Source organism: Lepidochelys kempii, chromosome 10 (assembly GCF_965140285.1).
Source record: "Lepidochelys kempii isolate rLepKem1 chromosome 10, rLepKem1.hap1, whole genome shotgun sequence".
In the NCBI taxonomy this organism is placed as follows: Eukaryota; Metazoa; Chordata; order Testudines; family Cheloniidae; genus Lepidochelys; species Lepidochelys kempii.
This window is the reverse complement of record NC_136389.1, coordinates 14,277,955-14,422,133: the sequence shown is the minus strand read 5'-3', so window position 1 is coordinate 14,422,133 and position 144,179 is coordinate 14,277,955. Positions and strand designations below refer to the sequence as shown.

At 41.3% G+C, this 144,179-nt stretch overlaps 1 protein-coding gene across 1 annotated transcript; it reads left to right on the top strand.

Moving 5' to 3' along the window:
- The first annotated feature begins 57,540 nt into the window (after positions 1–57,540).
- Positions 57,541–139,506, top strand: FAM20C (FAM20C golgi associated secretory pathway kinase). The gene is made up of 10 exons (XM_073362099.2): positions 57,541–59,201; positions 61,599–61,777; positions 71,903–71,981; positions 116,882–116,974; positions 119,928–120,043; positions 129,845–130,025; positions 130,679–130,788; positions 136,220–136,301; positions 137,125–137,184; positions 138,374–139,506. Exons 1-10 carry the CDS (start codon positions 58,645–58,647, stop codon positions 138,624–138,626), a joined length of 1,710 nt encoding a protein of 569 aa, XP_073218200.1. The 5' UTR covers positions 57,541–58,644; the 3' UTR covers positions 138,627–139,506.
- Positions 139,507–144,179: the final 4,673 nt, after the last annotated feature.

The following is a 144,179-nucleotide window of genomic DNA, read 5'->3' as shown; positions in this document are numbered from 1 at the left end:
AGGCCACATTCCAGTGGGAGAGGGGGTTGTATGACTGCGACGGCTTGCATCTCACAGATGTGGGCCAATCTTCTCAGTTACTGACTAGCTGAAGCAGCAAGGAGGGTGTTAAACGTGCTACAAAGACAAATGTGATACAAACTCAAGCTCACCCTGTCATGAACAAATTGAGGTAGTGTGACAAAGAATGTGATAAGGAGAGATTTTTCAGTTGCTAATGTATCAATGTGAGGAGTCTGCACAACAAGCAAGAGGAACTTAAAATTCTCATTGAGGAGAAGAAATTGGTTATAATTGGCACTACTGAAACAGGGTGGGATGATTTGCATGATTAGAATATTAAAATCACTGGTTATCACCTGTTCAGGAAGGGTAGAGTGAGTAAAAGAAGGGGGAAAGAGGTGGCACTCTACTTTAAAGACGCCATTTTCTTTATAAGAGTTAGCGATAACTCAGAAGAGCAGGATCTTGAATGCATATGGCTTAATACGCAACTAACAAAGCCCATAGGGAGGTACTGATAGGGTTCTGTTAACCTAACTCTGACAGAGAGAGAATTCTGGATATTAAAGGGTTCTTTCATGTAGTGGAGAAAGGCATAACAATAGCCAATTCCTGGAGGCTGAAGCTAGACAAATTGAAATCTGAAATTAGACACACGTTTTGAACAGTGAAGATGATTAACCACTGGAACAAACTACCAAGGGAAGTGATGGATTCTCCATCTCTTGAGGTCTTCAGATCACGACTGGATGCCTTTCTGAAAGATCTGCTTGAGCCAAACATAGGTTCAACACAGGGGAGACTAGGTGAAATTCTAAATCTTGTGTTATATATGAGGTCAGACTAGATAATCTAGTGGTCTCTTTTGGCCTTAAGCTCTATGAATTGATGAAAAAAACCCAGGGATAACATTTTTGTAAACTTTTTAATGAAATTTACTTCCTGTTTTTCAAACAGTACTAAAGTTGGTCAAAGTTGTTCAGATTTTTGATATTTTTCCCCATTTTTTTCAACCAGATGTATTTAACATTTAGAGCAGATCAGTAAGAACATTGACGGATAAAATGTCTGACCAAAAATGGTATTATTTTTTCAACAATTTGCATGACCACTTTTACATTTTTCTGACCAGCTGGATAGTGGGTTGGATAATTATCAGCAAAAATATTTTCAGAAGTTAGAATATTTTATCTTTGAAATTTTCCATGAAAATGTGTTTTTCATTTCCCCCGCAGCTCTAGTAAATATTCTTCAAGTAAACAATTAAATGAACAATCCTGATTTATGGTATGTTTGTTTTTTGTTTACTTTATATCCAGAATGGGAATACTGGTACCTCAGTGCCATCTGCTAAAAAGTTTTTCATTTCTGTAGCATGTGGTAATATCACATTAATAGGAAGCAGTTTCTCTCTACAGTACTGTCTGTGGTGTCATATTGTTTGCTTCCTGCTACCTTAGTGTAACACCCATTTACTTGACAAAACATGATTTATATTGGGGGATATCAGGACAGGCTTTAAACAGGTGCTTTGTTGACCATGGCAACTATGCAAATTAAGAGACTGACCCCAGTTTCAGTGGGACTTCTTGTGGGATGAGGTTCTATTCAACAAAGTGGTAGCAGAATCTGGACCTATAAAAGAAAGTGAAGATTTTAATAGCCAATAAAACACAGTGAGGCTCTAATGCATTCAGTCACTGCAGCCCATGACTGTATGTCAGGTGATCTGAATTAATGTTGATATAACTCAGCACCACATGACAAAAATGTAAAGAAACCACATCCTTTTATTATTGGTCTGGATGGCAGAGTCAAAGCTGTGTTTCCTGTGGTACCACCAAATACATTGGCTTGTTACACTGGGAAATTCCACTCCTGGAAAACCAAGGATAAAGAGGGTAATAGTTACCATTAAAAAACACACACTTTGCTGCTACCTACAGGTCAAAGTTAGTATTCTTTTACCAACAAATACTTTTCTGCAAAAGAAGACATTTTGAGCCTGATTCTCCTCTCAGTTTTAAATGGATCACAGTGGAATTATTCCTGAAATACACTGGGCAAGTGAGAGGAGAGCCAGGCCCATCACCTCTAGTCCAGAACTCTTCTCTTCTCACAAACACAATCATGCAGGTTCGTGCGCACGCGCACATACACACACCTCAAACACACACACACACCTCAAACACACACACACACCTCAAGCATTTCCAGCTATTCTCTGTATGCTGTTGCACTGTATGTTTCAGAAGGTCTATTGATAAGAGTGCTTATTTAAAGTATATTTGCTAGAAAAATGCCAGCTACACACCATGAGAATTGTTATTGTTGTATACACACAATAGAGCCCTGTGTCATCACTATTCTAATTGATTCTATGGGAGACAGGGGGACAAATTATGTTCTTAGTGTAAATTTGGGCAATCTGATTTCCTTCATTCAAGTTACTCCATATTTCCACAGGTGTCTCCTAGAATAGAATTTGGCCCCGATGGTTTAGTCAGTAAATCAGCACATTTACTGTAATCATATAAAGAGCTGTTAGGCTGCCTGCTATGGCTGGAACAATCTCCCACCTTCTTCAGTAGTAGGGTGACCCGATGTCCCAATTTGATAGGGACAGTCCCAATTTTGGGGTCTTTTTCTTATATAGGCTCCTATTATCCCCCACCCCCGTCCCGATTTTTCACATTTTCTGTCTGGTCACCCTATCAGTGACAAGCATGCTCCCTCTTTCATTACAACATAATTCTTTCCCCGAGTCTTTCATTGCTGATCATCTAGAACTCTGTGTAATGCCATAGTCCTGGCTGGGTCAAACATGGGACTCTTGCTCCTAGAGCATAAACATCTCCTGCCTAAGCTAAAAGATCAAGCTCATCAGCCTTTCTATGCGGCCCATGAGTTATATCTGCTCCCAATCCTCATTCTTGCTTCTAATTGTATAACTCCCATTTAAGTGAAGACTGGGACTTGACTAAATTATGGGTCACTTATTCAGCTGGTGTAAATGGGCTCCATTGACTTCAATGATTTACTCCTGCTGATCATCTGGTCCTATGTCTTATATATAAACACCTAAATGCCTACTCAAGTTCTGCTTGCTGTTGTCTGTGGGGGTCGCAGTATTTAATCATCTGTGACTGGCCACACAGCCACTGGGATTTGTGAACATTCATGTTTGCAAATCCTGAGAGTTCTACAGATTTGTACTGGGAACATATTTGTTATCAGGGTGAGATCAAGGGTTCACGGGGCCAGGGACAACATGTAGAAATAGGTCCCACGCCTCACAGCCCCACCACTCAATTCCCTTCCCATATGGCCTTGGTTTCTTTTTCTTGAAGGCATCCTGTCCTCTAGCCTTTTGACCTATCTTCCTCTTCCTCTGCTATCTAGTCTCTACCTCCCCAAATTTTCTTTCATCCTCTCTTTGTCTCTTCTCCCATTTTTGCTGAATGTTTTTTTTGTTGTTGTTGTTGTTGTTGCTTTCCCTTTATTCCCCATTCTGCTGCCTCCTGTTTTTGCTGCCCACCTCCTTTTTCTCCTCCAATTTTGCGTGTCCCATTTTGCCTCCCCATTTTTGCTGAGTCCCTGTCCATCCATATTTGCTGCTCCCTTTCTCCTTCCCAGGGAAACACCCTCTGAAACTTCTTGCATTGAATTTTTCCTTTCTAGAGTACCCTAAACTCTCTGCCTCATCAAAAAATGCCCCACTGATGTTGCATTTACAGAGGCTGACTGTGCTTAGTGCCACCAAATCTGGGATCCCATGAAGCCCTGGCTTTCCCCTCCTGTGAGTGACCTGGTTGTCATTCGTGATTCACCATTCGTTATCCCTCTATTAGAAAGCTGCAGTCATCAAATTATGAAGTAAAATATACATAATTTGCATAACTGCACCCCACAAATACTGACTAGCATAAGAGGGAGACACAAATAGGTGTTAGGAGCCCAACTCCTATTGATTTTCAATGTTGGTTGCTTACTTAATTGTCCTTTGCATCTTTGAATGTCTCTTCCGAAATGAACAGTTCACAACCAACCAACAGGCTGGAAATTATTTGTCTGAACTATGCAAATACCTCTGAATAACAAACATGGCCCTAGTGCTACAGTCAGGTCTATACTACTGGATCCAACTGTGGGATTGAGGCAGAAATCAGCAATCGTTTGCAAAAAATTCACCAACCAATAAAAGGCCTAAATCCACCCAGTGTTTAGTCTGACAAATACAATTTGAGCAGCTATAATAATGTTAACAAAGTTGAACCAAAATCCTGATATTTGGGAATCAATAAAGTCTGACAGACTAAGTACAACTCTGTAGTAGCAAACTTGAGTTACCTTCAGAAATAATACTTAGGCTGGATTAAGACAAATGGTCCATTTTATTTATGAAAAGTAAATGTTTACTGTACGGTAGTCATGTAGTGATTCTGATGATACTGATGCACCAATGCGCTGGCTCTCACAACCGACATGCATATGCCGTGCAGGGGCATGGGGGGATGGTATGCATGCCATACCCCTTTCACAGGTGCTGCAACAGTAGTTAGCTAATAAGGGAAGCTCTTATTGGACAATTCCACAGACTGTTTGCACTAAAATATGCCAACTCTAATAGTGGTGTAGGATATCTGAAAAATTTCCAAGTGTCACTGCTTGAGGGATTCTGGCAACATTTTGCATGAGGGCTTCTGGTCATTTTATTGTGACACTCACTATATTTGGTATCTTTCTTAAAACCCTAGCTCCCAAAGGCAAGTGTTTTAAGACAATTTCATGATTTTGGGGGAGCCAGACGTGATTTCTGAATGTGTGGGGTTGGCAACACAATAGTGCAGTTGCATGCTGCCTTTGAGACAAAATATCATTTCATAAATATATCTCTGGACTGTAACACAATGTGAAAATGGTACAGATAAATGTGCTTTGCATAAGCATTCATTGCTGTCTCAAGTTCTACTTATTTAAGAACAACTTGTGAATGAAGTCAGAATAAATCCAGTCTAATTGGATAGGTCTACACCGCAAAGAAAAAGCCATGGTGCCAAGTCTCAGGGCCCAGGTCAATTGACTCAGGCATGCAAGGCTCAGTTGGCAGGGCTAAAAATAGCAGTGTAGACGTTCCTCCCAGGCTCCAAGATCTTCACCACCACCCCTGGCTGAGTTTCAGAGCCCCGGCTAGAGCCTGAGCAGGAATGTCTACACTGCTATTTTTAGCCCTGCAACATGAGCCCTTTGAGTTTGAGTCAATTGACCTAGGCTCTGAGACTTAGTCCTGCGGGTCTTTCTTTGCAGTGTAGACACGGCTATTAAAGCCTGCACATATGCTTAGCAGATAACAAATTCATTTCTCTGATGCTCTGAACCAGATCCTAAATTCCCATATCATAAACTCTAATGGACGGATTCTAATGCCATTATTCATGCAGAACAGTACCGTACTCCAAGGCAATAGGACTATTGGTGAAGTTACATACTACTCAAGGTAAGTAAAGGTATCAGAATTCACCTCTAAATTCACTCTAAATGCAATTGAAATCTGAGAGTCCTTTCTGCACGTTACTCAGACAATGGAAATGGAGACTATCAGGAAATGAGGACTATTGGTGACCAATAGTATTTATACTTTACAAGGACAAATGTCTGTCTTCATGCACAAATGTGGATTTCTAAGTGTACTGAATATTGTGAGGCTTTGGAAATTAGGCCCTTTATAAGTGAAATCTTCAGGATTTGGTGTGTGGTACAGTGAGACCTGACTCAACAGTGGAAGAACTTCTCCTAGGACCATAAGACAAACTGTACTTTTTTACTCCTCTAAGCAATGAACAGTGGAATTTCCTCCAATCCGTAATAGAAAAGAATTTTAATTTCTTCCAGGCACACATTGTTATGAAGCTAGGGGGCGGGAACCTGACCTTGAAACATAGTCATACTGATAGTATTAAATTACCGAAATGTGTACATTTCAGTTTATCACCATGACTCACGCTGATAAGATTAGATATAATCATGTAACCTAATTTCCAAACATCTCGGCACTACTATTTTTGTGCGTGTAGCTCTGGCAGTCAAGCCTCAAGAGTATGGTGAAAGTGGTGTTTAAGGCTTTATCTACATTTTCTTTAGACATCAGAGGTATTATATCACGGATGTACATTTTAACCACCTCTCAAGTGCCCTACAGATAGTGCGCTGCTTACCCTGAAAACTTGAACACTGATTTATTTATTTAACAAAGTGGGGGCAGGTGTTTCTGGTGTTCTTTTGGGGCCTGATTCAAAGTCTGTTACAGTCAGTGGAAAAACTCCCATGGACTTCAGTGGGCTTTGGACTAGGCCCCTTACATTTTGATAAGTACCTTCTCCAGTGTCAGCAGTCACGCTGGAGAAATGGAGCCCTTGTAGTTCCACCTTATAATCAGTGTCCACGTCTCATGATTGTTAATTACATTTACATTTTTAAAACCCGTTTGCATAGGTAAAGGGGTTAAGCCAACCTGCCTTAAAAACAGACATTTATTCTTATAGTCATATCATGATAACAATACCCAGGTCTTTCGCAGTAGATTGCAAAGTATCACGATTCCCATTTTACCAATGGGTGCAGCAATACCTGCTCAAAGTCACCCCACAGGCTAATAACCAAGCCAGGACTAAAACCCAGGTCTCCTGCAGCCCAGGCCAGCATGCTAACCACTAAACCACACTGCCTATTCTACAGCCAACTCTCCCACGAATTCATGATTATGAAAAATTGACATTTCTAGTTGCCTCAACTAACAATCTGCTTTTCATTCAATGTATACTCCCCTTTACATGTTATAACAGTCAACTGCTAAGGAATTATGTGTTACCTTTTCCCCTAATAAGGACTATCAAGGCATCAGCTTCAACCTCTGAGTTTTTAATACTAAGGGCCTGATCCTGATTTCACTTACACTTCTGTACATCAGGAGGAACTCCACTGAACGCAACAGAAACACTGCAGTGCAAAACAGGCATAAATGAGAGGAACACCGAGTCCCCATGAGCCCAGTCTGCCAAACTCCCACTGAACTCACTGGGAATCCAGCTCTACAAGGATTGCATGATCAGAACCTGAATTCCTGCCTCCAAGTGGAGAGAGAAAAATTAAAGACTTAGAACAAACAAGGTCATTCAGCAGCAGCTTCAATCCTCTCTTTATTTTAATTTTAAAAAACCAAGAAATAAGAACTGGAAAGACCTGTAAAGTCACTCTATTCATGACTGCCAATGGAGGAACACACCTTTCAGTACATTCCTTTGTCCATTCTAAATATAAATGATTAAAGTAATGGAGATTCCACAATCCACCAGACCTCACTGTTAAAAAAACATATCCTGACAGCCAGATTAAATTGCCTTTTGTTCACTTCCACGCCATATCTCCTTGCTGTGCCTCCTTGGACTGACCCAAGCAATTCTTCCTCCACTTTCAGTCCACATTCTCCATTCTGACCAACCTGCATTCAGCGCAGGACTGGCATGAGGGGATGTCAAAGAGGTGATAAGCCCTCCATTGTGACTCACACATCCTGGGGTCACCTGTGCGCTGGTGTAAATAGAAGAGTCCCCGGGGCTGCTCTGTTTTATGACAGCTGCCTATAGTCCATAACAGCAGCTGGGAATTGCTGGAGTATGGACACATGCCTTAACGGGAGCAAGTGGCATGAGAACTGTTGTACTGGTTCTACGCCCCAGGAGATCCTCCATGCCAAGGAATTCGGGGGTAATGGAACTAAGGGTGCTGGGGGTGCAGCAGCACCCCCTGACCTGAAATAGTTTCCATCATATACAAGATTTACAGTTTGGTTCAATGGCTTTCAGCACCCCCACTATACAAATTGTTCCAGCACCCCTGGAGGAACTCACCACTGACTAGTTAACCTGGCTTTAAAGCTGCTTTGCACTCCAGGAGAATCAACCAGCGGCCTTAATGGACCAGATAGCCTGGCCTCTCGTGTTTCTACCATTTAGTCATTGGCAGTTGATTATCATATTCCTCCCTAGGTCTTTCATCCAAGCAAAGTGTATTTCTTTTACTCTTCCCTCCTAAATAAATCCCTGCTCAACTCTAAATCCCATCCTTCCAGTTTTCCCCATGGATTCTTTGTTTAGTTTGGCCCACTCGATCGTCTTTCAAGAGAAGCAAGTAATCTCTGGCAATTTGCAAGACCGCCTTCCAATTATATTCCTACATTAAAGCTGGAGCATTAGTTTCACTTATCTTTGGTTAATATTTCAGCTCATATTCAAACATCCATTAACATAAAATCAACATAGCAATTTTGCATGAATCCTCTTATCATTAACCCATTTCAAGTGTATACACAGTTCACACTCTAAATTCACTTAATTATTGACTTAATAACATTAAAAGGCGGTGGTCTTTGACTCCTCTGAAGTAATCATTTTGTTTCATGTACCCCCAGGGTTTTACAGACTTTGTGTAGAAGTTAACCCCTCAGATCATGATCAGCGTCAATATTTTATTTCTCTGCAGCAGCAGCAGAAGTGTCCATATGAGAGCATGGTATCTAGTGTGAGTCATTTTTATAGAGCACTAAACCTTTGTTTTTTGAATCTGTGCCTGTACCTTTTAATGTCACTATTTTGTTTTAGGGGTAAACAAACCCTTCAGCCTTGTACTATATAAACTGGACCCTGTCTGTTCACGGAGGCTGGCACTGGACTCTTTCCTGCATGTTTGTGTAGAAGGTCAGGATCTCCCCATCTTCATCCTCCAGCTTCCCCGGATCCAATACTTATCTCTGTTGACTTTAGGTGGGGCCTGTAGAGTCAGCCTCCTTCTGCTACCTCTTACAACCTTCCCACAGATTCTTCAGTGGATATCAGGTGGTCACGCTCATGTCAGGTTCTTCAGGAGAATCCACCAGGAATTAGCCTCTGTGCCATCTCGTTTTGGTTAGAGTCTGCAGGTGCAAGAAGAGCCTACTTTCCCTCTCAGACCTCTATTAGTGCAGTGGGAGAAGAGAAACACTCCCTGTTCTGCAGCTACAGTGTCTAATGAGTTGACTGCAGCTATTATTATATAGATCCTGAATATGATAGATAGATAGATAGATAATCTATCTCTACCATACATAGTGTGCACATACATGTAATTTCTAGATGTTACATATGAAATTAATAGTTACATCAAAATTGTCTACAAAGGGGTCTGCTTTCCTCCATACATTGATTCTCCACCCCCTTCATCATATTCTCTCTTCTCCCCTTTTCTTCCTCTCCTTGTCTTCTAACCATGGGGAATGATACTGTTTGTGCTTCAAGATCTGTTACTGAGAAAAGGCAATTGACAAGCAGGGAGACTTGTGTTTTGCTTTGAAAATGATCAGGTTCGGACTCTTTCTGATTCCACCTTCAATTTGTGACAGTCAGGGTCCTTTCACTGAGCATGAGCTTCCTCCCAGTTGTTCAGGAGCAATCTGGAAGTCCTGCTGCAAGGACGCAGTGAGGAGAAGAGAAACATCATATAGCTATCGGGAAATGTGTGTGCAGCTGGCACAGAGGGACCTGCTCTTGCCCCTTCTCTGTGCTCAGATCTCCAAGGCTGCCATTTACAAACATGGCCTGGTTCTGCAAATTGCTCTGGTGATGTCAAAGTTAGATGACAGTGTTCAGCAGCACCTTTCAGGATCAGGATCTGTGGGTCGGATCCTGCTTCCACTGTAGCCAATGGCAAGATTCCTATGGATTTCAGTGAGAGGGGGATCAAGCATGCAAGACCTGATTCTGAAAACACTTAGCACCCAACGAAGTGTTTACAATACTACTCTCAGCTGCCCTATTGATATCAATGAGATTATTCCAAACAGAAAGCCTGATGCCTAATAGTGTTCTCAGGACACTAATTTGCAAAACTCGGTTTGGAGTCTCTTTTAGGCAGTAAGGGCTCGTCTACACTGGAAGGGCTACATCGGCGCAGCTGCACCGCCATAGCACATCTGGTGAAGATGCTCTATGCTGACAGGACAGAGCTCACCCATCAGCATAATAAATCTGCCTCTGTGAGTGGCTGCAGCTATCTCGGCGGGAGAAGCTCTCCCGCCGACATAGCGCTGTCCACACTGGTGCTTAGGTCGGTGTAACTTATGTCATTAAGGGGGTGGCTTATGCACACCCCTGAGCAATGTAAATTACGCTGAAGTAAGTGGTAATCTAGACCTGGCCTAAGTGCCAGACTCTCCTCTCTCAGATCTCAGGGCAAATCAGAAGCGACTCCACTGGGATCAAGGAAGTTGCACTGGTGTTCGTGACATGAGAATCAGACCCAAAACAGTTTCATTACTGTATTCTAGTCAAACTGATGGGTGGACTGTCCCATGACAAACCATAGCCTCAATTTTGGAAATATTAAAAAAAGATTAAGCTCATTCAAAAATGTTTAAAGGGTGTTTTCCCCTCTCCTTTCCCATTCCATCATCCCCACTAGTTCAGCCATCCTGTAGTTTACACAGTGAGATGCTACAGAAGTATTATTCTCTTGTGGCTGTCATTGGTATGTACATGACAAATATTGGGCATGGCTTTGCACCCGCTTCTTGACTTGGCTGGGGTTATTGTTCTTTGTCTAACTCTTATTTTCCCCATTGTGATTCTAGGTTTATTTGTGGTTGTAAAATGGTCCTTTCTTGTTTACTGTCTACTGAGGCATCTGCTTATTTTATACAATGATATTGTAATTCTGTTCTTACTATGCAAAGGCAGTAAAAACAACAGGGAAGAAGTTATAGATGCATCCTTGAATTTCCTAGAGATATTTCACAGATATTAGCCAATGTCTCCCCATTCTGCCTAAATTTGCCACAGATTTTCTGTGACACTATGTTTAGAAAATGCAAATGCTCTACCTGAATGAAAGCTTTTATAAACATGGGTCCCAGTTCTGGCTTCACTCATGAATGCAGAATAACTCGTCCAAAGCAAATAAAAGCAGGAAGCCTGCATTCTCCTGGCCCTTGGTCCCACAGGCAGAAGACTCCTGCTAAAATTGTTGCGGGGGGGAGACCAAGTAATTAAGTATTGCCTCTCTCAACCCACACACACAGTGGTTATTCCAGCTATACCTTGCTAGTGGGAGGAGCATTCTATATGGGATGGGGGAAACATGGGAATATATTGGGGGCACACTCTGTAAAACATATAGACCATGCCCCTGGCTTTTAAATTCCAGGTCAGAGTGTTCCTCTGAAAGTTTCTGGGATGCATATAATGTGCAACCCAAGCCGGAATTCAGATCAAAGATGGTAGCAATTGCTGGAGGTATGTATGGGACAAATCTAGTGAGGTTACATTGTGTAAGATAGGGGGAGACAACACAGAGGGCACAACCCCCCACCTCACCCCATGTGGCAGAGCTCTGTGCTGCCAGTGTGGATCTACTACCCTGTGGTAGGAGCACATTACAAGCATGAAGGGCCACTTTGACCCTAGACCAAAATAGTCTCCATGAAGAAGGTCAGCAGCCATCCTGCAGCACAACAGAGCATAATTCCCCCCTCCCCCACACCATGCAAATACTCAGCACCCATCTTAGCAATTTGGGCTGGGTACTTACAAGAGGTTTTGTCTATACATGCTCCAAAATCACTTTAGCCTTGGAGCAGGACTTGAATCCTGCTATTTGATATGGGGAACTCTCCTTCATTTCTCTCCTTTCTTGTTATGTATTATACATGAGTTAATTTATGTTCACTTGGAGCACTGCCCTGCCTTTGGAGATTCATGTCATATTTCCTGTCGGGCCCCTAGCCATTCTCATAACTACCTACTAAAATGATAGCCATTGTCCCTAAAATAAATCACAGCATAATCAAATCTTTAGTAATATAATTAAATATTTTCTGTCTCTCACTGAGCTCTGCTATTAGCCATACAGAAAAAAAACCCTGTTTTAAGGGACAATTTCAAGGCCCAAAATTTAACCCTAACAAAAATGACATTTAAAACAAACAAACAAACTTGACCAGCTGTGAGACTACCTTGGGACATACCCCATCAAGATATCAAGCATGCTGAGTGTGTATGTGATCAAGGGCACTCCCATGTCTTGTGCAGTCTCCTCCCACTCATGACTACCTGCTCCAATCTTATGAGTGGTGGGGGACACTGAGAAGTCCAAGAAAGTTGTTCTAGGGTCCAGATTCTGGTCCTGCTGAAGCCAACGGGCAAAAAATCAGTGTGATCAAGATTTAGAATCTAATTTTAGGGCTACAAGTTGAGAAAAGGCCCTTTTTGAAGCAATGTACATCTGCATTTCTGAAAACAAATGACAAGATTTGTCATTATCACTGTAAAATGTAAATTATGCAAATGTAGTCATATTTACCCTGATTGTATTTGCACATGGCAAGTATTACAGAAAAGGACATTACAGTACAATCTGTTTTGTCTTTTAAATCTGTCTTGTTTTGCAGAAACAAAATTAATATTGCCTTGGCTATGATTCTTCTATTACCATATTTGTCTGAACAGCCTAATCCTAATTATATCTTTCCTGTTTACATTTTTAAAATAAACAAGGAAGAGGAAAATGAGGGGAAATGTTTGTGCAGAACAACAAAATTAGTTCTCTATCTAGCATATGTGCATTATAGAGACATTGAATTTTTCCTCTCCTCAAATCTTTTGGATGTTATTACATTGACCCATAGACTCACAGACTTTAAGGTCAGAAGAGACCATCATGATCATCTAGTCTGACCTCCTGCACATTGCAGGTGACAGAACCTCACCCACCCACTCATGTAATAGACCCCAAACTTCTGGCTGAGTGACTGAAATCCTCAAATCATGGTTTAAAGACTTCACATTACATTGATTCAGATCTAGCAATTTCGTAACTTTGGCCTTTTGCACCAAACCAAAAAAAAAAATCAAAATAAAATCTAAAGACCTCCAGACTTCCTTTCAGGGAGTACAGATTTGTTCCTAGTTCTAAATGTAGGAATCTTACATACTCACATGGCCCCCATTACCATGGCAATAGCTGGGCGCCTCACAATCTTTATGTATTTATCCTCACAGCACCACCTGTCAGGCAGGCCACTCTTGTCCTCATTTTACAGATGGGAAACTGAGGGACAGAGAAACTAAGTGACTTGCCCAAGGTCACAGAGGAAGTCAATGGCAGAGTAGGGACTTGAATCCAGGGTTGCCAGAGATATGATCCAAACCAGTGGTCACTATCTGAATTATGCTCTTCACACCCATTTCGAAGGCACTGAGAACTGAGAAACACACTGTACAGTTGATCTTTTCAGTGGAAAAGATGTGTCTCTCCTGCCTTGCTCTCAACATCACATAAGAGCCAGTGGCATCCAGGAAGTAAATTCCCTGTAAAATCTCACACAGGTTCTATGTGCTGCTTATGGTACATATTAGACTTGTTTTTATTGACTTGCAATGTTAACTGTCATCTCAGATCCATGCCAAGAAGCCAAGTGAGTAAGTCAGACAGGCTTCTCTTTGCCCACTTTGTTTAACAAAGGGAGTACACTGTCTAACGCCAACAGACCCGGTTGTCGGTGGGCAGGATCGAACCAGGGGCCTCTGGAGCGTAAAGCAAAAGCCTCTGCTGCCTGAGCTAAAAATCAACGGGTTGTTAGCAGACTCGCTTTTTCTCGCTTTCTAAGTGGTCTCAGTGCCATGCGACGGGACACAACACCACACCCAGGAGGTGTACGGGTTACATACTTCCCCAGCTGAGGAAGCTGGCCCTGAACTTCAGAGACTTCCCAGTTGAAATCCTGAACAATCCCCCACTTGTAACGCCGACAGACCCCAGTCGTCGGCACATGGGATCAAACCTGGGACATCAGTGCATGAGCCTCGCCCACATGAGTGAAAAGCCATCAGGCTGTTAGCTACGGCTGTAGAGTAGACTCATTTTATCTCTCTCTTTCTGTGGTCTCAGTGCCACCAGAAGGTGTGTGGGTTACAACTGCACAGATGCAACACCACTTTGCCATTGGCTCCCTTCTCAAGCCCCCCGCCTCCTTTTTCTTTTGCTTTCTCTGCATAAACACAACATTTTCTATTGCAGAGTGGCATAGAGAGTCTGAGTGAGTCAATGTGCAGTTCCAAAATAAGAGTTATACTGGAATGTGAATGGGATTCTGAGTACATGAACATGGATTTAAAACCTGGTGATGTTTACTCTAAACATGAAAGCAATAAGTCTCTGAGTCTATGAGATGAGTTTGGAGCAGACACAGTATGTGTCGACTCTTTTGGAGCAAAGCAGGAACGCCAGCTGCTCGCAGGAAGGTAAACACAGGTTGCCAAAGTTATTACATCAGCTCTCTGTTTATACAATGGGGTTTCACAGTGGGAATGGGTTACCTCGGTTTTATTCAATATGTCAGTTTTGTATTACTGTTCATTTGGATTTTGTAACAGGCTGCCACATATGTACTATGTTTCTTCCTTTCCTCAAAGTCACAAAGAGTTCTTCTGCTTTGTGCTGTATTGGCAAATCTTTTACTCTTTCTGATAGTTTGAGGGATCAACTTGATTTTACTTCTTTGCATTCATGTAGACTGGTAGAAAACAGTTTATCTTCAAAACCCACAGTCTCAGGCTGAAATCTTGCAAAAACTGTTCTTGTTCATGTGAGATTTCAGCTACATCCTACCCGGAACCAGAATATAGGCCCCTTCTGTTTTGGGATCTGATTAGAACTGATGTCACATGAGTGGGATAAGAAAGATACAGCAATCCCAATCTGAATGCTCTGGAAATTCAACAGAAAAAGCAGTTCCAGTTTTGGCCCAGCTCTGATCTGTGGTTGATGCTTATCTCAATAATTACCCTTGCTGTGCGTCTCACTGCATGACAATTAAAGCTCAGGTTCAGATGACGTAATTCAGAAGTCAAAGAAATGATGCTGATTTGTATCAGCTGAGCATCAGCTTGGGGAAAGGAGCAGAGAAGGGGCAAGAGAAAATATCTCCTGGAAAAGAAAAGCCAGACCGTGGGTTAAAGTAAAGAGAATCATGTGGATCCCAGCATCCCTTCCCCTTAGCTGGTGTAATGCGCTCTCCCTTCTATTTCAGTGTTTTAATTATTAATGCGGACCATGGCCCCACCTGGATATATCACATGTCAGGAATCCATTGTACCAGCCTTTTGGAGTGATTCTTCTGACCACCAAAATCAGCTAGAAAAACATACCGGGCCAGACCCCAGCTGGTGTAAATCTGCACACATTCCTGGAAGTCAATGGAGCTCCATTGAATTACACCAGCTGAGAATTTGGCTACAGAATGATCTGTCTCTTTAAAAGATGCTTTGGGGATTAAATTAAAGGAGTGGAAGGGGCGTTGGAGGGTTTCACAAACTCCAAAGATAAACCTTTGCTCTCCACAAAAGCTTTAAGAGCTTCATAAAACGTCATACTCTCCTGGTGTCGCCAGTGGTTGTCACTATTACTACACAGACAGTCCAGCGTGCATGGAAGTAATTGCACCACTTGTTTACATGACAGAAGAGAAAGGGGAATAATTCCAGATGGTGAATAAGTATTTTGAGCCAACACAAGCACAGAAAAGAAAAAAGCTGTTTGACCCTTCCAGAGCTGAGAATAAACAATAATAAGACAAAGGAGCATTATGTTTTCAGAGCTCAGAAGACAAAGGTGTTTCTAAAAATGTTTGTATATAAAGCAAGAAAGAATTATTATTTTTTAGAAAATGTTCGTTAGAACAGACAGGGTAAAAGAAAAACAAGTCAACGTCCTACTGAAAGGTTTCAGAGTAGCAGCTGTGTTAGTCTGTATTCGCAAAAAGAAAAGGAGGACTTGTGGCACCTTAGAGTAACAAATTTATTTGAGCATAAGCTTTTGTGAGCTACAGTCCTACTGAAAGGTCAGTCATTCAATTTTAGTTTCACTGAGTTCAGTTCAGTACATTTGCTTTTAAATCAGTACCATGGGGACTGGGTAGGGTCCAGGTTAACAAGCCAAAATCCATTTGATACCTCATCTCTCTCTGTAAGCCACATTCTTAGCTTTACATTTTCTGGCAAAGAAAAGGGGCCTTAAAGTGGATGTAAAAACCACACCATGTAAGCCATCCTATACACAAAAGTTGTATGGCTTTAATTATACGAGTACAGTTAAAGCAGTGTAAACCTCCTAGTCTGAGTGCAGTTACAGCAGTATAAAGGTTCTTATACCTGTACAGCTTATTCCCCTAAATTTAGGGCCTACTCTAAACTAGAAAACACCATCAAACTCCTCCAGTGAAGCTGCAGCTTATATCAACAAAAGAGATATTCTACTATTATAGCTTGTACCAGTTCCCCAAATGAAATACTCTATACTGGCAAAAGGACTTTTTTGTCAGTATTCATAGATTCTAAGGCCAGAAGGGACCATTGTGATCATCTAATCTGACTTCCTGTATTACACGGGCCACAGAACTTCCCCAAAATAATACCTAGAATATCATTTTTTAAAAATCCAATCTTGATGTCAAAATTGTCAGCGATGGAAAAAAAAAACAGGATCCTTGGTAAATTGTTCCCGTGGTTAACTACTCTCACTATTAAAAATTTACGCCTTATTTCCAGTTTGAATTTGTCTAGCTTCAACTTCCCACCACTGGATCGTGCTATACCTTTCTCTGCTAGATTGAAGAGCCCATTATTAAATACATGTTCCCAAGTCAGTATTTATAGAGTGTAATCAAGTCACCCCTTAATTTTCTCTCTGTTAAAATAAATAAATTGAGCTCCTTGAATCTATCACTAGGCATGTATAACTCCATCTATGCGAGGGCTTCTTGCTGGTATAAAAATGTCATAAAGTCTTCCACCCCTAACTGACTTTACTAGTTTCTAGTGTAGACCTGACCTTAGGGAATGAGCTAAACCAGTATATGGCACCTTTATACTGGTGTAACTGCATCCACACTAGGGGTCGTACCAGTATAACTATACCGATAAAAAGTTACATCCTTAACCAAAATAATCATAATGGTACATAAACTGAGTATAGACTAGGCCTTAGTGTAAATGAGAATCAGGCCCTCTGTCTCCCTTTATTCTCTATATAATCCAGAAGACATTAGATTGAGTATGTGCTTTATTCTACTATGGAGAAGTAAGGTCAAGATCTGTGTTTGATCATAATGTTTAGAAGGAAGTACATCAAATCCAAACCATCTTTCTCTTCAAAGAAAAAATACATAAATATTTAGCGGTTATCAAAGCTATTTTAAGAAACGTCACCAGGAACCAATGAACACTGCCTATTTAATGATGGTGGTAAGACTCCTAATAAAAGTTGTACCCAACAAAATTGTACCCAAGCAAGAAATAAAGAAATCTAATAAATATTAAATTACACTTACTTAATGCCATATTTTATTATTTATACATTTTAATACAGACAAAGGACACAGGCTCAGACAATTTTCATACACAGATACCTCAGCTAAAATTTTCATTACTAAATATACAAATGTGTTAAATGCTGCATTAGGTACAATATAGGTGATTTGGGGTGTTTTTAATTCTAAGAGCATTTTAGCCAGTTTCACTACGCTCTCAAATGAACTCACACAGGAAAATGATAAAAAAACACCCTATCACCTGTGGTGGGTGATCACTCTGTATCTGCCTTATCAGTCCTTCTCCTCAAAGGAAATCTGCACAACACTTTCAAAAGACCAGCCTGGAGCTTAAATTCATTAATCTGCTAGACACTAAACTTCATTGACTGAATAGAGACACTGGATTTATGGCTTATTACAATGATCCGTAATTCACTAACAACCATCCTCCCCCTTGCCCCCCCTCCCCCCCCCCGCAGCTGCTTTCTCCCTCCACACCTTTCCTCCCTAAGACTGGAGGGGTGTCACCTGGAATGGTTCCTTGAAATATGTGTTAAGTACTTATACTAAACAATCTGTTCCACCTTGCATTTAGCAGAGATTCTCTCTCTAGTTTCTGAAATCTGAAGATCTGACTCTCTCACCAGCAGAAGTTGTTACCTGACCCACCTTGTCTCTTTAATTCTAAGAGCATTTTGCCACAGTGTGTTTAATTTCACTAATAGATTAAAGGAATGAATAAATTTCCAGATTTTGTTGCCTGCATTATTACAGTGTCTAAATATTCCATCACTTCTCAGAATGATACTTTATGGTATGTATCTGATGATCATTCTTACTTTCATCCTCTGATCTGTTATCTGTTTTCAGCTAACCTGCAGCATTTCTATCCCAACTCTAGTGAGAAGACTGCTTCACGGGCAGACAGCCAATTGCTGATAACAGATCACTGTTATGTCAGGGGACTGTCACTGACTGTAAAGTCTAAAATAGACTACATCAAATCCAACCCAAAGCAAACATCTCTTTGCTACATTAGGTCTTGGTTATGGTAGAGGGCTCATTACAAGTCATCACTGAATTTTGGTAGCTTACTGCTACATAATCTTTGGGCATCTTTTAGTGTGGTCTCTATATATGGCCACTTAATAAGGGTGGTCTGTAGTACACATTACACTGTCTATTTCTATTTATACCAAGTTAAAAACTTTGACATGAAAGTGAGAAAAAAGGGCCAAATTTTGTTCTTGCTTAAATGGGTAAAACTTCCACTGAAGACAATAGGAATTACAACCTATGTATGTAAAGTAAAATAAATAGTTGACCTAAAGTACTTTAGCACCAATGTGAAAACTGTACAACTGCAAATTTCAAATAACATCCAAAATAATGATATCACATTTTTTTAAAAAAATCCCACAAAATCCTAAAATCCACACTTACACTTTACACACCATTCAGTCATAAGGAAATAGGTCCGAGACACTCTGGGAAGAAATATGGTATACAACCCCAGATGACAGACATACACAACCCTGTTTGAGTTATAGTCCCATTTGGGAGATTAATCAAAGCTCAGAGTGTAAAATGAGTGTGGAATATGCCCATAGTTTCTATTGGTATGTTACGCATGAAAAAGACTGGATTTATTGGAGTAGGTAGAAGAATTGTGATAGTACAATCTACCGAATCTATGTCAACGAGGTGGCGTGAGGTACATACTACCTGGATGATGATAGCTGAGGATAATTAACTGACGAAAAGCAGAGCTATTCTGTTGGGGAGGAACAATGGACCTCTCACTCTGTGGTTCAAAAGTCTAGAAGATGGAGCCTTCAAAGAAGAAAGGAATACCTTAAAACTTGCTTTTGAATAATCCTAACATCTTGAGGCACTGTCAGTAAGACAGCCGGAAGAACTAGGTTGTGTTGAAGAAGTAAAGCAGGTTGAATCTGAAGAAAGTCTTTTTGTACTTGGCATAATACAAATATTCAAGAAACCATTAGCCATTTAAAATATGAGTCTATCAGGCAGGCAAAGTCAGTGAGCTGTGTAATCATTGTCATGCACCTTAAAGCCAGCTGGGGGCTTTAACCAAACAACAAAATTTCTAAAGCTTCTGAAGAGAAGACTTATAAACTGTAGGAGTCTCCACCCTGCTCCAAAGGAAAGCTATACACTTGTAGTCAACAATTCACCCCTCGTGGGGTCTGCTTTTATTGTCAAAAAGGTAATCCCTTAATAACAGACCATGAACCTCAGCCTAAAGCCTTCTCCTTAAGTTTGGCTGCTCCTCAGTTTCCTTTTCTAGCCTAAGACTTCTCCTAGCATAGCTATACCTAGGTTTCCTTATTCTGGGATTTGTCTGTCCCAGACAATAGCCCCATTTGCCAGGGGGCTGTTTCATCTTCCTTTATACTCAGGAGAAAGGAAAATGAGTCAACTCTGCAGCAGCAAGTCAATAGTAATTTAAACTGCAGCTTCCTGCAGGGTTCCAATACCTGCTAATAGAGCAAACCTGTCATACAGTTACAAATTCACCCTCTTGGATCAAACCACCTGCCTTTCCCCATGACTGTACACACACACAAACACATGCAGGTGTCATTTTCATTCATTTCTCTACTCCCTTTTGGACTTCAGGGCCTAACATTCTAGAAAAGATACTTGCTGTATTAGGATATTGAATTTGTTAATTTATTTGGGAGTATTAAACAACAACTAAATCTAAGAGCATTACTAGGGAGTCTTTGCCTTGGTAGGTTAATTGCCAACTTCTCATGAAACCCTTTGGCATATACTGTGATTCTAGTGTCACACAACGAGACCAGTAGAATTAAAGCAATACAACCCCACCGGGTGGATGCAGTTACCAGCAAGGAAGTGGGAATAGGGGCAGGGAAATAGGTGATACCAACATAATGCACCTTTATACCAGCATAACTGCATCTGTAATTGGCTTGTACTGGTATAACTATTGCAGTAAAAAAAATCACACCCTAACTGAAACAGTTACATCAGTATAAAATCTGCAGGTAGATCAGACCACATTCCCTGCTGCTTTTATTTTCCTTTGCAAGGAATGGAGTTAAAACACTGACTTGAGTCTTTTTTTCCCATTACATCGAAATTATGAAAAAAAGCCATTTTCTTGCCATAAGTTCCTAGAGATCCCATGACATGAGCAGTAGAGCATGGCAGAAGTGCATAATAAATCAGTCCAAACTCTAGCTGTGTCTAAAGGGTTTACAGAAAGCTCTATATCCTTTTCACACTCCAAAGTCTGAATTATAATTAATTTTAGGAATCAGCCAACCTACCCTTACTTTCAAAATGTCAAGCTGAGGAGTGCTTTATATGAGATTACAATTACAATTCATCAGAAGTACAGGCACGCACTCACTCACATCTTTCCACTTAAATCCTTTGGCCAAAAAATATTACAGTACTGACAGATACTAAATGATGGTTTCAAATAATACTCACTGGTGATAATGCTACAGTTTGCAGCCTAGTGCTAACACGGAGCGGCAAATAGGAGTCATTTGACACTCCTGTGTTAACTCTTCTAACAACTCGCCTGCTGCTTGCCTTAACGTCTTTCTTTCTCTGAGTCTCTCGCTCTTTTGGAAAGAACTCCAGGGATGTGAGAGCTTAGGCTGTTAAACTATACAAAACATTCTAAACGTTCATTAAATATATCTTCCTTGGAGCCACACTCTTATTTTCTCTTTCTTGCAAAGATAAAATGAGTCAGCCAGTAACTGCTGCTCTCTTAGGCCCTGAAGGAAACTTGCAGTCACATAATACCCTACTGATGGCAAGGGGTCTCTGTCCTTGCGGATCTGATTGCAGGACTGGGGACTTAGCTTACATTGGTTCCGATAGTTATTGCATTATAACACTGTCAGGCTGCAACATTGGTGTGTTTTGTTTTTTTAAATGTAAAAGAATAATGCTTCCAATCATCAAGAGGAGAGTAGGGGTCTCCTTTGAGTTGCACTTAAGGATATTAGGAATAGCCTATTGATTCTCTTAGGCAAAAATGGGGTGTTTTGAGGGTAAATGCATTAATGATAGTGAGGCGCTGTGATAATGGCGGCCATATAAGTACCTAAATGCCTTAGAAGGAAGATATATATTTTTAATATTTTTAGGCCTTTTTGGACCCCAATATTGACACTAACGTCGTTTTGTTCTGTAAATATTATCAGGGTTTTCATTAAAATTTGGGACTGGAATACAGGCTGCTAAACTGCAATCACAAAAAACCCTTCAAGACTAAGACATAAAATGTAAGGCTCTACAGTGTCTTTTAGGAAACAGACCCATCGTGGGGGTCAATGTAAGGGGGCATGACCTCCGAGGCAGCAGTTGTGAAGGGACAGTGATACCCCACCATGAAAAGGGATGCAGGCACTTCTTCACCCCAGAAGATGATGCAACATCTGCTCTTATTCCCAGTTTAGGTAAACATACATGTGCTAGCTCTTCTCGAGTTAGTGTGATAAAAATAGCAATGCAGTCACAGCAGTGGCTCAGGCTAGCCACCTAAGTACAATCCCATCCAAGGTCCTAGGTATGTACTTGGACAGCTAGCCCGATGTACCATCTGTGCTGCTGTGGCCACACCACTATTGTTAGAGCCCTAACTTAAGCAGAGCTAGCATGTCTACACCTGCCCAAGCTTGGAATTACACCTACTAGCTGCAGTGTAGACGTATCCTTGGTGACTAGCCAGCTCTGCTAGCAAGTAAGGAGAGGGTAGGGGCCGTGATTCCCATCAGTGGTTAATGGAAATCAAAACAGGACAGGAAGCTCTCACCACACCAGCTAAGAAAGAGGAACCCCTGTTTAACAAGCCAGGAGAGGAAGGGGAGCTCTGTTCCTTCCCACTTCTCCCTTATTTTAACTCCTAGTTCCCACCACTAATCTGGCCTCTAGCCCATGAAGTCTTTATGCTCAAGGATGGTGATTATCACCAGCCCCTGAGCAGAAAGGCACATTTTATCCTTTCTGTGGGATTGGGGCATGTGTCTTTAGGGGTGTCATAAATATAAAGGGAAGGGTAAACCCCTTTGAAATCCCTCCTGGCCGGGGAAAGCTCCTCTCACCTGTAAAGGGTTAAGAAGCTAAAGGTAACCTCGCTGGCACCTGACCAAAGTGACCAATGAGGAAACAAGATACTTTCAAAAGCTGGGAGGAGGGAGAGAAACAAAGGGTCTGTGTGTCTGTCTATATGCTGTTTTTTTCTGCCGGGGATAGACCAGGAATGGAGTCTTAGAACTTTTAGTAAGTAATCTCGCTAGGTATGTGTTAGATTATGATTTCTTTAAATGGCTGAGAAAAGAATTGTGCTGAATAGAATAACTATTTCTGTCTGTGTATCTTTTTTGTAACTTAAGGTTTTGCCTAGAGGGGTTCTCTATGTTTTTGAATCTAATTACCTATAAGATATCTACCATCCTGATTTTACAGGGGGGATTTCTTTATTTCTATTTACTTCTATTTTTATTAAAAGTCTTCTTGTAAGAAACTGAATGCTTTTTCATTGTTCTCAGATCCAAGGGTTTGGGTTTGTGGTCACCTGTGCAAATTGGTGAGGCTTTTTATCCAACATTTCCCAGGAAAGGGGGGGTGCAAGTGTTGGGAGGATTGTTCATTGTTCTTAAGATCCAAGGGTCTGGGTCTGTAGTCACCTAGGCAAATTGGTGAGGCTTTTTACCAAACCTTGTCCAGGAAGTGGGGTGCAAGGTTTTGGGAAGTATTTTGGGGGGAAAGACGCATCCCAACAGCTCTTCTCCAGTAACCAGTATTAGTTTGGTGGTGGTAGCGGCCAATCCAAGGACAACGGGTGGAATATTTTGTACCTTGGGGAAGTTTTGACCTAAGCTGGTAAAGATAAGCTTAGGAGGTTTTTCATGCAGGTCCCCACATCTGTACCCTAGAGTTGGTGATCTACAAGGGGTAGATGGAGTCAGAGCAGGGCACTGTGAAGCTCTTAAGGTTATTCACAGAACAAAGAAGAGCTCTTGCAAGCAAAGCTGAGTGATCTCTGAACACCATAGTCTCCACCCTGAGAACTAACACAAAGGTGGGGCATTCTCTAGTCGTTCAGAAGGCACAGCAGCTAGAAATATCCTTTTACTACACTGTCATCGGGGGAGGGGGGGAGAGAACAAGAGTAACTGCTCCCTAATTTAATTTGAAGTTCAAATGAAAGAGCCTGTTCCTATTCCATTCATCTATACTGTGAGCTATTTTTATCCAGGACACTGGGATAATTGTTAACGTTCTTGATGGGCCTAAAATATTTCCAATAATATGGTCTCTTTTTAATCCCTGCACACTGCCCAGACCTGCACAATGAACTAGCAGACAAGAGAAATGTATAATGCTCATCAGCCAAGAATCAAATTCTTCTCTCATCAATTATTAGAGACACTATTGTTTCTAGACACTCCTCGTAATAGAGCTGATCACAGCTGAACATTCAGCTGCTTCTGTAGGAAGTGCCAAGACTTACATTATTTTATTATCCACATTTTCTTCTTTTTTGAGTATTCTCTGAATCCTTTATAAGTGATTGCCTAATGGCTAGCATACAAACTTAGGAGCCAGGAGCCATGAGTTCTATGCTCATCTGTGCCACTGAGTTCTTATGTAACCTTAGTCAAGTCATGTAATCTCTCTTGACACTCCCTACCTATAAAAAAATGATAATAATATTTACCCCTGAGAGGCATTGTGAGGTTTCATTCATGAACCCCTTCAGAAGATTTTGAAATCCTCGGTGAAGAAATGCAAAGCATTGTTTGTTTGTTTTTTAATAATTCACACGTGCATCTTTGTTCACAAGGACAAGAGTTTTGAAAGTGCATAGAAAACATTATAAATTGGAGTAGTGGCAAAATGGTCTATGCATCTGGTCCAAAAGACAATGCCATCCGACAATGAGGGGCTAATGGGGCAACAAGAGTTTCATTGTGCCTGACTCTGTTTGGGAAGCTCAGCCCTTAAAGGCACAGACCTGCTATGCCATAGACAGGGTAAAATGTGCCTCTCTACTCAGGGGTTTGGGATAATTTCACTTACAGGCAATGTTTTCTTCCTTTTTTTCTTTCTATGAATGAAATGGATTTTCTTTTCTTCCTCTTTCCAGCAGCAGAGAGAGGGTATGAATCAGGAAGGGAAGACAGGGCTGGCAGATTCTAGCCCTTCCACGGCAGCACCATGAAGTGAAGTCAGAGGAGAGGAGGGACTGGCAGTGTCCAGTGTCGTCAGGACAGCAGCTCCTTAGAGTGCAGGGAAGGTAGCTGAAGGTCTAGCGGCTAAGAAAGTTTCTCCCTCCATTGAAAGTATAGCACAGGACCAAGAGCTGCACAGACTCAGAAGCTACCCTTTCATTCCCCTTGGGGGCACAGTTACGATAGCGTCCCCAGAGTCTGAGCAGCCTCAGTGCAGAGCTCCATCCCCACTTCAGGAACAGCTGTATGGGCCCGTGTCACTGAGGCGGAGAGAATGAGGAGTCAGTTAGCCTGTGATTTCAAGGAGGCAGCAGGGAGGGGCCTGTGGCCAAGGAGAAAAGGGTGAGCAATGGGAGCCTGTCATTTAGTGGGGATGGGGGAACTGAGAGAGCAAAATGGAGGGAAGCTGCCTGTTCTTTACCCAGAAGGGTAGGGGAGCAGGGTGAGAGTTACAGCAGAGCTGCTTTTCTGTGGTGGGACCTTGTGTGAATTAAGGATTTTGAGACCCTCAAGCGGACTCCTTCAGGCAGTGTAGCATCTTTGGCACCGGCAGGAGAGGGGCTTTGTCCTCTGGAAGCAAGATGGGTGAGCTTCTCCCTGGAGAGGAGTCTGGCAGCTGGTAGAAGGTAGGGTTGGCGGGAGCAGAGTACTTGTCACTGGAGAACTGGGGGGAGGAGGAGGTTCAAGATGGAGGGGTCATCCTGGCAGGCTAACAGAAGCAGAAAATCACAGTTGTGTGCTGGAAGGGGAGCTAGCAGACCACGGTCCCATGTAGCTACATATTTGGCACATGTGTAAAGCCAGACGGGAGAGGGTGCCTCTGGGCCAGGCATATATCTGTACAGCTCTTTCATAACATGGCACTGCCGCAATGAACAGGAGCTTGGTATGCCATAAAAGAAATGCTGGCAGCTCTACAGAGCCTCAATACCCAGCTCCCGTCGAAAGTAGTGCTCCACAGGAAGGCTGGTTCCTGTCCACAATTGGAGGGATCTGGTATGGAGGCAGGTCTCATGCAGTGAGAGAGGGACGGGGCCCTCCTGTTTGAAGGCTACTGATGTGCCCAAATTCCCACAAATGATCATCCATGAGACGGTTCTGACAGAATAGAAAAACACCTTGTCTTCAGGCTGCTCAGTTACTCGGATCTGAAGTTTCCTGAGTCTTCGCTTCTGACCACAGTTTAGTTGACCTGAAAAGGCTTTGTTGGATGTGTTTGGGGATTGGCAAGCAACAAGATGAAGTAAGGCAGCAAGTGGAAAGCCCTGACACTATCAGAAGGGCTTTACTTATACAAAACCAACCTAAAATATTTATCTAACAGGAATTGTCTCAAGGACATTTAAAAATCTTAAAGGAAACACGTCTCATAACGCACTGGACTGAATTTTTCCTCATCTATCTTCACCGGAGTTAAACTCAACAAGTCAAACTTCACCCTAAAGTCCAGGATGAATACATCCCACTGCATAGAAAAGATCACATTGCTGAACAGCAGCTTCATCCGCTAACATCTTTTCGGGCTTTTCACAGCTTTTATGATAACCAGCAATGGAGAGAGTTGAGAAACAGTAACAACTGAGAACTAGGTGCTACAGCTGGGAAACATATCTGTCTCCTGCCTTTGACAGGCTTATCAAACAAGCAACTAGGAAGGTTGACTTCCATTGCCAGAGCCAAAGAAGGAAAGGTGCTGAAGGCGATTACCTGACATCAGCTGGAAGTCAGTGCTGAATGATCGTGGCACTCACATGCTGTATAATGTTGCTGCCACGCCAATGTCTATAAACATCTAATAAAAACTGGGATTTAATACCTAGAAGCTACAAAATCTCTAGCATTATTATTGAATATCATTTTGGAAGGAAAGGCAACTGAGCACAAAAAGACAAATTTTGGTGCCATTTTTGTTGTACAAGAGCATATACAGCTAGAAATGAAAACCAGCTAGTGTCAGTGCAAATATAAGTAATCTTATTAATGTAATGGCTATAAAGTGATGTATTCAGTCTACTCATAAAATTGCATGTGTATTTACTTGCCTGGCAAAATCTGTTCTTTATCCCGGTTGCATTAATTTTAGTGTCCAAGCTTCATACACGATAAGCACTGTTTTCTGGTGTTATTTTGAGGGTTTTCTTTTTGAAATGTGGCTCCAGGGTTATAATTTTTAATTGCCTTGTGCCATGAGTATTTTTACAGTTAGTGTGCTCAATGTGCAGCAGCAGTCAAAAAAGCGAATGGAATGTTAGAAATTGTTGGCAAAGGGCATTGGCAGTGCATATAAGAGGGTGGAGGAGGCTAAGCCTCCCCAAAAAAGGCTGACCATGCAGGAGGGCAAATGCCGGTGTGGATCACATCCCTGTGGAGGTACACCGGCCCATCACCTTTGGAGTGCCAGAAGCGAAGCTCCCTAGAAGTGAGGGGGCCACCAGTGCCCAGACTGTAGCCCCACCCACACACCACCATGAGGCCCTGCCCACACTTGGCCTCTTGCTCCAAGGCCCCGCCCTTGCTCCGCCTCTTACCCCGAGCTCCCCCTCCCACCACTTGCTTCTCTTCCCCACAGAGAGGAGCGAGCAGCAGGCAGGCGAGGGGTGGGGAGTGGAGGCGGGCAGGTTGGGGGAAGAGGCAGAGAGGAGCTCTACTGAGAATTCCAGGCTCTAGTGAGAATGCAGCACTTTATCCAGAATATGAAGACGTTGTTTTGAATATACTTATACTTTGATTTAGAAGATGGATGAAAATTAGATAGTGTAATTCCAAAGGTTAACGAACTTGAGGGGTCATTAGACAAACTGCAAAAAGATTATCAGCTTTTAAAAAGAGCTGAATCAAAGATAGATTTAATTTAAACAGTTTCAACTCATTATCCAGTAGTTCTTACTTGAGAAAAGATAATTCAATGGCAAGCAGAAATGTTAGAGGATAATAGTTTTGCAGTTTATCTTTGAGTATTAGGTTTAAAGGAGGGTTTACAAGGTAAAGATGTTGTCACTACTTTATCTGTTTTGATAAAGTGAATTGTACACGTTTAACACAATCCACCTCTAATTGCTGACTTGGTCTTATGTTTTACTTAACGTTAATGGAAGAGCTGGAACAGATACATGGAGTATACTTTAACTAGGAAGAATAAAATGTGATATAGCAAAAAAAAGAAAATATCAAATTTCATGGGAGAGAAACGCACTCTTGAAGAATGAGATTTAGAGTAAACGTTTCCAAAATGGCCTACATGAGTTAAGAGCCTAAGTCCCATTTACAAAAGTGACTTACGTTATGTCTACACAGCAAACAAAAGATCCACAGCAGCGAGTCTCAGAGCCCAGGTCAAGCAACTCAGGCTTGCAATGCAGGGCTCAAAATAGCAGCGTAGCTATACAGACTCAGGCTAGAGCCTGGGCTCTGAAACCTGGCAAGCAGGGAGGGCCTTGGAGCCTCGGCTCCAGCCCGAGCATCTACACTGCATGACCCGGGCTCCTAGACTTGCCTCCATTGGGTTTTGGGGTTTTGTTTTGCTGTGTAGATGTACTCTTACACACGTAGGCTTGGCTCCTCATAGGTAGTTAGGTGATTAACTAGGTGCCTAACTACCTTTGAGGATCTGGGCCTTAGGAGCCCAAGACTTATTGAAAGTCTTTTTCTGACAAAATTATGAGTAAAACTAGATGACAAGAGGTCTGTATTTTCTGGTTTTGATGATACCAAAAATGAATGACATAAAAAAAAATTCACCTGTAGTTCATAGTTTAGCAGCTCAAGCTCCTAGTTCTGATGGAGACTTTCAGTTGACAAAGAATTAAAATCTAGGTTTTAAATCATTTGCTCACTCCTCTCCTCCCCACTTCACCTCACAGCTCCTATTTAACAACTGATTGAAATATAGATAATTGGAGTGAGCCTGCTTGTTTTATGTCCCACAGAGTTGGTAAAAAAAAAAAATGGAAAACAGTTTTGCACAAGTTTTTTAAGTTGTTTCTGTTTCATAGGATTCAAACTGGAATACTCCCCCCCCCATTTTTTCCCAAAACACTTTTGCACTGTTAAAATATCAACATTTTGAATATTTGTTTTTCTCCTCTTGTCTCCTCCCCACAACCCCCCCCCCTTTTCTGCCACTGATTGCAAAACAATGAATAATGTCCAAGGTTGTTGGGCTTTGTCATTTTCCTCCCTGCACCCCATTGCCACTCTGCAACTTTTCAAATCTTCTCCCACTTTGCAAAAGTAATCATGAAACTCTGCAGTTCTGCTGCCTTCTAAGTGTTCTAAAATTGGAGAGCATTTGAAAAGTTGCAGAGTGGAAGAAAGAAAGGAAATTATACCATCTACACAATTCATTTTATTGTAGGCGACAGCGAAAAAGAAAGAGAGAGAGAGAAAGGAAAGATTAAATTACCATTATTACTTATGGGTAATATGATTGTCATTATTAATGATAAAGGAAGTAGCTGCTTTTGTGTATTTGATTACTGCACAACAGTCACAAACTGTCTGTTTCACTGTAAATGTGCCAGGCACTGTATCAGCAACGTATCATTACACAGACTGTGAACCATTCAGACCACTAACTGTTGACAAGTTGTGACAACTGCACCAAACCTTCTGAGAGTGTAAATATAGCTAGCTTGCTACCCCTGTGAGTTTGCTCTGTTGACACAGAGGTGTTATCAAAACTGCAACAGAGGTCAGTCCACTTATCATGAAAGTTGCCCACTCTGCTTCTAAAACAAGAAAGGGGAGCAGTACACACACACTGCTCATTAATATAAACAGAGTCCATATTCTGAGATTTTGAAATGTGGTTTGGTCGCCAGTTGGGCTGAAAAGTCGAAGTCTCAGTATTTTTCACAAAATGAAATATTCCATAAAAATTTTGCTTCACCCGTATTGAAACATTTTGTTTCAACTTTATTGTTTTGACATTTTTATACAATACAATATTAAAGATGATCAAAGGGAAACTAATTTCTTGCCAAACTTATTGAAACTAATTTCTTGCCAAATTTTTGATGAAATCCCTGTTCCTGTAAAATATTTCTATTTAGTCAAATCAGCATTTTCCGACAGAAAACTGTTTAAAAGTTTTCAGCCAGCTCTAAATATGAGTAATGGGCTCAGAATCTGGCGGATTAGTTTTAATTCTATTTGGTGCATCCATCATTTCTGGGTTTGTAACCTGGCCTTCATAATTTGCTCTGTGCTGACACTGGGCTTACTGGGTCTTATGCTGGAAAAAACAAAAACAAAAGAAAAAAACTAGTACAGAGTTTTCTTAGGGGCAGCTTCCCAGATTCTCCACATTTTCCTTACCCATCCTCACTGGTGTCGTGATGGGATTTCCAGCCCACAAGCAGTAGGAATCTGGACACAGCTACCCACAAAGCCCACCTGGGTAGAGCTTTCATCCTCAACAATGGTATGTTGAGTTTTTTGTAAGTTAGAAAAACTCAAGCCAAACTGGGTGGACTGAGACGGTTGTATGATGAGTGGGACGGGAGAAAGGAGGTCAGCTTTCAGGAGGAACCAAATTTGGTTTGACACAGGCATGCAAGCGGGTGGCCAGGCAGCCAATTCTGCCTGCCTTATCACTTATCGCTAACAAAACGGAGGTGGTTGTGATCTCTCAAAAATTAAACAACTTATTTTTTTAGATGAAATCTAAATAAAACAACACGTGCAGGCCCTTAGCCTGTAGGGAGAGCCTTCGTATGGATAGCCTAGGTTTGCGGGGTAGGCCAAAGAATTCCATCTCCCTTGGAATTCCAATCACATAATCCCTGTTCCTTTCTTGCACCCCGCATGGGTCCTACGTAGAGCTGACTGGAAAATGTTCTGCAGGCAATTCCGACATTTCAAAATTGGTTTTTGTGTTGAATTGAAGAAGTCAAAATATTCCAGAATCCGAAATTCCAAACATTTTTTATTCCAAAACAGCAAAACATTTCATTTCACTAACGTTGAAATGTTATCGTAGTATATAAAATATTACTCTAAACAAAATGATAAAGTCAAAATGAAACATTTTTTACCACAAGCACCAGCGTCCTCTGGGCCCCGGGGGTGCTCAACCCCCCACTCCACTCCAGGCCCCTTCCCCCAAGCCCCACCCCTGCCCTGCCTCTTTCCGCCCCAGGTTCAGCCCCCACCCCACCCATTCTCCCAAGCCCCCACCCCCACCCCGCCTCTTCCCACCCAATTCCACCCCTTCCCCTGAGTGCGCCCCATCCCCACACGTCCCCCACCCCTCCAGCGCCTCCTGCACACCGCTGAACAGATACATATTTTGTATATTTTTATATATTTTATATAAGATATATAAAATAAACCATGTTACAAAAAATAGCAATTATGCAGCGGTAGTAACTTTATATGGACCAACAACCCCATTAGGGTTCTTACTGCATGGCCTTAGTAACTCATGTGCGTCAGCCACTTTGAAGTGATATACTTCACCCACTCCCAAGGAGCATTCTCATATCATGCAGTGTCAATAATCTCCATGTTTAACTGCCACCAAGGCTTCATGGCTGCATACTGCAATAACTCTTTTTCAGAGTTATTGTTATCGATGAATGGGGTCAATGGGTCACCTCTCTCCACTTTTTCTGTGGAGGATTTATTGTTTCCATTTTTATGCATTATCTGTGTGCATTTATCTGAAATCACAACACAAAGAACACATGCAAAGAGATAATGAAACAAAAGCATACGGTATACAGGGTACAAAGCAAAACTCCAACGACTACTAAGGATCCAGTCCTGTAAGGTGGTGAGCACTCAGAGCCCAATCCAGCAAAGCTCTTCAATACTTGCTTACTTTTAAACAGGAGTAGTTCCACTGAAACTAACAGGACTATTTGCATATGTAAGTGCTTGCTGGATTGGGGCTGTCATATCTTACTGACAAACAAACCAGTTTTAGGATCAACCCTTTATCAAGAATGGAAACCATGTGCAAAAATAAGGGAACAACACTTCCTGCTGCTCTCTGGCTGCAGCCTCGCACTGTCCTGTTCTGGGTTCTTTTGTTTCTGCCCCAGCAGGAAGTATGGTATCTCTCCATGCTATAGCACAGGGGCCAATTCTCAACACCTTGCAAGATCGAGTCCTCAGAGTATAAGGGTCCCATGTAATTGCATTTGACATTAATCGACCAACTGTAAATAGTGCAGCATTTAGATTGTTCTTCCATCCATAAGGCAACCATTATAATTACAGTAAGCATGGCTACCACCCACCACTATTTCCCCTTTAAGGGGCCCTTTACAAACTCACAAAGTTTCCAGTTGCCTTCTCAGCCCACAACGCTTTAATTCAGTCTTTACTAGGCCAGCAACGGAGGTTCAAAAACAGAACTCAAGAGTCCTGAACAAACACGAAGTCTTTCATCAGCTCCAGCTCCACATGGTCTCCTGGGCTTCCCTAGCTTATTGCCAGGCCTTCTGCCTCTGCAGTCCCAGCTGCTTCGCTCAACCACCCACCCCTACCTGCAACTTCTTGCTACCTTTAATACTGGGATCGCTGACTCCTCTCAGGTAGGTCTCATCTTGTAATCAAGGTTGGCTTAGACCCAGGTTCTCCAGCCCAAGGGCAAGCCTTAGTTGGGGATTGGTCCTGCTTTGAGCAGGGGGTTGGACTAGATGACCTCCTGAGGTCCCTTCCAACCCTGATATTCTATGATTCTATGATAAGCCATCCTGTTCAGTGGCCCTAGGTCTGAATAATCCTGCCTGACCCAATCCACCATGCCTCAGCAAGTTCGTCTAAGTCCCTTCTCAAAGCCTCCTCTTTAAGCTTTCACACAAGCTTTGGCTGCTACCAAAACGAACTTATCCCCCACTCCCAAAAAAAGGAAGTTGGAATCACCAAGATGAATACAGTAGCCTCCCACAGGACTCTGTTTTCACATTGCCCTCTCTGTCATCCCACCCCTTCCTTGTCCTCTATGTGTGTTGTTATCTCCTCCTGCTATACCAGCATCTGGATAGTAGACTCTTGGACAGGGAAACTGTTTTTACTTGTGCTTTGAAATTCCATGCACATCTATGGAGTTATACCAAAAAATAATAGGGGCCTCTGAGAAGTTGTATTTCTGCCTCCATATATAGAGCTTACGTTAGGGACAGAAATTTTAGCTGCAACATCTCCATGACCTGAGGAAAAATACTCTTGATATATTGAACTTTTGACTCAACCTCTGAGCAAAGGGAGAGCGCTGACACAGGATAACAGAGCCATTATTGGAGATAATGTTGCATCTCAGCATTAGCTGCTGCAATCACCACTCCTACAATTGTTCCTAAAACACAGCCCTTTTGGAGATGCTGACAGAAATCGACACATGTTGACACATTGCAGAGTGAATGTGAAATTAACAAGTCTCCATTGTATATCCCCTAAATCACAGCTTTGGAAGGTACAAAAATGGCACTCCTCTGGGAATGTGTCAGACAATTCAGATTGGTGAATTCAATTACGTAGATGAATCAGTGGCCTTTTGAGGTATGTGAGTAATGTAACTGGAATATAGGAACGGTGGGACTAAAAGTGTCCCATTCTGCACAGGCATGAAATTACTCACATTAGTAAGTCCATTGTCTTGAATGGGCAAAACAATATTCATATAAGTAGTGCAGAAGTGTTAGTTGAACTGGGCTCTAAGCCAAATCATGGTATACTATTGTCCTCATTAAAACTTTCCTAACTGAAATAGGGTGATAGAATCATTGAATGGAAAAGAGAAGAAGGGATATTTCTGGAAATACAGGGCACGTACATAACGTGATGTGTCTTATACTACAATATTATTTACGACTGCCAACCTTTATCTGGAGACAGGAATTCAAATATATAATGCCTCAGCTGTTAGCGAGTGGTCCTCAGATATCCTACTTGCAATAATTGTGAATATGCCCAAATTAAGAGACTATAATCTTTTTTGCCATCATTAATAGCATGCCACCATGAAACTTGTTTCTTGCAAATGATCCTCAAATACGATTGGTGGCCAAATACTTTATTTTTTATATTTTGCCCCTTTTTCTGTACTGTCCAGAAACAAACTGAAAAAAATATTCAATGCTTTTAAAACTTTTCACAAATGTTTTCCACAAATAATTGCTGTTCCACAGAGAGTCTGCAAACATTTAATGGTAATTTGCATTGTCGTTGATTAGTTACACAAATCAAATGGTATTGTTTCTCTTCCCTCATATACATCATTTGAAATCCACATTGGTTTGGGTTATGTATATAAGTCATGCAGTGCTGTTTCTGTCCCCTGGTTGGATGATTTATTTAACTAACTAACAATAATATGAATTTGATGAATTTGAATCAATATGAATTTGAAATGAGATCTTTGAGCGTAAAATTCACAGTTTGCAATTTGTACTGCGGTTAGTTAGCTGTATGATTGAAGATACATGTATATGGCTTGCTTCTGCCAAGGGAAATTAATGGGATTACTCTTGTGCTTAAAGTTAAGCACATTTTAAGCACTTTGCTGGATTGGTTGTTCAATGAATACGAGCACATGAGTTTAAAACTAGTTTGTCATGTGCATTCACCTAAGTAAAGCTTGTTTTCTAGAATATGTGTGGAAAGAAAACATATGAGTACAAAATCTATCCAAACAAAATGCATTGGAACATTCAAATGCATATGAAAAGAAATGTTCTTGTACCACTTACTCAGATCTGTCAAATCAATTTCCTTGACTTTGCAGTGGTAAGCTATACCAGGTTGTATTACTAAACTACAGATACCAGCTGGATAAAAGTTTTCTATACGGAAGTGCCTGTGGGAAGGCTTCTCTATAAGGCAGTTCCTATGCGAAGGAGGTTTTGCTCATTTAGTTTTAGTCATAATGTATTTTTGAATCACATCTACTTTGAACAGTGTTGTATCAGTGATGCAATCATAGCTTTTCTGCAAGGCATATGTTCTTTGAAAAGAAAGTAGAAGGAAAGAGAACAGACAGGAAAAGGTTTAGACTGCTGCAGCCTTGGTTTTGCAGTGTGTGGTAATTACATTGAAGAATGCATGACTCACTTTACTGCACTGCCCTGTGTTTCTAAAGTAGAGGTTTAGCATACTAGACAAATGATGAAAGATATAATATTGGTTTCTCCAACATGGCCCATCACTGTGAACTTGTGGTGTTTCAAGGATCTTTTTTTAGCACTCTACCCTAAGGAAAAATGTGGGGGTTTTGTTTGTGTATTTTTGTTAAGCCAGAGTAACCGACTGAATCAAAATATACTATATTGAAATTATAGCATACAGATAAACGGACTCCTCTAAAAACAGTATTTTGGATTATTTGGTAAAAGCCCTGTTTCCTAAGAATTGTTTTGGAATGTGTGTGCAATATTTTTACATGGAAACAAGATCAGATTAACACTGTGTTGAACCCTACAACAGAAATGTGACATGGAAAAGAAAGCCTTAGCTTTGTATTAGGAGATGGGCAAGCTGAGAAAATGTTTTTATTGCAACAACTTACAAATACCAATTGTCAGGATGGCTTACACAAAAGACACACAGCTGCTGCACAGAGGACAAACCACTGGAAGATATACAATTTAGGATAACACTTTAATTAACCTCTTAGGCCCAAATCCCTCTCTTGGTTGCACTGCTGTTAATCTGGAGTTATGCAGCACAGTAGAATTACTCTGATTTTATTCTGGTGTTAACAGAGAATAGAATTTAACGTATTACTGTATCGTAGTGATTTATAAGTGGGAAAGAGTGTGAACTAATGATTAGAGCAGGGGACTAGTAATCAGGAGCTTGAGTTTGCTGCTGACTTGCTGTGTAACCCTGACCAAGTGACTTAACTTCTTTGTGTCTCAGTTTGCCCACATGTGAAATAGGTATAGAAATACTTACCTCCCTGATAGGGTTAGGGTGAGAATTAGTAGTATTACACATTTTCAGATTCACTAAAGAAAGACTATATTATAGAAGTGGCTATAAAAGGGATTTTTACCAATCACTGCAGTAAGAGTGACTGAACACGAAGAGGGTGCTTAAAGTGCTTTTGGAATTTCTGTTTGTGAAACTTACTGTTCAGTTCACAGCTCCACTAAACAAGCCTGTGAATTTCCAGCAGTAGTAGAGACATGTTTTAATCTGCATATAGTGACCAAACATTACTTTGTATCTGCTGTTTACTCTGTTTAAAGGCTAGCATGGTGCTTGCAAACAGACGGTTACTTTTTAACTCTTTTCTACATACAGTACAGCTGTTGTGTTTCTGATTTCCATGCAAAAGCAAAGTAGTCAGTTATTTACTGGTCTGGCTATTGTCCAGAATTGTACATGAAACATATGGACTGAGCATTGAGTAACACTGCTCTGTGTGTATGTACACATACATTTGTGTAGATAAGCAGATGATATGATTAAATATGCTATTTAAAAATGTTCAAGGGCATTTGAAGGGTCAGTCTATTATTTATTTTCATTTATTTTATTTATTTGGATTTATAAACGCATGGGGCAAGGCTGTGAAACCCTTATCTATACCGAAGTGCAGCTACGCACACAAGAAGTCCCGCTGGCTTTAATGGTTTGAGTAAGGGTTTCTTAATCTGGCTCTAAAAAGGGCATGTGTCCATATACTCTAGGGGTGCTAGACATAGCTTTAAAGTACACATATCAAGAAAACACTGACTTAAATGAACTGCAGAAATACTAGGGCAATATGGCCTCTCTTATTTGTAATTTATTCTCTCAGCTCTCCTATATATGCTACATATTGTACAAATTTTACAGACAGAAGCACAGAGAAAGTAAGTGACATTGAAATGGTCACACAGGCATGGCAGAGCTGGAATTGAACCCAGGAATTCCAGATGTCTAGCCGCAGACTTTGACTGCTGGCACACCCTCTTTCCCGTATTTTACTACTGCTAGTCAGTAGAATAGGCCTTCCAGACCTACAGCATATTCCTAACCTATTGCAATACCTATATTCTGATTTATCTCCAATGTCATTTAGAGCTTTAATTTTCATGGGAGATTATTGCTGAAGAAATATGGTTTGCATATGTTCATGCTGGAAAGCTGTTTCTCTCTACATCAGGGACTGAGTGTGTGTGTGTGTGTGTGTGTGTGTGAGAGAGAGAGAGAGAGAGAGAAAGAAAGAGAATCAAGAAGACTTAGGAAACATACAACTTGGGGCCCGTATATACTACTAAGTTGCATATTCAACATATTGGGCAAATTCTCTGATTTCTACCATTACTCCAAATGGAGTTACAGCAGCAGGAGAATTGGGCTTATAGCAGTCAATATATTTACCTGCCCCTTGAGTGCTAGGGTCTGAAGAGAAAAGTAGTGGATAAAATAATTTGCCAGAGATCATTCTATTAATTAGAATGAGGAACATTTTGCCGTCCCTCCTGCTTTTCTAAGCTGCACTCTTTTCTCCTCTCTTACTCCTTCTTCCTTCTGTTTCTCAGCCCTTCTGGTTATCAGGTTCCAGCAAGTGAAGGACTAAATTACTTTAGACAGTGCCTGCCCTGTGGTACTAACAGAAGGGTGGTAACAATCCTAGCCAGCTTCCCACTGTTGCTATGAATGAGTGGAGGACAAAATGCTGCTGCATATGAACATGATCTCAGTAAATCTCATATTGGAAAAGAAGCTACGACTACACCAGGAAACGCAAAGTGCCAGTGTTTTCCCCTTGGGTGTAGCCATTTGCACTTCAGTACCTTATAATGCTCTTACCCCCTCACAGCTGTTTTAAAAGCTGCTCGTCCCCAGGAATAAACCAAAATGTTTGGTCGTGCACAGAGGGTCTTTGGCTCTTTTCCTTGCAGCTCTTTAAGATAAAAGAGTTCTGGGACTCAGAAGATCTGTTGACCACTATATTCCCATTTTGTCACAGGTTTATAATAAGAAAGCAGGTGGGCAATAGTATAAGTTCTGTGATATTTGTGCTGATGCCATAATGTGTCTACCCTGAGCTACCTCTGGGCATCTGTCATACCCGATACACCTGTTGTATGTAGTTTCCAAAGCCAATGCTTGACTCTGTGCACTGAGCTGCAGTGGGAATTGCACATTTAAAGCAGTTGCAGAATCGGCTTTAATTCTCATGCCAATGCCCAACTGCTTTTCCTGGGTCCACAGAGTCAAGGAAGCTATTGGTGGGAAATTTCAGAGTAACAGCCATGTTACTCTCAAATAAATTGGTTAGTCTCTAAGGTGCCACAAGTACTCCTTTTCTTATTGGTGGGAAAGTTGCTACAGCCTTCACACAACTCCACGTGGCTAGGGGACTGGAGGATCTGTACACTGATGGAACCATTGCTGCTGGCCCTACTCCTTCCCTCTCTTGAACTGCCTCTAACCAACCTTCACCCAGTCCTTAAATACTACTGCAGTGAGAACCTCCCAAATCCTATCCTAATACCAAGAAACACTTTTCATTGTGCTGTATGGTTTCACTCCCCACAGGGAGCTCTCAGCTGCAGCTCCTGTGGGCATAATCCAAGGGCAGTGGGGGCTGGAGACAAGCTGCCCTCTCTCTGCTGCCCCGGGGCAGGCTACACTAACTGGAATAGGCAGGGAGAGATCCTCTGCAGGCAATGTCCGGCCCAGCCCCTCCAGCTCACCCAGGGCAGCTCAGCAGCCCTTGTACCAGTCCTTTCCCACAGGCAAACAGGGGAGACCAGCACCCCAAGTTCAACCGTACCACCCAAGGTGCAGAGCCTGTCACCTGCAGGCTCCAGGCCCGTGGGCGCGTCCCACACTGTCCTGGGTAACCAGCATGCGGAACTGCACCCAGAGCAGCTGCAGGGAATGTGGGAGCTGCCCCCACCCAAAGCCACATTCCAGCTCAAATAACGTGGGCTAAATCCTCAAGTACATGCCCAGGGTCCCATGCTGCTGCAGCTTCACTGCAAGCTGGATCATTAACGAAAACTAGCTCAGGTATGTCTACACTTGCTGTAGTCACACATCTGATTGCAGTGTAGACTTAGACATGGTCTACACCTAAAACTTAGGTCGACTTAGCTATGTCACTTGGGGCTGTGAACAATTTTGCACCCTGAGCAATGTAGTTAGCTTGATTGAGCCCACACTTAAACACAGCCAGGTTGACAGGAGAATCCTTCTGTCAAACTAGCTATTGCCTCTCTGAGGGGTGGATTAAGACTTAGATGGAAAAAACCCTTCTGTTAATGTACGAAGTGTCTACACTACAGCACTGTTGCACTGCCATAGCTGTTAGAGTGACCAGACAGCAAGTGTGAACAACTGGGATGGGGATGGGGGGTAATAGGAGCCTATATAAGAAAAAGACCCAAAAATCGGGACTATCCCTATAAAATCGGGACATCTGGTCACCCTAATAGCTGGACTGCTGTACTATAGACATATTTTTACTCTAAGGCATATCTACACTTACCTCCAGAGCGATCAATCCACTGGGGGTCGATTTCTCGCATCTAGTGAAGACACGATAAAGCGACCGCCAAGCGCTCTCCCATCGACTCCAGTATTCCACCAGAGCAAGAAGCTTAGGCAGAGTCGATGGGAGAACGGCAGCAGTCGACCTACTGCAGTGAAGACACCGCAGTAAGTAGCTCTAAGTATGTCGGACTTCAGCTACGCTATTTTCGTAGCTGAAGTTTCGTAACTTAGACCGCCTTAGCTCTCCAAACCCACCCCCCTCCAGTGTAGACCAGGCCTAAGATACCAGAGGTACAAGGCACAGTATGGCACCTTTAATTCTCTCCTTCTGTTTTAAGGAATCACAAGCAATATGAGAAAATAGAATAGGAAATACAAAGCCAGTGTTTGCGGTCGACCATGTGCACTTATGCAAATGATACTCAAAGCAGGCATCTCATATTCTTTGTTCTTCCCTGTGTCATTAATTCATCATGTTCTTTATTTTCATTATTTCATTATAAAACATTTTGTACTTTTAATTTATTTCTCTCCATGTGCTTCTGTTCCTTCTTTGATGTTTATCCTTTTAATGTTTCTTTCCATATGCTTTCTTTTTAACCTTCCCAGGTTTGATTTGCTGTCTTTGAAGCATTTTAGGATTTGCTACATCTTTCCTCCATGTGTTATTATTGTGACTGATTATATATTTATTATGGGTAATGAGGTAGCAATGAGGGCCCCACTGATTTAGTATACACCTATTACAAAATAGATGATTTTAAAAATTATAATAATTTCCGCTTCATTTTCCACAGTACTTGTATTCATGAGAGTGTTTCTTTATGATGGTCGGAATGTAACACTGGTCCTTATGGGTTCAAGCCAATAGAAAATATTTGGGGCCTCACATAGTGTGAAGGTTACAAAAGCTCTGAAGAACATTGATCTTTGCTTTTAAGGCTCGATTCTGCAAGCAACTGAGCCCTCGTGTGAAGTGTAGAATGCCCTCAACTCCCACGACCTGCAGTGGGGATGAGGGAACCCAGCAATCTCACAGTTATGCTCTGCACTTTGCAATATCAATCCCTACAAGCAAAGGCCCATTATTATTAATTATCATGATCATTGAATTGTATTATCACAGTGCCTAGGAGCCCAGGACATGGACCAGGACCCCACTGTGCTAGGTGCTGAACAAAAAGACACTTCCTGCCCCAGAGAGCTTACGATCCAGGTAAAAGAGAAGAGAGAACAGATGGATACAGACAGAACAGCAAGGGAGTACAAGAAACCAGTGAGATGATATTGGTCAGCATGATAGGCAGTGGCTTCAGCATATCAGCAGCCTAACCGTTGTCAGGTTTTTTGTAGGCATCACTTCAAGGGTGAGTTTTAAGGAGGGGTGTACACACTTCAGAGTTTCTCATTAACTTCAATGAGCTTTGGATCAGGCCCTTAGTTACTCAGTAGACATGTCCAGTCAGCAGAAACCAATTTTCTTCTGCACCAGGGTCCATTGCAGGGCCAGAATATGGTGATATACAGAAAGAAAACTTCTGTTACTAAATGACCCAGGCCATTTGGATCTATATGCCCCAGCCAGTAGCCAGTTTTAATGGAGCATTAGAAGGTGCCTTGAATTTTCTTAACCAAGCCATTTACTCCTGCTTAATAATTCAAGGCTTTGAAAAGAACAAAATTAAACAACAATACACTTGGCAGGTGGCTTTCCTCTCCTTCAGACCTACATGCACCTGACTGTTAAGATTGATTGTTTTTTAGCTTGGTTAAAATATTGAATTATTCAGCACATAGGCGCTGACTCTGTGGGTGTTCCAGGGCTGGAGCACCCATGAAAAAAAATTAGTGGGTGCTTAGTACCCAGAGGCAGCCAGCTGTCCCCCCTCCTCCCTCCAGAGCCTCTTGCCCACCGGTGTCCCCGCCAATGAACTCCTCCTCCTCCTTCTGCCTGCCACGATCAGCAGTTCCACGGCATGCAGGAGGCGCTGGTAGGGAGGGAGAGGAGGAGGGATGGGGCGCACTCGAGGGAGGGGGCAGAACTGGGTGGGAAGAGGTGGGGTGGGAAGAGATTAAGTGGGGGGGGGGAGGTTGAGCACCCCCGGGGAAAGGAAACAGCCGGGCCTGTGATTCAGCATTAATCCTTTTAGTAATATTTTATGCTGTCGGTCAAGGAAAACTATATACTGCATAGCCAGCATTTACCTCTCCCTTCCTGTCAGTGTGAAGGGAGACAAGGCAAATAATTGGCACATGCAGCTCTCCTTCTTGAGTCATTCAGACATCCATAACTGGGGGTATGGCTACACTACAGAGCTTACAGCGGTACAGCTCTGCTATTGTAGCACGGCTAGTGCTCTAAGCCAATGGGAAAGAGCTCTCTCGGCAACTTAATCACTCCAGCCCCCATGAGCAGCAGTAGCTGTATCAGCAGGAGAGCTGGTCACACGGGCACTTTGGTCCGTGTAACTCACATCACTCCAGTGGATGGCTGATTCACACCCCTGAGCGACATAACCCACGTAAGCTGTAGTGTGTACATAGCCTTGGTCACCTCCCCACGCTGGGAAATGGCCTCAGAATGCTCAGCATGCTGCTCCGCTGTCACTGGCATAGAAAGCATTATGGCTCGGTGGAGTCCAGGTCTCCACTTTAAAGGAGTAGCGTGGCCCCAAAAGGGAGAGGATTAGTGTCTATGGCTGAAGAGGAATCTGAATATTCAACCAAATGGGGAAGAGATTGGAAACAGGGAATTAAAAAAGCAAACAGGCTGGCTGTTATTTAGCATTGATCAGTACTGCCTGTGTTTTGCAAGAAAGGAAAGCACCCATGTGCCAAAGGGCCCACTAAGACCTAGCCCCAAGGGGTGGTAATTGTTGCAGGAGTACTCTGTGTCTGTATATAGGTAAACAGTTAACAGATAAGGTGCCAATAGTTGGTATTCAAACATGTAGCATAGCTCCTGGGTTCTGCAGGGCCAGTAAAACTTATTATGCACTGCAAATGGCTTCCTCTAGCACCTCTTTACACCAGTGGTTAACACTGATTCGCAAAAGGGCAATGTGACGTGACGGTGCCCCCCATAAGACTTTATGTAAATATGCTTATGAATATATACGACATTACTGGAATATGTTCTATGCTACATATGCCATGTAACATATCTCTGTAAAGGTTATGATCTACTGAATCTATTCATCCTATTTGTATGCATGTATCATTTTTGAATTCAAAGTTATGAATATTGGCCGCATACTGGCTTGATTTCTAAATAACCCTAATAGAGCATTTGGTCAGGTCCTGGAGAAAGGAATTTGCAAAGTTAAGTGCCCAGTCAAGATGTACTTAAGAACAATACATCTTGGAAGGCTCCAATCCACATAAGAAGTCTTCCTGGAGACATTCAAGATACCATGTGGGCAATGGCTGCTGCCTGTAAAAACTGTGAGTCATGCATGGACATGTGACTTGCCCAGGTGACTCCAGAACTCCATCTTGAAGCTGGACTTTGCATAGGAGAGGGGGTCTCCACCCACAAGAGAAAGTCTATTTAAGCCCATGGAAGACCCCTCCATTTGGTCTTCAGCTGGCTAAAGAGAGAGCCGCTTCTCCCCCAAGAAAAAAACTAGAACAAAGGACAGTAACTACAGGGGGTATGAGTGCTTGTGGGACCCAGACTAGAAGGAGGCTAGTCTGTAAAAGAGAGCTTACTGGAACTGGTGAGGTTTTGTCTGTATTCAATTTTATTAGACATAGACTTGCGGATCTTATTTTATTTTGCTTGGTAATTCACTTTGTTCTGTCTGTTACTACTTGGAACCACTTAAATCCTACTTTCTGTATTTAATAAAATCACTTTTTACTTATTAATTAACCCGAGTATGTATTAATACTTGGGGGGGCAAACAGCTGTGCATATCTCTCTATCAGTGCTACAGAGGGTGAACAATTTATGAGTTTACCCTCTATACTCTTTATACAGGATAAATGGATTTATCTGGGATTTGGACCCCACTGGGAGTTGGGCATCTGAGTGTTAAAGACTGGCACACTCCTGTAAGCTCCTTTCAATTGAGCTTACAGCTGTTAGGGACATGGTTCAGACCTGAGTCTGGGTTTGCAGCAGGCTAGTGGGTCTGGCTCAAACCAGGCAGGGCACTGAAGTCCTAAACTGACTGGCCCGAAAGCAGGAGCAGAAGTAGTCTTGGCACATCAGGTGGCAGCTCCCAGGGGGTTTCTGTGATCCAACCCATCACAGGCAATGTGAAGTGAAACTGTTTCGTTCTTCTTCTGAAGGGCTCCACTCCTAAGCAAAAACTAGGCCCGTGCAGAAAAAGATCAACCAAACATACAGTGCTAGATTCTGCCAGCCCTTGTGCAGGTGCGCAGTGGGTAGGGAGGGGAAAAGGAGCATCGTGCCTATACACGAGCCACACAGAAGTCTAGTCACTGTGCTCTACTCATCAGCAGAGTAGACCGAGCATTCGGGGAAAAGCATACTGCACCCCATTGAGATGGATAGCAGTATGTGCATGTCTACTAAGCAATGGAGAGGTGAAGATGCATTTTGTGGGGCTCCGCACTGCAGGCTTTGTGCATAACCCACTCTGTGAAGAGAGAGAGAAAGAAGACAGATGGACACACACGTCCATAGGACAAGTATTCTGGTGACTCAATACTGCAGTCTTATTATTGCACAATAATAAGCGTATTGTGCTCAGGAAATATATTAGCAGTAGAAGAAACAGCGTCAATGCTGTATTGTATTTATACATGTTGCAACCATGCTCAAGAGGTCCCAGCTGAGATCAGGGGTTGCATCATGGTAGGCACTTAGCTAGTTAATTTTACTTGAACTGCCTAAATATTTTCAAACACATGATCTGAGCTGGTCTGTGCCTGTTCTACATGGTTTCCAGTGAGAAAGGACAGAAATCAGAAGAGACAGCCGTATACAAAGCATTAATTCAAACGAGAATAGGAAAAACTTTACAGGGAGAGAATTCAATTCATCTTAATAACAAGAAAGACTGTATTTCTCATGACGGCACTTCAAATGGACAATGCTTGACTCCTGTGGGCTTGGCTTCCTTGTGCAAAGGCCACGACATTTTGTTAGGAAATTAAAAGAACAAAGGAATTGAGGGGGACTAAAACTCGATAAACTACTTAGCTGCATTACACAGAAATATTTGTACCCTGTCCCTGTGCCCCTGACTTATAATATTGCAGTAAAGTCAGTGAATCATTGCAGTGATTGCAGTCTTAGTGGGGATGGGTGAGAATCCAACTTGTTTTTTTCTTTTTTTTTTTTTGTCAAAGGTCATCCACCACACAGGTCTATTTACCCTGTAGTGTACATTACACATGGAGGACCCAGAACAAAGCACAGTTGATATTATCTTCTTTGGTTTCAAAATAACCGTGGAAACCCTTTAAAAAAAGTTACCTAGATAATCAAACACCTGAGGAGGGGGGAAAGCATGCACTTGAAACCACTTTCACTTTGTGTTTTTAATGTTCATGTTTGCTGCCCACCCTAGAGTTATATCTCTGCACATTTCTTGGCAACTGTTCAACATTCTTATTTTCTGACAGAGAAGGTAAGGAAAGGCCTGTTTTCACCATGGACCCAAAGTACTCATGGTAAGGTACATAGATTAATAATTATTATTATAGCAAGTGCCAAGAAGGCCCAACTTAGACCAAGGCCCATTGTGCTTAGTCATTGTATAAACGTAGTAAGAGACAGTCCCTGCCACAAACAGCTTGCAGTCAGAAGAGACAGGGTAGACAACAATTATTATTATCCTCATTTTATAGATGGAGAACCGAGGTGCAGAGAGATTAAGTGACTTGACCAAGGTCCCACACAAAATCTCCTAAATTCCGATCTAGTGACTTAACCATCAGGCCACCCCTCCTTCATCACAGCACATCTTCCACAGTGAAAACCATATACAGTGTCTCCTCGCAACAAAGCATGCACCGTGTACAGACGTAACAAGGAAAAGATGCAAGAACTTTACGCAATAAAGGCTCACGTAAAACATCATATCAACTCAAGAAATAAAATACTATTAGGCCCTGGAATATGATGACGCCCCCCCTCACAAAACCAAACCAAACCAAGACAAAGCTGAACACGCTGACAATAAAATGAATACGCTTTCTAAAAATCACATCCCATTCACAGTGAGGTAGAGCCTAAGATTTGGGCCTTGTACCTACTCCCATTAAAATTCAATGGCAACACTCCCATTGAAGCAATAAGAGCAGGGCCAGGCCACTAATGGGCACATATTAACATGGGCCATAATGGTTTAATTCAGAGCGCAAAGGAGAATTCTTTTTACAAAAAATATCGTGCAGGCAGGGATTAAAATTTGTGCCTTTACCAGCTGTGTCTGGATTACAATGGTATGAGGATCTACGCACCGGAACAACAGAAAGGACCAGGCTGAAGCAAAGGGAGGAAGGGAATCCATCAGAAAGGAAACTCACACCAAGTTAATTATTTAACACAGGTTTGGGTTTTGCTCTTATAATTATTTACTTTGAGGGAGTTGGAGAGCGGGCATTGGGAATTGTTGCACTGTATTAAAAACAGTCTTTTTAGTGGCATCCCTTGTTTAGAGTCATTGTTTGTGGGGAAAAAAATCATTGTGAGTTCAAATGTCCTTTGCAGGCGGCTCCTTTCAAAATCCCTTTTTCCAGATGGACAGTGGATACAGTGGAATTGCCTGCCCATAGAGATGATCAGAAAACTGAAAATAATAAACCATGTCATCATTTTGTTCTGATTAAAATTGCCCACCCCATTCTATCAGTCAGTAACAATAGCTCTCCAATAGGAGTGGTTCTATATGGACTCAATTCAGCAAAGCACTTAAGCACATGCTCAACTTTAAGCATGTGAGTGATGCCTCTGAAGTCAACATTAAGTACTGCTTCCGTATTTTCCTGAATCACTATCCATGTGTTCACTCTAAGACCCCAATCATTCAAACTTTTGTGAACATAAATAGTCTCACTGAATTTATTTGGGACTACTACTCTGGTTAAAATTATATGAATACGTATTTGCATGATTGGGAATAAAGATAGGAGAAGGGTTCTAGGACCGTACCACTCATTTTATATTCCAGGCTGTGGTACTCTTCATGTGATACTGTGCATTTCTTTCAATGTGATAAAATATTTTTGACTTCTTCAGATTTTACAAGTTGCCTCAGAAATTCAGTCAACAAGATGAGAAAGACTCGAGATAAGGAGTCAAAACATCCATAAGAAAACAAAACTGCACAGCAACAAAAGGGAAAAAAAGCTTGCAGAAATATAGAGTGTCAGGGTTCCTTCCCCACTCTGAACTCTAGGGTACAGATGTGGGGACCCACATGAAAGACCCCCTAAACTTATTCTTACCAGCTTAGGTTAAAAACTTCCCCAAGGTACAAACTTTGCCTTGGCCTTGAACAGCATGCTGCCACCACCAAGTATTTTAAACAAAGAACAGGGAAAGAGACCACTTGGAGACGTCTTTCCCCAAAATATCCCCCCAAGTCCTACACCCCCTTTCCTGGGGAAGGCTTGATAATAATCCTCACCAATTTGTACAGGTGAACACAGACCCAAACCCTTGGATCTTAAGAACAATGAAAAATCAATCAGGTTCTTAAAAGAAAAATTTTAATTAAGGAAAAGGTAAAAGCATCACCTCTGTAAAATCAGGATGGAAAATACTTTACAGGGTATTCAGATTCAAAACACAGAGGATCCCCCTCTGGGCAAAACCTTAAAGTTACAGAAAACAGGAATAAACCTCCCTCTTAACACAGGGAAAATTCACATAAAACAAAAGATAAACTAATCCGCCTTGCCTGGCTTACCTCTACTGGTTGCAATATTGGAGACTTGGATTAGGATGAGTTGGAGAAGATGGATTTCTGTCTGGCCTCTCTCAGTCCCAAGAGGGAACAAACACGTAAACAAAGAGCACAAACAAAAGCCTTCCCCCCCATCCCTGAAGATTTGAAAGTATCTTGTTCCTTTATTGGTTCTTTGGGTCAGGTGCCAGCCAGGTTAGCTGAGCTTCTTAACCCTTTACAGGTAACAGGATGTTGCCTCTGGCCAGGAGGGATTTTATAGCACTGTATACAGAAAGGTGGTTACCCTTCCCTTTATATTTATGACATAGAGAATACTCAGTGTACAAATAAACTACCCTTCCGTGAGTAGCGTGTATGTATATGTATGTATATATATACACACACACTACTCACGGAAGGGTAGTTTATTTGTTCACTGAGTAATCTCTATGTGTTAAATCAGAATATATATATATTCTCATTTAACATAAGGATACGTTCTCTCCAGGTATAAATTGACATTGCTCCATTGACATCAATCAATCTGCAAAAATGATTGTATGTGTAATTTACTGAGCTACATTTTGTAATTTATATACATACACACATATGCTATTGTTTGAGTTTAGAATGTTTCACGAAAGTCCACAAGGAATGCAATAGATATGATTTCCCACCTTTTTATAGGAATCAATTTTAATATAGCAGGATGTAATTATGATCATTCAAATTGTGTACGCTGTTACGTCAGACATGTCAAGATAATTTGTTTTGACTTAGTTTAAAATAATCTTTTTTTAGATAATAACACATTTTCCTAAAAGATAATCTCTTCTATATGACATCCTATTACTTAAGACGTGAAGTTTTCAGACCTACTACTTTATACCAATATATAAGATTATGCTACACTGGAATGAATCGAGGAAATGTGAAGTGCATAGCCCAAATCAAACTGCTTTAGAAATGACAATAACAGGTCTTGTTTTTATACAGCCTGCCAATTCTTTGTTCTGCTCAAGATAAGACTGAAACATTCTGGGCCAGATCCTCAGCTGGTGTAATTAGACCATTGAAATCACTGCCAATTTACAGCAGCTGGAGATCTAACCCTATCTCTGCAATTGTGACAGCTGTTCAGTAATAAATAAACAGACAAAGGGTTCTGTTTCATTGACCCAGTCAAGCAAATGGATTTTCTGGGTCCCATTTTCCAACAGTTTCTAAATTTGCACATACAGTTTAGGTCATACAAAACATTTGCACACATACATAAAAGAAAGTGTACATTTGAAATGAGAATGTGCCGTAGTTTGAAGATTTTGGCCCTCTGAAATCAATCAAAGTCAGTGATGTGTTCCCATAATGGGCTAAACTTTGCCTGGCATTGTGACATTGAGACAGGGTAGCCCAGCTTCACTTATAACAATGAAAGCCTATCATATGTCACTCCTTTCATTACTATTTAGCTCAGGCTCCTAGCTCAAAGCACCTGCAATCAACCTTAGCAAAACCATTACGGGAAAGGGATGACTAGCCAGGCAGTGTATTTGATTTTCTGGGAGATTTGGACACGATGGCAGAAAATATAGAGCATCTAACTAGGTCCTATGCTGAAAGCAATGAAAGTGATGCTGTGGGTATGTTTGCTTTACTGTTAAGCATACAAGAACTGCAAACTTTTGAAGCTCATCTTCCATAAACAAGCCAGCAATCAGAATTATTATAAGGATGCGTGTTTGGGATCTTATTTTTGAAAACCAGGAGACCGATGGTTCAAACATGAACCTTAAAAATGCTTAGGTTATAGTGTAGCAGTCCAATATGCAATCCCCATTTTATGCTTGTTGGGTGTGTGTTAATAAAAATAAACACAGGACATAGCAATGTATCTTCACAAAAGAGTGAGCAGCCTGGTCCTTGTTTGGGGAGGGAGAGCATCTATTCATCTGCACCCTAGTTGTGTACAATTACACTACCTGCAGAAGAGACTGTGCAAGCAACATCAGATCAGCAGAACTTTCAGCACCAGAAGGTACTTTCTGCAACAATGTTCATGTTGCCGTAAACCTTATTTTCCAGTAAAACAAAAAGTTTTGATGGAAAATTTTCAGCCAGGCTTAGTTTACAATCTGCCCCACTTTGTTTGAACTTTATAGGACAAGCTTGTAAAGAAGCCAGCAGAAAACAAAACAGACCTGATCCTCAAATGTATTTAGGCACCTAACTCCTATTGAAACCAATGGGCACTAGGAGCCTAAATACTTTTGAGGATCTGGGCCTTAGTGACTCAGTATGTGTACTCACAAAAACCTGTGCTTAATTAACTTACCAAAATAAACTGTCATGTAGCCCAGCCATTCTCATAGCTCAGTAATGCAAGCAGATAAATGAGATAGATCAAGATTCCACTTAGACTTTATCAGCAACTGTTAATTCATGCTCAAAAGAAAGGAGGAAGAAATGCTATGATTTATGAAGATAATAGCCCCCTGCATTTCCATGTGCTTACAGGGCACAGTGAAACGAAAGCCAGTGTATATTTTTTTTAAAAAGATGCTCTGTGTTAACTCATGACATGATCTTAGAATATCAGGGTTGGAAGGGACCTCAGGAGGTCATCTTGTCCAACCCTCTGCTCAAAGCAGGACCAAGCCCCAATTTTTGCCCCAGATCCCTAAATGGTTCCCTCAAGGATTGAACTCACAACCCTGGGTTTAGCAGGCCAATGCTCAAACCACTGAGCTATCCCCCCTCTCCATATATGCAAATCAATGGCACATTGCTAGGACAGCTATTTCATGTGAAATTTCAAAACAAATCAAACAATACTTCAGAGAAAGCAGAGGACTTGCATTTATTGCAATAGCCAAAAAAAAAAAAAAAAAAAAAATCAAATGAAGATAATAGAAGGATGGAAGGCACTTCAGTTCATTGAAATGATCTGCATGCAATAATGTATTAATGTCATAATATTCCATTAAGGGCTAATTCTTTCCTTGTTTACATAATGCTAGGAATTATCAAGGGTAATGTTCATCCAACAAGCAACACAGCAGAAATGAAGAGCTGCTGGCCCTGTACTAAAGTTCAATCTGCAGTCTTGGAGTTTAGATAAGGGGAAACATTTACATTTTCTTTACTGAGCTCTATGCCTCCAAAATAAAAACAAAAACCAGAAAACCAAGCAACCCCACAACAACCGATCTAAGCTTGGTAGTATTATACTGGCCCTGTGGCTGTACATAAATCTGCTTGTTGAGCAAAGCCTGTTTGATGCACCAGTTTGAATGAGAGAAAATAGTAAATGCAATCTTTTGTTTTCTGTCAGCCTTGTAGGTACAGGTACGGCAAATGCTTGGAATGCAGACATAAACTAAGATCATCCCTAGCCCTACCCACCCACACATGGCAGTGAGAGAGTGTAAGCAGCCCCTTAATCCCCTGCATGTTTATTTAGTGGATCACCGTTTTGGTGGATATAGCAATCAGCAGCAGCCATCCATCTTGAAAGACGAAGGTGTAAGCACCAAAGCAGTTCAGTTACTGTGTGCCATGCTGCAGCATTGTGAGTGGCTAAAAAGACCAATTCATAGGCAAGAGTCCTTATCGCAGATAATGCGGGCATAAGGTGCAAAGCCAGAGGATAAAGCCGGCTCACGACATGTGCTTGAGACCTGCTGTGCTTTCCTCTTTGCTTGCATCTCTCTCAGCCACATCTCTTCAGCTCTTTAACTCCCTGGGGCAGCATAGCCCTTCTGTGTGGCCTCTTGGTAGCTGCGTCTTCCCAGCTTCTGATATCCAGCTTTTCAAATCCCTACTGCAAATGTTCTTGAATCTGAGCCTAGGTTGGACCATTGGCCTGGGAACATCCTGAAATTCTCCATACAAGAGATCCTTTGGAATGCATCTATCATCCATCCAGTGCAGTGACCAAGCCAATGGAGAGGTCTGTGTTTAAGAATAGTCGTTAGAGTTCGCAATTTTGCTTTCTCAAGTACTTTGGTGTAAGTTTCCCTCTTGATATTTAGAATATGGTGAAGAAAGTGGGTGTGGAAGGTGCTTAGACTTCTCTTGTGCATGCCGTAGGTAGTCCAAGTCTGGCCACCATACTGCAGCATGCTCAGAATATATCGTCTGGTAGACCCATATCTTTGTATTTAGTGTTCGTTTGCTGTTATTTCACAGTTTTGTTCAGTTGTCCAAATGCGGTGGCTGCCTTTCTTATCCAAGAATTAAGCTCATCATCTAGAGATAAGTTATCTGACACAGATGATCCCAGATAGCATAATTTGTGCACAACTTTTAGGGAGTTAAAACGTGTGGTACTGTCCACACAACTTGTCCCATAATGGTCTTCTTTGAACTGATGGTTAGTCCAAAATCATCATGTGTGTAAAGCTATTACAAAGTTGCTGGAGTTCCTCTGCACTTTGTGCAACAAGCACTGCACTGATGGCAACAAGAAGTTATCTTAGCATCAGGTGTTTAACTTTGCTTTTTTGCTCTTAGATGTACAATATTTAATCTGATCTCATATGCAGACGCACACCCTCAGCACAAATGAAAAAGTATGACAAAGCAGCAGAGAGAAGAATATACCAAAGACTGTTGGTGGCAAAATACATCCCTGTCTGATAACACTGTGGATTTCAAAGCTGTCACCTAGATCACCATCATACTGTATTGTTGGCCTCATGTCATCATGGAAGGATTGAATCAGACTGAGAAGGATGTGGGGGCAACCAGCTCTCTCTAGCAACTGGGAGAAGCCCTTTCTGCTGGCCAAGTCTGACCTATGAAGACCATGGAGAGAGGTTTATTTATTCTTGATACTTTTCTTGTAGTTGCCTTAGTGCAAAGACTATCTCAGTAGTTGATCTAGGTCAACTCCCAGACTGCTGCGCTGGGCATCACAACATGGGGAATAGATGGCCAGCCCTCTGTGGAGAAAGAGGTGGTTAGGGACTATTTAGAAAAGCTGGACGTGCACAAGTCCATGGGGCCGGACGAGTTGCATCCGAGAGTGCTAAAGGAACTGGCGGCTGTGATTGCAGAGCCATTGGCCATTATCTTTGAAAACTCGTGGCGAACGGGGGAATTCCCGGATGACTGGAAAAAGGCTAATGTAGTGCCAATCTTTAAAAAAGGGAAGAAGGAGGATCCTGGGAACTACAGGCCAGTCAGCCTCACTTCAGTCCCCGGAAAAATCATGGAGCAGGTCCTCAAAGAATCAATCCTGAAGCACTTACATGAGAGGAAAGTGATCAGGAACAGTCAGCATGGATTCACCAAGGGAAGGTCATGCCTGACTAATCTAATCGCCTTGTATGATGAGATTACTGGTTCTGTGGATGAAGGGAAAGCAGTGGATGTATTGTATCTTGACTTTAGCAAAGCTTTTGACACGGTCTCCCACAGTATTCTTGTCAGCAAGTTAAAGAAGTATGGGCTGGATGAATGCACTATAAGGTGGGTAGAAAGTTGGCTAGATTGTCGGGCTCAACGGGTTGTGATCAATGGCTCCATGTCTAGTTGGCAGCCGGTGTCAAGTGGAGTGCCCCAGGGGTCGGTCCTGGGACCGGTTTTGTTCAATATCTTCATAAATGATCTGGAAGATGGTGTGGATTGCACTCTCAGCAAATTTGCGGATGATACTAAACTGGGAGGAGTGGTAGATACGCTGGAGGGCAGGGATAGGATACAGAGGGACCTAGACAAATTTGAGGATTGGGCCAAAAGAAATCTGATGAGGTTCAATAAGGATAAGTGCAGGGTCCTACACTTAGGACGGAAGAACCCAATGCACAGCTACAGACTAGGGACCGAATGGCTAGGCAGCAGTTCTGCGGAAAAGGACCTAGGGGTGACAGTGGATGAGAAGCTGGATATGAGTCAGCAGTGTGCCCTTGTTGCCAAGAAGGCCAATGGCATTTTGGGATGTATAAGTAGGGGCATAGCGAGCAGATCGAGGGACGTGATCGTCCCCCTCTATTCGACATTGGTGAGGCCTCATCTGGAGTACTGTGTCCAGTTTTGGGCCCCACACTACAAGAAGTATGTGGATAAATTGGAGAGAGTTCAGCGAAGGACAACAAAAATGATTAGGGGTCTGGAACACATGACTTATGAGAAGAGGCTGAAGGAACTGGGATTGTTTAGTCTGCAGAAGAGAAGAATGAGGGGGAATTTGATAGCTGCTTTCAACTACCTGAGAGGTAGTTCCAGAGAGGATGGTTCTAGACTATTCTCAGTGGTGGAAGAGGACAGGACAAGGAGTAATGGTCTCAAGTTGCAGTGGGGGAGGTTTAGGTTGGATATTAGGAAAAACTTTTTCACTAGGAGGGTGGTGAAACACTGGAATGCGTTGCCTAGGGAGGTGGTGGAATCTCCTTCCTTAGAAGTTTTTAAGGTCAGGCTTGACAAAGCCTTGGCTGGGATGATTTAGTTGGGGATGGGTCCTGCTTTTGAGCAGGGGGTTGGACTAGAAGACCTCCTGAGGTCCCTTCCAACCCTGATATTCTATGATTCTATGATCTACCAGCATGGAAGCCACACTGAGTCTCTGGATATACACATTCAGCAATAACTTGCTGTCTTTTGAGAATGACATGGGCAAATGCCTTGTGAGTAACACAGAGGAGGTGGGTTCCTCTATGGATATATAGGGTTCCAAATATCAAAGTCGGGAAACACGGAGAATTCCTTGACTTTTTTATATATTTTATTACATGGAATAAAGACACTAATTAAAGATCTCTTTTGGACGGCACTGCCCAGTCATCCCAAATATAAAAGACCTGATCATGAGAGGCACAGAGCAGTTCAAAAGGGAAATGAGTGTGCTCAGAGCCTATAGACTGCAAAAGATGAAGGTGAAGGAGACCACAAAGAATGGGGCCATGAACCAAGAGGAAGTAGTAGGTTCCCTAAAGGTCAGATGAGGCTGAGAAGGGTATGATGTCAGGTAGTGTGGATATCCTCCTTCCCACACAAGAATAGCCCAGGACATATAGGAGAAGTGAGTGAGATAAACAGTAGCCATCAGCATTTCCTTGTTTTTGAGGGCAGGATTCCCTGGTGTCCTTTACCCTACATCAGCGCTAGCAGAAGCAGAGGATAAGCTACAACCATAAGGGAACTCATTCATAGTGTGTTTAAAGAATCCCACATCTCTGTTCTTATTCAGACCCATTAAAAGCACAAACATTTAATTGGGAGTCTACGAAGAAGAGACTGTTGTCCATTATGGGAAATCTCTTAAAGCAATTAGCAATTGACGTAGTAAACTACAATCCTGTTGCAAGTTCCAACAAAAGCTTTAAAGTAGAGGATGCTTACGTTGATGACAATATTGATATCTCTATGGATCTGATCCAACAAACACTTATACATGGGTGTAATTTCAGGCATGTGGAATCTCACAAAAATCAGTACAGAAATGGGATCTGTAACTGAGTGACTCAGCAAAGAAAGAAAAGGAGTACTTGTGGCACCTTAGAGACTAACCAATTTATTTGAGCATAAGCTTTCGTGAGCTACAGCTCACTTCATTGGATGCATACTGTGGAAAGTATAGAAGATCTTTTTATACACACAAAGCATGAAAAAATGGGTGTTTACCACTACAAAAGGTTTTCTCGCCACCCACCCCACTCTCCTGCTGGTAATAGCTTATCTAAAGTGATCACTCTCCTTACAATGTGTATGATAAGCTATTACCAGCAGGAGAGTGGGGTGGGGGAAGAGAAACCTTTTGTAGTGGTAAACACCTTTTTTTTCATGCTTTGTGTGCATAAAAAGATCTTCTATACTTTCCACAGTATGCATCCGATGAAGTGAGCTGTAGCTCACGAAAGCTTATGCTCAAATAAATTGGTTAGTCTCTAAGGTGCCACAAGTACTCCTTTTCTTTTTGCGAATACAGATTAACACGGCTGTTACTCTGAAACCTGTCAGCAAAGAAAGGTGATGAAAAAATTAAAGCAACTCTTTTTTATTAATGACTCCAAGGAACTTTGGCTCTGGCAAGATTAGACTGAAATCAAAGGAGTGCTGGAGACCTCAGTGTTCATTTTAAAAACTGAGTCTAGCCCTTTTCCCTGTGGATTAAACCTCAAAATGGCAATGAATCACTTGAAAAGCTTGTCCACTGAAGAGCAAAATACCCATGAAGGGGGATGATGAGCCTTCTAAGGCTTATGCAAAAGGGGAGCCAATGGGGTGTCTATGGCTTATGGGGCACTGGTGCCTTGATGAGCATTCTAATGCCTGTGGACTGCAGAGGCTGGAGATGTCAGGGTGCTGAAGAATCTGTTACAGCTCATGGTGGAGCGAAAGGAGGAAGGGAATCTTCACTCCCCACGACCCTCTGCATGGTTACACTTACAAGAAACACAACCCTTTGAAAGTATGGATATTCATATTCAGAGGTCGAGACAGCTCCGTTACACTAACTCTCCTGCCATCTTCCCCTGAACACTTTAGTTATGCCATGGGCTACAAATCACCAGTTGCCCATTTCGAAACATGATTTTCCATGATGATCTCAGAGTGGTAGATTCCACAGCCATGTTTTAAAATATCATGGAAGGATTGTGAGCCAGCTGTGCTTGGGGGGCAGTCTAAGGGGAGGTGTGGGGCACAGGGCCAGTGGAACTATGACTAAGCGGATCTAAAAGCAAATTCCTGGAGGTATCCTCTGGTAGCTAAATACTATTTCTCAAATTTGATGAATGGCTAAATGAAGCATTTAGAGGTGTAAATGCTTTGCCCAACATCTCTAACAAATCAGTGGCAGAGTTCAGGAAATCCAGTTCTCAGTGGGAATTTTGCCTAAATAAGGCCAGCAGGATGTGCCCCAGAATATATATCCTGTTCATATTGTGCTTGCAGTGTCAAAAAAACACATTCTTTAGGTATTCTTTACAAACTGATAATGCCCAATTCCCGGCAGGAGTTCAATAAGCTTTACTTCAATAAGATGTACTGTAAGACTTATCTACCCTTGCTAGTATTTGATAGAAATGTGGGACTGTCTACCAAAGATTATGCTCCACACTCCACACACAGAGTGAGAACTTGTCAAGGTACAGATTGCTATATGGCAGCACGGCATTCAAAATGTTCTATGCAAACGATGGTTCCAATTCTGCAAGGCGGTCCATGTGGACGGACCACTGCACCCACACCAAGCTCCACTGAAGTCAATAATGTTTTGCAGGAGCACAAAGGCACACCTGCATTGAACAGCTTGCAGGATTGGGACTTACATAGCCTTGCACTTTTCAGAGTCATTTACCACCTTGGAAAACAAAGTTTTCCAGTGTGGTGATGTTATAAGAGCAGAGGTATATGTTTAATGCAAGCACAAGGCACTGTAATATATCTTGATGGGTTAACAGTCTTATAATGAGGGTTCAGAGTGTGGGGATGCATTTGTAGTACACATTACATGTCAAAATAAGTAAATAGATACAGCTTTTATGTGCTCCTGTGTAAAGATAGCAAGTGGTGGATATAAGTGTTTTAGCTTATTATTATTTTTCATTACTTTTCAGTATGACAAGGAGCCTTCAGCCAATATCAAGGCCCTGTTGTGCAACACCAGTAAGAGACAGCCCCTGCCCCAAAGACAAGACAAATGGAGTATCATTAGCCTCACTTTGAATGCATCCGATGAAGTGAGCTGTAGCTCAGGAAAGCTTATGCTCAAATAAATGTGTTAGTCTCTAAGGTGCCACAAGTACCCCTTTTCACTTTACAGATGGAGAACTGAGGCAAAGAGAGATTAAAGACCCAGATCCGCCAAGGTGTTTAAACTAACTCCTAATTTGAATGGGATCTAGGTGCCTAAATGCCTTAGGGGAATCTGGGCCAAAATGGCTTGTCCAAGGACACGCTTGAAATCTGTGGCAGAGCCATGAGCTGAACCCAAATCTTCCGAGTCTCAGTCCTATCCTTCCTCTCTAATTTATCTTATTAGAAACTCTTGGTCAGTTTTCAGAATCTCTCCTGGATGGAGGACAATATTGGTAACCTATTCTCCTTTTCCATTAAGCTTTGTTGTAAGCATGTGCAGCATCCAGAGGGATAGATTATTACGCTGCAGCACCTTTAAAGATTGTTACAGACCAGAGGATCCAGATTCAAAAGAAAGATTATTCATCCGTTCCTTCGGAGAAACAGAAGCGGAGCTTTCCATTTTGACCTTGTTATAGAGGGGTGAGGTGGGGAGGGGAGAGAAAGAAGCAGATTTGCTTTAGAAAATGCTCTCTCCCCTCCAGACAATGACATAGCAGAATTCATGTTCCTGAGTCTGGGCAGCCAGACTGTACTAATACTTTGCAATGCTATTAGCATAGATTCCCCCTCCTTCCCCCCCAAAAAACCTTTGAGAAACAGACGCCCTCTCTTTGCCCCAGTTGGAGCTGCAGTAGAAGGGGGGTGAGAGGGGAGGGAAGAAAGAAAAGCTTGTGGTTGAGGTTTTCCTGTTACTATCATTGTAACGTTTATTTAGCCAATCTCTTAACTATGACGTCTGGATTTATGGCTTGCTCACAATATTTAACACACCCACTGAAGGCTGGAGCTGCAGCGCTCCTAGTCCAACCAGTCTAAAGCAGTCAGTGTAGCTGAAAGGGGTTTTCACTCTGCACCTGCCAAAGATCTCTCTCTCGCTCTCTCTTTATTTTCTCTCTGTCCCTCTCTTTCTCTGCCTCTCCCTTTCTCCCTCTTTCTCTCTCAAGGCAGATCTGTATGACCCAGCAGAGATCAAAGACGGCACCTCCCTCGCCAAGAAGAACCGCTACCGATTTGCGCTAGTTTCTATCCTCTAATCTCTCTCCTTTTTCGTGCCATATTTAAGCTTTACGGTACAATAGTGCCATCAGACCGTTTTGCAACCAAAAACCAAAACCAAACAAACAAACAAAAAAAAACCCGGAACCCCAGCTTGGATCCAGCAACCATACTGACTTGATCCTAGTTGAATATTTCTCTCTCCCAAGCACTGGATGCGATGGATGAAGAATCTGGAAACAGTCTAAGAAAATCATTTTCCAGCCAATGTTTTTAAACAGTCTCGCGGAGGAGAGAGAGTGTGTCTCACTACTGCATCACGGGTCAATTTCAAAGGATGGGAGGCAGCGTTTCCAGCACATCTAAATATTATGGATCATCTTTGCTTCCCCTGAAAGCCTTTTATTTGTAATAGGTTTTATTATTATTACCCCCTCCCCCTTCCTGTCTTTTTTTCTTACCCAATCAGAGCTTCAGATGTTGGTGTCTCTTCAATAATCCCTATTCTTTACCGTTGTGATCCCTGTCATAAAAAGAAAAGAAAAGAAAAAATGGACAGCTGGGTTTATGAATTGAACTGCTGCTGGCGTTTGTATTCCTACTGATTTTTAAAGACTTGCTTTGGGGCGGTTTTTTTTGGTTTTCGGTTGTTGGTTTTTTTTTTGCTCAGTACTTGATGAGACTCAGACGCCAGGACCGACTGCTTTTTGAATATTTATTTCGAACAGCCGATGGAGATAACTTTATCCACTTGATTGGTTTTATTTGTTCTCGCTCCGCTCAAAACAAAACAAAACAAAACAAGACCCACACGCTTTTTCTGTGAAAGAGCTCCCTTAAATATTTAAATTGCCCCTCCCCTTATAATTTATTAGGAGGACCCTGGACCATGAAGATGATTTTAGTCCGGAAATTCAGGGTGCTGATCCTGATGGTGTTTCTGATCGCTTGCACAATGCATATCATGATTGATCTGTTACCAAAGCTGGAGAAGCGAGCGGCGAGGACGGAGGGCAAGACGGGCTGCTCGTGTTCTGACCCCCCGGGCGAGGAGGCTCAGGGCTGGGGGAAGCAGAGAACTAAGGGCGGCTCGGAACCGGGCTGGCCTAACAAGCACACGCTGCGGATCCTGCAGGATTTCAGCAGCGACCCCAGCTCCAACCTCACCTCCCACTCGCTGGAGAAGCTCCCCGGGACCTCGGAGAAAGCCGAAGCTTTTAAGAGACTGGAACAAAATGGCATAAGCCGGGAGCTGGGGCATAAGCCGCTCATCCAAGATGGGAGTATAAACGCCCAGCCCGGGGGGCAGGGGTACTCCAAACTCGCGGCTCTCTTCGAGCAGCCCCTCTACAAAATCGCCACCCCGGCGCTGGCGGAGGAGGATGTCTTGTTTAACGTCAATAGCGATATCCGATTTAACCCGAAAGCGGCCGAGAACCAGGACTGGTGAGTAGAGCGGGGCTGGGGCTGTGGGGACTCGAAGCTGTGGGTCCCCAGCGGGCTGTCACTGAAAGCAAAGGGGGAGGAACTGCTACCGGCTTCACTGGGCGCAGGATCAGGCCCCGAGGCTAGCGACGGCGAGGCCTGATTTCTCCCCGGCAGCAGAGAATTTGGGTCACGTTCATGTGGCATTATCCTGAAACTGGGGACGTTATGATCCTGCCTTGGGTTGGTGGGAAGTGACTTCCCACTTTGCTCAGAGTAAAGCTACTGATGAACAGCCACTGGTGTGGCAAGTGGATCTGGGCTCTTCCTTTCCATTACAATACCTTAAAATATCCTGTTTGCTTGAAGGAAAGAGAGCCACTTCTTCTTGCACCCAGGGGTTGAAATGGCAGTGCAGTTCACTTACTTACATTCCAGTGTCAGAAAGCTTTGCCGGGATGCAGAATTGTAAGTGACAAAAGCAGCTGCCGTACCGTAGCTGATGTGTGTGTTCAGACTACTGAGTACTTTAAAAAAACAACACAATAGACCACATTTATTACATATAATTTAAGAAGCACTATTGTTTCTTATTAAAACCCTGAAGGTAGAAATAGCATTGTGAGTAGAAAACGGAGACTATTTGCCGTGTTATGATGTAGGTTTCAAAATATGTCAAAGCCAGTAGCTGGGAATAAAATTAATATTTGTTTTGTGCCTGTAAAGAAATATAGGTTCTAACAGGTCATTTACAAGACTGGAGTAACAGCTATTTCAGATTAAATGAAAGCTTCAGTGATATAATTCAGGTATCACAAATGGGATAAGAAAATAACATGTTTAAACTAAAAAAAAAAAAAAAAAAACCAGGAGGACTTGTGGCACCTTAGAGACTAACAAATTTATTAGAGCATAAGCTTTCCTGGTTATTCCCACCCCCCCCCAAACTAACAAAATAAAGAACAGAAGACAGAGCAATAAAATATTAACTTCTCTCAGAAGCAGGGAGATTGACTTCAAAGGTCATACAACTGTCCATAATATACAGATATCAATGGGATTTCAACCTTCGGGATCTGACTTTTGATACATTTTCTGCTCTGAATTATTTTTTGACATTCTAAAGCCCAGTGCTTCTGTCTTTAACTTTTAATGCATTTGGTATCATCTATAAATTCTCTGCCCCACTGATGTATAAGAAATGCTTAGAAACTTGAAAGGCTGAAAAATCAAAAGGCATGTCTCTAATACAACAGCACCCTCTTTCAAACACAGTGGCTCTGTAATGTTTAAACAGCTTTATTGTGCCATGCAAAAGCTCTGACAAGCAGTGGAGCAACCAGCCTAGATTTGAATCTTTAACAATATAGTGTAAATGTTTTCATTTTCAACCTCAAGTTTATATGAATCACAAAGGCCCTCAATGTATCATAATTAAAATCAAATTTAAAGCGCACTAGCTTAGAAAACTTCCAATTTCTCTGGAAAATCTCTGTCACCAGCATATGACAATAATGTATGGAATGTAGAGATGGCTAAAGGTACAATTGACCCCTTCGGTCAAGACATGTGATAGCAATGGGATCTCCAATATAACTGCTGCTCCGCTTGTTATTGCTCCCAAGGTTTAAATAATTAAAATCAAATTTAGCAGTTAACATTAATTCATAACATTCTTTGCTATGACAATAGCTTAAAGCTAAGCAAGCTTTCTTGCAGACATGGGAAATAGAATTTGCATTTAGGAAGTAGTCAAAAGTTATTTCACTGCCTTTCGTCCCCTTGGAATGATAAAATCAAAAAAGGAATATGAAGTATAAGTCCTGAATGTAACATCGCAATTATCAAATAACTTCAGGACATGTTAATTGTTAAATAAAGATTTGGGATAACGTTTATATTTTTGTCTTAAACTTGTTCAAGTTGTTTTCAACAACTGTACAATAAATAAAAACAACACTGGTTTGTTTTTTTAACATTGTACCCTGGATTAAAAAATAAAATATACTACAGCTACTTTGAATTCAACCAACACTCTTCTGGAGTTTTTGGACAGTGCTATGCAGTATAACACAGAGTTCAACGTTTTTATTATTTCATAAGGGTCTGATCCAATGTCTATTGGAGTCAATGGGTGCTTTGCCACTGACTTTAATGGTCTTTGGATCAAGCACTAATAGTTTAGGTCACAACTCTGCTCTCATTGAGGTCAATGGCAAAGCTCCCAATGGCTTCACTGGAAGTGGAAGCAGGCCTTTAATCCATGTCAGGGATAAATTGAAACCCTTCTCTCACTTCTACATTGTTTGCTTTTCACATCATTGCATTCTGAAGCCCTCTTTTAAGTTGCTTTGAGGAGAACCGGCAGATAAAAAATAATAATACTTCTCTCTCTCTCTCTACTTTTTTTTGTGGTAGGCAAAATGAAGGTAATGAAGATGAAGAATTTTTACCCACCGCAGAAACATCTGTAGATTCCTACCCAAACTGGTTAAAATTCCACATTGGTATTAATCGATATGAGTTGTATTCCAGACACAAGCCTGCAATTGAGGCTTTGCTGCAAGACCTGGTCTCCCAGAAGATAACCAGTGTTGGTAGGTTCAGATACATATATTTTTATGACTATTTACTTATTCAAAACCTTGTTGCTGTTTTAATATTAATGAGTATTTTCCATTACTTATACTTGATGTTCCTAAAACATTGCTTCCTGGCTACATTAGTCTGCACTTATTTTCCTTGTTAAATATAAAAGAGGCTTCATAAAGATATCTTGCCAGTTCCGTGTTGCATGAATATTTGAGAAGCCGTTTGTATTGCTGTGGATGCTAGCAAGATTCTAGCTGCAAAGCATATTAGACCAGATTCATCCCTGAGGTAACCTATTGACTTCTGAGGTACAGTTACAACATGGTTGAATAGTGCTCATTAAACTGTAAAAAAACAAGTTGATTTTTTCCAGTCTGATTTTTTTATTTTATTTGAATTTTCTGAACAAAGAGTTTGGTGTTAAAAAAAAATCCTGAGGGAGGGGGTGGGTGGGATGAAGAGCAACATCTTCACCTGCAGAAGGTGTTTAAAGAATGAAACAACACAGTGCAGTGTCTCTATAGCTCTTGCCAATCTGCATTGTGTTCCAGCACTGCTGTAGCTTTAAGGCCCAGAGCTGCAGTGTTTGTACATCCAGATCTACACTGATTTCAAAAGACAGTGAAACAAGCATCAGGATAGCAGGATGGGGTCCGTAGTTCAACTCTGTTTGTTCCGTTTAGAAACCCATGATTGAGATGTTACTATGTTGACCATTCAGTACATTTAATGGTCTGGAACACATGGAAATATTTGCTGTGGGGTCAGTTAATGATAGGTTTAAGTGCTCTTGAATATGGCTTTATAGTTGCCAACAAAAGAAAAGAAAACCATGGTCCTGACATTCTAAATAGCTAATATAATTTATTTCTGGTGGTTGATCATTGTCCAGTTGGTTTAGGCACATAAAAAAATTAGGCAATTTCTATTAAACACCAACTTCCTAAGTACTCTTCAACTTTTCACAATGATGAAATAGTAGAAGCTCTACAAAACTGCTGATAATCTATATTTCCACTACTGGATAGATCACCGGGCTTTGCCCCTGCAATCTTATTCAGTAAAAACTTCCATTGGCTTCAATGGGAATTTTGCCCCACTAAATCAGCATCACTGGGCCTAATGATTACATTTTCCATCCCGTGAACCATAGTTTTCTCTGAACACTATTAGGATTAAGTGGGATTCTTGATCAGCAAGGAGGGATTGATTTAGTTAGTCAAGACAGCAGGAGCCATGATTTGGAGAATGCTATGTGATGAAATTCAACTTTATGCAGAGAGACACACCAAAGCTTTAAGTGGAACTTAAATAGTGCTTCGGCCTTGTGCTCTGCTTAGAGGGGAATTTCACCCAAAGAAAGCAATTTTCAAACCATGTTGCCTTAACAGGATGTCCAGACCAATGTACTGAATGATCAAATTGACAGTAAGGTGCATAAATAAATGCCATTTGTATGAACCTGTATGCTGGTTTTCTGCCCCACCTCTGGATTGAGATGCTTTATTAAGGAGCCCAGGTTTGAGAATTGTGCCGTATATATGCCCCCTTTAGATAACACCTAACATAATAGAAATAGCAGTCACTGTCTTAGATAATACCGAATGCTTTTCATCTTCCTGCAGTCTAGGCCTCAGGATAACAAGGATAATTTGCAGTGGAACAAGTTCTAGGTGATTTTTACTGCCTTGTCTTGTGGGCGGGGAACGATAATCCCCTTTCCTGACCCACTCACTCAGTCAAGAATGATGTACAGAATATTCATCTTGCAATTGGATTAGGGAGTGGGCACAACTCCTTACTATGCTGATTTTAAAGGCACTCCTCACTTATCGATCAGGAGATGGAAGAGAAAGAGATGTAAACTGGGTCCCCTCCTACCCCTCCTACACCCTGGAGAGTGGTGGTATCACTTCCCTGATCTATCACCTTGCACAGCTTCAGGGCAACAATTTTGCTTAACCCCAGGACCTTTAAGACTTTGCATCTGAAATGCTTGCCCAGCCGTGTTTTGATTTGCTGTAAGAGGACCATGCATCTCTCAAAATGCATTTGGACTAAAGTGGCCACTGCTGAATATACTGCACTGCTGAATAGCATAGCTTCACAATTTACTGAACTATATATTTTTCTCCAAGATCTAAATATAGTGTATTTTAGTTATGCAAAGGAAAACCATGGCTTGTAGCATGCTCAGACGTGAACATAAATGTAATGCTTATCAAATGGACAATGTCATAGAGAGTGTGCTGGCTAGTGATCGAAGGAGGGGAATGAGAATCAGAAATACTAGAGTTTACTTCTGTTCCAGCCACTGACTTGCTCTGTACTCTTGGGCATGTTGCTTAATCTCTCTCTGCCTCAGTTTACCTATCAGCAAAATTATTATAAAAATTATAAGCGAAAAATCCCAGCTCCAATGAAGCCCAATAGAAATTTTGCCGTTGACTTCACTGTGGCCTTGATTTCACTTTATATGTCTTACAGCTGTTGTGTAAGGCTTTAATTAATTAAAGATTTGCTAGGACTTTGAGATCCTCTGAGGAAAAGTGCTACAGATGCACAAAACCATATTTATTATATTATGTATTGCATATGGGATATTCTGTTATATGCTTGTATGGTGTTTTGCACAATGGGTTTGGCGCCTCAAGATGTTGCTGCAATAAAATTCTAAATAAGAGTAATTTACACCAACGATGCCTTGCAATTTGGATATACAAAAATACTAAACACTGCATCTCATTAGACAATGTTCCTTAACCAGAGAAGTGCAAATTCTGTCCGAAAAAACAGGTAAAGATTAGTTCCTAGATATGAACTCAAGCTAGCCCTTTAAAGTGAGCTTATAAAAATCAGGGGGCCCAATTCTGGGGACAGTGGGAGGGTTGCCTGCATCAAGATGGTAGGATCCGGCCCAAACCACTGGCAACCAAGCCATGTTTGTTCCTCTGGGAACAAGGTTATAGCAAGGTTTGAAGAAAGAAAGAACCTTATTTTATATTATTGATATTTGTGGAGTGTAGTATGTTTTGTCTTACACTGCAAATTCTTAGCGCTTTTTTTTAAAATTATATTAACAGCTGCCCACTTTTCACTTTTTGTGCATAGAAGCAATAAGGACTCCAAAGCTTTTGAATGGATGAATAAAGTCTGACATGTATTATCAAAGGACACATGAATGATCACTACATTGTTTCACATGATTCTGCACATTTGCCAAGTTAATTTGCATGGTTCCTTTCGTGGTTTGGTTTTGAACGGCAGCTATGAAGATGACTACCAGGTTAAAAGTGTAAAACAAATTGAAATCTGCATACTGCCTGAGAATCATCATTTTCTTTTGACATTCAGTGCAATTAAATATATAGAATCCTAGAAGTTAGCTGGAAAGCTATTAGCTTATCCAGTCCTTTTAGTGCAAGGAATCATGTCTACAGCTAGTTTTGTAATATTTTGATATGTTATGTATAGGTTTTAATAGGCTTATGTGGTTTTGATATGCAGGTTTTGATACTGTTTGCAACCCGAACTGTAGCTCAACTGCCTTCTTAGCCAAGTCAGCTGTATCTGCTTAATGTTATTAATTGGAAAGCGTCACGTCCAAATAGACAGCTCTGGATCAATCAAAACTGCTTGCAAGATTCTGTAACCCATACAGTTACCTTAAAATGAAAATGGTGAGAGACGCAATTACTGCTTAGTTCACAAGAGCGGAGAGCATCAAGGTGACATTTCCTTGAGGTTAAAGTTTAAATGGAACAAATCCACTGATGATGCCACTATGGAAAATGGAATCTGAACATTACATCTAGTTCCCACAGTGACACCCAGAGGTGGCCTTGAAAAGGACAGGGTTAAGAATAGCTTTAAGCCAAGTATATATTCAAAGCCCTACCTATCAGTACGTGTTTGCTCTGTTCAATGCAAAGGGCCTGACCCTGTTCTCATGTAATTCAATACAAAACTTCTGATGACTTAAAAGGGATCAGGACTGGAGCCTAAACATTAATATTTTCAATTGAATATTGAAACCCAGTTTTCAGAAAAGGTGCATCCACATATGCATTCAGAACTGCACACCTGCTTTGCATTGAGAATTACCATTACGTCCTGCACAAATTACCGTAATTAGCCATTCCCCTGCACATTTATGCATGTGCATAATCACAGCAGCAGCATGAGCAGGGTAACCAGGAGCACTGTATGGCATAGAGCAGTTAGATGCATCAGTTCAGTGACTGTGGGCCTGCTCCTGCTCCCATTAAAGTCAACAGGAGTTTCGCCATTGGCTTGCATGTGAGCAAAACAGGCTTCTGTGGGTTTTTTCTTTTCTTTTTTAATTCCCTGGTTGAAAGGCCTTGGGAACATTACCTGATTCAGATCATTTCTAAAGCCTAGGATGCATTCAATTTGTGCAGGCAATAATTAGAACGCTAGAGCACAAAATTACTGATGTGGTAGATCAATGGCACAATTAACGAAGGTAGACGTTGGCTAAACAGCAAAATAAAAGACAGTGCTATGAATACTGAACCCAGATCCTGGCTCTCAACAAAATGATAAATATCTTGTCAAAAGGCAAGGAAAGAATGTGTGAAAAACATGATGAAATGTAGCGCCACTGATTTACTTTATAAGAAAACAATGAATCTGCCAAGAATCAGCAGATTGATTCAATTTACAGGCCTGAATGGGGTGAGGGGAAGACCTTAAAAATGTACAGCAAAGACTTGGGACGATCTCTCCGCCTTTTAAAACTGCTTTTATCATCTTGAAAGCCTTTACAAATGAGTCAGCAGCAGTGGCTGAGCAAGAACAAGTTAAGAAAATGACTGGGACTTGAATTTGTTTTGAAATTTGTTCCTTATTACAGTTTGTGTGGTAACAAGCATCTAGGCTGTGCAGACTATTATCTGCTAGCAAGGCTGAGGTGTTTATGTTCGACTTAGGTCTGATTTACAAAGGTAAATATATACCTCTAAATGGATTGGGAGGATGAGGGCTGGGTTGCAACAATATCCAGGAAATGACATACTAGGTCACACCAGTGGTTCATCCAGTCCAGTGTCCTGTCTCAGACAGCAGTCCGTACAAGATGCTTTAGAGGATGGTGCAGGAAACCGTGTACGGACAGCTACAAAAACATGACTGAGTGATCATGGTGACATACATCTCATAAGTTCCATAGAGGGTTTTACTATTTTAACACTTCACAGAGGTGAAGTGTAGGGTTTGCAGAAAACATGGACATGTGTTTTCAGGAGGGACTAGATGAGGGAGAAGTTGGAGTTATGACTGACTAGGAACCCCTGGGACACATGGGAGAAGGATGACAGGTGAGCACGGGAGAAGATCATTATACACTTAATCCAAAGCCCAGAAGAATCAATAGAAAGATGCTCATGGACTTCAGTGGCCTTTGGACCAGGCCCTCTATCCCCAAATGTCCCCAGTAAAGTCAACCCCACTGAGGATTTGTTCCAAAGCCTCTTGAAATTTTGAAATCAGGCCATAAAATTCTTGCAATACCTTAGATGAAAGAGGATGTTAAGTCTGGAGTATATTAACCTTTAGCTTTCAATTTTTTCTTTGACAAGCTGAATTGCCTAAAGATTAAACGTCATCTTTGTACTGGAATTTACTTTTACCATTATATAAATATGTCCGAGACTTGTTGGACGAAAGTTGACTCAAGATGTACTTTATGGTGTCAGCGAGTTTTTAAGAATTTTTCCAGAGCTGCTCATCCTCTGTAACATAAAGGCGTATTCAGACATTTTTTAAAATGTGGATTATGACCCTGACTGGAGGACATCTTTGGAGTCAGAACAGCCTTATATTTTAAGGCCTTCTTAGAAATGTCTTAGTATGCTGATCATAGACGTGACAGGCTGTAATGGCTTAGTGTCATTATGTGCTCTTCTCTGAATACTGTATGTTCTAATCCTGTGTATTATAAATCCTTATGAAATTTTTATTTGGGTAGCAGCTGAAGTCTCAAGGGCATCTCCAAACAAGCAAACAAGGCTTTAGAACATGATTGGACTCTTATTCCTTGGCATAATATAAAGGGAAACATGTTTGAACTGAGAAACAAAAGTGGCAAGTGGAATGTTCCTTGTCTGATTCATATATGTCAGAAAATGAAAAGAAGCCAAGCAAGCAGGCTTGATATTAAAGGGAGGAGAAAAATCCCAATCCCAGAGTTAAGCACACATGTCACTGTCTGCAGGCTCAAGACCGTAGATTGAAAGCACATTGGATTCAGACCATATCTCTTTCTCATCTGCAACGAGTCATGCACAACTATGGCACTGTATAATTAATGTTAACAATCCTCCCTTTTGCATATGTAGGTAGGCACCTGTATGTATAGCCTTTGGGTTAAAGTTGTTGGGAGCCGTCGTAAGGGACAGGGTGGAGCTGCATCGCTCCTGCTGGAGTGCCTGGGCAGATTGTTCCCTGGCAAGGCACAATGCCCCTAGAAGCAAAAGGGGAGTGCGGTTGCTGTGCCACCCTCAATCAGTGTGTAACGTGTCCATCCACCCTGTGTTGCAGGGGGCCGGCTGGGAGGCGTGAAGTCCTACATCTAAACTCAACAGTGGCACAAAACTCCAGCCGTCCTTGTGCTCCAGAGTGCTCTGCGGCCAATTTAGCATGTACAGGCTATAATCTGTGGGTGAATATGACAAGGCCAGAGGGAACCTTTAATCTTCTCACCTTGCACCCTCACACAAAGGATGGACCTGTTCATAGAATCATAGAATCATAGAATATCAGGGTTGGAAGGGACCCCGGAAGGTCATCTAGTCCAACCCCCTGCTCAAAGCAGGACCAATTCCCAGTTAAATCATCCCAGCCAGGGCTTTGTCAAGCCTGACCTTAAAAACCTCTAAGGAAGGAGATTCTACCACCTCCCTAGGTAACGCATTCCAGTGTTTCACCACCCTCTTAGTGAAAAAGTTTTTCCTAATACCCAATCTAAACCTCCCCCACTGCAACTTGAGACCATTACTCCTCGTTCTGTTCTTTCTTCTGTTCTTTCTTCTGTTCTTTCTGTCTGGAAATCAGGCCTCGCATGTGTAACAAATCAGAGCAATTTTTTTCATGAGCCTTTCATAAAGGTTTCCCCTTTCTTGTTGCCAAAGTCATTGTCTGCTGAGGTTGCTAGCCAAATAACAATCTGTTGTGCTGCTTTACCGTGCTAGGCATCCTAGTAAACTTAGAGTATTCCAAGCTGTGTGTTTAGAAACTGGTGTGAGGGAATCTCCTCTTTTTCCTCCATCTCTGCACCCTTTTGGTCTTGAACAATCTCCCAATCAATATAGGCTTTCCTGATCATGTGACTGCACAACTCTTAATGATTGTACCAGGTCCAGGTCACACCAGGTGTAGAACCCTGAATTTTTGTAAAATAGGAATATTCTGTTGAAATGGTGCAAAATCGGCTTTATGTGAAGGGATATGAAACTAGACACTGCTTTTCAAACACTGATTCTGCTTTGGCCATATCATTCCCATGTTGTAGTTGATGCCTTTTCCACAGCCTCTTTTGGCTGGGGACTTTTTATATGCATTACATTCAGTCAATTAAATACTTTTTAAAATAAAGTTTGGAACAAATGTTTATTTGCGAATACATAGCTATATTGTGCCATCGATTTATAAACAGAAATCCTCATGAAAGTCAACAGGGAGTTTTGCTTAACAATTGATGGCTCAACACTGCTCCTTGAATAAAAGTCTAAATCCTACAAGAATGACTTGGACAAAACTCTCATTCATTGTCATGGAAGTGGAGAGTGAACAGGACTGCAGGACTTGGCCCCATATTTGTCTGTTTAGCAACTGAATGGAAAAAAGACCAATTTTGAAAACTTAAGCGACAAGGGGCCAGCTCCTCAGCTGGTGTAAATCAGTGCAACTTCGCCATTGGCAAGGGAGCCACACCGAGCTACAGCAGCTGAGGATCTAAGCTTAAGGATGCAATTCTGATCTCTGTTACTCAGAGCAACGCTATGGGTGTCAATGGAGAATTCTGGATTTAAACCGATGTACGTGACAATAGAACTTGGCCAATGAGAGTCACAACGTTGGCACCTTTCTATGTCCTTTACACTATTCTGGCAGTGAAATGTGATGGAAGGCTAGTTTAAACTGCCAGCTGGGGACTCCTGGGTGGTATATAGGTGGGGTAGTTAATTATACACTACATGCTCTTGACCACTCAGTATAGATGACAATTTAGCTGTGTAGCAGAGCTGTTACCAGAGTAAGCTGTCTACAATGATCCTGAGATGTTACTGACAGCACATACTACAGCAGCCTGAGGTTGCTCTAATTTATTCTTGGGACTGAACTGGCTCTAGTTGCCCCCAGGATTCAGGTGTTTGTGGATGGAAAACCATCTATACGTCCCCCCTTCCCTTCTGGTGTACATGAGGATCTAACCTACTCTGCACAGCAGAGTGAGCCTAATATATGAAAACCACACGTTTCTGGTATACCTGTTCAGTGTGAGTTGTTTAATGCCCCTTAATTTCTAATTATTTATTTGTTCCATTGGGATAGCCGAGTAATGCAATAGAAGGCAGGGGTCAGCAAAATAGCAATGCAGGAGGGATTTTCTTCCAGAAGAAGAGTAATTAAACTGACCAGATTTGCATAGCATTTTGTTGCAAAAATATATGGATTACAAGCACTGAAAGAGAGCTGGTGACCCATCAGTAATAAGGCACAGAGAGGAGTAATTAATAGGACGTGTAGCAAATGGTATTGGTTAGGGAAAGCAAATGTAGACATTAGACATGCCAAATAAGGCCAGCTTTAAGGCAAAATTTATGAAAAAGATAATATGACATTTTACGTAGTTCTTAAATTTATACCTTTTTTGTCTGATTTCTAAAGAAGGGGATTATCTGATCATTCAGAGGAAACTTTAAAAAGGACTAAATTGCATACACTGAGATGACTGACATGGCCATCATTGCATAATGCAGAAGTGAATTAAAGAGCTTGGGTGTAGGTCATTTCATTTACTCAAAGTGTTTTTGGCTGGTGGGAGAGCAGATGGTCTGCTGAAGTGTATATTTACCTCCCTTGACTAACCATATCATCAGATAAGATGCACTCTTTGAGAACTCTTTTATTCATGTATTGTGTGTTTTTTTAAGTGACATGTTTTTTCCCACTTACACAAAAAAAGTATCAGTCCAGGATTAAAAACAACATCATCCAATTGTTCAAGTGATATTGTCCAAATGGTGCCGTTTGCTAACAATAAATGTCAGTGTTACAGTAATTCACCCATCAGCTGGTGTTTGAGAGTCAAGCAAAAATGGTCTACAATGTGCAGCATGAGCCGAATTGCAGTCACTATTCAGTCCTTACTCAAAACTTCCATTGAAGTCACCTCTCGCTTATGTACAGATCACCTAATGCAGGGCCTGATCCAAAGCCCACTGAAGTCAATGCATAGTTATCCATTGACCTCAATGGCTTTGGATCATGCCCATGGAGAATATAAAAGATATACATATATATATCAGGAATAATAAATACTTAAACTAATCACAGCATAGTATAGGAGTTGCAATTGTATCTGTTCATGCCTTTAATTAAAGGCTAGTTGCTCCTCACCCATTTGTACAGCCAAGGTTCTGGTGTTCTCCAAGACACACCCAATCTCTTCTTCCATCATGCACCCTTTTCATGGTAGCAAGTCAAAAGAACTTAGGGAGTGCGGGAAGTGAGAATTTAGAGACCTGTACCTACACACGCTTAGCATTCAGAACTCCCACTGAAGCCAGTGGTGTTTCTGCGCTTGTAGGATCGGGCCAATAATGGAAAAGCTGATGTAGGATGCAGGATTCCCTTTCCACTCCAGTTCAGTCAGTTTGAGCAGTTACACTAGACTGCATTTCCCCTACTCATCCTCTAATTCAGTCTTTATGTTTCGGAGTGCCCTATAAACGTATATGTGGGTGTTCAGACACCACAATGATGAGTGCAATATAAAGGCTTAGATTGAGACAGAGAGAGAGATGTGCTATTTCAGTGTACTGTACTGCTGACTGTACGTAGAAATGTACACTGTGATTTTTAATTGTTTTACTTTTCTCCCACAGCAATGAAATCAGGAGGCACCCAACTAAAACTGATCATGACATTCCAAAATTATGGACAAGCATTGTTTAAACCAATGAAGTAAGTAAGAAATGATTTGCTCCATTTTAAAGCTGCTCTACACAGCTGTGGCATGTTACTGTCTTGACAGCTGTTATAAGATCACTCAGAATGTCTTTTAAGTTTGTGGAGCTTAATTATCTAAGCTTCCCACTGAATGTAAATTGTAGGCATGTTAAGAAGAGGAGGCATGTTAAGGCATGAGGAGTTTCAACATTCTTAGAGCCTGATCCACATGAAGTCAATAGGAGTCTTTGCATTGACTACAGTGGGGTTTGGATTAGATCCTTAGATGATAGCAGGTATATTGTGGTTTCATATGTCATGTCATGCACACTGTTCTCTGTGAATTCTTCCACCCACAAAAATACAGGATGTGCTCAAAGTTCCTTTCTTATGTGGAGCTTTATTCAAAACAAACTTGCTCCGATATTTTGCAGTTTGTATTACATCACTTATTTTAGAAATGTTACCGCAAGAGTGCAAGTTCTGGCCAGGTTTTCAGAATCGATTTATTAGAGAGGAAGACATTAATAGTGTTTGATGAATTATAATTTCATCCTTTGATTTATTGCTGTTGGTATTAGAGCTGCACTCTACTGTTTGCTAAGGCTGTATTGTAGCTGTGAAAATGAGTTTCTTTGAGAAGCGCAAGTGAGGAGAAAAGACTTGGCTGGAACAGAAATGATTTTACTCTCACTTACACCTGTGTAAAGCAGGAGTAATGCCACTGAGGTCAGTGGAGTTGCACAGGTTTAAAATTGATGTAAGTGAGCTCTGAATCAGGTCCTATATGTTTGTATTGTAATAATGAAAATCATCGTGTGCTTAGTGTACAGGGTTTAGTAAAATCACTTGAGGCTGCAGAATGTTTAATGAAGCTATTCACTCTCTGTGTCAGTGGGTATCACTAGAATAATAAACTCATTTCCTTTCTTTGTTCCCCCTATAAGGAAGTTCACTTAATTTCCTTTAAGGTGGTTTGTAAAGGAATAACGCAGCACAGAATACATGGTTTTCAGTATGTATTTGTTTTGTATTGTACATGTAGACAGGAAGGATGGTCCAGTGGGCAGGGGGTTAGCTTGACACCTGAGTTCAATTTCCTGCTTTGCTACAGACTTCCTATGTGACCTTGGGCACTTCAGTTAATATCTCTGTGCCTCTATTCCCCATTTGTAACATGGTGATAATAAAGGGAGGTACCTTACCTCACAGGGATATCGTGAGAATAAATGCATTAGAGACTGTGAAATGCACAGTAATGGAAGCCATATAAGTGCCTAAGGTAGATCAGGCCTTATATGGACTTCAGAAGGAACAAGTAACTGAGTTTCCTTCACATCAACCTCCTTTACACGTGTCCTGAGATCTATGAAGAAATCCCCTGGATCTCAGATCATCCACAGAACCCCAAGGTATTTGTGCAAAGGCCCAGTGGTTCCACATTATTCCCAAATTCCTCCCATTCAGACTGGCTTCCTCTGGATTCACATTCTTCTTGGTTCCTCTTGTGGGGCTGGGAGGCTCAGATCTCTGAGAGGGAATCTACGTAAGATGATGTAGAAAAGTCTGAAGGGAGATGTTGCCAAAGCATGTCCTAATTGGACCATCCCCAAACCACTGGAACTATAAAAGCAATGCTCAGAGCATGGGTTTGGATGATACCAACTGAGGTTCAACTCCTGCCCCCATTCCCTTCCTTGCACATTTTACCTGACATATTTTATCACTATTCCAAATCATTTCTGACCCTCCCTGGGAAATTTCTGAGAACATGACAGGGCCTAGCTGTCTTTAATTATTAGGTAAAAGAGTGATGGCCTTGGTGGCTTTCCACATGGTACAAGATTCTTCTTGTCTCCATTTACTTAGATGCAGATATTTTAAATCATTATCATTGCTGTGACATTGTAGCTCTGGGAATGCTAATGAGGTTAAATCAAAAGTTTACTATGTGTACTGCTTTATATACACCACTGGCAAGATGATGGATGACAATGGATGTATAACCAATTTCCTATACAGAAGCAATTATTGCCATCCACAGGGACAATAGCAGAAAATGACTATGTTTTAATCACCCCTTCAGCTTGATTTCGAGGGTGTTAAAATGTTATTTTCTAACTGATTTTGCATTAAATACATGTTTATAAAAAGAACCACTGCAGCATTCCACAACGGTGTTCCCAAACACTCCATCTTACAGTGGCAACACGACTGTAGTTCACATGATGGCTGTAGAATGCTTTAGTATTTTTATTAAGGACATTTGTGAGTATTTGTTTTCATTATGAACAGGGAGCCAGATCCTAAGCTGGTGCAAATCAATATACAGTAAAAGCTGTTTTATCTGGCATATTGGGGGAATGGGGGTGCTGGTATGTGAAAAATGCCTATTAACTAAGAGGGAGGGAGTTTGGGTGTGGGAGCGGGCTTTGGGCAGTGCAGGATGGAGTGTGGGGTGTCTGATCCAGGGGCTGCTCACCTTGGGTGGCTCCCCACAAGCGGCGACCTGTCCTGGCTGCTCCTAAGCGGAGGCACGGCAGGCAGCTCTGCACACTGCCTGAGCCTTTGCCTGCAGGCGCTGCCCCCCGAAACACCCATTGGCCGCAGTTCCTAATCAATGGGAGCTGCGTTGCTAGCGCCTGGGGCAGGGAGGGGGCAGCAGGCAGAGCTGCCTGCCACACCACCGCCTAGGAGCAACTGGGACAGGTCGCTGCTTGTAGGGACCCACTCGAGGTGAGTGACCCCCTGATCCGGCACCCCGCAGCCCCTCCGGTGCCCCATGCCCCTGCCTGCACCCAAACTCCCTCCCAGAGCCCACGCTCCACACCCCCTGCTGGCCCCATGCCAACTATAAACCAGAATTTCATTGAAAATCAGAAATGCCGGTTTATAGAGCTTTTTGGTTGGTGAAGTGTTGGATAAAACAGCTTTTACTGTAGCTCTATTGAGTTCAATGGGACTATATCAATTTCCCGCAGTTTATGATCTATTTCCTGTGAATTGTTTGGTGAGCTATGCAGAGTGATTTCCTTCCATGGAACTGAACATCCGAAAACTTTAAAAATACAAACTGTTAAATCTACAGGACTTCCCATGGAAGGGCCTTATCCAGCAGAAAGGAGCCTTCCCCAAATTTAAGTTGTTCCCTCTTTTGAGGGGATATCGCTTTTGGTCCAGGCTTTATGTAGCCACCCAAGCCTGACTCCTTCCCAGGCAAGGTGCCAAATATAGGGCCCTACCAAATTTCACAGTCCATTTTGGTCCATTTCAGGGTCACAGGATTTTAAAAATAGTAAATGTCATGACTTCAGCTATTTAAATCTGAAATGTCACGGCGTTATCATTGTAGGGTCTTTGTCACTGACCCAAAGAGGAGATGTGGGGTGGTTACAAGGTTATCGCAGGGGGGCAGGGATTGTGGTACTGCTACTCTTGCTTCTGCAGCGCTGCTGGCGAGTGCGCTGCCTTCAGAGCTGGGCCACTGGAGAGCGGCGGCTGCTGGCCGGGAGCCCAGCTCTGAAGGCAGAGCCGCAGCCAGCAGCAGCGCAGAAGTAAGGGTGGCCTATTATGGTGTTGCCGCCCTTACTTCTGCCCTGCTGCTGGTGGAGTGTTGTCCTCAGAGATGGGCGCCCGGCCAACAGCCACCACTAGCCTCCCCCCAGCTGCGAAGGCAGTGCAGAAGTATGGGTGGCAATACTGCGACGCCCTTAAAATAGCTTGTGACCCCCCCCCCGCAATTGCCTTTTGGGTCAGGACCCCCAGTATGAGAAACACCGGTCTCCCCCATGAAATCTGTATAGTATATGGTAAAAGCCCACAAAAGACCAGATTTCACGATCCGTGATGTGTTTTTCATGGCCGGTGATTTGGTGGAGCCCGAGTCATATGGCAATGACACTCATGTGGATAATGTCAAAGGATGTCCTACATGTTCTTAGGGCATCATCAGTGCTAATACAATGGTCGGGTTCCTCCCTACCTTAGTCACAGCCAAGGAAGACCTTTAAAGGAGTCTTATGGACCTCCCTGACTCTCAGCTCTGGGATCAGCAAGTTGAAGAGGCTTTCGCTTTGACAGTCAGGAAAGTCACCTGCATAATGGACCCCTGCATTCTTCCTCCATAATTGTGTTACAAGCCCCATGACTGCATTCCATTGATCAATACGTAAGGGGGAGTATGCACAACACAAGAAGTCCCATAGGTCATCCAGGACCATTTCCTCTTCTGTTTCTGGAGATGTGCACAGTAGTTATTCTAGCCTTTAGAAGATCCTGTGGGATGCATATTCCCAGCGGCAGAGATGGAACGTGGGGAGGACTAGTGATGTGTTTGTCTCCGTCTGAGTGGATATGCCTTTCCCTGTGAACAACCATGCTTCTAGCCCAGTCTGAACAGCAGTTAAATAATATAGCATTTCTTGCCTGTGAATAAATACTATGGCCTCAATTCAGCTGTCAAATAAAGGGATGAAGACTATGAGAGTTGCAACTCTGTCTTTGAAGTTTGAACTGAGTTACTCTTTAACATACCAGAGGGGGCTGGAGACAGCAGGATATTGAGCTTGATTCCCAGAGAAAATTCATGATCAAAAGTGTCCCAATCTGTCCATTATTCTAGTCAGTTTAAAGCTAAATCCCTTATTTCTGCAGGGCTCAGATTCAGGTAGTGTGTGAGGGGACAGCCCCCCTGTCTGTACTTGATTCCATTTGTAATATCAGTGAACCCTTCTTGACACATCTAGACTTGCTCAGTATTCTTCAGAGTTGCAATTATATTGGTTCAAATGGGGTGGAATGAGAAGAACATGCTAATTCTTTACTAAGGCAGGCAGGTATCTATTAACTAAATGGATATTCCATTGCACTTCAGAGATGGTTTCTGCAGCAGCATTGCAGTGAAATGTAACTGGCAAGTTGTTCTAACTCCTGGAGAACTCATGAGCAGGCCTTGGTTAGTTTGCATTTCACAGCTGCTGAATTCTTTGTTGATTACATCTATAAAGTGAGCCAACTCATGAAAGAATCCTTCAGCACAGCCAGTATTTGGAAATGGAGAAACCAGAATCTCTTCTTGGCATCCCCTGTGCTAAATGTTTGACGTTGCCTCACAAATCTTGTACCATCAGGTCATTTATTCAGGCAAACAGAGCAAAATCAGGAAAAGAGGAGTTTAATTGCCAAGAGAATGTTACTGTGATAAATAAAGCTTAAGGGAAGTTTGAATGTACTTGCAATGTGTCGAACAGTTAATATGTAACTGTTACAACTGTATTGTTCTATATTACTGTCATCATCACAAAACCCCAAAACCGCACCAACCCCAATGTTCCTTCCTGTTACTGTATTAGCTTTGTTAACAAAATTTATTGAGATGCCCAGCAGTGTCTCAAGTCAAGATTCCTTATGTCACTTATTCAGAGAGAGAGAGAACAGTCCTAGATTTATAAGACTTTTGGCTTATCTGGCTAAAAACTACCCTATTTTTTATATTTTTTATTTGTTTTCTCTTTGTTGTTGTTAACTGGGGGAGTGAAACAGCTGGCTTAGCAACAAAAGAGATAAGGTTTTTTCTCTTGGAGGCTTTTTTTTTTTTGAAGGGTGAAATCCTGCTTCATCAAAGTCAATGGCAAAATTCCCAGGTAGAACTGAACATAAAATATCATTTCTAGAGGTTTCTTTGGAGCCATCCTATAGAATTTCATAGAGAATTATATCTCTCCTGTACAATTTGACAGGCTGTTTCTAAAATACCTATACAAAGGGCACTATTCACTGTGGAATCTGTGAATTTTAGAATAATGTCAGTAGACCCCTATTTGTTTCATCCAGAGAAGTGCCCTGGAAATCAGTGATGTCACTCTGGATTTAAACTGGGATGAAACCAGAATCTTATTCCAGATTTCCAGTGGTGTAAGGAGGTTAAAATTAAGTCTTACATGTTTTTTGTATATATTTTTCTTATAAGTCCATTATTTTGGTAAGTACCAATACAGGATAGATTGATCATTATAGTCCTCTATAAAAGATTGTAGCTAATCAGTGTCCATTACTCCCTTTTTTTTTTCAGGTGCAAGAATTGTATTATTTTTAATTATTTACTTATTCCAATGTAATCTTAAAAATAGGAGTCCTGGCGGCTAAGGATTTGTCTTTACTAGAAAGATGTGTCGTGTGAGAGACCTGTCAAGTAACATATTTTAACTAGCACTTGAGTTAACACTATGCACTTTCTCATCTTTGACAAGCTCTAAGTATCCTTGCAGATACTATCTGTAACAACAGATGAAATAAAATGATGGCAGTTCCCACGAAATGAAAAAATAGCCAGGCAGAAAAAATAAAATAAAATAAAATACATCCCCATCTCATAATTCCCTAAAAAGGCCATCTTCTCAGACCTCCTCTAATTCCTTTCAAAGGGAGGGGCTTTGCACCATAGTCTGAAGGTCACTAAAGTTGGCCTATTTCAGACCAAGGTAGTAGGGAAATTAATATAGTTGTTTTAGTTGGCAAAGGACAGCTATTTTACTGGCTTTTAAATTGCACACTTTTACAAATAAACAATTAGTAGCATTCTTAAAATTTCTCTTTGATTTGCCCTTTGAGAGTGCTATACAAATACTTGCATTTTAGGATAGTGGCATTATATAGGACATAAAACCTCTCTAATAGAAACAAATGTTAATTGCTTTAATTTTCTACAATTATGTCCAGATTTTGAAGTTGCAGTTTGACTACTTACCTGTGAAATACAGCCTCTAGGCCTGATTATGATTTATTTTACGCTGGTGTTACTCTATTGACTTCATTGGCATGACTTCTGATTCACACAGGCCTATGTGAACTTCAGAATCAGGGCCAATTGTCTGTACACACTGCATGATTGCTTTGCCTTATTCCATTGCATCTATTGCTGTTTTGAGGAAATACATTTTGCAAACCTGTTGGATTTCAGCTGGCAGGGATCCAATATAAACATGCTGTTACAGGGCATGCACAAGGGTGGGCAAGCCCCACCCTAATCGTCGGGGGCACAGAACTCCTCCTGCCCTGGGGCCAAGGTGGTGGTGGGAGAGGAGGGGAACGAACTCCTCCCTGGGCCGGAGCTAAGGCGGGGGGAGGGTGGAGTGGGGAGAGTGAGCTCCTCCTAGCCGGAGGCCATGGCAGGGGAACAGAACGTGCCCTTCCAAAAGGGGTCAAATTTAAATTCCTGCGGAGTCCTTGTATTGTTATAAGTCAACATAGCAATTAAATCAAATTGCAGCTACAGAAGTAAGATATGCATACAGTAGCTGCTATTCCATCTGCCTGTCAGATTTATCACTTTGGCAGATTGGAATGCATTGCATAAAGCCCTACTAAGCAATCCATGGTCTAGGCACAAACAAAACCACTCTGCTTGGTGAATCAGCTCGAAGCAATTTTTACTGTGGTTCTCACTGCAGAAATCTAGCACCTTGTAAGGGGCTGTTATTTTGGACATATGGTGTGACAAACTGATATGAAGGGTTGAAACTGATAATCACAATATTCAGATCTTATCTGCCTGCTTAGAATATATAGGCATCACATCTCAAAAAATTATGAAAAGGAAACACCTCATTGTGTGTATGCAAGTATCAGTCAATATACAGGTTTCAGAGTAACAGCCGTGTTAGTCTGTATTCGCAAAAAGAAAAGGAGTACTTGTGGCACCTTAGAGACTAACCAATTTATTTGAGCATAAGCTTTCGTGAGCTACAGTCAATATACAGACATTCCAAGGGCCCCATACATGAGATTACTGGCTCTGTAGGGACAAATCCCACTGTTCTAACCTCCCCAATCCCTGTTGGGACTTTTGCCTGAGTATGGACTCACAGCCAGATTCTGATCTCCCTTGCAACAGTGTAAATCTGGAGGAAGCCGAGAGAGTTATGCTAAATTTACACTAGTACAAATGGGATGTGACTATGACTTTGAATAAGGACAGCAGGATTTGGCCCCTAGCTTGTAAATTCTCCAGCGCATGTAGCAGCATAAAACAGAATTTCTACTTAAACATCCTACATACTGCGTGTTAAGTTACTTTTTCTCCTGATCATATCTTCATCAGACTGTACTTGTTCCATATAAAAATCATCTCAATACAAATTTTAAATGGATTTAGCAATCATGAGGGGGCCCAGTCCAAGGACCATTGAAGTCAACTGGAGAATTTCCAATATTTTCAATGGAACTGGAGAATTTCCAGTATTTTCAATGGGATTTTGAAGAGGGCCCAAGTTGATAGCCCTGTTCAGACTAAATTCCTCTATACCATTGCAAATAGGAATGCAATCTCCTCCATATTGCCCATTCCGTGTATTCCATCCTTGCCATGGAGATTCACCTCTGGAAATGAAAGTCTTGGCTGGTGTCTAGACCCATTCAGTCATAGTGCAATTTGTTCTAAGTTTTTTTAGAAATATCATTAGATATTGACTCCCATGTAAACATTTTCATACTCAAGGTAACTTAGAGGAGGATTATTCAGTGCAGTGAAATGAGTTTAAAGAAAACATCCCTGATGTGTGTTTATTATCATAGTATCATCAGGGTGTAATCCCAAGATACACCCGTTCTTTTTGATTATCTTTAGAAAGGGTTTTCATTGAACTGTTCTCCTGTGGATGTCGTTGAAATGATGTCACAGCACATATATTTTGTGTTATGAGTGGTAGTCATGGAACTGTAGCTCCTAGAGGTTCTAAGTGAAATCAGGGCCCCATTGGTTAAGATCCACTTGGCCAGCTCAGAACTGGACCATTTCACTTGGCTGGTGGCCATGACAAGGAAAATAGGGTACACCTTTTCCTGTCTCGCCACACCTGCAATACTGTGCTCAACCCATAGTGGTGTTATTCAGGATTATCCTATGGGTCATTCCAGCCGACTGTTGTAACAATCACTCAAGACATGTGTTTTCAGCAAATTGAATGTTTTCTGTGGAAGCACTAGGAATTTCTTTCTCTTGCAACTTGCTTCCTTCCGGCAATGCTCTCTGTATAATGAGCACTTCTTGACAAAGGTGGGTGTCATGGCAGACGGCATGTGGTAGCAGTGAGAAGTTGGGGACTTAGGCAACTTGGGCAGGTGGCAGAATTAATAGCATCTGCAGAGTCAAGGCTGGAATGTGCCTGTGTGAAAGGTGTGCCTGCATGCAAGCCTTTTACGTCTTATTATTATTATTAATAATAATAATTAATAATTGATTATTCTTTGTATTATTGTAGCACCTAGGAACCCTAGTCTTGGACTGGGATCCCTTGCATTTGAGTGGGATGTTCTGGGGTAGAAATGTTTATGTCCCCCTGATAAGCACTTCCTTTTCTAACTCTCTGCTGCCCAATTTCACAAGGATTTATAGGATGTAGGATTAGAATGTATATGTGTCCCCAAACCGATGGTCTTGTCCCCCCACCCCCATGGATATCAATGTCTTCCCAAAATGATCCGTCCTGAAATGGGCCTCGTACAGTGGCTACAACAAAACTGAGGTTCTCCCTAGCCTCTCCAGCAGGCTTGGAAAGATCTGTTAATGGTCCAGGAACAGTACAACATCTATTTTGTACTCTTGTCCAACTAAGGCATTTATATCGCACCAGTCACCACAGTATGTAGGCACTGACAGTACCTGTTTGCCTTCTGGGCTGTAACTAAATAGGTGGCCTTGTTTTACACTGGTAGCATGCCTTTGGCTTTTTTAGGACTCTATTGATTAGCTCTCTCCATCGTAGGTGTTTATACTCTAATTAATTAGTCTTTGGGAGTGAAGAGGTAATGGTGGGTTTGCAACTTGCTATGCTTGCTGCTTTGAATGACAGTTTACTGTCAGAGATTAGATCCCAATTCACTAATTAGTGCCATGTTGTCATGAGGGTTGCCAACCCTCCAGGATTGGCCTGGAATGTCCAGGAATAAAGTTGATGTCATGTGATTAAATCTCCAGGAATACGTCCAACCAAAATTGGCAACCCTAGTCGTTACTCCATGAAAGACGAGCTGTCAGTATTTCATTTCAAGTAAGCAAGTTCTGCATATTAGTAATACCTATTTCTTAGTATTGCTAACACATTTTACAAAGGAGATAAGCATTCTTAACCCCATTTTACCTATAGGGTGAAATGACTTGCCCAAGGTTACCCAGCAGGCCAGTGGTAGTGCTGGGAATAGAGCGCCCGTCTCCTGTCTTGTGTTCTATCTACTAGGCCACATTGTGTCCACAATTCATACCGATGTGCAGGCCATCCTCATGGAGCAGAGCTTGCTGGTGCAGGCACCCTTGCTTGGAGTCTACAAATCCACTATGCCCATCTCCCTCCTGTCCCTTCATGTAATACAACTGTATTGATTTTGCTGCATCTGGGACCTTCCACTGCTGTGGAGGAGGGGAATAGGGCAGGCGGGGAGAGGGTTGGGGATCTGGCTCTTTAAACTGTTTATTTTATCCTCATGTTTGTTCCTTGAACTTCCATCTTCCATAACTTATTTCCCATTTCTGCATATTTATTTAGTAATAGTCAGCATCCTGCATGTGGCTTTTCAAAAGAGGAAAAGGGAATAAATAGCAGTTGGTGAAGCAGGGGTGACAAGGCAGCATCTATAGGTTCTGGAGACCTCAGTCCAAATCTGCCAAAGATCAGGAGCCAGATGAGTTTACTTGACACAGTCCCACACTGGTTAGTGACACAAAAACCAACCTGCAATTGTAGCATGAGTGGTAGCTTCCACTCAGGAGAGACCCAGATCTGAAATAAGAGGGTGATGCAGGTCAAGACAGAAGGGCTTTGGCAGAGCTGAGAAGCTTAGGAGAGCTTGCACAGTGCCTGCCCAAATTATGCTGCCAGTGACTCACATAACAAAAAAAATTTCATTTAATAACCCTACTAAGTAATGTGTTAAAATATATCTTTAAGACTTTCTGGACATTCCTATCATATCAAGTGTCTATCACAATAATGATAGTACAATTTTGCTTACAATTTTACAGCCTATGATAATGTTCTTCATATGGGTGTGTAAAATTGAGAGAGCCTGAAAAACTAATTTGCATGCAAGAATAAAAAAGAAGCCCTAAATAAATTTTCTGTGTGTGCATATGAACAGTTGTAAATAAATGCATTCATTCGTGCGGTATGAATGATAAAATATCTCACACACGTAAGCCAGATAGTACTCACAGAAGTAGAATCAAGATGATCCTCTGTCAGCATTATAAAACCTCTTTGTAAATCGTGCTAATCTGTGGTCCAGCTTCCAGCTGCAGTGATAGTTACCTGGCCAGTGAAATACTAAGGAGATGAGTGAGAGAGGACGTATATAAAAGTTGGCAGAAATACTGACTTCAGAAATAAATGAATTTGTCAATATATCTATCGCTTGTATTTTGGACCTATTGGAAATGCTACCACCAAAACAAAAAGGAGATGAAAATGCTATATTAATTCTCTCATTTAGGGGCAAATCTAATCATTATTATATTTTCTTTAGTTTGTAGTTGTTTGGTTTTGTTGTAATCCTGTGATGTGATGCAAGGTAATAAAATTTCACATCCAGCTTATTATTATTGTCATATTATCCAATCATTACCCTCCCACGTCCAAAAGGAAACATATTATATTGTCATTTACATTACTGTGTATGGAAGATCATATGATTTGGCTAAGCCTTTTAGATAAGGATTCTTTTTCATCTGATACTTTAGAGCTTTATTCAGCAGAAAATCTGATTCCTGTCATTTAAGCCACAGAGTTTACATAGACTATCAGACTTCAGTTATGTTTAGGAGCTAAGTGTTTCTCGGTACAACTCTCATTAAGCTGAACATTTAAATTTGGGCAGCTCCACCAAAAAGGAGCCACGTTTTCTCCCATACCCAGATATAGGAGGAAGATCCATGTGATGCCACGATGGCATTTCAACAGAGCATGCTCAGAGAGAGAACCGTGCTGTAAGTCTTCTCTGTTCTGACATTTAGCTGTGCCTCCCACTATCAGGGATCTTTCTTCTCTAGAATAAAGGGGCCTGATTCTCTGTTATAATAAGGCCCTTTTATGGGACCCTGTCAATGTAAATCAGAGGGCAGAAGCAGCCTCTGCAAAGAATGCCCCTACCACAAAGGGATGCAGATGGCACAGAGCTGACAAGGGTTGTCAGGTGTCCAATTTTCAACCAGAACGCCCAGTCAAAAAGGGACCCTGGTGGCTCTGGTCAGCACTGCTGACCGGGCTGTTAAAAGTGTGGTTGGTGGTGCAGAGGGGCTAAGGCAGGCTCCCTGCCTGCCTTGGCTCTGCACAGCTCCCGGAAGCAGCATGTTCCCCCTCCAGCTCCTAGGCATAGGGGCAGCCAAGGGGCTCCAAGCATGACCCCTGCCCCAAGTGCCACCTCCGCTGCTCCCATTGGCCAGGAACCAACGGGAGATGTGGGGGCAATGCCTGCAGGCGGGGCAGTGTGCAGAGCCGCCTGGCTGTGCCTCCGCATAGAAGGTGGAAGTGGGACATGCTGCTGTTTCCAGGAGCTGCCTGAGGTAAGCACTGCCTGGAGCCTGCACCCCTCCGGTGCCCCAACCCCTTGCCCCAACCCCTTGGTCCCAGCCCCACCCCAAAGCCCGCACCACTAACTGGAGCCCTTCCCGCCCACCCCACCCCACACACACCAACCCCTACCCCAACCCAGAGCCACCTCCTGTACCCCAAATCCCTTATTCCTAGTCCCCACCCTGGAGCCCACACCCCCATCTGGAGCCCTCACTCCCTCCCGCACCCCAACCGCCTGAGCCAGCCCGCTGAAAATGAGTGAGTGAGTGAGGGTGGGGAGAGTGAGTGACAGAGAGAGGGGGGATGGAGTGAGCGGGGGCGGGGCCTCAGAGAAGAGGCGGGGCTTCAGAGAAGGAGCAGGGCTTCGGAGAAGGAGTGGGGCAGGGGGTGGAGCAAGGGTGTTCGGTTTTGTGCAAGTATAAAGTTGGCAACCCTAGAACTGGCATAAGGCATCCCTGTTCCCAGTCCAAGATGTAGGGGGAGAAATAGGGATGTGCTGTGTGCAAGTTGAGGGTGTGGCAAGAGTGCACTGCATTATAGCTATTCTCTATTTCTCAGGGCTCACAGAGGGACCTAGTAAGCAGAGCATCATTTAGAGCAGTCCTGAGGCTGCTCTAACATGCATGGCAGGGGTGCTGAGAAGGGCCCTGTACAGCCCCAGAATTGAGGGAGCAGAAAGATATCTTAAAACCATTTTTACTCCTACTTTTTCCACCATCCCTGCCCCAAGCACAGGAATGCAGTAACTGAGAATCTGGCCCAAAATGTGCCCTAGTTGCTCTGCCTAACATAGCCTGCACTGACTAAGTAATTCTCAGTAATTTTGCTTGTCTTGTGTCTTAGCCTCAGAGAGTCAGTCCTTTGGGTTTCAGATTATACCATGATGAGTTGGCGTTATCCCACCATGTGTTTTAACACTTAGCCGCTCCTTACGTATTACTGTGGTACTCTTTACATTAGAGCCTTGCTTTGTTTGCAGGCAGAAGAAGATGCAAAGTCCATGCATTTACTGGTACAGTACTATGGGCCTGATTCTCCTCTCATACTAGCGTAAACAGGAGTAACTCCATAAGCATAAGGAGGCATGTTTACAGCCAGTGTTTCTGTGCTGTTAGAGATGCAGGGCTCAGTGCAGAAGAGATGGCTCTTGCAACATATTCTGGCTACCGATTCAAATCCGTGCTCTTCTGGCACCCATTAAAGTGTCTGACAACTTGTGAGTAGGCACAGTGCCATCCAAACAGATGGGCATGAATGTACTGGCTGCCAAGAGACCGTTCATGTTCATCTGGTGTGGGTAATGAGGGCAGAACTTCTAGCTGTGACTGTCCAAATGGCTGTCCATCTTGAGGTTATCTCTCTTTAGTTACACAGGGAGAGGCGCGGAAGGAAATAAGGACACCTTAAATCCAGTTTGGACACAGAGTACATTAGGGTTATTTATGTTGGTTTTCCCCTTGGCAGTATAGATGGCATTGTAGTGGCAAGTGTATAATTTCAGGCACACTGACATTTCACAAACCCCAGTTAAACAGGTCCGGTACCCAATCTGAATGATTTGTAAACTAAATATAAGAGAGGTTCAGGTGTTGTCTTTCATCCATCAGCTCTTTATTCAGGGAGAACATTTTAGCATTCATGGTCACAAAATGTTTGTCTCCCGCAGTTGATTCACTGCTCTGGACAGAAGTAATATAGTCATGGGGCTTTCTAGCTAATCCAACCAGAGAGAGAGTACGGGACTGTCCCTTTAAGGGACTGGGTGATTGCCCACACTAGGAAGTGCAGCTGGCTGGACCCAATTACACACATGCAATTGCAGAGCGATCTGTGAGTAAGCAATGGAAAGGAACCTCCTGGGTTATGGTCTGTGCTAGCTGTGTCCAAGTCTAATATCACACCAGAGACATTACAGAGAGAGCGCCTCTCCCTCCATCCCTACCGTCCTGTCAGCATGCTTTTTAAATTGTGGGTGTCCACCACACCCTCCCCGCTATCTGTCTCCCTCTCCACTGAGGAAAGCTGACTTTTCCTCTTCCACACCCAATGGGGAGAAGCCTTTTAGGAGGGATTCCTTCCCTCATGGAAATGCGTTTCCCTTTATTTTCCCCAGGTATTTTGCACTGAAAAAGGGTTAGTGCTTGGGGCTGCTTCCTTCAGAATTAGATGCTTCTCCCAGGGTGCACTAATGCAGAGAAGCTCCTCACTCGCTTTCAGTCAGAGGCATAGCTGCCTTCCATTTTGATGGAGACCATCCAGGGGGCTCAGCAACACAGCGAACAGCGGACACCAGCCTGCCTCCCCCTCAGGATCTCCTTGAGAACAGCGGTTCCAGGCAGCTCCCTACCACAACCTGCTTCGCTGCCTCAGTGCTTGCAAGTAAGTTAGGGAAAGTGAGGAAAACGCTCTGAGTGGGACCTGTCAAAGACTCCTTAGGCTCAGTTACTCTCACACATTGTGTGCTCTCCATGCTGACTCACAGCTCACTAATTGGCTTTCATCCAGTCAGGAGGGGCTCGGGGAGGAAGGAACTTCTTGTGGTTGTGGGCCTGGACTTTATGGTTCCTTTGAGTCTATGTTTGCACTACACCACAGGTCCCTCTCAGACAGGCATGTCCTTTGGACCAAAGAAGCTCATAAAGAGGGCAGAGCTAGTAAGCAAATCTTTTATAGCCCCTCACTTCTGCCACATTCATTTCCAGGCAGTCGCTATACAAACATGATTTCGTGCCCATGCAAATTATACATATCCATTACGCTGAGGTTGGTGAAAAACTCTTTTTTCATTGTCTTTTCATCTCATCTTATCCCCTGAGATACAGGGTTTAGATGTGTGAGCAATAAGGGTTCCAGCTACAGTATAAAATTGTCTCTGTATAAGCATGGTTCCTCAACACAATTAGTAATAACAATACCTAGCTCTTCTATAGTGTTCTGGCTCAGCAGCTTTCAATGTGCTTGACATAGGAGCTAAGTACTATTGTCCCCGTTTTACACATGGGGCACAGAGAGGTCATCCAGCAAGCCAGGTCACCTGAGTCCCAGTCTAGTGCTCTGTCATCTCAGTTTTAACATGGTATGGTCCTGCCTCCGGACAGGAAAAGCCCACCTAAAGTATTTTTTCCCCAAAAGTTGTTTATAAAATGGTTTGCTTCCGTCCACCCAGATTGGACCAAATTGCATAAAACACTGTCTAAACTTGCACCGTAACATTGTGTAGGACTGAAACAAAAGGGCCAAATTCTACTTTCATCTACACCCGTGTGAATCCGGAGTGACTCTGTGGACCTCAGTCAAGTTTTATACAAATTTAGCTGGGAAACGAACTTGTCCCTAATTGTTTAGAGCTTGCACATGTAATCTCACACCTCTGCCTAGTAGCCTGGAATGGTCTCATAAGTCAGAGAACACCACAGTTGTAGCTCTACTTATTTCCCTTCCCTGCCTTTGCTTTTCAAGGATATACAATACAGTCATTCAGGGCTGTAGAGGGGGTTGCCTTCAGGGTCTGAAAACAGAACCTCTGCTATCTGCTTGTCCACAAATCTCATAGCCTCCGGAAAGGCTTTCCCAGCTGAGAAGTCTCCAATACCGATAATACAGTGGTGTCAATCAGCGGATATAGCCAGGTGTCAGAGCAGGAGCCATGTTAGTCTGCATCTGCAAAAAGAACAGGAGGACGTGTGGCACCTTAGAGACCAACCAATTTATTTGAGCCTAAGCTTTCCTGAGCTACATCTCACTTCAGCGGATGCACCTATCAGTTGTTAGCTAGTGCTTTATCAAGATTTGCATCATCCGTTGTAGTCCCAATGCTTCTTCTATTGCCACATTGCAGCATCTGTCAGGGGAAGAGCCCTGCCCAGTGTACAAGATGGCATTAGTATGACAGGCAGTTCTGAGCAGCAAGAATATTTGGCATGCCTTGTTCCTTTTATTCAGCTCACATTACTTCACCCACAATGCACCATGTACCACATTCCCCCTGCCCCTGTGGCTTCAGATTGAATAGATTAACCCTGTCCACTTTATACCTTCCCGGTGTCCTACATTGCTGGCAGTTGCCTGAATTAACTTTTAAAAATAAAATGTAATAATCGTTTGTTAGGTAAGGAGGGGGCCAAAACAAGCACTAGTATTCCAGGCACGTTTGGCTTGAGGCTCTCAGCCCTAGATGAGTCTGAGTTACTCACCACCACTGGATGCAGGGACCCTTTGTCTTGGCAGCAGCCCGGAGCGCCTTTAAATGTCCCCACTGCATTTGGGTTAGGAAGGAGGAGAATTGGGGGGACAGACTTAACTGTGCAGATCCAAGTGGGAAAGAGGAAGGGGCTGGACGAGGTGGGACCACTGATTCACCATGTGCACCAAGGGGTGAGGGAGGGTACTTATACGCTGAAGGGACTCTCTCTGGCTATCTCATATTTGGTACCTGTGTTATCCAGGGACAATGGGGTATACCGCTCCAGCTGGGGAGTGGATATATTTTTGTCTAATATTAGGGAGGCAACTGTTAACTATCTGAAAACCCAGTGAGGGGGGAAGCAGACAAGCTAATTGCTGGCACTTCCTTTTGATAGGTGTCCAGTGCAGGTACTCGTGATAGGAGCAGGTACTTGTTGTTTCCTGATAAACAGGAGTTGGAAGTGGATTTAAGGGGAGGCATCCCCTAAGAATCCTGGTCTCCCAACCTCTGGTCACAGCTGAGAGACAACCCTCTACTTTTTGTCCAGTCCCCCTTAACCCTCATATGAGGGGATGGTGGTGGGGTCCCAGCAATGGGCTGGCTGGGACCATGTTGGGAAGGAAGAGGGGCTGATGGCAGTATTCCCACATAGATGGAAACGATTAAGGAAAGAATGAAGGCCTGCTCTGTAGGATTTATTGCTGGGTATTCCTGGTTATGTTAATTGTATAAAGTTGCAGCCTGTATGTAAAGTGTGTAAATTAGAGCACATCGATTGCCACTTGTCTTTCATCCTGCATGGCCATGACAAAGGTTGTGTCTGGATGCTGCCTTTAAATTGGCTTTTTTTATATCTATATCTAACCCTACTCAACTTTATATATAAAAGCAAATCTAAAGGCATATATGTAGAGAATATCAGGCTTGGAAGGGACCTCAATAGGTCATCTAGTTCAATCCCCTGCTCAAAGCAGGACCAATTCCCAATTTTGCCCCAGATCCCTAAATGGCCCTTTCAAGGATTGAACTCACAACCCTGGGTTTAAGCAGACAAATGCGCAAACCACTGAGCTATCCCTCCCACTGCCCATTACATTCATTACTCTGAGTTTAGTAGGATGGACACACTGAACCCTCTTACCTAAGTGTATTGCTGCTGTATTTATTAGCTTCTCTATCCCCAGAAAAAGAATCATTCATTTAAAAAAAGGAAATTGTGTTACATTGGTTCTTCATAGCAATGGGTCATTATATCTGAATACCTGCTAGCCTGCAAGGTATTTTGGTGTTATCAAATCCATTTTAATATCTGTGAATGTGTGGTAGGAATTTTCTCGCACTCTGAGCTCTAAGGAATCAAATACAACCCTGAATTTCAAAAACTGCTCTCACTGAGAGGAATATGAATCCAACAACAGGAGCAGGATTTTAATTAGCTTGCCTTTGAAAGCCTCTATAGAAATCTAAAATTACTTTGTAGGGTGAAAAAAAGCCCCTAGTTTTCTCTGCAAAGAGGTTTTAATTCTGCTGAATAAAATAAGTGGCGGCTGTAATGATGTAAGATTTTTTCCCCCTAACTGTGTGGCTGTTCCTTCAGCCATAGCCTGCTGGGAGTTGATCCTGTAGCAGTGAGATGTTTCAGTTCATCAGCCATTATACGTGGCAATTGATGAACCAGGTAGTGACTAGAATTTGTGCTTCTGTTAGGTTAGCTGTTAAACATGAGACCACCTGAATTTCTTTTCAATGTGACCTTCTCTAGCAGGTCATACGCTGTGTTTTCTTTGTGATCTGATCTGATTTTAAGGTCAACCAAAAGGCTAACAGTGCTTTAAAACACAATAATACCTATTCCCTTGCTCTGCTGCTTTTTTATGAAGAGAATCAAAAGCTTTGCAGGCATTTCTACATTTAGTTGTTGGTTAAATGTATTCTCAGGGAGGAATGGAAAATATTACTTCTCTTGTTTAGAAGAGAAGTAAATGAGTCACTTTTTCTGAAATTGTTTTCAAGGAAAGGGATATCAGAAGTTGTTTGTATTGTGCGGTTGATATTACAGTAGATCTCATGTGTATTTTAAAATTTTACAGCATTACAAAAGGGAGTCAGATTAAGCAGAGCAACAAGGAAGACTCTAAACATTATCATTGCTCTGGTGAGGGAATGAAAATTTAGAGCTACGTAATACCTTTAGTCTGCCCTGAGTAGGGGGCAAGGCATAAATGCACGAATCCAGGTCCAGAGATGGGTGCAAACTGTGACTGGGAGAGTGACATTTCTGCCTCAGCTCCCTGCTTTAATTTGCAGAGGGAGTAGATTACTTCAGGTACTTCTGATAAACATTTTTTCCCTGCTGTATGCTCAGGCAGGTGAACTGAAGGAGGAGGAGGGCAGTGAAGCCAGGGCTTCTCCCTCTCCTTGCACCTGTCTACCCCTTCCTTGTCTACATGCTCATGGGAGGCAGGAGGAATTGAAGGAGCAGCCCCTTTCTCCCCATCATGGCCAAACTTGTGATCTGAGCAGGGACCTTATTCGCCTTTCAGGCGCCTACACGGCTGAATATAAAGGCTGTGACATCTAGCCGTTAGGGATTTAGGAGATGACCCAGTTCCCTTTGAAAATGATGGAAGGATTTCAACAGGAGTTATATGGAAAGCCAAGTTAAAAAACATCTATTACATTCACTCACAAACAACCTTGTAAGATTGGGCCCAATCCAGCAAAAAATTATGCAACTATAATCCACTCCACCTGCCTAAAGCCCAAGTTTTTGGACTCCATGTGGATGGAGTGCAGAAGAGGAGAAATCTACCCACTCAAACCCAGGACCAGGATGTGGGTCTATTGTATAGCTCCTTTTCCCTCTCCTGACATAACCCCAATGTGGCCTGCCATGCTGATCTACAAATGGCCAGTGGAAAGACCTATTCTTCAGTATGTAAAGGGTGTGGAGGATTATCTGTCTGATCATTTAGTGAATGGAGCTATGAACAGGCCCTGTGCAGGGTTTAAGTACCGTAGAGGGTCAGCTGTCCCCACCCATGTAAATGTAACCATAGGCAAGCTCTGAACGATTTAACCAGCAGTAATATAAGCAAGGAGCAAGTGTAACTCAGAATTCCAAATGGTGCTCTCCTGGAACCAAATAGCTTCTTTGTAGCTAATCAATGCAAACACATCTTTAGCCACGTATTAACACTTTCATCTTGTCATGTCACTAGAGAAAAGGAAAAGTGGTTGCTTGTATTTTTTAAAGATCTAATTGCATAGTAAAACTAAATAAAAGGTGATTAAAAATTACACCTGAAATTCAACATTCATGTTTCTGAATGTCTTCTTTCGTCCATAAAAATATTTCAGGCATGCCCTTATCTATTCAGGGGCCAATACTGAAATATTTAAAATACCAGAGGCTTTATGCTAAGAAAAAATAGATTTTAAAAATATTTGCATGGGTAAGCCTGAAAATTAAAGTTTTTTAAAATGATGATTATTCTGTTCCTTCTTGCATAACCACAAATTTTAAATACATTTTAAATAAGTATTTTAAATTGATTTTCTTCAAATTGACCATAACAAGCTAGAAAAATCTCTTCAGAAATAATTTTCCACCTAGCTGAAGAAATTAGCTATTCCCTTCTCCCTCCCACCTAGAAGCAGCATTAGAATGGTTACCTAGATACCCTGCTTGTAAAGGATGTGTATGCTGAAGCAATTTAAATAGTGTGATTTGTCATCTAAATGCAGACATCATTAGCAAAGCACTATTTAGCTGGAACCCTGTCAGCTGAACACTGATAACTTTTCTCAGTATTGAAGAGAGAGATTTATTTTAACCAACTTATGGGAAAATGTTGCTTGCCTTGGGTGAAATCTTACAGAGACGGCTGGCGCAAGGACCGTGCATTCCTTATGTCCTCATTTATGACCTACTATGAGGACTTTTGTGGGATTTTAAAGCTTGCATAGGTCTTCTGTTGGCTGTCTGTACAGTGGTGAATTTCACCCAATATCGCCAACTGTCAGTATGCAAAAATCATGGGTCAGCCCCACCAAAATTCATGAGATTGTGTTACAAACCATGATATTTTTTTTAAAATACATTTTTGATTCTTTTTGTTTGTTCTTTCTGGTTCTGAGCCTTTAGAGCGCACTAGCTTTATGTTTTCAAGCTTTTCTCTGCAGCCATGGGGGCTAGAATCGTACTTTTTAGAAAAAAAAGAAAGTGGTGATTCTCATGCAGTCTCTTCATTCCAGCCAGTGGGGCTATAAGTAACTCATCAAATATCACAAGACTCATGATGGATTTTCAACAGTTGGCAGTACTGACGTTTCCCCTTATGGTTGGTCCCAATAAGTCAATGGCATTATTTGTGTGAATAAGGCAAGTATGATTTTACCCTTAATTTTTGAGTGGGAGGGGGGGGTCTATTTTTTATTTTTATTTTTTTTATTTTATTTTATTTTATTTTTGTAACTTACAGTGCTTTTTCTTCCTGATTGCAGTTTATCTTTTGGCCTCTGAATTTTTAAAATGACAGGCACTTCGGAACAGATTACTAATGAGAACTCCTAAGAGTAGGGATGTAAACTAGGCTGATGAAATTACAGAAATTCACTGTAGTTTACGTTTTACTGTGAAAAATAGAAAATGGCCACTTCCTCTGATGAATGCTGTAGAATGTAATTTGTTAGGTAAGAAGGCAGTATTACTGCTTAGCATGGGATCTGGCTGTTTGGCATTGTCAAGATGGCTGCTCTGCTCAGGGGTGGTAAGGGCTGGAAAGCAAGTGTATCTGAGGCTCAGGAAAAAGATATTCTCCCAATTATCAGATCCCTTTTTATGTCCAGATTGCATATAGCAGACTGGCTCAGGGCCTGATCTAGAGCCCACTGAAGTCAGTATAAATCTTTCCATTGGTTTCAGTGGACTTTGGCGAAGGCCTTAGGAAGTTCACTCAATGCCTGATCTGACAAATCACCAGTCTCAGCCAGAGTAGTACCCAAATGGAGCTTGCACCCCAAATCCTAGCTAACCATGTATCCCCCAGATGCATTATGCGATCACCACCATCATGTAACTGCCAATTATAAATTTGTGAGTGTCCTTTTCCGCAAATCTGCTCCCAGATCATATACGGGAGCCCTGCTTTTAAATCAAGCACAGTACCAAAATATTCTGCTGCTCTATGATAAAACTCTCTTTTCCCTTTAGTTTTAATTGGTGTTACAAAATAGTTTATGCTTCTTGTCATTAGTATTCCCAATTGGCAAGACCAACAATTTATTTCAAGCTCAGATGTTTCTACTGATTAGCAACACCAGTGGGACACGCTGCTCAATCTATCAACATGGGTTATTTTTCTTTTGTTCTGGATGGGCAAGGACTCTTGTGCACTTGAATTAGAAAGTGTCGTATCACAACTTTTGTTGTTACAAATCTAGTGAAATGGAGATATTTTCTTGATAGTAATTAAATTCTTTCAGTGACATGCAGTATATTATATGAAAGACTCCAGTGTAATGAATATATTTATCTTCCAGGAAATCTACAATATTTTCTAGCCATTTGTAGGACTCCGTCTATAAATAATGCAAGGCATGCTGTGCTGCTTCTCAGTTCTTCTTAGGATATCATGCTATTAAAAATCCCAGGGTTCTTTCTGCTATACACACACAGCAGGTAAAAAGAATGTTCGTGTGATGAACAGTGACAGAACCAGCATCAGCTAATACATAAAGCTTCAATTCAATGAAATACAATGAAATTGTTTGCAATAGTTATAGCAAGGAATGAGACTGGTATTTAACTTAATACATGGTGGTTCAAATCTAAATTGTGATCCATCAAAGAGGGCATTGAATTTATAAACCTAGTACTGGGATTTGGAGTGGTAAAATAAACAGAGATGTTTATTTATATCTTAAACCAAACATGTCTCTGCTCCCCCTGCAACATCCCAAATACATACAATTGATAGGCATGTTAGCCAGTGCATCTAGGTTATATACACACCACATTAATAGGTATTATGCACATGATATATATATATATATATATATATATATATATAGGGTAACCATGCTAAATTGTACTATGTTTATTCTTGCTCACTTACGCTAAGGTATATATTCCACAATGCCCCAGGATAAGTTTAGCTCAGCACTTGGTTTAAGCAAGTACAAAAACTGTCAAAAGCTAGATGGATGAGTGTTATGAAACAAAGATACAATGTGGTACCAGGAAATAAGGTAAGATATATGAATGCTTTGTAGTAGGGAATATCATACCCCTTTAATGTTTGAAATTTAATATTCCAATGAAAGATGAGAGAGTACAGGGAGGCACCAAAGACAAAGCTGGCACAAGCTGGCTAGTTAAACGTAAACTTTAAGGGATGTGAATACAGTCTGGTAACTTGTAGATGGCCATGCTATCAAAGATGGCTAGTTTAAGGGGGAAGTTGGGAAGCACATCTTCTGTGTAAGGTAAACTGAACATGCTGCATGACTCCACTTCTTGGGAAGGACAGGTGATGTATTAACTCTTTCTCTACTGAACCGTATTGCTTTCTCTTTAGACAATACATTTGGCTGAGCTTTATATTTGGTCTCTTGACCATTTTTAATATTGACCTGCAAGCACAGTCGATTAGTTGGCTATACCTTTTAGTCAATAGCCATGATAAGAACGAAACTTTGATTGCACCATTTTCAAATTAAATGGTTGTGATGAATTAGTTACAGATATATTTGTTTAGGAACACAACTTGCAGTTGAAATCCCCCTCCCCTCGTTAACTACGTACAATATTTTTTTCAGAACAGAATTGCTAATTCTTGCAGTGTGAAGAAGACAAAGACCATCCAACACATAAAGACAAAGTTGAGTTCTGAATATCTTATTTGTTAGCTAGGAGTGCAGTGAACGTGAGAAAGGAACTGAGTGTATCATATATGAGCATTACTTACACATGAGCAGAGTTTAAATGCGTGTGGCAAATAGAAAGCAAATGACTTATGTACCTAGAAGAGGAAAAAAATTATCTGCCTTTTTATGGGATGATCAATTTTGCATTAGAATTGACAGTTATTTTTAGTTCAATAACATTACAGTAGCTGCATTTATAAAGAAGCAACACTCTTCTTCTATGGCACCATAGGCGCTGGCTCTGTGGGTGCTCCGGAGCTGGAGCACCCACAGGAAAAAAATAGCGGGTGCTCAGCACCCACCAGCAGCCCCGCAGATCAGCTTCTCCCCATACCCTCAACTCCCTGGCCCGCCGGCAGGCCCCACTTATCAGCTCCTCCCCGCTCTCTCCCAGCACCTCCCACCCGCTGTGATCAGCTGTTCAGCGGTGTGCTGGAGGTGAGGAGGAGGAGCAGGGATAGGAAGCGGCAGGAGAGGGGGCAGGGAGGGGGTGGGGGTTTGGGGGAAGGGGTGAAGTGGAAGCAGGACCTGGGGCAGAGTGGGGGTACAGCACCCCCAAAAAACTCAGGAAGTCGGTGCCTCTGTTTGGCACCCTCATACAAAACAATTCCCTGAGATTTCTTGGTGTCACTATTTTCAAAATCCAGGGTAACATTCTGTCTATTTCCTGTGAGCACATGAATTCTGACCATCATTTGGCTGCATAGTTATTCTTGTGCAAGGGAGTTGTGGATCAGTGATCCACTTAAAACCCTCACAAGGCAGATAAATATATCCATGTGCTTTACTTATTCCATCACCAAGGTAGAGTGATTTACTTGGATGCTGCATGAAAAGCACTTTGACCAGTTTTGCCAACCTGTATGCACTTATTCTGGTTGTTAGTGGACCACAACCACTTTTTGGAAGTTTGTCTCTTTTTCTTATCTGTCAATCCTATATGTGTATTTTTGTAACAGACCTGTTTTTGTAGCTTGAATGGAACTTAACTAGTGCACAAGCCCTGTGTCTATCCTTTGCTCAGGGGTGACAAAATGAGATTTGGACTACCTCCTGAAATTTCACTGTTGCTTCAAAGAGTTTCTGCTGGATCTCGCAGAATGACTCAAGAAGCCCTAACGATTTGTTGCTTTAAAGAAAAGGTCTCTATCTGATTTTTCATCTTAACTTTTATGACTAAAATCAATTACTTCAGTCACTGGCTCTTTGATGCCTTTTGCAGAATGAGGTATCAAAAACAATACAAACGCAGATGTAATACGTAGTCATTATCATTAATGATGCATTGTAGCTAACTTCCGCTTCCAAATGGAAAAGCACAAGGGCAAGGAAAACAATCAGAAGCATAAAATTAAAAGGCAAAAGTAAATAATTTAGTATGACCAAGTCTTTGGAAATGCAAAATGTGCAGCAATAATCATTTGTTTCAGCAGGGAGTCTCCATCCCTCTAGCAAGTAACTTGTTTTGCAAGCACCGTCTGCCTTTTCAATGATTTGAAACAATGTCTAAATTAAACTGGATGAAACTATATCACATTAACCATTAGAAAAAACTGCTCTGATTTGTCGAGGCAACTCCCATTTTAGTCAATAGGAGCTGTGTGCGCATATCTAAGGACAGAATTTAGCCTCTAGGGCTACATTAAAAATAGATGCCTTATTTGCCCAGTGTCTGGAAATGTTACCTTAAAGATCTTCACAGCAGATAAAAATGAATGGAAATCAATAGGGAGTGTTTTGTTCAGATACACCAATTCACACTGGACTAAAGTTTAAGAAATAACTTTATTGAAAGGGAGTTTCTAAAGATTGACCCTTTGGTACCATTACTCTGGAGCTCTTGCTGTCGAACTATAAAGGGGTTTGAATTAGTGCATAACAGCCGGGAGTCTTGGCTCCCACCACTGCACCATGCAACACTATTCTTTTCTGTTCTATATTGGTTCTTATACTGCCCTCATCACTGTCGTATCTGAGTGCCTTCCAGTAGGACATTGAGCAAAGTGACTAACATCTATCACAAGAGCTTCATTCTCTCTTTCTCATCCTCTCTACAGAAGAAGAATTGTAAATGCATCTTACTGGTTTGTTTTGGTAGGATTGTGTTTTGTGAGGTTTTTTTTTTTTAATATATACACGGCTCTGTGTTTATTTTAGAGAAAGGAGGTTGAAGAAGTGCATCTTGCCCTTGGAGCAGAAGGTGACGAAGTCCTTAATGCCACACTCCCAGACCAAGCTTTGGGATTGACAGTGGCAACTTAGATTAAATACCACTATTGCTTTCTGTGGGTTTTACTGTTGGCTCAGCAGATCTCTCATTCCATTGGAGGAGTCTGGGTCAGACATTAAAATGAAGTGATCTTGGACTTTCCCATTAGTTATGTCCCTAGAATGCACTGGGTGGTCATCCTTCAGCCAGGATCAACAGCTTTAATGGAGAGGGAAGGATCTGGCAGGCAATGCAATAAGGAGAAATTGATAGAGAAAGGTGTGTGAATTGATCAGTGGGGCCCAACCTAGGGCCTGGGAGAGGGACCAAAGACTTGCAAGGCCCCAGGGTGTAGGTAGCAGGTGAAGAAGGGGTCAAGACCTTTAGGTCAAGACCTGAAATGGTGGATGATAATATGCAGTGGATAATTTGCTCAATGAGTTTAGCCTCTTTTTCTATTTGCAATTTGTCAGCAAGCAGATTACAGCTTTGTCGAGTAAATTATTGAAAAATTATTTCCCATATAATTTTCCTGAATAAACCTTGGTCTGTTAGAGTGGACATGAGCAATTTGTTGTGAAAGCTTGGTGTTCAGAATTTGAAATGTGATGGTTAGTTCTGACTGGAATGGGTCACATAGTATCGTTCCAGTCTCCTGACTGGATGAGCATAATCCCTAGAACCAGGTGTCCAATGCAAATATTCAGTATTACGAGCTTATAATTCACTTTCCAAGAAAGTTTTCTAATATTTGCTGAAATTTCATTGCTTCCTTGTATATCCCTGCCAACAAATTCATTGGCAAGAATGTGCCTGGAAAGCAAAGCATCCAGAGCCAATTCAATGTTTTATTAAAACAAATATTTATGCTAAAATTCAGATATTCACCCAGCTCAATTGGAATTAGCCTGGGCAGCTGGTAGTTCCCTCCTATTGGAGGTCACTGAAGGAGGGTATTGGAGTGACTTGTTAGAAGTCATACAAATATCATTTGTGGATTATATTTTGTCCACAGATCTCAACCTTAAAAATGCTAAGGGCCTGATGGGTTGTGAGACAGGGCTGAGGTTCCAGTTTTAATTATTATATGAGAATCAATTCACCCCTTCTTGTTTATATTTCACTTTAAGGGCATCCAGCCTGATGGTTACTAGGTCTAATAATTATTTATGCAATGACTAAATTTAGGTATGCCATGGTCCCTGCCTTATCATAGTGTCTGATCAAAGGTACAGGGCCAGATCTGAATGGTATTTATATAGTGTTTAATATCATGTGTAGTTTTGCTGACTTAAGCAAATGCCTGATCCAAAGCCTACTGATATCAATGGGCAACTTCCCATTGACTTCAATTGGCATTAGATCAGGTGCTCTGTTAGTGTGTAAAGGATTGGATCCTACTATAAGACATGGCTCTAAAAGAGCCTGATCCAGTGCTCCTTGAACTCAGAGGGAGACATTCAACTGACTTCAAGAGGTGTTGGATCAGAGCCAGAGAAATAATAATAAATATTAGAGGAGAGGAACAAGGATGGATTGGAATTACAGTATTAAAATAAGATGATCATTCAATTTTGTTATGTGCATATTTTGGTAGGTCCGTTAAATGTACTATAAAAATATGAGGATAACTCACTAGATGTGGATGTCAGTGATCAAGAACTCATGTGGGTTTCACACGTATATGACACTGTACTGTAGATAAGCTGCATATTTTAGAGACATTTTAATAAAACTTAAATATTCTAAGAATGGCCACACATATGCAGCTCCTGAAAAGCAGTGTGTATCATAAATCAGCTTAATAAAGAATTGCTGGCAACAATGGTATTTCACTTAAACGTGTTTTACTGCACAACTTTCATAACCTTTTTCTTTTCTTTTCTTTTCTTTTCTTTTCTTTTCTTTTCTTTTCTTTTCTTTTGTATCCTACTTTTGTTAGCTACCTCAGTTGGCCTTAACATGTACTTATCCTCATTTTACAAAACAATCTACAGGATAGCACTTTAATTTAAAATTGGCCTAAACTGATTTTTAACTCGCATTAAAACCACAGTGTAAGTATTTCGACTCCCTCCCCCACCCTTCTTTGCTTGAGGTCTAGGAGTAGACATTTTGTGATCCATGGAGCATGAACAAATATACTACTGTGCACTTTGAGAACAGTAGTTCACTGAACATGTTCTCACTTGATGGCAGATATTTATATAAAATAGCAATTGCCTCAAGAGTTTCTGCTGAAATAAAGAAAGAGATTATTTCCTTCTACCTAGTGTTGCTCAGCATAGTTATTCTGGCATCCTACTGTGTTTTATTCTTGGTAGGGTGAGATTTTAAAGGGCTTCAGTAGTTTTACGACTGACTTCAGTGGGGGTAAAGTTAGGCCAACACTGAGCACTTTTTGAATATCCAACCCCGAGGGTCCGTCTAATAAGGAAAGTATTGTAGCTCCTTAAATTCTTCTCTACCTTCATAGTTGGCTAATGAAGGCAATGTCCACTGACTAGGATTAAACTTAGAGAGCCATCCTATTCATAGATTCCAAGGCCAGAAGGGCCCATTGTGATCATGTAGTCTGGCCTCCTGTTTGAGACGGGCCACAGAACTTCCCCACAATAATTCCTAGACGAGATCTTTTAGTAAAACTTTCAAAAATTCTCCAGTGACTCTTGGGAAATTGTTCTGTTTGGGGAGCTAGGAAAACGCTAACTGCAGCCTTCAGAGAAGTCAGAGTACCCCTTCCGCAATGGAAATACGAAGGAGGGCACTGTTGCCAATACTGCCTGAATTTCTCTGGGGATGAATAATGCTTCCCCGTAAGGCAAGGGCCCTTGCAGGTACAGGGCGTTGGGGAGGCTAGCAGAGGGCGATCCAGCCATTTATCCAGAGAATAGGAGACTGAACGGATCTTTATGTACACTTTCCAGTCTAATTTGTGAGTAATGTGGTGCTCCTGATTTACAGTACAGGCTAGCAGTGGCGTTTGTGATAGCCTGGAACAGATAGGATGTGGGGCGAGATTTTCAACAGCACTTTACACCCGGATCCTTAGAGGTATCTAGGTAGCTAAATACCTCTGAGGATCTGGACTGAAATGATTTAGGAGCGCAAGTCCATTGGAAGTCAATCAGATTTGTGCTCCTAAATAAATAATGTTCAGAATGACAAATTAGTGATGTCATGATACTCCTAACCATGTAACACCTTGAACAGACTGGCTTAGCCATGGTAGATGACGTGTGTTCCCATCCATTAAACAAAACCCAGCAGATTAACCGATCAATAGTGCTTTCTTTTCAATAGCAGTAGATGACCCATGCACGTACAAGTACTTAAAGCTCTATGGATGTTTCATCTTTCTGCTGAGATACAGCCTGAGTTAGAGGCAGCCCACACAAAGACAGGAGATGCAATGAAGTAAATGGGGATATTAATCTACATTCCTCATTTAGGCAAAACTCCCAGTGGAAGAAATGGAAGTTTGCCCTGAGTCACAGCGTGAGTCAAAAGCACAGAAAAGGTTATATACCCTTCTCAGAGATCACATCTGCTGCCAGGCAGAAGAGCGGCAATGGTACAGCAGACCTAAAATAACAATAAAAAGAGGGCGGTGGAACAGTTTGTTTTATTAGAGTAATGAAATATCATACCATATCAAAGCAATTCTCATTTCTTTTGTAACCACCAGGGAGTCTGAAACAGGCAATTACATCTTCTTTCCAGCTCAGAGAGGCATATCACCCTTTGCCACACATTAAAGCATGTTAATAAAGCAAGTTCAAGGGTGTGTGTACTTTATTGGGCAATCACACCTCTGAAGGATTAGAAACGCTTAGCCCTAGGGAGCAATTATCTTGCAGTAACCACAGGCCTGCTCTCATCTATGGCATAATTATTGAAGATTTTTCTGGATTTTGTACAAAGACAATCTTGAAAGAAAACTTGCAGTTCTGTAAGGGTGAAATTCTCCTCTGGGCAGATGACCAGAACAAGAACTGTGAGCTACTCAAGACTCAGTTAAGCCCTATTTGAGTTTTTAAAGAGGACTTAAGCAAGCTCCAACATGGCTTAGTGGATGGAATACTGGAGTGGGACTTAAAAGATCTGGTTTCTATTTCTTGCTGTGGCCTATTGGGTAACTTTGGGTGAGCCACTCTCACGCCTCAGTTTCCCCATCTAAAATGGGGAATAACAATGGGGATAACAATACTGAGCTCCTCTGTAAAGCACTTTGAAATCTATATCTAAAAAGCACTACACAAGAGGTAGGTATTACTAGTAAGTGTTGAATAAACCTTGGGGAGGCATTCTGCAGAAAGGAGAATTGTTACTGTGTATCAGTAGATTCCACTCTATATTCAGTGTGTGTGTGTGTGTGTGTATAAATACACACATATAGTTCCACACTTGATAATGATTCATAACAGATATATTTGAAAAATCTTAGGCACTTGGCTTTTGTCAGAATAAATATCATAGCTCAGTACAACCCAGTTATCAGCTATCCCTGCGATGAGAAACTGTAAATACAGAGCACTGCACTCACCTAGCGGCACACCGTATTCTGTTTTTCATAATGTTCAGCTGTTTGGAACTCACTGGGAATGGGAACATTCCAGGCACACCTGTGGCTATATGGTTGACCGATGATGGAGGTACCATGTAGTAGGAGAGATGGATATTGTGCTACTAAACCATTTCATAACCAGGATCTCAGGGTCTTTTTATTATTTATTGATTGATTTTGCAATGCTACCATAAAATGTAACTGAGATTCTTATTGCATGTTACAGCTAATAAAGATGGAAATCTGTTCTTATTAGATCTTAGAATTACAAGCACTTCATTTAATATATATATAGAGAGAGACAGAGTGAGGAAGAAATTCTGACTTTGAGCTACATTTTGAAATACACCCCAAAAGCGATGGCGAATCGGAGAAGTACAGAGTGTAAATACTGTGCCCAACTTCTACTTCCTCCAACACTTGTTTAATGGAACTTCTATGTGTCAGGCTGCAGATGAGTTTGCTTGACCTTATCGGTTAGGGCAAGTGTCCATGTCCTTGTGCTCCATCCTATTCATCCGAGGTGTCTCTGGCAGTCAGAAGGCAGTGTAGAAATTTTATGGGCTGTAGTAGTGGTAATGTGTATCCCTCATGGGAAAACATGAGAGCCAGGATTTGCACTTCTTTATAGCCAAATTCTCCTCACCTTACTTACACAAGCAGTCATAGTACATAGCATTGCAAAAGAGAAGTTTCGTGTGCACTTAATTATTCTGAAGTTGCTGAGTGTTTGGGTACATGTTGTGCTGTGTCGACTCAATGCACAAAAACCTGAATGAAATCTAAATGGTGAAATCCTGGCAAAAATATCACTGACTTTCATGGGTTTGCAGGATTTCACCCAAAATATTTGGTACCATGAATAAGAGAAGAAAGCATGGTGATCTTGAAGTCCAGGCACTGGACCAGGTGTCAGGAGCTCTAGGTTATGGCTCTGCCAAAATCTGCTTGTGTGACGTTAGTCAAGTCACCTATGGCTTGATTTAGCAAAGTACTGGGTGTCGTAGCGAGATCCAACAAAACACTGAAGCATGTAAGGAACGTGGTTAGACCCAGTGACTACTCAGGTGCTTAAAGTTAAGTATGATCTTAAGTGCTGTGCTAGATTAGGTTACTCATGGCAGAACTGAGCCCTCAATATCTCTGTGTTTCAGTTCTTCACCTGTAAAATAAGAATAACTTTCCTGTCACACAGAGGCATTTTGAGGATACATTAATATTTGTGATGCTGTAAGATACCACAGTGATGGGGGCTACATTAGGAGCTTGATGAATAGGTTGACAGACTTTATATATCTGATTTTCAGTTCATCACGTTCACAATATATTCAAAAGATCTTTTTATTTTTGGCAATATATGTAGAACTAGAAGAAGTAGTTCTTTTTAAATCTGGAGTATCTGTGGCACATGCATTGTACTGCAAAAATCAAAATATCTCCCCCTTTTTGTCAAAGGAAACTTGAGCTAGTTGGTGTTTCTAATTCATTTAATGTTATTGTTCCTTTAAATCTTTACCCCTGGATGACCCCAGACACAGTACATATTACACAACATTCTCTGTGCTGAAGGACAGTTTAAACCTCTGATTTTGTAGGTGTTTTTCTTCCATCCATGCCAGAGCACTACAAATGTGTAATTTGTACAAAATACTCTATATTTCCTTCTCTGAAGGAAGTCTGAGACTGCATGAGCACAAACTAAGCTTATGTTTGCACTGGCAATTTTTTTGCAAAGCACTTTTTTTGCAGCTGTATCACTTTTCATGTTTGCTGTTTATGGTGAGCTGACCATATATAACCAGGGCCTCCAAGGAGATGGGGGGGGGGGGGAGAAATGAGAGATTTCATGGGCTAGTCATGGCAAAAATGCACACATCACCCTCTTCATAAAATGAAAGCATTTAAAAGAGAAAGTCAATTATATAGGCAAAAAGATTTGCATCTGTTATAATTTCCTAATGCGGATGCATTAAATAGATGCGCAAAATATCTTTGCAGCCCCTCGTTAATGATCTCTTCCGCTTATTTAATTGCTATGAGACTCTTTTCTCCCTGCTGTGGCAACAACATTGACCATATTAATGTGGTTACAGAGAACTGTTTTGTAGTGCTGTCAAGTGCCTCTTAATCTTCCTACTCCTGTATGTGAAGCCAGGTTTCTATCTCCAAGATTCATCAAATGTTATTTCTGGATTAAGATTTTTCTTATTCACAAAATAAATTAGTGACAGGAGCTTCCCAGCACTTGTCTTTCTTTTCATACCATGAGTCCTTCATTTTGCATACAAGCACTACGGTTTATGGCTGATGGCTAAGAATCCTTTATATCTAACGTGCATAGCCAGTTAGCTTGTGTGGCTTTGATACCCACTTCATCCTCTTCTCCCCACCCATCTAAAAAAGGAAGGTGAAAGAGAATTTGCAGTAAATCTCTATATATACACCCTTTTGTCTGTAATAACACACACAATTTAAGTGTGTACATGTAATCTGCTGGTAAGTGTGTTATGCACCGCCCTCTGTGCCTGATGCAAGGAGGATTTGTTTCAGCTCTCATCCTGAAAGTTTAGCTCAAGCCTTAGAATCTCGTGCTTGTCACACTGTAGGTCCCCAGTGTTGACCAAGAAGTGGCCATTGCATATATTAATAATAATTCATTAATTACTTAACCAATTCATGTGTAGGGGTGTGTGAGTGTGTGAATTGTTAATAGCAGCTATTAAGAACATAAAAATGGCCATACTGGGTCAGATCAATGGTCCATCTAGCCCAGTATCCCATCTTCCAACAGTGGCCAGTGCCAGATGCTTCAAAGGGGAAAACAGAGCAATTATCAAGTGATCCATCCCCTGTTGTCCAGTCCCAGCTTATGGTAGTCAGAGGCTTAGGAAAACCCAGAGCATGGGGTTGCATCCCGGATCATATTGCTAATAGCTACTGATGTACCTGTCCTCCATGAATGTGCCTAATTCTTTTTTGAATCCAGTAAAACTTTAAGCCCTCATAACATCCCCTGGCAATGAGTTCCACAGGTTGATTGTGCATTGTGTGAAGAAGTACTTCCTTTTGTTTGTTTTAAACCTGCTGCCTAATAACTTCATTGAGTGACCCCGGTTCATGTATTTTGTGAAGGGATAAATAACACTTCTTTATTCACTTTCTGCACACCAGTCATGATTTTATAGACCTCTATAGTATTCCTCTTTGGTTGCCTCTTTTCCAAGCTGAACAGTCCCAGTCTATTCAATCTCTCCTCATATTGAAGCTGCTCCATACCTTTAATCATTTTTCTTGCCCTTTTCTGCACATTTTCCATTTCTAATATATCTTTTTTTAGAACTTCACTCAGTATTCAAGATGTGGGCATATCATGGATTTATATAGTGGCATTATGATGTTTACTGTCTTATTATCTATCCCTTTCCTAATGGTTCATAACATTCTATTAGCTTTTATGACTGCCGCTGCTCATTGAGCAGATGTTTTCAGAGAACTATCCACAATGACTCCAAGATCTCTTTCTTGAGTGGTAACAGCTAATTTAGACCCTATCATTTTATATGTTTGGATTATATTTTCCATTATGCATTACTTTACATTTATCAACATTGAATTTCATCTGCCATTTTGATGCCCAATCACCCAGTTTTGTGGGATCCCTTTGTAACTCTTTGCAGTCTGCTTTGGATTTAACTATCTTGAGTAATTTTGTATTGTTTGCAAACTTTGCCACCTCACTGTTTACCCCTTTTTCCAGATTATATATGAATATGTTGAACATCACTTGTCCCAGGACAGATCCCTGGGGGACACTGCTATTTACCTGTCTCCATTCTGTTAACTGACCATTTGTTCCTACCCTTTGTTTCCTGTCTTTTAACCAATTACTGATCCATGAGAGGACCTCCCCTCTTATTCCAGGACTGCTTACTTTGCTTAAGAGCCTTTGGTGAGGGACCTCATCAAAGGCTTTCTGAAAGTCAAGTACACCATATACACTGGATCTCCCTTATCCATATGTTTGTTGACTCCCTCAAATAATTGTAATAGATTGGTGAGGCATGATTCCCTTTACAAATGTTGTGTTGACTCTTCACCGACAAATCATGTTAATCTATCTGTCTGATAATTCTGTTCTTTACTATAATTTCAACCAATTTTCCTAGTACTAAATTTGGGCTTACCAGCCTGTAATTGCCAGGATTACCTCTGAAGCCTTTTTTTAAAAAAAAAATTGGCATCACATTAGCTATCCGCTGGTCATTTGGTACAGAAGCTGATTTAAGCAATAGGTTATATACCACTGTTACTAGTTCTGCAATTTCATATTTGAGTTCCCGCAGGACTCTTGGGTGAATACCATCTGGGACAGTTTTTGTCAGATTTATCACTTAAAAAGAATAGTTCAGGTGTGGGAATCTCCCTCACCTCCTCTGCAGTGAAGACTGATGCAAAGAATTCATTTAGCTTCTCCTGAATGGCCTTATCTTCCTGGAATGCTCCTTTAGTACCTCAATCATCCAGTGGCCCAATGGTTGTTTGGCAGGGTTCCTGCTTCTGATGTACTTCCCCTCTTTTTTTTCCCCCGTTAGTTTTTGAGTCTTTTACTAGTTGCTCTTCCAATTATTTTTTTGGTCTGACTAATTATTCTTTTACACTTGGCTTGCCAGAGTTTATACTCCTTTCTATTTTCTTGAGTATGAGTTGACTTCCAATTTTTAGAGGATGCCATTTTACCTCTAATTGCTTCTTTTACTCTGTTGTTTAGGCCTGGCGGCATACTTTTGCTCCTCTTACTATTTATTTAAAATTTGGGGTATACATTTAATTTGAGCTTCTACTATGGTGTCTGTATATAATGAAGCCTAATTCTAAGCAGATGTATGCATGTACATTTGCTATATATGCTACATGTACAACAAGATCAAATACTCTGTATTCTTTGGTAGTTCCAACCATATATGTGTGGAATACAGAGAGCAATATGGGAGGGAGGGTAGAGTAGATAGATGTGAAGATAGAGATGCACTAAGCGGGGAAAGTCAGGACCTTTACAAGTGAGGAAAACCACCTCTATTATGGTACTTTATATATGTTTAAATAATTACAGAATAGTAATTTTAAAAAGCATATTTTTTAAATATTTTAAATATTTTAATTTAAAAAAGCAAATATTGCCCTTAGTCATACCAGTACTCCACAGAGTTGCACTGGTGTAATAATAACCTAGAGCAGAATCTAGCCCATGACATTGGAAAAACTCACCTCACCTCAACTGTTTAAACTTGCATGCATGGTTAAACACTGTAGGCCTGACTGTTAGATCTGAAATATTTGCTGCAGAAAAGAAGGGTGGTATAGACAAATAGTCTTAAGAAATTATCCTACTTGTCTGATATCATTATGTCAGAAGCTACCAGAGAATGCAGAGTATTTGATCTTGTGGCACATGTACTGTACACAGCAAATGTACACATATACATCTGCTTAGAGTTAGGTATCATTATATTCCATTCCTTTTTCTGTAATTGTTTAGTGTGTCTTACATGGTTTGTATCTAATTTTGTTTTGTATTCTTTTTAGTTGGTTTCTCAATAATAATAAAAAAAAAGCTCTGAATTTAAAATCTCACCTTCCTGTCAATATATTTTCCATCAGGCTAACTTTTTGTTTTAGCTTTGAAATCTTGCAGGTGTGACATTGGTGTATCAGGTGGGTTCCAGAAAGAATGGGAATGAAATAATGCCCTGCTCATGCCAAAAAGTATGATGGATCTGTTAGACATCTTCACTAATGCGCTTACACCAATACTAATGTTTTGCCATTGCTTTTCTCATGAGGAAGTGCAGCTACTTGTTTGGCAGGTCTTGAAATAGAATCACATTTTCCAAACTGGTCAAACTTCATGCTTCTTATTCTGATCAAAAATTCCCTTCTGTGCAGCTGAAAGCAACACAGAATGACTGGAAAAACTGCCCTGTCTCACAGAATTATCTTTTGCTTTAGTGACCCTTTCTTTGATAAACTATATAGGGTGTTAGATTAGAGATGGTATGCCAAATTGGGTCCCTGACTTTATACCCAGCACAATCCCAATAAAGTCAATGGAATGGACAGGGTATATAAATCAGGGAAGGATTGGGCCCCAAATCCAGAACATTACAAGAGAAAATAAAAATCTCATGGCTGGAAAAATGTACATCTGTAAAGACCCTCTTAATTTTTCTCTGTTGTTTTGTTGGAGACCCTTAAATAACATTACATAGCTTTTTCTGACACTGAAACATGTTAGTAACCCCGACAGTACATCCAGTTATGTTTTATAGGGTTTTACAGTCAGGGTTAGTAACTTGTGTTCTATTCAGCATGATATTTGTATTTTTTCTCTTTTTTCACCCCTTTTGGGTAGGATTTGAGTAACATTTTATTATCATTGGCCTGAGGAGGTATAGGTATTGCAAAACCTCCTGGGATGAGTTTTGGTTTTGCATACCCAAATCAGGGTTTGTTTGCATCTGGATTCCATATTATCCAAACCACTAAAGTTTGGAGAGAAGGAGATGTTAAAATAAATGGTCCTGGCTTTGTCCCATTTCTAATATTTTGGAATGTTGTTCTAATGAACAAAACAAAAAACCCCAGTGGATTAATATATATACAGGCCGGCCAGTATGCACAGCTCTGCACAATAGCTGAACTGTTGCTAAAGAATCAGTGGAGCCCCTAGTCTGAAACATTTGCAGCCTGCAAGGTGTTGAGCACACCTAATCTCACTTTGGCAATAGGAGCTGATGGTGTTCAACACCTTGAAAGACCAAGTCCAAAGATTGTGGAGCACAGAACTCAAGCAAAGAACCACATGGCCCCTAGCTAGAACACTTCAGAGAACAGGTTGTGTGTAGACCTTCTTTTGAAAGTTTGGCAAGCATCTGTTGAGATGTTCTGCCCTGAGTACAAGACAGTATGAAAGATGGCACAACACCTGAAAAGGAGACAAGGGGCACAATCAAGAAGGGAGCATTGGTGGAATAAGGAGAGCAACATGGGAAGGCGAATGGGGCAGGCAGACGTGAAGATAGAGATGTACCAAGGGGAAAAGTCATGGAGACCTTTGAAAATGAGGAAAAGCTTTGAACTTAGCATGGTAGGAAGGTGGAGCCAGCATGTACATTCAAGAAGGAAGATGTATTGGGCAAGGCAGTGGGAAAGGAAAAATAATCTCAGCAACTGCATTTTAGATGGTTCAGTGGACCATTCATGGTTTGTTTGTTTTTCTTCTGTATATAACAATAGGATTTCTATATACAATTTTCTCTATCTCCTTAGCTGGACACCATTCATCTGATTGCAATTCTTCTATTCATGTTAAGTTAGCTAGTCTTTGGGCATGTTGTAAAGCTTTCCTTTTCTGTACACCGTAAAAAGAAAAAAAAGAGGCCCACATGCAGCAGCATGGTCTTGGTATTTATCCTTTTAGCAGTTTGTTATTTATTCCTATACTGTTGCATCCCTGTGTGAATTTCTGCCTTTCAGCCCAGGTAAATAGTCTTCCATTTTTCTAATCATAAAACTGTAGTGAAATGAGAAAAATCTAAACATCTTGCAAAAGTCCGTATTGTCATTTGGATGAGAGCAATTGAGCGGGCCAAACATCCGTTTTGTAGCATGTTAAATTGCACGTCTTTGCATTCCGGGATTGGCCACTCATTTTCTGGACCATATTCTGTTCTTGTAAACAGCTCAGATAGTCCCTAGGAGTGCTCTTTGTAACAGAATGCTTTGATAAAGCCAAAGCTATCAGCTGCCAAGATTCCATAAGGAGCTGGAAATAGGCGCCAGATATCTTTGCTACTGTAGATGTCAATGCATTAGCAACATCATTTATCTTCCTAAAGACATACTAAGCCCCTAAAATGTATTATAAAATTAAGTGGCATTTTTTCCACCTGCTCTAGCTGATGCCAAATGCTGATAGAAAGCTCTCTCTAGTGATACGACTCTGCATGCAAAATTTAAGTGCCCTACTAAGGACTGCAGCTGCTCCGAGACCTCCTTTTTTCTATCGGCTGCCTCCTTCACTTAGAATAATAAGCTTTAGATTATCTCGGGGCACTTTAGATTCCAGTGCTGCACCATCCAATTTGACATAACAACAAGAAAAAGAAAAAAAAAAGAAAAGAAAAGAAAAGAAAAGAAAAAATTGCAAGTCGTCACTGGCCTTCCATTCTGTTTCTTCAGCTAGTCAGAAGAATAAAGAACAGGAGGACTTGTGGCATCTTAGAGACTAACAAATTTATTTGAGCATAAGCTTTTGTGAGCTACAGCTCACTTCATCGGATGCATTCAGCTCACGAAAGCTTATGCTCAAATAAATTTGTTAGTCTCTAAGGTGCCACAAGTCCTCCTGTTCTTTTTGCGAATACAGACTAACACGGCTGCTACTCTGAAACCTGTCAGAAGAATAAGTTCATGAAAAATGGTTAGTCAAACTGCAAGCTAGTACTAAGTGACACATTTTAGTACTATATTAATTGTATTTTATCATTGTATTTATTTATTGTATTTATGTTATGCCAAAGTGTCTTCAGTCAAGAGAAAACAAGATTTAAGCATCTTGAATATTTCACAGGGAATGGGAATAGACATATCAAAGGAACATAACAAGTGATACCTGTGGGTACACCCTGATAATCTCCAATTATCTTTTAGAAAGCCCAAACTACTTTCTTATCAATGTTCATTGGCCTGTTAAGTCTCTTACTGGTCCTGCTGCTGTAGAATTAACACTGCTCCTCCCCAAACAATCCCATTCTCTGCTGCCAAAATACTTATTGTTGTTATGTGTATTGTGATAATGTCCAATTAGGATGAGGGCCCCATTGTGCTAAAGGGTCTACAACAGCTAGACATAGTCGCTGCCCTTAGAGAGCTCAGATTCTCATCTGAAACCAGAGTGTGACACACAAAAGGAGATAGACACCTGTTTGTTGTACTCATCCAGTCAACCGTACTGATACCTTGTGCATGTATGCTGTTGTAATTCATTGGTCCTCTGTAATCCTTTTAGTTGATCCTGCTGATTCCTCTTGGGTGTTCCTTTAAAAAAAAAAAGTAGGAAGCATGGCCTATTTAAAAAGAAAGGGCCTCTGAATCCATAATAATAAACCAACGACAAGGCATTTGATTAGTTAAAATACAGTTGTTTGGATACAAAGATGCTTTTGGAATGTCTCTGGATTGCCAGCAAACTGTGTATGTCCTTATATATATCAGTAATGTCTAACTTGCTTTTTGACTGCTAATGCATATGATTTGAAACTTACCGCAGTCTGTGCTGAAGAAGAAAAGGAGTACGTGTGGCACCTTAGAGACTAACCAATTTATTTGAGCGTAAGCTTTGCGAGCTACAGTTCACTTCATCGGATGCATAAAGTGGAAAATACAGTGAGGAGATTTATATACACACAGACCATGAAAAAATGGGTGTTTATCATACATATTGTAAGGAGAGTGATCACTTAAGATGAGCTATTACCAGCAGGAGAGTGGGGTGGGGGGAGAGAAAACCTTTTGAAGTGATAATCAAGATGGGCCATTTCCAGCACATTTCCAGGAGTTAACAAGAACTCACGGAAACTTATGCTCAAATAAATTGGTTAATCTCTAAGGTGCCACCAGTACTCCTTTTCTTTTTGCGAATACAGACTAACACGGCTGCTACTCTGAAACCTGTGCTGAAGAAGTATGACATCTAGATGGAATTCTATTGAGTGGTGAGGAGGAACCCACGGGCATCCTACATTTTGGTATTACTGATAACAGGCAGGCGTAGGAGAGAGGTCCTGGAAACTCGCCTTAGATTACCAGGCTAAAGACTTAGTTTCTATAGCAGCTTTCTCTGAAAAATGCCAAAGAGCCAGAGACTGCTTTATGATCTTAATGTGTGGATGAGATTCATGACTTGCCAGTAATGAACAGGAAACAATGAATATTGCAGTTAAGGTGTAAAATTATGGACTGAAAAAAGAGTATGCTAATGTTTTTGAAATCTGGGGGGGATCTGCAAATATTTTCACACATAAATCGTCGTGTCAAATGTCAAAATGTTCTTGAACAACAAATCGTGTGGGAATAATAATGAAAATGGAGTCAGCTCTCCATCATTATCCCAGAAAGCATTCATTAATTTGAATGGTTTTAGTTATTCCCTTCTTTAGCGTGAACTGCTAGGTCAGATGATTGATAAAGCTCATCTTAGGTAAAACCATATGTGTTCCCATTAATTTAAAATTCCACTTTTTGCTTTGTTCTTATTTTTCTCCCAGTTATGTTCAGGATTTTCAGTGGCTTTGGTTTTTCATGGTAGTTCTTGTTTCTCCTCTACAAAGGTTGCTAGTTCTGATTTGTCTTCTACTAGTGTTGTAATTCACTTGGTCTTGTGCCATTGAACAAATTTTAACTGCATGCAATCTGAGCAGAACTCCAGCTGTCTCTCCTCCAGAACTTCCCATTTTGTCATTATAGAAATCTGTCAAATCTTCCCCCAAGGAGAGGAGTACTGGATTCCAACTGTTTGCAAAATAGGAAGACCAGCCAGAAATTCTCTCCCACCCTTCGCAACCAGTAGATCCTGAAATAGTGGATGGTGTGCGATTTTAATGCTGGCACTGAGCAGCTCCTACCATTGTCCTTAATTTATTATCAGGAAGAGGTCTAAACTTCTGCAGCGGTCTTACCTTCTTGGTCTGTTTGCTCAAATATCTAATTGCTTTAGTCATTTAATGAGCTAGTCTTTGTTCAATAGCCATCACTTAATAAACCAGAAACAATAGGCTTTATTTCTCTTCTTTTAAAATGCAATTCTGCTTTAAAACATGCTACAGGAGGGATTAAGTGGTTTCATGCACTATTCTAATTGACCTGGAATGGATTCAAAAATCAGGACTCCTTTCCCAACACTTTAGTTAGAGATTGGGTGATAAATTAAGATCTCATCTACAATTATCTAAAACCAGAGTAAATCCATAGGACTAAATGGGGTCTCATCAGTGTAACTGAGAGCTGAATTTGATCCTTTGACTCTACACTTGTACAAATCCAAATAGAATTTGGCCCAGAGAATTCTCTTCTAACCACACTGCCAAGCACTTTGACTGCACACACCAGATAATAGTCAAACGGGTTTTGGTTTTGAATTTTTGGTAAAATAAATTCAAATATAAATCATACAAACTTGAATAAGGAGAATATTTAAATTGTGGGCACCTGTCGTTGTTTTGTGCCTTCATAACACAGATAAACACAATCCCTGGGAACTGATCATTGGTTCTTAAGAAAGCATTGTCAAAAAATAGTGTCAAAAAAGCTCCAGATGGCCTTTTAAATTCTGTAGAGTACCTAGTGCCACGCACATCGCACCTCTTACACCTTGCTTTAGATACATAGAGTGGCATCCAGCTCATTGGTGGCTGAGGAGTTGTCAACAAATCTTTCAGTTTCCAGTGTGTACTCCAATTAGCTGTAAACATGCATTTAAATAACATTGTGGGATATCAAAGTCAACCCAAGAGACTGTTTACAATATGCATGGTAGTCATTTCCTTCTTAAGTTTCAGTAGTCAGTTCCTACCATGGGACATTACAATAGGTCACCAGAGATGAAGGCTTCAGGATGCCAGGTGGGTTCTAGCTTGGGATCAGGCCCCAAAGGATGCTTGGGTTTTCTAATTGCTTTCAAGCTAGGGTCAATAAAGTGCTAGTAGATCACTAGAGAATGCTAGGATCTTGGGGGAACTCTGATGCTAGTGAGGACACTGAGGTCATTTGAAGACCCTGCTGAGGTTGTTTGGGAGAGGAGTTTCATTCTCAGGCCCCTGAGTGGGGTCTTCTATGCCTGCCCCAACTTGACTCTGCATAGCTTTGCAGAAATTCTGGGACTTGAAAAATCTTCCTTCTGATTTATATTGAATCAGAACCTAATTCAAAAAGCACCCAATGATTATTTCTGTGAAAATACAGGGAAAGAATATACATGCTGGTCACTTCTGCTGATCAGGTGTTTTTCTGTATCTATATAGAGCACGTGAGCTGGACTATCAACAGGACTTTAAATAATTAGTGTCTGTAGTTTATTTTTGCCATCAAGTCAAGATTTAAAAGGTATGGGTAACTCTTGTGTCCAGACTTAGCCATGAGTTCAGCGTCCTGTCCATCGTTTGGGCATTTCCATGAGTGTCTTGCTCAATGGTGGGCAACCTGCGGCCTGTGGGCTGCGACTTCCCGCAGCTCCCATTGGCCGGGAACAGTGAACCTTGGCCACTGGGAGCTGCAGGCGTCCGTGCCTACAAACGGTCAATGTAAACAAACTGTCTCGCGGCCCACCAACAGATTACTCTGATGGGCCGCAGGTTGCTCACTACTGGTCTTGCTCCTCTACATAGCCAAAATCATGGCCCTGAGGATGGTGCATTGAAAATGTATAACAGTACAGATGGTGCATTGAAAATGTATAACAGTACAGAAACCCATATAAACAAGGTTAAGCCTGCAAGGAAAAAAGTACTGATTCTACAATTAATAATATCCATTACCTTTGCCTGGAGCTTCAAGGAGCTAATAGAAAAGTGAAATTTGTGGAAATATACTATTCCTGCAGCTATGTAATGAATTGACTGCCCCATATGTCAGATATGCAGCAGTAAGGAACTATGATGGTTTTCTGTGGATAGTTGCACTTTCAGGATTAAGATCTACCCTTTATTTGGGACTTATTTTCTCAATCAAGATTTTTTTTTAAAGGAACAACCATGATATGTTTAAACTCTCGAGAAAATAAAAAGCAGATGGTACTGATTAGCTAATTAGTAATATTTTCTGAAGCGTATCAGCTGCATAGAGTGAATGGTGTAAGCTTTGCAAAATACTGGAGTTGTGTCTTTTTCTCTTTCAATTAGTTGCCGAAATTTATTAAAATCAGAAAAAAATAAGCACTCGAAATCCTTTTCTGCCCAGTAGAAATATGTTAATTTCCTTCTCCCAAAATGTACAGTCAAAACTCATTTCTCTAGTACTGAGGTTACAACATACAATTGATATGGAACTGTACAATGAGGCTGCAGCTAACCTAGCAGTTTTGTATTTATTATATACCGCACCATAAGCCAACTCAACTTTATTCATCCCTGTGGCTATTTCACCTTTTCCCTTGTTCCTATCTCAAAAACATTAGTTTTATTTTGTCCTGGTCTCACTTCTAGCTTCTATCCTTTACTGCCTTTTTGCAACAACAGGAGCAAATGGAGAGCAGTGATTGCTTATTTGATTGCCACACTGCAGCACTTCTGCTGAGCAGGGGACCACATGTGTGAAAATTACGATTGCAGTGCTAAGTATTGTACCCTCAGTAGGCATGCTTATGGCCCACAAATAGCCACAATTTGAATGACACGTGACAAGAAAATAAATATGTTGATGGTCTCTACGTGTCTGCAGTTATGCTTCATTTAAGGCATGGACTACTTTGTACTGTACAAAGTCTGTAGAAAGAAAAACAATACCTATACATAGGGCAGTTTTCTTGGGATGAAATTCACCCCAAGCAGATGGCCTACAGAAGATCTGTGTAACACTTAAGTCACATTTAAGTCCTCAAAATAGAATATAAGTGGAATTTAATGGAGTCGTAGGTCTTGTGATGGTCAACTGCACAGGGTGAATTTCATCCCATGGCCAATTCCTGGACCCATTGAAGTTAATGCAAAACTCCCATTGGCTTCACAGGGCCCTGAGATTGCCCCTTTGTTATATGTAAAGATCTTTCCATTTTTAGCAGAGTTTGATGTTTGAGCTTTATCTTTCTATTTAAAAAACAGTTTTTATTTGTGCTTAAAATGTAGGAACAACAAATTCTTGACGCTTCTCTGGAGTACAATCTTGTTAATGTTCTTTGAAATGTGACGTATGTCATTGCAGTCAAACTGAAATGGTTCCATTTCTTCTGAAATGAAGAAAACATGTCATTGTTGGATCCAAGTAATACAAAAGAAGAGTCATATTTTAGATAGCAACTCCACAACTGCCAAAGATAAAAGCGAAATTTTATTACTTTTGGAAATTTTATAATTACAGTTTATGATAATTTAATGAAATGACATTCTTTTCACTGCTACCACTAATGAAATATTTGAGTGATAAAACAGATCTTGTTAAATAGAGCGAGCATCTTGAGTGGAACAGCACTTGTGACAGCAGCCTTCATGCAGGAGGATAGGCTTGGAATTCAGAACTTTGTTACAGAAGTAAGAAAGATAAAATTACTTTATGGTGAATAATTCGCACATGAAGTATTTTTAGGGGCCTTCGATTAAGCAACCAATACTGAACTCTTGAACAAAGGGCTTGATTTTGGAGCATTGCTCATTATAAATACTAATCCTTATTTGTCATACCTGTTTTTCTTTGCAGGCAAACCAGAGAACAGGAAACCCCACCTGACTTCTTTTATTTCTCAGACTATGAAAGGCATAATGCTGAAATAGCAGCATTTCATTTGGACAGGTAAGTAAAACGAAATAATATTTAAAAGAAAAATTAAATGTGATGTGCATTTTATTCCAAATCCTCCTGCCTGGAAAAAAAATTTAGTTACTTTAAAAATAGAAAATAACATAAAAAGGGTGAGCAATCTACATGAAGGAATGAATGGAACAGAATGAAAATGGGGAATAATAATTAGAAACAAAGGTTTACTTTGGGAGGAAGATATCTGAAAAGAAGTAAAGGTCAAAATGAATTAGAGGCGATATTAAAGAGAAGAGTCTAATGCTACACATGACAATGTGACCTTGAGTTGCATATGGAGAGGTCTCATGTCATGGGGGATACATGGCATTGGTATAACTGAACCTGTCCTACTTCAATTAGTTCTAGGCATGTGAATATGAGATAGATATTGAGAAGCAGGAGAGCACTCAGAGAAGAATAAAATAAATGATGAACAGAGAGTTGATAAGAGATGGTGGTTTCATAAGCTTGAGTTTGGGACTGGCTGCTGAGGGCCATTGTGCATAAAGTTTAGAGTTAGGATCATAGTTAGGCCCACAGTTACAATGAGGAATGGGGCCCATTGGTTGATCTAGGGCAGGATTAGGGCTGGACCCTGATGGAGCCATCTGTGTGTCCAAGATAGCCTTTGGACTGGAGCCCATTTAGCCTACAGTGCAGAGATTATGGGTGGGGTTTACTGGGAATCTAGGATTACAGTTAGAGACCATGGCATTTTCTGGATTAGGATTAGGGTTGCAGTTTCTTGCACATCCTGGGTGAGGGCCAGAGTTGGAGGCCATAAAACGTTCTTGGCTAGGGGTAGAGTGGGAGTCTCTTGGACAATTCATAACAGAGTTAGGGTAGGGACTGTAGGGAATCCTGGGAAAAGGGTTACAGTTAGATCCCATGAGACACATCAGGCCCCGAGTTCAGGTATGAGTGGCAATCAGTGGTTGGATGATGATTTGAGACCATTTGGATACCATGGTTTATGCTAGGATTGAGACTGGAGGACTGTCCTGGGCTAGAGTCATTGTTGGAACCCATCGGACATTTCAGATTAGGGTAATGATTGGAGCTAGTTGGGCTTCCAGATCAAGGTTTGGGGTTGGAACCTCTTGGACTTCCAGGCCTCAGATAAAGGTTGGGGCCAATAGAATTTCCACATATAGGGTTGGGTTTGTGCCAATAGGGATTCTGGAGTTATGGCTAGGGTTGGGAGCCATAGGGCTGCCCACTCAAGGGTCAGGGTCAGGGCCTGTAGGGCTTCCGGGCCTGGGGTTTGAGTCAGGGATGGTAGAGCGTTGGTTTTGGGACTGGTAGTGCTATCCATCCTAGGGTTAGGATTGCAATATATAGGACTTCCTGGCCTAAGATTATGGTAGTGGATGGTAGGGATTAAGGACAGGTTGAGGGCCATAAGGCTTCCAGGCCTAAGGTTAGGGTTGGGGGCAGTAAGGCTTCTCCAACGAGGTCGAGGATTGGGACTCATAGGGCTCCCAGACCTAGGTCTAGGGTTGGATCTGTTGGGCTACCCAGCCTAGGGTAAGATTGGGCCTGATACAGCTCCCTGACCTAGTGAAAGGATTGAGTCTCATTTCGCTTCCTAACCTAGGGTTTGCATTGGGTCCCCAGGGCTTCCCAGCCTAGAATTATGGTTGGGGTCCCTAGAACTCCCTACCCTAAAGATAGGGTTGAGATCCATAGGGCACCCTAGTCTAAGGTAAGGTTTGGGGCTCTGAGGCATACGTCTACACTGCATCTGGAAGCAAGCCTCCCAGCCTACTAGACAAATTTGCATTAGTGGTGTTCACAGTAGCAAGCTAAAAGTAGCAGTGGGGATGTTGCAGCTCCAATGGAGGCTTGAATTGGCCACCCAGGCTCAAGCCCACCCTACACCCTTGATCTGAGCTTGGGTGGCTAGCCTGAGCCTCCACCAGTGTCGTAATGTCCATGTAGCTATTTTAATGCACTAGCAAGAGCCCTGCTAGCACAAGTCAGTCTACCAGGTCAGGAAGCTTGCTCCAAGCTGTAATGTAGACATCCCCTAAAACTAGTTAACCTAGGGTTAGGGTTGGTGCTCACAGAACTCTTCTTTTAGGGATCCCCAGCCTAGTGTAAAACATGGGGTCTGTAGAGCTCCCCAGTTTAGAGTTAGGGCCTGTAGGACTTTCCAGGTTAGGGTTGAGGCCCACAGTGCTTCCCTTTCTTGGGTTAGAATTGATGCCCCTAGGGCTCTCCACTTAGGGTTAGGTTTGGGGCCGTTAGGGCTACCCAGACAAGGGTTAGATTGGGGCCTTTTGGGCCTCTCTGGATATCCTGGAATGAGGGTAATAGGTTACCAATGGAAGACATTGGAACCCCGTGTCTAGATTCACTCAAAACATGAGTGAAAAAGCAATGGATAACGTCCTTTAGAGAACAATTCTGCATTGGTGAGGAGTTGGACTGGACTAACAAACAGGTCTCTTGTATCTTAGATTTCTAGGATATTACATTGCTTAATTTTTTAATGAAACATTGTATCCTCTTGCTTTTAATCATAAAGTGATTCTGCTTGGATCACTTGATGATTATCAGTTCTGTTAATTCCCTCTGAAGCACCTGGCATTGGCCACTGTCAGAAGACAGGATACTGGGCTAGATGGACCTTTGGTCTGACCCAGTATGGCCGTTCTTATCCTTTATACAATAAGGCTAAATCGGGACTCATAACAATGAACGTTTAACATTACATCTTGAGCATGTATACTATACACCATGGATGATCTGGTTTAAACTTGATGAGGGTCTTTGAAATATGAAGGCCACAGAAAAATTTAGATGGTGCCTTCTGGGTATAATGTACCTCTTTAGTTTGCATCACAATTACGTTTTTAGAGGCAGGAATTATCAGAGGTTTTGTTGTTGTTGTTGTTGTTTAAAGAATCTTAAAAGTAAACTTCCCCTTTTATTTCACTTCCAGGATCCTAGATTTTCGTCGCGTTCCACCTGTTGCAGGTAGATTGGTTAATATGACCAGAGAAATTAGGGATGTTACTCGTGACAAGAAACTGTGGAGGACATTTTTCATTTCACCAGGTAGTTTTATGCATTACATTGCCCTCTTCTTACGTCACAAGGGAGACACCTATTGTTTAATTGTAATATAAGGTCTCTTTTTATATACCTTTAAATAAAAACAAATATGGTTTATCAGGGGAGCTGTTGGATCAGGTCATGCTCTATTGACAGCAAACAATATACTGTATTGAACTGAGTCCCTTTTTTCAGTATTGTTGTAGCGGAGCTGATCCCAGAATATGAAAGACACAGGGTGGGTGATGTAATATCTGTTATTGGACCAACTTCTGTTGGTGGACGGGTCAACCTTGCAAGCTATACAGAGCTCTTCTTCAGGTCTCTGCTTCCTTCCCCTTCGCCAAGAGAAGTTAGTCCAGTAAAAGATATGACCTCATCCACATTCTCCCTTTTGCCATTCACAAATAATCCAATGAGTTTGATTTGTGTGTATTTGTTTGTTAATGAAAATTATTCAACAAGTGTTTTATGTAAAGCATTTTCATCAGTTACTTGCAGATTATTCAAAACAACTAACACTTAGCACATTTACTATTTATGCTATATGACTGATCATCGCTATAGGTTACATACTATTGTTTCTGCTCCCTGATTGGATGGCTGAAACTTTTATATATGGGAGGGGAACTGAATAAATCATCTCAGTCCCAAACATTCTCATGGACACATATTTACATCGGTATCAATAACAAGGCAGTGTGACACTTGAGCAATATGTATGAAGGATACTCCTTCCAGATGGAAATCAGCTGTGTTCCAAAGGCTACCACAAGGCCTATGCAGCATGTAAGTCCCATTTATATCCTCAGAATAGGGTTTAACTGTGACCTAACTGGTGCATAGCCCTTGTTCTGGCCCTCTGGACCAGGGAGAATATTAACCTCTGTAAACATTCTTGTAAATAATAAAATTGCACATTGAGGATAGCCAATAAAAGGGGTTGTGAACATCATAGCAGCGAATTTGTGGGTGTTATTCACAGTATGATCCTGAATGCTTTATTCAGTATTTGCCCAGCTCTAGTAGCCTCATAAAATGCAACATCTGAATTTTCAAAGGCTCATTCTTAAGAGTTCAATAATCCACACACCCCATAGGCTACTCCCTATGCAAACACAGAGTAAAAAGGATGTGCTTAATTCCCATTGACTTTACTATTAAATGATGTTACACGATGTGCAGTGTGCTTAAGTGTTTTCCTGAGTTGGGTCTATGTGATTTGAATTTGGGTCTATGTGACTGGGTCATTCAGGAAATCTCTGACAGAGCTGAGAATTGACCCCAGATTCCTTGAGTCCCAGTCCAAAATCTTAATCACAAGAGAATCCTTCCCCTCAATTTCCATGAACATAATCGTTACATGCCTGCATCAGATGAAAACCATAACCCTCCATTTTGGGTTTTCATTACAAAAATAGCTATTTATTGTGTGTGTCACACTTGTGCACATAAAATCACCTATGGAGTCATTAGTGATGTCTACATTTTGAGATCATGATATATTTACAGCATTGTTATATGCACATTTTTAACATGCTGTAATTTATAGCAGTAACTTCACTTGGAAAATAAATTGCATAACTGCAAAAAGTTAAATCTGCCCTCAAGTTTTGAGTGCCCATTTTTACATATACAACTAATTAACCATGCTCACAAAACAAGGTATGCACCCACTTTGTGTACACACACAGGAATCTGGGTAATCCAGTCAAGCACTTGAGTGACAAATGTGAATTTTCATGCACAAAATATGATCACTGCAATCAATTATGGATGCAAATACTGTGAGCAAAATTTAGAGATAAAATTTAGGCTGAAAATCTGGTGGGTAATGTTAAATTAATGTAGTTTGTTTTGCTCACTTGAAATGTTAACCACTGTATTCCCATGCTTGTGAGCAAGATTTGGAAGGGTATGGTCCTTTGTTTTTTCCAATTTACATATCAAGGTTTTAAGGGAAACCTTGTGTGATTTCTGAAAGTAGAATCATAAAACAATGCTAAAATATCTGAACAGTTTAAAGCAACTGAAGCAACGAATTCCAGAGAAAAGACTGCGAGTTAAGATAAAGTTCTTTATCTCATCATGATACAATTTTAGACATTCAAAGGAAGGTCCAAGCATAATCCTTTATCCACCTCTGTTTATGTGATTCAGATAAACGCAATTAAAATATTTTATTAACCATGACTCAGGCTTTGCTGGAGAATAAAATGCTTAACTTGTGTGTTTTTGCATTATAGATTTTCTAAATCAATATACATTCCTTATAGCATGTTAGTGAATTGCAAAGCCATTCTCTGCAAATCCTTAGTTTAATTAGCCAGACTCACATTACTGTGAGAACAGCCTGCATCTTGTATCTCATACTGACCTTAAATGGCATTAATTAATTAATGTGGGGTTCAGAAGTAATAAAGGTCCTAAATTAAGCACTACTGGACAAATCCAGGGACCTAACACAAGCCCAAATAGCAGATTAAATAGCGCATTTGAAAGGATCCCACTGATTTCAGTGCTAGCTTCACAAGTGGGAAGCCTCAGATATCAGCCAGGGCTACCTCAGCCCAGTAGTTGAAGGAGTCTCTATAGCTCTGATATACCCCTGCTGCAGGATATATGATGTGGTGAAACATCTGATCATATCAAAGACAGCTCTCAGCTTGCCCAGTTAGAAATTCCCCTATTCTCAGGGCACAGGTTGATTTGCCTCTAGAAGTTTCTCCTCTGCCGCATTTTGTGCTAAACTGACTAGATTTAGTACATGTAATACGAACATAATAAGAAACCACGGAATACTTCACATCTCTGTGTCACATTGAGCTCTCAAGATCTCCATGGGATTCCCCCTGTAGCTGAATGTATGTTGTCTCTGCAGCTCTATCCCAGTGCATGCGGAGAGTTAAGGGCTGTGGAGACACAGTGTCTCCTCCATAAACATAACTCCCCCGCACATACACCCCTTAAAGTCAATGCAGCAGTAAGTGGCATTCATTTTGCACGGAGTCCCCACTAGACTAGGAAACTACCCCTTAAAGGGGAATCCCTGGCTGCAGGGATCCAATGGACCCACACTTCCAGCAAGCTGTAGGGGTGTGGAGAGAGGCACAGAGCCTCAAATGGTCTTGTGCATCTAATGATCACTCCAAGAGGTGTTAGGGCCAAATCCTCAGCTTGTTCTATGATGTGTGGAGTGTGCAAACCTCATCCTGGCAATGGAACAGAGTTTCCGTGCCCGAGGCCACCTCCGAGTGTTGTCCCATGGGACAGGGCTATCTGGCCCTTCTATGCCAATAACTTCCAGACAGCTCTTGTTTGGAACTACACATCAGGGAAGCATTCATTCTTATGCGGAGAAATGTAAAACCCTGAAACTGGACAGCAATAGGGTCAGTCAATACTGCATTCCAAGAGAAAGCACATTGCAGAAAAAGTGCACTTGCAAGCAGTTTGGTCTGATCATGAGACATGGAAATAGACGAGTAATCATTTAAATTAATTTTACATCCTTTGCAGCAGGGGAAGCTATGGAAACTCTAGTACTCTTACAAAGGAATAGTAACTTACTAGCAAAAGGGAGAAGGTGAATGAGGTAATAGCTTTGACTGGACCCGCTTCTGTTGGTGAGAGAGACATGATTTCAAGCTTACAGAGAACTCTTCTTCAGGTAGCAAAAAGAGACATATTAATGTCAGCCATCGTTTTAGTTCTAGTAAGCATTAACGCTTTCATTCAGAGTAACCAATTCCAGGGGATTGTGGATGGTTTTTTTTCCAACCAACAATAGCAAATCTGAGTCTGTTATTATTCTGAGCAGGTAGATTAAAGATCTTTTCATGTACTGCTGTAGTAAACATTCAGGATTATATCCTCTTTCTAGACTTTTGATTGCAAGGGTATTGCTAAATGCACAGTATTAAAAGTAACACTACTTTCAGTGAACTAAAGGTACTGCCAAGTCATTTGATTGTAAAGCATTTTGAAATTCCTTTTCTACCTGAGCAGAATTATTGTTCCGCTAACATTATGAAAGCCACAAGATGGATGGATAGATGCACAGATACATTTTGAATTTTAATTGTAATAATCAGGCTGAGCCTTGATACTCCTATTTTTCGATCACTTGATTATGATTACAAGGCATTTTGTCAAAACCCACAAATCTTGTCAATTCATATTCAAATCATAGAATCATAGAATATCAGGGTTGGAAGGGACCTCAGGAGGTCATCTAGTCCAACCCCCTGCTCAAAAGCAGGACCAATCCCCAATTAAATCATCCCAGCCAGGGCTTTGTCAAGCCTGACCTTAAAAACTTCTAAGGAAGGAGATTCTACCACCTCCCTAGGTAACGCATTCCAGAGTTTCACCACCCTCCTAGTGAAAAAGTTTTTCCTAATATCCAACCTAAACCTCCCCCACTGCAACTTGAGTATTGCCTTAAGTATAGGACATTGCCTTAATGCCTTAAGTATAGGACAAATGTATTGCAATATCATTTTGGGCCCCTCAAAATGTTCCTGCTCATGTTCTTTATTTAATGAAATGGAAGTTAACACATTGATACAAGACACAGAAGAAATATTTCAGTGCAACCACCCATCTGAAACATCCCCTCCCTTTCCAGGATGCCAATGCTGCCGATAGTGCTGATGCACCCCGCCACCCTTTGCACTAGGAGAGTGCAAGCAGCTTGCACCAGGGTTGCATCCTTTGCAGATGTGTTGTGCTCCCCCTTTGGCTGCATCCCCACACAATATATTAAACAACCAAATACTGCCGTTGGTCCTCACACGGGGCTCCTGTTAAAGTCTTATATAAGCATAGGAAGGTGGGATTTGTCCATAAATGTGTCATGTGGGAATGCAGATGATCTACCTTATTTTTAAATGGACTTTTAAAAAAACTATTTGAATTAATCTTAATGGGAGTTGTGGATTATTACAAATATTCAGCATCCGTGTTTTTGAATTTTTTTTTCAGAAATCCTTTTGAAGAATGCTATTCAGAGAGTATAATATTACAATCTTAATATTACAACCCTAATATTACAATAATATTACAACCATAATATTACAATCTACCTTGCCGCAATCCCTGCATGCAGGAAGGGGTAGAAATATTTTTAATGGCAAAATGCCCATTCATAAGAGATTTGCACAACGCAATTCTATCATTCCAATGATGCTAAAATGTGAGCTACGGTGCCAGAATCCTGCAGTCCCCTGCGCAAGACTATTGAAGCCAATGGGACCCTGGGCCACAAGTCTGGGCCAACAGAGCGTGCAATTGGGGGCAGAAAAGGCCTTGTTATTGACTGTAGTTTATCACCAAGAAATACTCTTGTGGGTTTTGCTTCAGATCCGTTGTCCTAACAACAGGAAAGATCCGGCCATCCTTCAATGTGTGGGATGACCATTGAAGTCACTGGGAGTTCTGTGTAAAAATCAATAGCTGGATATGCCCCAATAAGAACAATGATTGATTGGAAAGCACAATGCAGCCAGCATGTATCATGTTAGCTCTGTCATCCCATGCAGCGGTTGATGTGACTGTGGTGATATGCCATAAACTTTGCTGTGGATTTATTTAGCTACAACTACATGATGAATGCCAAATTATTATTCCCGGTTGTTTGTACTAAAAATATGGAAAGCTGCTGACTGCATTCAGTTAATTCCAAGTCATTCATCCTGCAGTACAAAGTGTGGTATTTCATGTCATTCCTTTCTAAAAAAAAAGGTCAAATGTACAGCGGATATGACAGCAGATGAGTGTCATTGTTGTGTCTTTTGCTCTTTACAAAACAGTTATGGTTCAGGATAGCGGATGGTAAGTTTTCTCCCTCCGGGGTGTAAGCAGATTCATGTAGATTTGATAGAGAAAGTATCTTAAACTATCAAGACAAATATCAGTGGATTATCCACATCAGCAAATGAACAGGCAATGCTGACACTTGACTAAATAAAAACATGTGGGCTAGATGGCAATCTTACAATCTGCCCCACGTATGGGGCAACACACAGTTGTGCTGACCCAGGAGCAGACACAGAGGTGGTGCTAGGCCATTGGGGTCCCTAAGCAGGAGTCTTTCTGGAGGGCCCTTACTCCTCCCCCTAAAACACTAATTGTATTATTTCCTCAAACGAATAAATATACCAACACAACACACATGAATACACTTGTTTAAAAGTCCCCATTAAATAAGATGAAGGGTATTTGGGGGGTAGTACTTCAGCAGGGCCCACTTAATCTGCTTGGGACCCTAAGCAGTTGCTTAGCCCTGGTCTAAGCAGTTGCTTAGCCTTACACTGGGGTGGGGGGGGGGCGGAATCTATGTAAGTTATGCAACTTCAGCTACGTGAATAACGTAGCTGAAGTTGAAGTACTTAGATCGACTTACCGCGGTGTCTTCACTGCGGTGAGTCGACTGCTGCCGCTCCCCCATCGACTCCGCCTGGTGGAGTACAGGAGTCGAATGGAGAGCACTCGGGGGTTGATTTATCACGTCTAGACTAGACACGATAAATAGATCCCCACTGGATTGATCGCTGCCCACCGATCCAGCGGGTAGTGTAGACATACCCTTCGTCTGCTTATGCCTAGCACCACCCCTGAGAGCATGGACCCAATTTTGACTTTCCATGGGGGAAATAAGTTGTGCCAAGGCTCTGCCCATTCCCTGCTCCTGCCCTCCCCACTCCATGCCCATCAGTACAGGATGGGGAGTAGTAGCTAGAGAGTGGCTGTTCTTCCCACTGCACTGCCCCCTTCAGGAAGTAGGAAGCTTGGAGGAATGCAGGCAGTCTCTTTACGTCCCCTCACTCCCCTATTTTATCCTGCAGCAAGGATCACAATCTGATCCTGTGTGTGCTTTTGTGCAGATCATCTTTTGTGTTTAGCATTGCAATAGTTTGTCTAGATTAAATTCTTTCAAAGGCATAATCTCAAATGTTTTTTTCTCTGGAGTTATTAGCCAATAGTACCACTGCCTAGTACAATGCGATAATCCAGTTTCCTAGTAAACTGCAGCTTACCATAGCATTCAGCCAATGTTCAGACCACATCCCCCTTTCATTATGTATTATGAAAAAAGTTCAGATGGAGGCATGAAACCCTCCTGATTTAACAGTTGTGATCAAAGGCAAAGCTAAAAAACTTCAGTGCATGTGTAGCTTTGTGGAAAACTGCAGCCAGACTAGCGCTACAGTGGCTGTTTGGAGGAGAGCCTTAAGAGAGGAAATAAAACCCCCTTCACATTTTAGATGGTGGAGTCCTATAGTAGTTTATTTTAAGCTAAATTGTAGATTAGATAGATAGATAGATAAAGCTGTATTCCTATGCAATATGAAAGATATTTTCCAAAGGTGCCAGTGTTTCAATAGGAATTACAGGACTGTTTCAAGTTATTTAAAGGATAAATTGAGTGTTATTCCTGTTTGAAACCTATTAATCATATCCTTTGTTGAACACGCAACAAGACTGAAGGCTGAGGTGATTATAGGAAATAATCAACCCAAGGGGTTTATCAGCCAAGGATGTGGTTATTTCCGAGTTACGGGAAATCTTCTGAAGTTATTATTCTTATCCTGAAATTGTTAAGGCAATGCTCACATTTTAAATGAAAGGAAAAACTTTTTTTTTTAAAGGGAGGGTGCTCAAATTGCCATAAGATTTTTATTATTATTATTTCAAGTTCAAAAATATCTTTTTGGCTCTTCTTTTCCTCCTATTATCATTTCAGCTCTTCATTTTTTCTTTTACTGTTTTTTTGTCTCTCTCTCTCTCTCTCTCTTTCTACTTATCAAAAAGGCTCTTGCCCTCAAGATAAATGTAATATATATTTGTTTGCATTGTGTTTCGGAACAAAATCAGAAGGGACTTAGCCAATGTAAGTAAACATTGAGGACATGATATAATTGTTCTTATACCCTCATTGACTAATAATAACTGCCAGCCTATCAGAGTACAGGGATTTGCATGATATGTGACCACTGAATTATAACCATATAATGCACAATTCAGATGCCCACAACCAAAATGTATGGAAATGAATAACTAGGAAAAACTGTTAAGTAATAATCCATCAACCCTGTACTCTGATTGTTTGAGACAATTTCATGGTAATCAGTCTGTCTTCTAAATAATAGACCTGAGCAATTCCAATCAGTAATGGCATCATCACGAGTTTTACTGCACTTTCATAGTCTCCTGAATTTAAAAGTATGTTCAGCCTTACTTTGTAAAAGGACACAACAGCATTATTGAAGCTTCTACATCTGTCTGAGGGAGTGTCCTCTTTAAACATGCAATATGCTAACACTGTTCTGTCAAGGACCATTCTTCCTCCCTACTCTTTCTCCTGTATCACCTACCTTATGTACACACACTATTCTGTTTCCACTTTGGATGCTTTATTTTGCTACAGGGTTAGATCATGCCATTAGCATGAAGCTCCAATGAAATGGTTATGCAGAGCTGCACCACCCCAAAGCAAGCTCCAGGAGGAATTTGGCCTCAGAGACCTTGAACTGTCCTATTGCATTAGGGGGAAAGTCACTAGCCACACTTCTTTACGGTGTAGCATGGAGCTGCCTGTGCAGACAGCAGGTTCTGCAAGCCAGCCTGTGAAGGGATGCGTGTTGAACCCTGGCTTCACCCATCCCTGCCCCATTTTCAGTCAGTTGCTCCCCAGGAGCAGCAACTCTGTAAGCAGCACTCAAGCACAGCAGTGCTATGCTGCGTGGCCTTGCTGTGAGTTGGACTAAGAGTGGAGATTCTTACTCCTTATCCCCGTGGCACTGTAGCGTAAGGAAAGGACACAATCTTGCACAACTTATATTTTACGCATTTGTGCAAGTACATTTTTTAAGCCCTGTAGTAAAACAGCAATAATAGGAACATCACTCTGCTTTTCTTGCTAATAATCTGGTTTCTTTCATGGGATAAAGTACTCATCTTTCAGCCTTCTAGTGTATTCACTTGGGAAGTGGATTATGGCATTCCTAGTACCATTCAAATATATGATGGTAGTTGTGAGATTTTAAAGTACTAGGCCCTGTAAAATATGATAAGTTGCTGTTGAGGCATTCTGTTTGTTGGCTAATGGAATAATGCAGCATGCAGAGAGGAAATTTAACATATCTATTGCCAAAGCTAGCTCTGTGATTCCCTGGAAAATTGGGTATGTATCGCAAACAATTCTCCCTTGTAAAATGAAAACATCTTCTACCAAAAAATGCTGTCAGTGTTCGAAGAAATGAGACAGAATTTTAAAAAGTAACTATTGATTTTGGATACGTTAATTTCTAGGTTCCCAACTTGAGACATTTCAAAGGGACCTGATTTCCAGAAAGTGCTGAGCAAACTCTTAGCAATATTGGTTATTATCTAATGTTCAGGCACTGTATTTGGGGGAACTATGTTAAGTCTAGAGCTTACTGTCCGTGTCTGTAGGGACTCATATTGCTCAAAAGGCATATTGAAGTTGGAAAAGTGTAGAGGAAACTATTTTTTATTTTATTAGAATATACATAAATTGGAAATATTCACAGAGGGCCTGATCCAAGCCCCACTTCAAACCCACTGAAATCAATAGCAATCTCTCCATTGACTTCAGTGGACACTGGATCAGGCCCCTACTGCTCATTGAAGGCCATGGAAAGACTACCACAGCCATCAGTGGGCTTTGAGTCAGAATCATATATTTTTTTGTGGTTGTTTGTGTATTTCGATGTGTTTTCCGTACTCTAAAACACTAATAAAAGAGAAAGTTTTCTGATGTTTCCTTTCCTTTGTCAGCAAACAACATCTGTTTCTATGGTGAGTGCTCATACTACTGCTCAACCGAGCATGCTCTTTGTGGAAAACCAGATCAGATCGAAGGTTCTCTCGCTGCTTTCCTACCTGACCTGTCTTTAGCTAAAAGGAAAACCTGGAGAAATCCATGGCGGCGCTCCTACCATAAACGCAAGAAAGCAGAGTGAGTAGTGGAGACCAAAGGGCTTTCCAGCAGCAGAGCTAATGTATTGCTGGGTAGAAAATAAGCAGTGGTTAATTAAAAAATAAACACAAATTCTGCAGAGGTCTAATCCAAAACCCACTGAAGTCAGTGGGAGCTTTTTCATTGCCTTCAGTGGGCATTAAATCAGGCCCCCTAGACAATAATGTACTTGGAAAAAAATAAATATTTAGAATCTGGAAGAAACACCTGATCCTTGAATGGGCTTCAGTGGGACTATGCCCATGTCTAAAGACAAGCACTTGGATAAGTCTTTTCAGGATCAAGGCCTGTATCTGTGTCCAGTACCGAAGCAGTCAGTCCTAAACAAGTGTTGAGTAGTTTAGATATCTGACTTTGTAATTATTAGAAGGCACACCTGATCTCCTAATTTTTGGATCTGGGAACCAGATATTTTCCTCAAACTCATGATTCTTCTAGAAATTCTAGAAAATTTACCTTCATTCATCAGACACAATCTTTATCAGAATTTGATTTGCTTAAAACAGCCTGTAGAATTGGTTGTACATGTGCTAATCCTAACCCACTGCAGTACAACTAAATCTCTGAAAGGTTTTGTGATACAGAGTAACTTCTAGATCGAATATAAACGATCAACAATATCTCTTTTCCAGATGGGAAGTTGATCCGGATTATTGTGAAGAAGTTAAACAAACACCACCCTATGACAGTGGGACCAGAATTTTGGATATAATGGACATGACAATTTTTGATTTTCTAATGGGTATGTTTCAGATCTTTTAAAATTAAATGCAATGTTTAATTATAGTAAGAACCAGTTCTCCAGACAGTGTTTTGTATAGTTCAGCAATTTTCTAATGCACACCTAGAATTGCAAATACTCGTATGTGCAACCTGGGTAATTGTGAAATATTGCACATTTATTTGGACATATTTGCATCACTGCAGATTAAAAGAACAAAGATTTCTAGAACTATATTGTAAATAAGCACAATGATTAATGTCCTTTTTGACAGTCACACAAAATGTTCTTCATGGAAATTCCGAGCCTCTGCAATACAGTTTACAGTGAATTTCACTCCGTCGTAATGGATGCTTTCTACATGTACATGTCCAGGCTGTGCATTATTGGTAGATCTTTGTACACCTGTGTGCTAGTGCATTGGGTGTGGTAGATAAAAAGGGGACTATTGATTCTCAAGCAGGAAAGATGCAGAACACACCACAAACAGTATTTTTTTTTATGCGCAACCCATTCAGAAATAAAATAAATACTTACAAACACTAGACAAGAGTAACATATCCTAGGCCTACTGTAATGTACTGAACATGGGGCTACAGCTTGAGACCACTTGGAAACTGAAGCCAGTACAGACTGCAGCTACCCACTGCAAGCAAGATGTTAGAAAACATGCTAAGTAACATAACTAAGAACATAAGAACAGCCATACTGGGTCAGACCAAAGGTCCGTCTAGCCCAGGATCTTGTCTTCCAACAGTAGCCAATGCCAGGTGCCCCAGAGGGAATGAACAAAACAGGTAATCATCAAGTGATCCATCCCTTGTTGCCCTTTCCCAGCTTCTGGCAAACAGAGGCTAGGGACACCATTCCTGCCCATCCTGGCTAATAGCTGTTGATGGACCTATCCTCCATGAATTTATCTAGTTCTTTTTTTAACCTTGTTATAATCTTGGCCTTCACAACATCCTCTGGTTGTGCATTGTGTGAAAAAATATTTCCTTTTGTTTATTTTAAACCTGCTGCCTATTTAATTTCAGCCCTAGTTCTTGTGTTATACTTCCTTATTTACTTTCTCCACACCAGTCATGATTTTATAGATCGCTATCATATCCCCCTTAGTTGTCTCTTTTCCAAGCTGAAAAGTCGCTGTCTTATTAATCGCTCCTCATATGGCAGCCATTCCATACCCCTAATCATTTTTGTTGCCCTTTTCTGAACCTTTTCCAATTGCAATATACCTTTTTTGAGATGGGGCAACCATATCTGCATGCAGTATTCAAGATATGGGTGTACCATGGAGTTATATAGAGGCAATAAGATATTTTCTGTCTTATTATCTATCCCTTTTTTTAATGATTCCCAATATGCTGTTCTTTTTGTTGTTGTTGTTTTGTTTTGTTTTTTGACTGCTGCTGCACATTGAGTGGATGTTTTCAGAGAACTATCCACAATGACTCCAAGATCTCTTTCTTGAGTGGTAACGGCTAATTTAGACCCCATAATTTTATGTGTATAGCTGGGATTATGTTTTCCAGTGTGGATTACTTCGCATTTATCAACATTGAATTTCATCTGCCATTTTGTTGCCCAGTCACCCAGTTTTGTGAGATCCTTTTGGAGATCTTTACTGTCTCTTGGGACTTAACTATCTTGAGTAGTTTTGTATCATCTGCAGATTTTGCCACCTCACTGTTTACCCCATTTTCCAGATCATTTATTAATATGTTGAATAAAACTGGTTCCTGTACAGGCCCCTGGGGGACACCACTATTTACCTCTCTCCATTCTGAAAACTGATAATTTATTCCTACCCTTGTGCCCTATTTTTTAAACCAGTTACCAAACCATGAAAGGACTTTCCCTCTTATTCTATGACAACTTACTTTGCTTAAGAGACTTTGGTGAGGGACCTTTTCAAAGGATTTCTGAAAATCTAAGTACACTATATCCACTGGATCTCCTTTGTCCACCTGCTTGTTGACCCCCTAAAAGAATTGTATGTAGTACATTGGTGAGGCATGATTTCCCTTCACAAAAACCATTTTGACTCTTCCCCAGCAAATTATGTTCATCTCTGTGTCTGACAATTTTGTTCTTCACTATAGTTTCAACCAGTTTGCCTGGTACTGAAGTCATGCTTACCGGCCTGTAATTGCCGGGATTACCTCTGGAACCCTTTAAAAAATTGGCATCATATTAACTATCATCCAGTCATTTGGTACAGAAGCTGATTTAAATGATAGGTTACAGACTACAGTTAGTAGTTCTGCAATTTCACATTTGAGTTCCTTCAGAACTCTTGGGTGAATACCATCTGGTCCTGGTGACTTATTACTATTTAGTTTATCAATTTGTTCCAAAACCTCCTCTGTAACACCTCAATCTGTGACAGTTCCTCAGATTTGTCACCTAAAAAGAATGGCTCAGGTTTGGGAATTTCCCTCACATCCTCAGCCGTGAAGACCAATGCAAAGAATTTATTTGGTTTCTCCGCAATGGCCTTATCATCCTTGAGTGCTCCTTTAGCATCTCGATTGTCCAGGGGCCCCACTGGTTGTTTAGAAGACTTCCTGCTTCTGATGTACTTAAAAAAAATTTTGCTATTACTTTTTGAGTCTTTAGATAACTGTTCTTCAAATTCTTTTTGGCCTTCCTAATTATATTTTTACATTTCATTTGCCAGAGTTTATGCTCCTTTCTATTTTTCTCATTAGGATTTAACTTCCACTTTTTAAAGGATGCTTTTTTTTGTCTCTCACCGCTTCTTTTACTTTCTTGTTTAGCCATGGTGGCACTTTTTTGGTTCACTTACTATGTTTTTTAATTTGGGGTATACATTTAAGCTGAGCCTCGATTATGGTGTCTTTAAAAAGTTTCCATGCAGCTTGCAGGGATTTCACTTTTGGCACTATACCGTTTAATTTCTGTTTAACTAACTTCCTCATTTTTGTGTAGTCCCCCTTTCTGAAATTAAATGCTACAGTGTTGGGCTGCTGTAATGTTTTCCCCGCCACAGGGATGTTAAATTTAATTATATTATGGTCACTATTACCAAGCAGTCCAGCTATATTCATTTTTTGGACCAGATCCTGTGCTGCATTTAGGACTAAATCAAGAATTGCCTCTCCTCTTTTGGGTTCCAGGACTAGCTGCTCCAAGAAGCAGTCATTTAAGGTGTCAAGAAACTATTTCTGCATCCTGTCCTGAGGTGACGTACTCAGACAATATGGGGATAGTTGAAATCCCCCATTATTATTGAGTTTTTTATTTTTATAGCTTCTCTAATCTCCCTGAGCATTTCACAGTCACTATCACCATCCTAGTCAGGTGGTCTGTAATATATCCCTACTGCTATATTCTTATTATTCGAACATGAAATTACTACCCATAGAGATTCCATGGTACAGTTTGGTTCATTTAAGCTTTTTACTTCATTTGATTCTACACTTTCTTTCACATATAGATCCACTCCCCCACCAGCATGACCTGTTCTGTCCTTCTGATATATTTTGTACCCTGGTGTTACTATGGCCCATTGATTATCCTCATTCTACCAAGTTTCTGTGATGCCTATTATATCAATATCCTCATTTAATACGAGGCACTCTAGTTCACCCATATTATTATTTACACTTCTAGCATTTGTATATAAGCACTTCAAAAACTTGTCGCTTTTTAGCTATCTGCCATTACATATTGTAACTGAATGGGACTCTTTTTCATTTGACTGTTTCTCATCAGATCCTACCTGTATTTTATCATCATCCATCCTCTCCTCTTTACTAGGACATAGAGAATCTCCATTAATAGATCTTCCCCTAAGGGATGCCTCTGTCCGAACCACGTGCTCCTCTGCACCACTCAGCTTTCCCCCAGCCCTTAGTTTAAAAACTGCTCTATGACCTTTTTAATTTTAAGTGCCAGCAATCTGGTTCCATCCTTCCTGGACAGGCTATCCCTTTCCCAAAAGTTTTCCCAGTTCCTAATAAATCTAAACCCCTCCTCCCTACACCATTGTCTCAGACCCTGCAGTTCTGCCTGTCTGACTGGCCCTGTGTGTGGAACTGGAACAGAGAATGCTACCATGGAGGTCCTGGACTTCAATCTCTTACCTACCAGCCTAAAATTGGCTAGCACGACATTAAATATGATTTCACCCTTAGCATAGATAAGGACACTGGGTTTAGCTGGTCATGGTTAATCCTGGACACTAAGTCATGTTTACCATCACGTGAGTTAAGTCATGTTAGTTAATGCCTTTTCTAACAGGATACATTTTGCCCAGTGTAAACACAGGCTCCTTGAGTAGAGAGTCACACCACGAGAATACAATATTGGTGCTTTGTGAGCTCACTGGCTGCCTGGGAGGTGGAGTGTCAGTGTTGATTTTAACTGTAAAAGGTCTTACTGGTTTAGGATTTGGTTATTGCAGAGATTGTCTCCCTGTGAAGTTGAGGTCAGCTGAGGTGCTTGAGCAGGACCCCTCATTATAACAGAGACAGGATAGCTGGCAGGGCATTCTCAGTGAGGGAATTCACTTCCTCTCACTTGGTCCTCCAGAGTTTGGATATGTTCATCACAAACAGGTTGAAAAGCTCATCTTTTCTCCAAGCCTTTTGAAGATGAAGAATTCTGAGGAGGATGCTGGAGATTTCACAGGGTTTGCTGGGAGGTTAATTATTTAGGGCAAGATTGTAGCTTGCCCTATATACCTGCACAGGGGAATAAGGGAGCACAAAAATCTCCTATTCCCTTGGGCTGCATGCGTGGTGGGTTCCAGCATGTGGGGGAGAGTGGGCTCTGTAGAGCTGCTACTTCCACATGTGGGTGGAGAATGGGCAGGCAAGGGTGGGAGTGGGCGGAGACAAGCCTCGTTCTCATAAATGTGCCAGCCAGCCAGAATACTAGAAGTAGCCTGCACTAGAGATAGGACTGTCAGGAGAGAGGGACCTCGAAACCAGATCATGATTTTTACAGCAACTATGCGCTGTGACTTTCACAGGGCAAACCATAATTTAGCCCTTAAAATGGTATGAGAAATTTATCATCTGTTGTTATATGAGAATGTATATTGTAAATAATATAAGAGCTCCCAAATGAAAGGATAGTGATATTTTTAATAAATCAAAAGAAATAAATATTAAAGCATTCCCAATTAATGTGCTAAGTCCTCAGTTGGAAGATAATATAGAATCAAGCTAAAAAGTATTGAACAAAAATATCTTCTGTAATTTGCCACATCTTTTAGCATTTTTCATAGCTAATAATGACTAACTACAATAATTTTTCACAGATAACTAAGAAAGTCAGAAATATTCAGATCATGGCTGAAATAAGCAGCTTCTGGACTATCTGCCAATTTGCATTTAGGAATAACAGTGTAGAGTTGTTATTTTGTTTTGTTCTATCATTATTATCGCTATTGTTATTATTATGATTTATTATTCTCTAGGAAACATGGATCGACATCACTATGAAACCTTTGAAAAGTTTGGAAATGAAACATTTATTATCCACTTAGATAATGGAAGAGGGTAAATATGTTAATAATTTTATTGATCAGTGGAATAATTTTGGCCAGACTAACTTCATGACAACACAGCTATGGAGATAATTTATATATTTAAATGTATACATTATTAATTATTATTATTTATTAGTATTATAGCAGTGTCTAGAGGCCCTAACTGAAATCAGCGATCTGTAGGATTAGATGCTGTACAAACACAGATATGAGACAGTCCCGGCTTGAAGAGCTTTTCATATAAATAGATAAGACAGACAAAGAGTGTGAGAAAGGAAGTATTATTATCCCCATTTCACAGATGGGGAACTGAGACCAAGAGAGATTATATGAATTACCTGAGCTGATAGGGGAAGGCTGTGGTACAGGTGGGATTGAACCTGGATATCCTGAGCCTCGGTCCTGTTCATTAATCACAAGACCATTCTTCTGCTCTTGTAATATAATTACCTGCATTCAATTTCCACCCAGAATAGTAAATCCCCATCAATTTAAGACACAATCTTTGTTTTGTTCTTTGGCTTGAAAAGGCCGGTTGAGAGAAATTTGAGGCCCGGGTACATTTTCGCTGGGGCCCCACCCGCTCCCACTTCACCCAGATTTGACCCGAATTACAGATGTTTGGGTGGGGGGGCTAAGCTCAGGAACTTGGTACCATTGTCTCCCCATCTTGTCAGTCCTTGATCATGCGCCCAGTGGCAAAACTCCCATTGCCTTCACTGATCAGGCCCTATATTCCTAAAGATTGTTTTTAATTTTCTGGAATGAAAAGATGCAGTTGTGGGTTAGACATTGAAATACCCTTTGTCATTTCATCCTTTATTTTTCAATAGGTTTGGAAAATATTCCCATGATGAGCTCTCAATATTGGTGCCTTTAACCCAGTGCTGCAGGTATGTCTTATTTTGGTATCTGTAATGAGCCCTGTTTTTCAGCTGGCAGGACTGAAATGCTCAGGAGTGAGCCATGTGCTGCATAAACCACTCATTTAAGGTGCTCTGGGTATTGTTGGACATCTAGTGTTGACCAACGCGATCTGTTTGTTGAATTGGTGCTTACAAAGCTGAGGCAGTGACAGCAGTCAAATGTGATGAAAACAGATGCAAAAGAGGTTTTCTGTCTATGGATTTCCCATCGAGATGTGCACCATGCTGAGCTTGACCTAGAAGACGAGTTTTCAGATAGAGATTGTACACCACTACCCATGTATTGTAGTTGCCTGAGAAGTTCATATGCATGTTTTTCCAGCTTAATTGTTTTCTGGTTTTTTTTTTAAATGCTTGTTTATTGGGCACAGAAATTGTCTCTAAATGTTGGGTTTAGTCTTCCATGCAATTTCATTTAAAAGCTATGGGCAGTATGTTCTTGTTAAAAAGTTCTGCACTGATGCTCTTTGGGTACTTAGGAGCCTAAATCCCACTGATTTTAGAGACAGTTAGGCACTTAAGTCCCTTTTGAAAATGAGACTTGGGCTCTTAAGTCATGTAAGCACTTTGAAATGTTACTCAAAGTCTTTTTTTTTTAATGTACATACCTCATTTGCATCAGTAGAAAGAGATTTTCAGCAAAACTATTTCAGTTACGTCCAGCGCAAACTTCCGATTTCTTCAACTTTTTGTGATTGTCGAGTCTCTTTGGCCTAAGTAAATTTTGAAAAATGGGAATTAGGTTCCTAACTCACTTAGAGAGTTTTGAAAAATTTTATCCTTAATGTCACTGGCCAAGAATTTCAGATGTGACTAATGATACTGGGTGCCTTAATTTTGGGGTACCCAACCTGAGAAACTTCAAAGGGGACTCCGATTTCAGATGGTGGGTGATCAGCACTGTCTCAAAATCAGGCCTTTTAAATACATCTCAAGAGGGCATTTAAAAATTGAGCCACCTGAAACCACTAAAGAATTTTGAAAATGTTGGCCACTCGTTAAGAATATGTGCCTGACATATTACATATGTACCATGTTTTCTTATGTCAGTGTCTTCCACGTTATCATGAGAAGGGTTATTTCAATTCTGTCTTTTATGCCACATGTAATAAAGCGAAACTCAAATATTGATTTACCCTTTTCCCTTCATTCCTAGAATAAGGAAGTCTACCTATCTACGATTACAGTTATTAGCCAAGGAGGAATACAAACTAAGTCACTTGATGGAGGAATCTTTATTAAAAGATAAGGTTGCACCCATCCTTTATCAGCTACACCTAGAGGCAATGGACAGGAGGCTACGGATTGTTCTGAAAGCTGTTAGTGACTGTATAGAAAAAGATGGTTATGTTAATGTGGTTGAAAATGACTTTGACACTGATGTTAACACTATTACAACCAAAAGGTAGTGAAATCATATGACTGCATTTTTACTAGCTAAGTAAAGAAGATAAAAAAAAGTCTTGCAAAAGACTGTGTATGCAACTTTGTGAATTCAATGAATTCAAAAATGAGATATAATTGTTCCCAAAGTAGGTAAAGTGTAGACTCTGTGAAGGATTAGTTAATTAACAAAAATAAGTCTAATGTGATGCTTTTAAATAGTTCCTAAATCAGAATATGAAAAGGTTTGGAAAATATTGAAGTCACTGACAGGTGACTCTAGTCTGGTGGCAAAACACCTCCTGCTCTTTTTGTATAGAAAGGAGGCCTTTATTTAATATTTTGTATTTATATATGGTATATCTATGAAAACCACAGATACCTACTACCAAATTTAACAAAAGAGGGACAGCATAGTTTTGTGATTCACAATTTATTCTTGGTGACAGTCCACTTAGTATTTTGTGTTAACCCTTTAAGTGCTCTCATTCACTGAACCTACTTTAAATTGAATGCTTTGTTTTTCAACTACTCAGCATTTAAAGGGTTAAGACACGTGAACTTTTAAAAGCAAAAATAACAGCCACAACAATAGTAAGTACAGTGATTAGCTGGAAGGGGATTTCGATAACTGTGCATTGACAAGAATACTTGAATGTTGGTTTTACAGAGTGATGTAAAATGACAAGTTGTACTATTTATCCATCAGACAGTAGCAGCTCTGATCTTTCTAGACTATCGTAGTAGGGCTGTTACTTTTCCAACTTTGCTTTTGATAGTTTTGTGTAAATATATACATATATGAGTAAAAGCTGCTTTCGGCAGCTTCTAGGCTTACTTTTGCAGCATTTTTGTGGAATTGTTTGCAATGTGGTAAAAGTGCAATAAAGATATGGCAAATGTGTAGCCAGAGTGTCTGCATGGATTCATTTAAATTGCAAATATATTTCAAAGGAAAAGTATACACTAACTAAATATTTGGGAAGTACATGTTTAATTTGCAATCACATTTTGCAGTTCTAGATAGAGCTGGTTGTGTCAGAGCAGACAACAGATGGGTAATATACATTGAAATTCTGCAGCAGCTTTGCTACTGTGCACGCAATTGTGGTATTTAGCAATAGCCCTGAATACAGGCGCATGCAGCTGGTTACTGGCCCAGGAAGAGCTCTGGGAGGTAACATGACTCCTAGAACCACTGTGCTTCCTTGAAAAAAGAACAGGAGTACTTGTGGCACCTTGATTTCCCAAGTCCCCTTTGACACAGTGCAGCTGCTTTCCCTTGTGTGCTGGGCTAGGTCTATAGACTGGTAAAGAAGTTTTAACAGAGCCGTATCCCCACCTCTTCCCCCTGCCTGCCCTTTGCAGCCAGCCTAGGAGTGCATCGAGGAAGCAGTCCTTTGTTCTTCCCAAGCACAAAATGCCAATATTCCCACAATGGGCAAGGTGCAGAAGGCTCTATACTCTCTCCCCTTGAACCTGTGTGTATTCAAATCTTTTAATGAGTGCTAAGGAGAGCAAACACAGGGTGTAGTCTACAGGGTTTATTACTACTGTTATTTTATTACTTTCCTTCTCTTAATTACCTTTATTCTGAAGTAACAGAGAGGTAGACAGTGCATTGGCAGGATTTTCCTAGGAGCAGGAGAAGCTGCAGTGTTTGTTGTTAGCGGTGAGACTTCATTTTGAGTCAGGCGGAGGAATCCAGTTGGCTAGAACCTGGGACTAACAGACTATAAAGCCCGCTCCACAGGGAAGGAGCTGATTTCAGTTACAGAGCCCTGTCTGGTTACACCTCTGCCCCAGCTCAGATAGGTTTCTCCAACATGGAGCTCAGTTGTGTCAGAAGTCTGCCCCTGGTCCTGAAAAAGCTCATTCCAGCTTGTAAGTTTAGTACACCTCAAGAGTTAAGTTTAGCCTTGGGGAATAGCTAAACAGAGTAGGTCTCTTCTTCCTGAAAGTGTGGAGTAGCTCAGGAGCCTACTCCAGTTAAGGGCTTCAATTTAAAGATTTCTTAGTCATAATAGGGGGAATCTATAGAGGGATGTTTATTTTTTATGAAGCCGCTGCTGGTCTGTAAGTTAAATTAACAGCCTTCCTATGGGATCTTAGACTAAAATTCACTCATTATTCCTATATTTCAATAGACTCCTGACTCTTTGCTCTCTGTTTCCTGCCCTGCACTTTGACCATATGGCATGACCATAGTGTGACAATGCTGCAGCTCTGTAATTAACCCAAAAAATGCGTTCCTGTGTTTGAAATAAAAAAAACAAAAAGGGGGTGGGGATGAAGGGGCTTCATTTCCAAACCTATTACATTTATAAAAACCAGAAGTGCTTCCCTTCTGCTTTAACCTTCAGAATAGCATTACCTTTTTAAGATACATACATCAATAGCCTAGATGAAAGAAAGGCTAGCCCATGGTCAGGTGGCTAGCCTGCGACTTGGGAGACCAGGTTTCAATTCCCTGCTACCTGACAGGCTTCCTTCTTTTTCAGCCGGTCATTTAGTGTCTATTAGTTCCTTATCAGTCAAATGGAGGTAACAGCACTACCCTACCTCCTAAGGGTATTGTGAGGATAAGTACATTACAGAGTCTGTGATACTCAAATCAAATGGTCTGGTAACAGAGGGCATACAAATACCTCAGCTAGAATCCATCAAGTTGCTGAGCACCTTCGGCTTTGTTTCAGTGGGAATTGAGGGCACTCCTGACGTGAGCTAAAGCACCTTGAAATCAATGAAAAGACTCTTATTAATTAATTTTAATGGGCTTTGGATGACTTCCTTAGTCCATGTCTTGCAAGAAGCTCACACCAATGTGTAGGAGCTGAAGCTAGGAACTAGAATTTTGGCCTGTGTTAATTTTCCTTTTGCTGCTTCTGTGAGGGAAACTCATCAAATTATTGTCTTGTCTTGTTTTGACTTTTTGATTTATTTATTTTTTGCACATGCACATGGGGGAGGGGTGTGACTCAAAGCCACCTTTCTGATGCTCTGGCCCAAAGCAGTTCCCCCCGTAGCTCAGAGCAGCCTAAGGAGGACTCAGTGCCCTGCTAGGATAGCTCTCTGCCTCTTTACTGGTGGTGCAACGTGGACAGAAGTCTGGGTTCAGGATCTGTCCCTGTCTTTCAACAGTGAAAATATGTACGGGTTTTTTTTTCCTCATTCAAACAAAGGGATTTGCTATGTTGTGGTGAAATCCACGCACATGCAAAGAGCCAGCCCAAGGTCTGTTAAACACTTAACTCCTGTTTAAAGTCTATTTTGGGGACTTAACTGGCACCTAGGCTTTGTGCTGTCCCTTTGCACAGGGTGGGTTTCACCGGGGTGGTCTTGTGTACCTGTTGTTAAGGTTGATGAAGTATATATGCTCATTGTGTAGAGGCTGTTCACCTTATCAAACATGTATGACAGCCAGATTAGTGCAATGAGATGCAATTGCTCTGAAGGGGCTGTCGTTGTTGATTAGGTCAATAATCCATGAACTAAGGAGGATTAATATGATAGAGGGGAACGTCTCTTTAGGAGTCCTGCACATCTATCAGGCCAAATATTCACTATAGAAAAAAGTACCTGAATGCAGTTTTATTCAAAATACCACACATTAGAATGTGTAACACAAGATATGTGAAGAATACACCCAAAGAAGCTTCTATAGTCTCTCAGGGACCTAACATATTCAGCAAAGTGCATGTGGTATTCACAGTAAATATTTGAACAGATACATCGTGTGGCTTTTAAAATGCCTAATTGCAAATTTACCTGACAGCCTGGAATAGTGATGCTGTTTTCTTGAGTAATCAAGATGTGAGAGAGACTTGTTTGTTTGTTTGTTATTTAACCGCCTAAGAAAATTCACAAATAAACTGTTCTAGTGTGAAGTAAGTATTTGTTGCATGCTGCCAACCTGGTCAGCACCGGTCAGAGCATGGGGTAGCTAAGATCCCTACCTTAAGGAGTTTGCAGTGTAATAACAGCACAAGGTGTTTCTTGTGTGGGAAATAAACAATGGCTGGAAATGAGAGGTAACTCAGTAGACTGTCTCCCAGTCTCCTTCTGGATGAGCAGGCAGCAGCTGAGCTCAAGTGAGACTTGATACAAGAGATGGAGGACTGTCAAATAAGCACCATGAGCATTCTCGCTGTTGTGACTGGAGCCCTTCATGTGTGTTGAGGCCTTCAACTGAAGTCAGTGGGATGCTTCACTTGTTCAAAGCTAGACCCATGCTTAAGTACCTTGCTGAATTGGGGCCTGAATAAGCGTAATTCTTAGCATCAGATTTCTAGGGCTAACACATTTGCAGATTAAAAATTTACTTCCCATAAATTTTTTTCCAATGTTGCCTTAAAATGTTGTGTCCATGAACACTCCTGCTGGTGCACTTGTTTGCTAGGCAGACACAAACATAGTCTAAACAAATTCATTTTAAAATGTAAAATGGATATAGGAGGAAACACTTTAGCAGCACCAGGCAAGTTAGCATCAGGGTCTTTGATTTTTTTTGCCTATTAGACAATTCTGGATCTACTTGCAAGTATTTTTTACAAACAGAAATGTGCCTGTAAGAATGGCACATTGGTAGCCTACAGCTATGCCACCTCAGGCTGTGGACTTGTCAGATTGGATTAACTATTTGCTTCTGTATTTATATCGCTAAAACACCCATCCAGTGCTCAGGGGACTGTGTGGAAAAAATATAAGCTATTCAGTTTGATAGTTCAAGAGACCTAAAGAACTAAGCTGGGTCAGACCTGGTCAGGGCTTGGTTAGAAGACCTCCAGGGGGAAACCTACGTGCAAGTTGGCAATGGTGGCACTGATTTAGTAATTGTGACTCTTTCCTCCATTACTGAACTGATCTGCTAGCCTGGTCCTAGGACAGAGGTTGCCAAACTATAGTCTGGGAGCCACTTGTGACCACACAGCTCTCTGAAGATGTGTTTTATTGGTTCTGCCTTATTTCCAACTGCTAAATTGCATTTAAAATATGTTAAATATTTTCCTGGGTTTTTTTTTCCCCATTCATGCAGCTGATGTAGTCACCCCATGGACGTTAGGGAATGGTGAATGGTAGGGGAGGTAGGCCCACTAGACAGTGTCTGTATTCACATGTATTCCACGTTATAAAAACGGTTGAAAACGCTTGTGCTAAAGGACGAGCAGGCTGCTAGAGGTGCTGTCTTTCAGCCAAGCCTTATTACTGAAACCTTGAATAGCTGTCGTCAGTAAAATTACATTTAACACAATTTACATTTAACACAAGAACAGGATTGTTAGCCAGTGGGGTCTCAGCTAGAGGTAGACCCAAACTCAAAATCTCAGCTCTGGATCCAGGTTCAGATTGGAGTTGGTAGCTTAGGCTGAATCAGAACACCCCAAAATTTGGAAAGCATCAGATCTGGATTTGAAATCTCCAAGTGTATGACTGTTGTGATCTGGGAGGTTTACTTATATTTGTGTCTTTGCCACACTCCAGCTAGGACAGGCATATTCTGCTTGCTTAAATTCCCCTTCCAGTTTAGCTAGGTAAGATATTTATTGATTGATTTATTACATTTATTGAAATGCTAAAAA

What these genes read in the sequence shown, in the direction of transcription:
- FAM20C (XM_073362099.2), top strand. Translation starts at nt 58,645, where the DNA reads ATGAAGATGATTTTAGTCCGGAAATTCAGGGTGCTGATCCTGATGGTG. An exon ending in GCATTGTTTAAACCAATGAA is followed by an intron (nt 71,982 to 116,881) that starts GTAAGTAAGAAA and finishes TTTTCTTTGCAG; the next exon opens with GCAAACCAGAGAACAGGAAA. An exon ending in AATTTTTGATTTTCTAATGG is followed by an intron (nt 130,789 to 136,219) that starts GTATGTTTCAGA and finishes ATTATTCTCTAG; the next exon opens with GAAACATGGATCGACATCAC.